The sequence below is a fragment of the Salvelinus namaycush genome, chromosome 28 (assembly GCF_016432855.1).
Source record: "Salvelinus namaycush isolate Seneca chromosome 28, SaNama_1.0, whole genome shotgun sequence".
Classification (NCBI taxonomy): domain Eukaryota; kingdom Metazoa; phylum Chordata; class Actinopteri; order Salmoniformes; family Salmonidae; genus Salvelinus; species Salvelinus namaycush.
In genome coordinates, this window is record NC_052334.1 from 16,663,351 (window position 1) to 16,806,325 (window position 142,975).

Consider the following 142,975-nt stretch of genomic DNA (forward strand, 5'->3'; position numbering starts at 1 on the left):
CAGGAAGTTTCAGAACAATTTTATGTTCGCCCCCCCCCCCCCCCCCCAAAAAAAAAACATTCTGCACTAACTGTAATTTTTATTCAGACATTTGGAACAACACTAATACATAATCATAACATTTAAAACTATATAAATATAAAAATACAAAAATAAGACTCGTAAATATCAAAAAGTAGTAACAGAGACAAATAGAAACAAATTTGTGTTGATTTTGCACTCGAGCATCAATACATTACCCATCCCCCAAGAGTCAAGACTAAACCAATTCACCTTGGTGGTGTGGAGACTGGTTTTATATTATTCTTAACCATTTCGCACAAACTAGAAAAAGGCCCACGCGGTGACATGATATCATTGACGTGATGTGCAAATGAGCGATAGAAAACCGATCGCACAAATGTCACCATTCTGATATTTTTCGTGCAGGCGCCCTGTTCTGCCCCCGGCAATATGCCTCCCTGGGCGGCTGCCCATGTCGCCTATACCTAAATCCGTCACTGTCGATGCTTGACTGCCATTTGACTAATGAAAATATTCTCGCTCTTATTCATAATAATCTCATCATGTAGACTAGCCTACCCAGTACTCACACAGCCTGCCCGCAGAGTATCTGCTAGGTGTTTGCTAAAGTGCATGTGTCAAGACCAGAGTTTAGGATGATTTGCTATTAAATGACAAAACTATCGGTAGAGTTGAAAATAATTTTTATCCGCAACATGTCTAATTTGTTTAAAAAAACACCACTGGTGGAAAAATGCACATACTTACTTTATGCGGATTTTAGAATATTGGCATGAAAATCTGTCCCCAATCGGATGGAAACCTAGCTGCTGTAACAAACACCTTGTGTGTCTATGTTGGTCTATGTGCTAGTGCATCTGTGTTGGGCTATGTGCTAGTGCATCTGTGTTGGTCTATGTGCTAGTGCATCTGTGTTGGTCTATGTGCTAGTGCATCTGTGTTGGGCTATGTGCTAGTGCATCTGTGTTGGGCTATGTGCTAGTGCATCTGTGTTGGTCTATGTGCTAGTGCATCTGTGTTGGTCTATGTGCTAGTGCATCTGTGTTGGGCTATGTGCTAGTGCATCTGTGTTGGGCTATGTGCTAGTGCATCTGTGTTGGGCTATGTGCTAGTGCATCTGTGTTGGTCTATGTGCTAGTGCATCTGTGTTGGTCTATGTGCTAGTGCATCTGTGTTGGTCTATGTGCTAGTGCATCTGTGTTGGTCTATGTGCTAGTGCATCTGTGTTGGTCTATGTGCTAGTGAATCTGTGTTGGGCTATGTGCTTGTGTGTCTATGTTGGGCTATGTGCTAGTGCATCTGTGTTGGGCTATGTGCTAGTGCATCTGTGTTGGTCTATGTGCTAGTGCATCTGTGTTGGTCTATGTGCTAGTGCATCTGTGTTGGTCTATGTGCTAGTGCATCTGTGTTGGTCTATGTGCTAGTGCATCTGTGTTGGTCTATGTGCTAGTGCATCTGTGTTGGTCTATGTGCTTGTGTGTCTATGTTGGGCTATGTGCTAGTGTGTCTGTGTGCGTGCATGTCCTTCTATCTAAACCAAGAAGAGCGATTACGTTTTCAGAAATACAATTATGTCAGACACTTCCATTAATCTGGTCCATTGAATTTGAAACATTCTATAATTCAGTTGAGTGAGAGAGAGAGAGAGACGGACAGAGTAAGTGATGGGAGAATGGTTGATTGTAACGATCTTCTTCATCTGAGGAACAGGAAATATCGGACCAAAACGCAGCGTGGTAAGTGTCCATGTTAATTTATTATAACCGAACACGAAAATACAAAATAACAAAGTGAATGTAAGAAACGAAAATCGAAACAGTCCTGAAAGGTGAAACAACTACCCACAAACCACAGGTGGGAAAAAGGGCTACCTAAGTATGGTGCTCAATCAGAGACAACAATAGACAGCTGCCTCTGATTGGGAACCATACCAGGCCAAACACATAGAAATAGAAAACATCGGGGAAAAAACATAGAATGCCCACCCAAACTCACGCCCTGACCAAACCAAAATAGAGACATAAAAAAGGAACTAAGGTCAGGGCGTGACATTGATCTTGAGGAGGAAAACTATGTCAGAGGATATGAGGAGAGAGGAGCTTTTTTCCTCAATCCTTTATACAATATTGATATTACAAAGTAAAGTACATTGAAAAAATGGAAGTTCCACCTGAACTATTGAAAAAGCTTGGTAGAACTGGATCAGTGACAGTAAATCTGTCACAGCAGTTTCACAAGATGCAGATCATGTCTGAGTTTTCATATAACAGATGCAGAATGAAACAAGCAGAGTTAAATCTGCAGTGGCAGCATGCTGCAGTGGTGCAAACTGTGTGTAGGCTATCTGTAATTACTTTGTGGCATAGTAGTGCAATAATGAATGAGGTTCAGGTGTCCTCTCCACTCAAAACCCAGTTACATCCTAATCAAAACAAACCCAGTGTGTCCCACTTGCTTGGGGGTAACTTTGTTGGCTCCTGCCCTCCTGTCTGTGCTGATGTTGTCGTGAACAACATCTTCCAAAATCTGAATTATCCATTCATCTGCATGTTTTAATGCCCGACAACTAGCCTAGCGGGGACACGCTAACGCAAACAAGCCTCCCCTCTGTTTCAGCTGGTTTATTTGGAACAGGATGCGATACGGTATTAATCCCTGACACACACAAACACACACTGCAGCTGTGGAAATTAGTTATGTATTTTTTGAGGTGGAAGGAATCAAAACTCAGAGACAAATTAATTCCACACACAACTTAATGACTGTGAACAGGAGGGAAGCGGGGAGAGCACATTCTCTCACTCAGTGTCACTTTCCTTACCCTTCCCTTCCAAAACACACACATTTACACAATGTACATATATTTACACACACACACACACACACACACACACACACACACACACACACACACACACACACACACACACACACACACACACACACACACACACACACACACACACACACACCTCCAGGGTCCCAGCTCTCCAGCAGTGATACTCATAAACTACTCTGTTAAGAGAGCTAACTGACAAGCAGTCCGTCTCTCTCTTTCTCTCCATCCCTCCCGCCCTACATTTCTCCACCCCCCCCTCTGTTTTTTTTCTCCATCCTTCCCTCCATCTCCCTGTGATCTGTGGGCTGTAGAGACGGGAGGACTGGCTGCTCCATTTGCTAGTCTTCTCTCCCTCTCTCTCCCCTCCCTCAATCTATCTCTCCATCCCTCCTTCCAATCCGTGGGCTGTAGAGACTGTGGACTGGCCGCTCTGCTTGCTACAGGCTTCTCTCTCTCTCCCTTCCCTCAATCTCTCTCCATCCCTCCATCTCCCCTGTGATCTGTGATCTGTAGAGAGGACTGGCCACTCTGCTTGCTACAGGCCTCTCTCTGTACCCTCCTCATTAATGAGAATCACTTCTCTCCTTCCCACAATCCCCCAGGAGTTTATCTATAAGGGCACAATTCATCCTGCAGCTTGTTACTGGACAGCCAGGATCTTAAAGCTACAGTCTGGGATTTGGGGAACTGTTCAGGGGTCTTTTCAATTCTTGATATTTACCCATTGATTCTTGAAGAATATGACTTAGAAATTCCTCATGAGCTTAGCACAAGTGTATGTCTTTATCACAACCCAAAATATAAATTATTACTCCATTGTTTACAAACAGCAAGAATGTCAACAAACAACGTATACAATGTATAGCTTCAAAATATGATCAAAACTGCCTCTTGGATGTCATGAACTGTCCCTCATTGCACCTACAGTGCTGTATATGGATTTGAGAGAGGTTATATTTCCCTAGCCCCATCCTTCAGATGTATACCAAAAAAAAGTGTCAGGGAACCCATTTTGTTGTTTTTCGAATCTAGGACTGTAGCTTTAAAGAAGATCTTTTCACAAACCACCAAACAGAGCGCTCAGCTCAGAGCACCACACAGACTGACTGTTGTCCACAGGGCTCCAGTTGTTCATTTCAGCCCTTCGGAGGTGCTCTTAGAGTGGGTCAAACTCCATCTTAATGTCAACTGCACAGCAAAGCCATTGGAGAAGAAACATTTGACTGAGGATCAGCGACTGAGATTGATCGGGCTAAACTAGATAATCTAATCAACTAGCAACTCTCTCTTGATAAAACACACATGTTGTTGTGCTCCATTGCATCTCCAATGAGGACATGCATTTTGTCTTGCCTGTGAAAACAATAGTAGTTACAATAGGGATTATATTTATTACTACAGCATCACCTGCAGACCGTATTGAGTAGTAAAGCACAATTTATAGTAGAGCGGCTAGTAGGCAGATTTTAGCGGAATTTCACACACAGCTAGGGTAAGCCTGACTAATATTTGGTATGTCAACAAGGACAATCTCTCAGACAAAAATGTTCAACCATATTAAGCAGTAAAGCCCCAGTGATTAGTCCTATTTAGCGTGTGATTGAGTTATTTCGATTTTAAAAAGTAATAATGGTAAAGGAAGTCTCAAGTGGCGGTGCAGGAGGAGTGAGACAACATGATGGCTGTGAAGTGACAGAACGACCGCCACGGGAAAATGACCAGCAACATGAACTTCACAGTGCATGCAGAAACACGAAAGAGGATCATTCGCTCTAATTATACTACAGTCTTTAACAGAGGAGCTACATTTCATTATCTACGCAACAATTCATTATCTACGCTACAACAGGCAGCACACTACTTTATATTACAACCCTCCTCCTCTGTCAGAGTCAGACCACCACATATCACCACACCACCTTTATCTTAAAAAGAGGGCATGAAGTACTGTACTGTGGCTAAAACATCACAGCAGCTCAAGAAGCCAGCAGATGTTTTGGACAGACATGTTCTCATTTCTAAAACATCACAGGGGCTCAAGAAGCCAGCAGATGTTTTGGACAGACATGTTCTCATTTCTAAAACATCACAGGGGCTCAAGAAGCCAGCAGATGTTTTGGACAGACATGTTCTCATTTCTAAAACATCACAGGGGCTGTCACGCCCTGGCCTTAGTATTCTTTGTTTCCTTTATTATTTTAGTTAGGTCAGGGTGTGACATGGGGAAGGTATGTGTTTTTGTATTGTCTAGGGTGGTTGTATGGTTTAGGGGGTTAAGTAGAGTAGATGGGTTTGTGTTTAGTGTAGGTGTCTAGCTGTGTCTATGGTTGCCTGAATGGTTCTCAATCAGAGACAGATGTCATTAATTGTCTCTGATTGGGAGCCATATTTAAGACAGCCATAGGCACTAGGTTAATGTGGGTAATTGTCTATGTTGTACGTTTGTAGCTTGTGTGTGCACTTACGTCTATAGCTTCACGATCGTTTGTTGTTTTGTTTCAGTTTGTTAAAGTGTTCGTTGCGTTTTTTTTCCTTTCTCTAAAATAAAAGAGAATGTATTTTGCACACGCTGCGCCTTGGTCCACTCTCTCTCAGCAAGACGAACGTGACAGAATTACCCACCAGAATCGGACCAAGCGGCGTGTAAAGCAGCAACAGGAGCAATACACAAAGGATTCATGGACATGGGAGGAGATACTGGATGGAAAGGGTCCTTGGGCACAACCGGGAGAATATCGCCTCCCTCGTGAAGAGCTGGAGGCAGCTAAAGCCGAGAGGAGGCGATATGAGGAGGCAGCACGGAAGCACGGAAGCAAGGCTGGAAGCCCGCGAGTACAACCCAGAAATTTCTTGGGGGGGGCTAAAAGGGAGTGTGGCGAAGTCAGGTAGGAGACCTGCGCATACTCCCTGTACTTACCGTGGAGAGCGAGAGTACGGGCAGACACCGTGTTACGCAGTAGAGCGCATGGTGTCTCCTGTACGTGTTCATAGCCCGGTACGGGTTATTCCACCTCCCCGCACTGGCAGGGCTAGATTGAGGATTGAGCCGGATGTCATGAAGCCGGCCCAACGCATCTGGCCACCAGTGCGTCTCCTCGGGCCGGCTTACATGGCACCAGCCTTACGCATGGTGTCCCCGGTTCGCCTACATAGCCCGGTGCGGGTTATTCCACCTCCCCGCACTGGTCGGGCGACGGGGAGCATACAACCAGGTAAGGTTGGGCAGGCTCAGTGCTCAAGGGAGCCAGTACGCCTGCACGGTCCGGTATTTCCGGCGCCACCTCCCCGCCCCAGCCTAGTACCACCAGTGCCTACACCACGCACCAGGCTTCCAGTGTGTCTCCAGAGCCCTGTTCCTCCTCCACGCACTCGCCCTATGGTGCGTGTCTCCAGCCCGGTACCACCAGTTCCGGCACCACGCACCAAGCCTCCTGTGCGTCTCCAGAGTCCTGTGCGTCCTGTTGCTGCTCCCCGCACTAGCCCTGAGATGCGTGTCCCCAGCCCGGTACCACCAGTTCCGGCACCACGCACTAGGCCTAATGTGCGTCTCCAGGGTCCAGTATGCCCTGTTCCTTCTCCCCGCACTAGCCTTCAGGTGCGTGTCCCCAGCCCGGTACCACCAGTTCCGGCACCACGCACCAGGCCTACAGTGCGCCTCAGCCGGCCAGAGTCTGCCGTCTGCCCAGCGTCGCCTGAACTGCCCGTCTGCCCAGCGGCGCCTGAACTGCCCGTCTGCCCAGCGGCGCCTGAACTGCCCGTCTGCCAAGCACCGTCTGAGCTGCCCGTCTGCCAAGCACCGTCTGAGCTGCCCGTCTGCCAAGCACCGTCTGAGCTGCCCGTCTGCCAAGCACCGTCTGAGCTGCCCGTCTGCCAAGCACCGTCTGAGCTGCCCGTCTGCCAAGCACCGTCTGAGCTGCCCGTCTGCCAAGCACCGTCAGAGCTGCCCGTCTGCCAAGCACCGTCAGAGCTGCCCGTCTGTCCCGAGCCGTCAGAGCTGCCCGTCTGTCCCGAGCCGTCAGAGCTGCCCGTCTGTCCCGAGCCGCTAGAGCCGTCCGCCAGACAGGATCAGCCAGAGCCGTCCGCCAGACAGGATCAGCCAGAGCCGTCCGCCAGACAGGATCAGCCCGAGCCGTCCGCCAGACAGGATCAGCCCGAGCCGTCCGCCAGACAGGATCAGCCCGAGCCGTCCGCCAGACAGGATCAGCCCGAGCCGTCCGCCAGACAGGATCAGCCCGAGCCGTCCGCCAGACAGGATCAGCCAGATCCGTCCGCCAGCCATGAGCAGCCAGATCCGTCCGCCAGCCATGAGCAGCCAGATCCGTCCGCCAGCCATGAGCAGCCAGATCCGTCCGCCAGCCATGAGCAGCCAGATCCGTCAGCCAGCCATGAGCAGCCAGATCCGTCAGCCAGCCATGAGCAGCCAGATCCGTCAGCCAGCCATGAGCAGCCAGATCCGTCAGCCAACCATGAGCAGCCAGATCCGTCAGCCAGCCATGAGCAGCCAGATCCGTCAGCCAGCCATGAGCAGCCAGATCCGTCAGCCAGCCATGAGCAGCCAGATCCGTCAGCCAGCCATGAGCAGCCAGATCCGTCAGCCAGCCATGAGCAGCCAGATCCGTCAGCCAGCCATGAGCAGCCAGATCCGTCAGCCAGCCATGAGCAGCCAGATCCGTCAGCCAGCCATGAGCAGCCAGATCCGTCAGCCAGCCATGAGCTGCCGTCCCTCAGTCCGGAGCTGCCGTCCCTTAGTCCGGAGCTGCCGTCCCTTAGTCCGGAGCTGCCGTCCCTCAGTCCGGAGCTGCCGTCCCTCAGTCATGAGCTGCCCTCCAGTCATGAGCTGCCCTCCAGTCATGAGCTGCCCCTCAGTCCGGAGCTACCCCTCAGTCCGGAGCTACCCCTCAGTCCGGAGCTACCCCTCAGTCCGGAGCTACCCCTCAGTCCGGAGTCCGCACCTTTGGGGGGGGGGTACTGTCACGCCCTGGCCTTAGTATTCTTTGTTTCCTTTATTATTTTAGTTAGGTCAGGGTGTGACATGGGGAAGGTATGTGTTTTTGTATTGTCTAGGGTGGTTGTATGGTTTAGGGGGTTAAGTAGAGTAGATGGGTTTGTGTTTAGTGTAGGTGTCTAGCTGTGTCTATGGTTGCCTGAATGGTTCTCAATCAGAGACAGATGTCATTAATTGTCTCTGATTGGGAGCCATATTTAAGACAGCCATAGGCACTAGGTTAATGTGGGTAATTGTCTATGTTGTACGTTTGTAGCTTGTGTGTGCACTTACGTCTATAGCTTCACGATCGTTTGTTGTTTTGTTTCAGTTTGTTAAAGTGTTCGTTGCGTTTTTTTTCCTTTCTCTAAAATAAAAGAGAATGTATTTTGCACACGCTGCGCCTTGGTCCACTCTCTCTCAGCAAGACGATCGTGACAGGGGCTCAAGAAGCCAGCAGATGTTTTGGACAGACATGTTCTCATTTCTAAAACATCACAGGGGCTCAAGAAGCCAGCAGATGTTTTGGACAGACATGTTCTCATTTCTAAAACATCACAGGGGCTCAAGAAGCCAGCAGATGTTTTGGACAGACATGTTCTCATTTATTACTCACAAGTTATTACTCTGTTATTTACTCCGTTACTAGTCACAGTGACTTTCTCACAATTTATTACTCTGTCATTTACTTCGTTACTACGCAGTGACTTTCTCACAATTTATTAGAAAATGTGAAAAAGTTCATACATTTTTCAAATACCAACAGATGTGAAAACTTTTTTTTTAAATGTAAAAAATCACCTTTATTTAACCAGATAGGCCAGTTGAGAACAAGTTCTCATTTATAACTGCGACCTGGCCAAGATAAAGCAAAGCAGTGCGACACAAACAACACAGAGTTACACATGGGATAAACAAACATACAGTCAATAACGCAATAGAAAAATCTATATACAGTGTGTGCAAATGTAGTAAGATTAGGGAGGTAAGGCAATAAATACGTCATAGTGGCAAAATAATTACAATTTAGCAATTAAACACTGGAGTGATAGATGTGCAGAAGATGAATGTACAAGTAGAACACGTATGATTCTTGGTGATGGAATTCCCCCTGTTTTAAATTCGGTTCATGCTGAATGTATATTAAAGTAGGAATATATTAAACAAACAGGGCTTAGGCCAAACAGTCACAGAACACTCTGCATCCACCTTTATTCTGTAGCAGTGGCACTACTTCTTTATGCAGTGCTACGAAAAGCAAAACACTCACAGCCCTGGCCAGACAACACACTCTGGATCCAAACATCTGCTGTTTGAATGTGGGGAGAGAAAGGGAGGAGCAAGACAGAGAGAGAGAACATCACATCAGAAATCAGCTCAATGTAATTGAAGAATCCATAGACTTTAACCACTTCTGGGAAAATTGGAAAACACTAAACAAACAACAAAACGAAGAATTATCTATCCAAAATGGAGAGGTATGGGTAAACCACTTCTCCAATCTTTTTGGCTCTATAATCAAGTTTATTTTTTATATAGCCCTTCGTACATCAGCTAATATCTCGAAGTGCTGTACAGAAACCCAGCCTAAAACCCCAAACAGCAAGCAATGCAGGTGTAGAAGCACGGCAAAGAACAAAGAACAAACAGCCAAAACATATACATGATCAAATACAAATCTTAGAATCAACTTTTAAAGACTACCAGAGCCCATTGGATTCTCCAATTACCTTGAATGTGTACTACAGGACAAAATAAAAACCCTCCAACCCAAAAAGGCCTGTGGTGTTGATGGTATCCTCAATGAAATTATAAAATATACAGACAACAAATTCCAATTGGCTATACTAAAACTCTTTAACATCGTCCTTAGCTCTGGCATCTTCCCCAATATTTGGAACCAAGGACTGATCACCCCAATCTACAAAAGTGGAGACAAATTTGACCCCAATAACTACCGTGGGATATGCGTCAACAGCAACCTTAGGAAAATCCTCTGCATTATCATTAACTGCAGACTCGTACATTTCCTCAGTGAAAACAATGTACTGAGCAAATGTCAAATTGGCTTTTTACCAAATTATCATACGACAGACCACGTATTCACCCTGCACACCCTAATTGACAAACAAACAAACCGAAACAAAGGCAAAGTCTTCTCATGCTTTGTTGATTTCAAAAAAGTATTTGACTCAATTTGGCATGAGGATCTGCTATACAAATTGATGGAAAGTGGTGTTGGGGGAAAAACATACGACATTATAAAATCCATGTACACAAACAACCGGTGTGCGGTTAAAATAAGCAAAAAACACACACATTTCTTCCCACAGGGCAGTGGGATGAGACAGGGATGCAGCTTAAGCTCGACCCTCTTCAACATGTATATCAACAAATTGGCGAGGGCACTAGAACAGTCTGCAGCACCCAACCTCACCCTACTAGAATCTTAAGTCAAATGTCTACTGTTTGCTGATGATCTGGTGCTTCTGTGACCAACCAAGGAGGGCCTACAGCAGCACCTAGATCTGCTGCACAGATTCTGCCAGACCTGGGCCCTGACAGTAAATCTCAGTAAGACCAAAATAATGGTGTTCCAAAAAAGGTCCAGTCGCCAGGACCACAAATACAAATTCCATCTAGACACCGTTGCCCTAGAGCACACAAAAAATTATACATACCTTGGCCTAAACATCAGCGCCACAGGTAACTTCCACAAAGCTGTGAACGATCTCAGAGACAAGGCAAGAAGGGCATTCTATGCCATCAAAAGGAACATAAAATTGGACATCCCAATTAGGATCTGGCTAAAAATACTTGAATCAGTTATAGAGCCCATTGCCCTTTATGGTTGTGAGGTCTGGGGTCAGCTCACCAACCAAGAATTCACAAAATGGGACAAACACCAAATTGAGACTGCATGCAGAATTTTGCAAAAATATCCTCCGTGTGTCACGTTGTGTATGTAGGTGGCAGGGAAGTCAAGCGCAGGAGAATCAAACTTGGTATAAATGGAGTATTTTAATAACTTAAAACACAAACTCCAAAACCAAAGTCCATAATAAAATAAATGTGGGTACAAGAACCCGTCGTCGCACACCAATCCATAAAACATGAACATAACAAATAACAATCTCTGACAAGGACATGAGGGGAAACAGAGGGTTAAATACACAACATATAAATGAATGGGATTGGAACCAGGTGTGTAAGAAGACCATAAAATACCAATGGAAAATGAAACATAGATCAATGATGGCTAGAAGACCGGTGACGTCGATCGCCGAGCACCGCCCAAACAAGGAGAGGCATCGACTTCGGCAGAAGCCGTGACACCGTGTACAACGTAAAACACCAAATAATGCATGCAGAGCAGAATTAGGTCGATACCCGCTAATTATCAAAATTCATAAAAGAGCCGTTAAATTCTACAACCACCTAAAAGGAAGCGATTCCCAAACCTTCTATAACAAAGCCATCACCTACAGAGAGATGAACCTAGAGAAGAGTCTCCTAAGCAAGCTGGTCCTGGGGCTCTGTTCACAAACACAAACAGACCCCACAGAGCCCTAGGACAGCAACACAATTAGCCCCAACCAAATCATGAGAAAACAAAAAGAGAATTACTTGACACATTGGAAAGAATTAACAAAAAAACAGAGCAAACTAGAATGCTATTTGGCCCTAAACAGAGAGTACACAGTAGCAGAATACCTGACCACTGTGACTGACCCAAACTTAAGGAAAGCTTGGACTATTGTCACGTTCCTGACCTTATTTTCCTTTGTTTTGTCGGTCAGGACGTGAGCTGGGTGGGCATTCTATGTTTATTTCTATGTTGGGTTCATTGTTATTTAGCCTTATATGGTTCTCAATCAGGGGCAGGTGTTTGACGTTTCCTCTGATTGAGAACCATATTAAGGTAGGCTGTTCACACCGTTTGTTGGTGGGTGATTGTCTTCCGTGTCAGTGTATGTACCACACGGGACTGTTTCGTTTGTCTAGTCTGTTCCTGTTCGTGCGTTCTTCGTGTTCTGTAAGTTCTCATGTTCAGGTCGGTCTACGTCGTTTATTGTTTTGTAATTTCTCAAGTGTGCTTCGTGTTCGTCTTGTTTAAATAAATTCATCATGTATTCCACACAAGCTGCGTTTTGGTCCGATCCATGCTCCTCCTCAGACGAGGAGGAGAACAACCGTTACAACTATGTTATGTACAGACTTCGTTGAGCACAGCCTTGCTATTGAGAAAGGCCGTCGTAGGCAGACCTGGCTCTCAAGAGAAGACAGGCTATGTGCACACTGCCCACAAAACGAGGTGAAAACGGAGCTGCACTTCCTAACCTCCTGCCAAATGTATGACCATATTAGAGACACATATTTCCCTCAGATTACACAGATCCACAAAGAATTTGAAAACAAACCCGATTTTGATAAACTCCCATATCTATTGGGTGAAATATCAGTGTGTCACGCCTGCTCCCGCTTTCTCTCTCTGGCGCTCGAGGGCTGCCAGACTGCCCTTCATTACGCACACCTGTCACCATCATTACATGCAGTAGCGCTCATTGGACTCCTTCCCTTTGTTGATTGCCCCGTCTATAACTGTCTGCTCCCCCGTTTGTTCCCTGTGTCTGCATTAATGTCGTTATGTGTTCCTATCTAGACGCTTTCCTGTCCTGTTCCATGTCCGTTGGTAACTAAATGTTCACTCCCTGTACCTGCTTCTCGTCTTCCAGCGTCGATCCTTACACAGTGTGCAATCACAGCAGCAAGATTTGTGACCTGTTGCCACAAGAAAAAGGCAACCAGTGAAGAACAAACACCATTGTAAATACAACCCATATTTATGTTTATTTATTTTCCCTTTTGTACTTCAACTATTTCCACATGGTTACAACACTGTATAAAGACATAATATGACATTTAAAATGTCTTTATTCTTTTTGAACTTTTGTGAGTGTAATGTTTACTGTTCATTTTTTATTGTTTATTCTACTTTTGTTTATGATCTATTTCACTTGCTTTGGCAATGTAAACATATGTTTCCCATGCCAATAAAGCCCATTAAATTGAATTGAAATTGAGAGAGAGAGAGCGAGAGACCGAGAGCGAGAGACAGAGACACGGAGAGAGAGAGACAGAGAGAGAGAGAGAGAGAGAGAAGTACTCAAACAAATGAGTCGCACCAGACAGCAACTCAACTCGGTAGTGTTTTACATCAGGTTTATTAAAACATTATTAAACGCACCAAACCAATTGGCATTCTGTGTGAATATCTGAATATCGTAGAGACAACAATGCACATAATTCCCATCTCTACAAACAACTGTAGATTGACTGTTTTCAGTATCAGAAGAAAGAAAAAAAAACAATATTTTTATTTTAGACTACCATTTTCATACAGTCAAAATGACCGTATTTTTGTTATTTTGTCAGCTCAGACCAGAGGGATGCACAACACAACAGATCCATCAAGTAGCTCATAACACCAACTGGGTCCGAATCTCCCTACTTCGGCTAAGGTAAATGAACAGACTAGAACAGACCCCACCGAATCAGCATAGGACCGTAATTAAATTTTTCACCAGGTGACAGTGGAGCGATTAAGGCTGGCTGCCAGATAGTGCTTGAGGTGGCTGGCTTGTCGACCCCCGGCTGAGGCCATAATGGCTCCGAGAGCCTGGGAGCCGCAAACAAAGGTAGAGAGAGGATGAGGAACAGTTATGTGATTCAGTGCCACAACAAGAGTCTTACCACCAGAACAAAGTCTCCCTCCATAGACTATGGGGGAAGAGTGATCAATTGGCATGAAAGGACAAGGTAAACAAAGTGAGGGTTAAAGGTTTGGAAAGCAAAGGCACTTCCGTTCAATAATCACTGTTGTTGGAGGAGCAGGGTGTTTTCAAGTGGTGATTTTTCACACGTTAACTAAATGCATGAACATAGTCGTTTAGGTCTATTCTATCTGGCTCTTTCTACAAACATTTTCCCAGCCTCACAGGTACTTCTCCACACTGCCTCGCAGTTTATAATAGGGGAACAGAGTACCGAGAACAGAGATCTATCCAAATCACATAATCTGCTTGTGGAGATCCATTCAAAAGCTATTTTATTTTATTTCACCTTTATTATAACAAGGTAGGGGGGTTGAGAATAAGTTTTCATTTACAACTGCGACCTGGCCAAGATAAAGCAAAGCAGTGAGACAAAAACAACAACACAGAGTTACACATAAAAAAACATAGTCAATAACACAATAGAAAATTATATGTACAGTGTGTGCAAATGTAGAAGAGTAGGGAGGTAAGGTAATAAATAGACCATAGAGGCGAAATAATTACAATTTACCATTAACACTGGAGTGATAGATGTGCAGATGATGATGTGCAAGTAGAGATACTGGGGTGCAAAAGAGCAAGAGGGTAAGTAATACTATGGGGATGAGGTAGTTGGGTGTGCTATTTACAGATTGGCTGTGTACAGGTACAGTGATCGGTGAGCTGCTCTGACAGCTGATGCTTAAAGTTAGAGAGGGAGATATAAGACTCCAGACTCAAGAATTTTTGCAATTCATTCCAGTCATTGGCAGCAGAGAACTGGAAGGAAAGGCAGCCAAAGGAAGTGTTGGCTTTGGGGATGACCAGTGAGATATACCTGCTGGAGCGCGTGCTACGGGTGGGTGCTGCTATGGTGACCAGTGAGCTGAGATAAGGCGGGGCTTTACCTAGCAAAGACTTATAGATGACCTGGAGCCAGTGGGTTTGGCGACGAATATGAAGCGATGGCCAGCCAACGAGAGCATACAGGTCGCAGTGGTGGGTAGTATATGGGGCTTTGGTGGCAAAACGGATGGCACTGTGATAGACTGCATCCAATTTGCTGAGTAGAGTGTTGGAGGCTATTTTGTAAATGACATCGCCGAAGTCAAGGATCGGTAGGATAGTCAGTTTTACGAGGGTATGTTTGGCAGCATGAGTGAAGGATGCTTTGTTGCGAAATAGGAGGCCGATTCTAGATTAAATTTTGGATTGGAGATGCTTAATGTGAGTCTGGAAGGAGAGTTTACAGTCTAACCAGACACCTAGGTATTTCTAGTTGACCACATATTCTAAGTCAGAACCGTCCAGAGTAGTGATGCTAGTTGGGCGGGAGAGCGCGGGCAGCAATCTCTATAGGGCTAGATTTAACAATTTACACAATCCACAAAACTGAAATAGGAAGCCGATTCTAGATTACATTTTGGAAAGGAGATGCTTAATGTGAGTCTGGAAGGAGAGTTTACAGTCTAACCAGACACCTAGGTATTTGTAGTTGACCACATATTCTAAGTCAGAACCATCCAGAGTAGTGATGCTAGTCAGGCGGGAGGGTGCGGGTAGAAATCTCTATAGGGCTAGATTGAACAATTTACACAATCCCCAAAACTGTACAAACAGATCATGAGTGACCTGCCCAGAACAAACAAGGAGAAAGAAAAAACACTGAAAATCAATTTTCAACCACTTAAAAAATCTCTACAGTGGGGTGTGATGTATAACTTAACGGTGGATTGGTTTCCAAGGCAACCAGCATTATCTGTCTCTTTGATAGGAGCTGGCTGGCTGGCTTCTGTCTATTTGGTACAGGAATGAAACTCACCTGAGGCTCTCGGCTGTTTAAAAATAGAACGCCATTAGAAACCGTATGCAGAACCTGCCGCGCGGGCGGGAGGCGCACAGAAAAGAAAAACTGACGGCGCCACAGTCAGAACACCTTATCAGATGTTAACGTCAATACACTAGAGTCTCAGCTAGAGAAATATGGTGATGACTCAAAAAATAATGGTCACTTTCTTCGAACAGTGCTACTTTTCAGACCAAAAGGCAAAAGGCAGAAATAACAAAGTATAGGTATTATATTATATAAAACACAATTTAGACAGAAAAAGTAATGAGAGGTGCTGTACTGTACGAAAAACAATAGAAAAGTTATGTACAACTAACACTCACCTTGCAGCAATAAGATAACAGGGATTTGTTTGCCACTCACTGTTCTGATATGAGCAGGAAGTATCTGATAGACTGCCAATAGACCAATAGCTGTTAAGAAAACACTCCCATTCCTCAGAGGAGACCTGAGCTCAAAAACTTTATCCCTGGCCAACATTCCACAACAGCCCTCACCTCCACAAATGTAAATCCTCCCAAAATAACCCTTTCCTCTCTACATTTACAACATTTTGCCTCACTGAAGAGAAGCATCATATTTTTCACCTGAAAGCCTTAAAACTCTCAAATTAAGATAAAGTAACCTGGGGAGTATGGTTACCTCCCAAATGGCACCCTATTCCCTATGGGCTCTGGTCAAAAGTAGTGCACTATATAGGGAATAGGTTGCCATTTGTATTCTTCATGCAGCCCTCTGAGGATGCCTGACATGAGACAGGGACATGGTCACAAGATTCAGATTAGAACCGCACACATTGACTGTTCTTATCCTAATATTCATCCTGTAACTGGCTGTGACACAGTACACAGTAGACCTGCAGTAGATTACCCAAGTGATCAACCCCCCACTGCCACGACACAAAATCCTTGCCCAAAATTAGTTAAGGATCAAGAAACTCAGGCATTTAAAACTGGTAGATATTCTCTGTGACAAAACCCACAGACCCAACGAGACTTGCTAAACTCTATTCCAAGGTGAAAAGAGCACATGGTCTGGCAGCTCATCTTTTAACACTTTATGTCTCTCCAGCTACAGCACTGTGCACAACGCAGCTGTCTCCATCACTCACTATAGGATATTACTCTTTGGCTGATGATGTAGATCCATCACACATTGTACATAGCCTAATGTATGGATTCATTTTGTTAATATTTCAAAACACACTGAATGCAAACATGCAGATAGTGTTAAGCATTTGTAGCTTTCCCTGTCCTCCTCATTTCACATTGAGCACAGTGCTTTATTCATACAACTGTTATGTTTACACATGGTAATACCAATGCTTACCATTGTGTCTAAGTGCAAGATGGACATCAAATGGACATTGTTCTATGAAAAAGCTAGCAAAAACGACATCGTCAACTAGAGCTGAAAAAAGCAGTGTAGCAGCACAAAAGCGTTTTTCATTCTAACATCCCTCCCTGATACTGTATATCAAATGGTAGCTCAGATTATCCACACTTTGCTCTGCTATCCTACTGCCACTTTCCTGACTTGGTGTCTCCGCCCAAGTGGTCAGAGCAGAGGATAGGCTACAGTACCCCCGGATCACATGGCTCAGCCACTGGCTTTGATTCCCATCCCACCAGACAGGCTCAGCCACTGGGTTGTAGCTGTGTTTGTATCCAGGCTGCTGGCTGCATGTGGGGACCAGTCAGGCCCAGGCTTTGTAGTAGGAACTGTCAGAAAGACAATGGGAACATGAGTAACTCCTACACTCTGCCTGTCTGGAGCTGCCCTTTGTGTAAAAGGGACAGTACTGCCAACCTACTTCAGCTGGCCAACACTACACATGGAATAGGATATTCATGTCTCTCTTTCTCTCTTGGGTAATTGAACACAGATAGCTGCAGTGCTTCAATACAGCACCATATGATGTGTGCACTTCATTGGAATGTTTGCTCGGCAAATAACATTATTTCTGGGAACACTTTGATACTCACAGGTAACATAAGACCATAATAGTGTTCCATACCTTACATCCACACTCTCTCTGCTAACATGTTGGTGCTGTAGCACTTTCCCACTTACAGCTGTAAGTGGAGCTGATCTGAGTGCCTCCGCACGCAAGGGAAGCCGGTTGGGTATAGTAAGGATGGATGATAATGGGTGGTACAAGTCGAGGAAACGGTAGCCTTTTATAGTCACAATCCTCCTGTTGCCATGGCACTGTCTGCAGGTGATGTCTTCATCGTTCTGTAAGGTCTCCAGGAGCGTGTAGCGCAAATCTGTTTTTATTCCTTTTAACCAGGGAAGACATATTGATATTGATATATCCTTTTATGGTGAGCCCTAATTTGAAGTGTGACCTAACCCTATGGGCCCTGGTCAAAAGGAGTATGCTATAAAGCTAATAGGGCACAATATGGGACATAACAAAAATGAATGTGTGATGGATCCACCAATACCCCTCTGGTCAGCATATACAGTGCATTCGGAAAGTATTCAGATCCCTTGACTTTTTCCACATTTTGTTACGTTACAGCCTTATTCTAAAATGCATTAAATCGTTTTTTCCCTCATCAATCTACAGTCGTGGCCAAAAGTTTTGAGAATGACACAAATATTAATTTTCACAAAGTCTCCAGCCTCAGTTTGTATGATGCCAATTTGCATATACTCCAGAATGTTATGAAGAGTGATCAGATGAATTACAATTAATTGCAGTCGCTCTTTGCCATGCAAATGAACTGAATCCCCAAAAACATTTCCACTGCATTTCAGCCCTGCCACAAAAGGACCAGCTGACATCATGTCAGGGATTCTCTCGTTAACACAGGTGTGAGTGTTGACGAGGACAAGGCTGGAGATTACTCTGTCATGCTGATTGAGTTTGAATAACAGACTGAAAGCTTCAAAAGGAGGGTGGTGCTTGGAATCATTGTTCTTCTTCTGTCAACCATGGTTACATGCAAGGAAACACATGCCGTCATCATTGCTTTGCACAAAAAGGGCTTCACAGGCAAGGATATTGCTGCCAGTAAGATTGCACCTAAATCAACAATTTATCGGATCATCAAGAACTTCAAGGAGAGCGGTTCAATTGTTGTGAAGAAGGCTTCAGTGTAACGGCTTTCTTCTGTGGACGAAGGATCGGACCAAAGCGCAGCGTGGTTAGTGTTCATCATTTTTAATTAAAGCCAATAAAAGTGAACACTACAAAATACAAAACAACAAAATGTGAAAAACCGAAACAGTTCTGTCTGGTGCAGACACACGAAGACATGAAGACAACCACCCACAAAACCCAACACAAAACAGGCTACCTAAATATGGTTCCCAATCAGAGACAATGACTAACACCTGCCTCTGATTGAGAACCATATCAGGCCAAACATAGAAACGGAAAACTAGACACACAACATAGAATGCCCACTTAGTTCACGTCCTGACCAACACTAAAACAAAGAAAACACAAAAGAACTATGGTCAGAATGTGACATTCAGGGCGCCCAAGAAAGTCCAGCAAACGCCAGGACCGTCTCCTAAAGTTAATTCAGCTGCGGGATCTGGGCACCACCAGTACAGAGCTTGCTCAGGAATGGCAGCAGGCAGGTGTGAGTACATCTGCATGCACAGTGAGGCGAAGACTTTTGGAGGATGGCCTGGTGTCAAGAAGGGCAGCAAAAAAGCCACTTCTCTCCAGGAAAAACATCAGGGACAGACTGATATTCTTCAAAAGGTACAGGGATTGGACTGCTGAGGACTGGGGTAAAGTCATTTTCTCTGATGAATCCCCTTTCCAATTGTTTGGGGCATCCGGAAAAAAGCTTGTCCGGAGAAGACAAGGTGAGCGCTACCATCAGTCCTGTGTTATGCCAACATGAAAGCATCCTGAGACCATTCATGTGTGGGGTTGCTTCTCAGCCAAGGGAGTGGGCTCACTCACAATTTTGCCTAAGAACACAGCCATGAATAAAGAATGGTACCAACACCTCCAAGAGCAACGTCTCCCAACCACAACCATCCAGGAACAGTTTGGTGACGAACAATGCCTTTTCCAGCATGATGGAGCACCTTGCCATAAGGCAAAAGTGATAACTAAATGGCACGGGGAACAAAACACCAATATTTTGGGTCCATGGCCAGGGAACTCCCCAGACCTTAATCCCATTGAGAACTTGTGGTCAATCCTCAAGAGGCGGGTGGACAAACAAAAACCCACAAATTGTGACAAACTCCAAGCATTGATTATGCAAGAATGGGCTGCCATCAGTCAGGATGTGGCCCAGAAGTTAATTGACAGCATGCCAGGGCGGTCTACAGAGGTCTTGAAAAAGAAGGGTCAACACTGCAAATATTGACTCTTTCTCAAAACTTTTGGCCACGACTGTACACACAATACCCCATAATAACAAAGCAAAAACAGGTCTTTAGAAATTTTGGCTAATTTATTACAAATAAAAAACTAAAATATCACATTTACATAAGTATTCACACCCTTTACTCAGGACTTTGTTGAAGCACCTTTGACAGCGATTACAGCCTCGAGTCTTCTTGGGTATGACACTACAAGCGTGACACACCTGTATTTGGGGAGTTTCTCCCATTCTTCTCTGCAGATCCTCTCAAGCTCTGTCAGGTTGGATGGGGAGCGTCGCTATTTTGCGGCAAGCTCTAGGAAGAGTCTTGGTGGTTCCAAACTTCTTCCATTTAGGAATGATGGCCACTGTGTTCTTGGGGTCCGTCAATGCTGCAAACATTTTTTGGTACCCTTCCCCAGATCTGTGCCTCGACACAATTCTGTCTCTGAGCTCTACGGACAATTCCTTCGACCTCATGTCTTGGTTTTTGCTCTGACATGCACTGTCAACTGTGGGACCTTATATAGACAGGTGTGTTCCTTTCCAAATTATGTCCAATCAATTGAATTTACCACAGGAGGACTCCAATCAAGTTGTAAAAACATCTCAAGGATGATCAATGTAAACAGGATGCACCTGAGCTCAATTTCGAGTCTCATAGCAATGGGTCTGAATACTTATGTAAATAAGGTATCTGTTTTTTATTTTTAATGCATTTGGAAAAGTTTCTAAAAACCTGTTTTCACTTTGTCATTGTGGGGTATTGTGTGTAGATTGCTGAGGATTTTTATTTATTTAATCCATTTTAGAATAAGGATTTCCCAAAATGTGGGAAAAGTCAAGGGGTCTGAATACTTTCCAAAGGCACCGTATAGCTAGCAGCATATCTAGTGTGTTCCAGCTTCTTTGGGGTGGCTTTAAGGGACACGCAGCACCTTCTAAATAGCCCTGTAGTCTCATTAAGCCCAGCTCAACCCCCCTGGCTTTGAAGCTTGAAGGGAAAAATCTCGCTATTGATCTGAAAATCGGACTACTCTCCCTAGAACAGCAAACCGCTGACCACTGAGAAAGTACTGCAGCAAAAAGAACACCTAAATGCAAGTCAGGAGGATTACATAATTCCGTTCCTCTGCATATGACAAAGGGCCAAGAAGAGAAGTATCATAACTTATTATTAACCTCTGAAATTACTGTTGACGTAGTTTTACCAATACGCAGCATACAGTCATTAGCTTACCTCTTTCACACAGTCACCTGAACATTTTGGCAAGTACTTGATTTTGTAGGAAGGCCGGGGAACCAAATACATAAAGTAAGTCATCAAAAGAGCATGTCTAACATATATTGTATCTAATGTGGTGGAATGTATACATACTTGGCATAAGTTGATGGTAACAGGCTTCTCCTCTCACTCACTGCCTCTAGTTTCAAACGCAGTGTACGCACATCCAATAACTTGCAGTTGCTTGGAACAAAAAAGATCACTGTCCCTCCCTCCCTGGCCCCAGCACCTCTCCGCACCGATGGGCAGCCCTCCAAGAACTATCCGTAAACCACTCCTGTTCCTCCCTCACACAGCATTTCTCTGCCCCTCTCCCGCAACACCCATCTCCTCCAGTGGGCAGCACTCCCAGAACAAACTCATTCCTTAGACTACTCTACTCCTGTACTATTCAGTTCTGGGTTCAACTACTATTTCAAATCTTTCAAATACTTTGAGCGTTTGCTCTAGCCTGCCTGGAGTGGCGGGGTGCAGTTATTGGACTATTCTATTGGTTCCATTGTGCCAGGCAAGCTCAATCAAGCTCAGATAAAGTATAAGAAAAAATATCAAGTATTTACATTTACATTTTAGTCATTTAGCAGACGCTCTTATCCAGAGCGACTTACAGTAGAGTGCATACATTTTATTACATTTTTTACATACTGAGACAAGGATATCCCTACCGGCCAAACCCTCCCTAACCCGGACGACGCTATGCCAATTGTGCGTCGCCCCACGGACCTCCCGGTTGCGGCCGGCTGCGACAGAGCCTGGGCGCGAACCCAGCCCAGCCTGGGCGCGAACCCAGAGACTCTGGTGGCGCAGCTAGCACTGCGATGCAGTGCCCTAGACCACTGCGCCACCCGGAAGGGTGAACCCAGGTCTGGTAATGTTTATACAGCAGCTTTCCTCCGGTGGGTCAGTTGGTGGGCTGTTAGAGAGGGAGAGGGAGAGAGGGAGAGAGGGACGATGAGGATCAATAGAAGGGCTTCCTCATCCGGCCTCATCTGAGACGCAGGACGCTAATGAGCCGAGAGAAAGAACAGCTGACTACTCACTTTCCGTCCCGTATATACCCCGGTCGGACCACAGGGGACTCGGACTTACACACACACGCACACACTGTACTGTGGGACAAAGTGAAAGCAGATTGCAGGGTGATATGCAAATGAGTTGCTGCATGGATCATTGACTCATATCGGAGCGAACCATGGAGGAACAAAAAACATCATGCAGCCACATTCCTTTGTTTAACCTCACTACCCCACTCCACAATGCATAGCAGTAGCCTAGGAATACTATAAAGGTTTTAACACATTTAAAGGAATGCAGGCCTCTCATTAAAATGAAAGTTAGAAGACAGTTATTGTAAGAGTCTTGTTGATAAATAGAATTGAAACGTGTGTCTCAGTATGGTAATTGGTGATATAAATATAGCCAGTTATAATTGTAATGGCTTAGCAGATAATACAGTTTTTCTCAGTCGCTTTGGTGCATTTTTCACATCATCCCTAACATGTGCAAAATAATAAGTGCATTTCTCAGAACAATTTGTACAAACTGCAATATACAATAGATATGTTTCTAAAGCTAGTCAGTCACTAAAAATCCTTAGTACATCTCTCAAAAGTAAATATTCATGCCAATGATCATGTCAGTGTCATCAGAATGATAAGTCATTGAGTCATTGTTCACGAACAAGGTCGTCAAAATGTTTAGGCATGTTGTCAATGTAACTGTGTACTTTGACAGTATTACCTGATGTAAACTTAGGCTACAGTTTGGATGACAGTTACTGTATTGAAAATGCACAAGGCTGCACTTCTATGGCATATATCAATTTCAACAGTACTATTTACATATTACTGTATGTGGGTTATTGATTGAAAGAGACTGGACAACCCAAGGGGCACAAAGGAAAAAAACTAAATTAGAAAGAAACACAGGAAACGACCCCTAAGGCACAACTTTGCCCGCAGCACTGTTGTGCTGTCTCTACACATCCAGACGTTCCTGTCTGTCGGCCCACATATTCTCATCCACATCACACCGGATATTTTCCCTTCCAATGCAACGTGGAAAGAATCTTTTGGAATGCCTTATCCATCCTCTGCAGGCATCTACTGTGATGTCCTCACATGCTGCATGCATTGCAGCCAGCAGGGTCATCTGTGTGTGTGGCTGACGATCGTACACCTTCCACCTCCATGCTGAAAAGAACTCCTCAATTGGGTTAAGGAATGGTGAATAAGGTGGGAGGAATTCTATGAGCATCCTCGGGTGGGTCACAAACCATTGCCTTATGATGTTTGATCGATGGAAACTCACATTATCACAAATGACCACATACTTTGGCAAATCCTCTCTAAACAGACCCCTCTCATCATCAGGGATGAGAGCCCTGTAGAGAGTCTCTAAAAAGTTGAGTAGATGCTGGGTGTTGTATGGCCCTATAAGGGGGATATGGGTTAGGACACCATGCTCCGAAATAGCAGCACAAATGCTGATATTTCCTCCCCGTTGGCCTGGCAAATCCACAGTAGCTCTGTGACCGATGATATTCCGACCCCGCCTTCTGCATTTGGTCAGGTTGAAGCCAGCCTCATCCACGTATACAAAGTTGTGAGAGGGTTCACTTGATTCCAACTCCATTATACGCTATATCCCAGAACACACAGTTGAATTTGTTTTGGTAAGGAAGAGTGACATAAAATGTACATATATTGCATGTTCCTTCCACAGCAATGGAAATGTGTGCAGTTTATGCTTACTGTACTATGTATCACTATAAAATGTTGCTGTAAAGTAGTTAAATAGATATATGTTTTACCTGTACATACTGGTACCGTAGCTCCTTAACTCTGTCCTCATTCCTTTGGAATGGTACACGGTACAGCTGTTTCATACTCATCTGGTTTCTATGCAGCACCCTGTCGATGGATGAGATGCTAACCGTATGGATGTTTTCAAAGACATCGTTGTCTTCTATAATGGTCCTTTGTATTTCCCTGAGTCTCATGGCATTGTTTGCTCGGACCATGGTGCAAATAGCCTCCTCCTGTTGAGGTGTGAAAAGGCGTCCTCTGCCACCGGTTTGAGGTAATCTTGCAGTCCTATGTGGGGAAAAATGCAGTGATACATCGCACACTTTCACATAGACAAAAACTATGCGAACACACATTTTACTGTAAAACATACAGGTGGGTGCATGTAAGGTGCAGTATGTATCTGTATAGAGTATAATTCTGTATGCTGTGAAATACAAGTGGACTACTGTAATATGAAGCATTGTAGGAAGTATACAGTATACTGCTTATATACAGTAACAGTGCACTGTACATTGGTGGACATACCTGTTCTCTCTTCGAAACGTTTGAACTAATGAGGACACGGTTGATCTCCCAATATTCGGCTGCACCCTTCGACCCGCCTCAGCCATTGTAAGGCCATGATTGACAACATGGTCTACAATAGTGGCCCTTATGTCATCAGATATGTGCCTATGTCCTCTTCTGCCTCTTCCTCTGTTTTGCCTTCCACCACGCATCCTTGCTCCTCTTCTTCCTCCTCTTGGCTGTTGACCCTGTTCGTTTCCTGGTCCATCCATTATTGGAAAATTGCAACTCTGTGTTGTGGTCTGTCTATATATGCTTGCCAATTGATTCTTCATGAGATGCACCTTTGAGCAATTTAGACAACTGGTTGATTGTTGGTTGAACTAACACTTTACATTCCTTCATGAGTGAGGGTCAATTTCACCTGCACGATTCATCAATTCACGTTTTTGTACAAAAGGTCTAATAGAAATGTGTAAAACTATGCTTGACAGTTTATGACAAATATTTTAACAATTTTGCATGTAATGGCTTATGCAAGGAACTAATGCCTAGATGTTTTGAGGGGTAAGACTATTCAACAGAGAACCATCTACTATATTTTGATCAACATGACATGAGCAATTGATAATGTGGAAAAAAGCTGACACTTGTACATTATCAATTGCAATTTGTTCAAAGGAATAAGAAATTGCTTTAATGATGTGCACAAGTGACTAGATGATTTGGAATTTGTACAAGTAGTATCAAGAATTGCACTTTTGATCTAAGAAATGCACCAAAGCGATTGAGAAAAACTGTAAGAAAAGACTATCAGTATTTACCTGGCTAAAAGAGAAGGAATATAAAATCTATTGTTTACAGGAAACTCATTCAACAATTTCAGATTAAGTTTTGTGGAAAAAGGACTGGGGGGGGGGCAAAATATATTTCTTCCATGGGCAAAGAAATTCAAAAGGGGTGATGATATTAATTAACAGTAATTTTGATCCAAATGTGCAGATCTTCAAGGTAGATGGATGATTTTAAATATGTTATTGGACCATAAACAGACATGGCTTATTAACCTATATGGTCCAAATAATAATTTATCAACTCTACAAGCAACACAAGACTCTATTATTATGGTGGGAGATTATAATATGGTTTTAAATACCTCTATGGACCGTAGAGGAAATAAATGTCATGGATATATTGGAATTAGTGGATATATGGATGCTTAAATACCCTGACCTAATGAGATATACATGGCGGAGGCTTAATCAAGCTAGTCGTCTTGATTACTTTCTTATGTCATTCTCTCTGGCACCAAAAGTTTAAAAAGTGTTGATAGGGGACAGAAAGCGGTTGGACCATCACATAATTGGCATATATATTACTCTTACAGAATTTCCACGTGGGCGAGGATATTGGAAATGTAATCAAAGCCTACTGGATGATAACTTGTTTTTAACTAGGACAGAATCATTTATAACGGACTTTTTCCAACATAACATAGGTACCGCAAATCCCCTTATTGTATGGGACACTTTTAAATGTGCCTTTAAAGGCCATGCAATCCAGTACTCATCTATAAAACAAAAGCAATTTAGGTCAAAAGAGTCCATATTAACAAAGGATATTGAAGGACTAACAGTACAGATAGATAGCAATAAAAACTGTACCATAGAGGCTCAGAGGAAGTTAGAGGAAGTTAGAGGAAAAGCAAAACGAAATGGAGGAACTTATTCAAGAAAGATCCAGTGTAATATATTGTAAAAATAAAGCAAACTGGATGGAATATGGGGAAAAATGCACCAAATCATTTTTCAATCTTCAACATAGAAATGCTACCCCAAAAAATGTATTGAAACTTCTTACAAATGATGGAGTCACTCATGATTCACCAAACTATATTTTGAAAGAGGAAGTAAAGAACTTTAAGCATATGTTTTCGTTTCAGTCTCCTCCATCTCCACTAACCGAAGCTACTTATTTACTACTTACTTACTTATACTTATTTTCCACCATAATTTGCAAATAAATTCATTAAAAATCCTACAATGTGATTTTCTGGATTTGTTTTTCTCATTTTGTCTGTCATAGTTGAAGTGTACCTATGATGAAAATTACAGGCCTCTCTCATCTTTTTAAGTGGGAGAACTTGCACAATTGGTGGCTGACTAAATACTTTTTTGCCCCACTGTATATATGTGTGTATATGTACGATATATATATATATATATCAATATACAGTTGAAGTCAGAAGTTTACATACACCTTAGCCAAATACATTTAAACTCAGTTTTTCACGATTCCTGACATTTAATCCTAGTAAAAATTCCCTGTCAGAAGTCAGAAGTTTACATACACTCAATTAGTATTTGGTAGCATTGCCTGTAAATTGTTTAACTTGGGTCAAAAGTTTTGGGTATCCTTCCACAAGCTTCCCACAATAAGTTGGGTGAATTTTGGCCCATTCCTCCTGACAGAGCTGGTGTAACTGAGTCAGGTTTGTAGGCCTCCTTGCTCACACACACTTTTCAGTTCTGCCCACACATGTTTTGTAGGATTGAGGTCAGGGCTTTGTGATGGCCACTCCAATACCTTGACTTTGTTGTCCTTAAGCCATTTTGCCACAACTTTGGAAGTATGCTTGGGGTCATTGTCCATTTGTAAGACCCATTTGCGACCAAGCTTTAACTTCCTGACTGATGTCTTGATGTTGCTTCAATATATCCACATAATTTTCCTGCCTCATGATGCAATCTATTTTGTGAAGTGCACCAGTCCCTCCTGCAGCAAAGCACCCCCACAACATGATGCTGCCATCCCCGTGCTTCACAGTTGGGATGGTGTTCTTTGGCTTGCAAGCCTCCCCTTTATCCTCCAAACATAATGAAGGTCATTGTGGCCAAACAGTTCTATTTTGTCCTCAGACCAGAGGACATTTCTCCAAAAAGTACAATCTTTGTCCCCATGTGCAGTTGCAAACCGTAGTCTGGCTTTTTTATGGCGGTTTTGGAGCAGTGGCTTCTTCCTTGCTGAGCGGTATAGGACTCGTTTTACTGTGGATATAGATACTTTTGTACCTGTTTCCTCCAGCATCTTCACACGGTCCTTTGCTGTTGTTCTGGGATTGATTTGCACTTTTCGCACCAAAGTACGCTCATCTCTAGGAGACAGAACGCGTCTCCTTCCTGAGCAGTATGACGGCTTCATGGTCCCATGGTGTTTATACTTGCGTACTATTGTTTGTACAGATGAACATGGTACATTCAGGCATTTGGAAATTGCTCCCAAGGATGAACCAGACTTGTGGAGGTCTACTATTTTTTTTCTGAAGTCTTGGCTGATTTCTTTTGATTTTCCCATGATGTCAAGCAAAGAGGCACTGAGTTTGACGGTAGGCCTTGAAATACATCCACAGGTACACCTCCAATTGACTCAAATTATGTCAATTAGCCTATCAGAAGCTTCTAAAGTCATGACATCATTTTCTGGAAATTTCCAAGCTGTTTAAAGGCACAGTCAATGTACTTAGTGTATGTACACTTCTGACCCACTGGAATTGTGATACAGTGAATTATAAGTGAAATAATCTGTCTGTAAACAATTGTTGGAAAATTACTTGTGTCATGCACAAAGTAGATGCCAAAACTATAGTTTGTTAACAAGAAATTAGTGGAGTGGTTGAAAAACAAGTTTTAATGACTCCAAATATATACATATATATTTACCCCAAAAATATATGGGGGATTGGAAATGATGCAGACAATTACATTGATGGAAGCAACAATCTATCCGCAATATTCGTTCCAAGATGGCATAGCAGTTCAGACGTCTTTTTTTGTCCTCGTATTGTCGTGTCCTGTATACATATATATTTACACCTTTCTTCGCATATCTTTATATATTTTATTATCCAAGAACTCAACTACAAAAGCTTTCCTGCAACCCGCCTCACCAATTACAAAAAAAAAAAGTATTATTTACCTCAAATCTGAAAATCCACAGTGGTAGCTAGCCAGAGGCTAACCAGAAGCCGGCCGAAACTAGCCAGAAGCTAGCCGGAAGCTACCCAGAAGCTAACTAGAAGCTAGCCAGTAGCTGATCTGAAGCTGCCCAGAAGTTAGCCGGTTTGCTGGCTAGCGTTGGTGTTTCAGCTGCCCACGTTGTGGTCTTCAGCTATTCCTTCAGCTCGATAATCTATCGACACTTTTGTGCAACGCGACTCGGACCGGAGCATACCGGGCCTATTTTTCTCAGTGTCCCCGGATTTCAGCCGCAGGCTCTGGACGTTTGCACCTTGATTTCGCAGCTAGCTAGCTGCAAACCGTGTGACTATTGGCTTACGTCGATCCCGGAGCAAACTTAAATTATTCCGAAGCTAGCCAGCTGAGGAGTTCCATCAGCCATTCCTGGGCTACAGTCACCTATCCGGACCCGTTTTCTTTTTTTTTTTTTTTTTTTTTTGCTGCAGATGCGGAGCCCCATCGGGCCTTCACGACTGACTGCTGACATTATCTGCCCGAGGGAGTTATCCAACTGGCACCTCCGTCGCAACGTTACCTGAACGCTCATCTGGGGCCCGCTAATCGTTAGCTGTCTTATCGGCTGCTATCTGAATAAGTATATCGGACAATTTTTCTTGGGTCACTATATCTATTTTGCCAATTGGAATCCCCTCTACTACACGGAACCCCACTAATCTACCGACGGAAACGCACGAGGTGTCTAAAAAAAAATAATAATAAATAGACTTCCATCCTATGCTATCTTACTACCGATAGCCATCTACCCGGCCAGCTGTCTGGATCGCCGTGACCCCAACCAACCTCTACTCACTGGACCCTTATGATCACTTGATTAAGCATGCCTCTCCTTAATGTAAATATGCCTTGTCCATTGCTGTTCTGTTTAGTGTTTATTGGCTTATTTCACTGTAGAGCCTCTAGCCCTGTTCACTATACCATATCCAACCTTTCAGTTCCACCACCCACATATGCGATGACATCACCTGGTTTCAATGATGTTTCTAGAGACAATATCTCTCTCATCATCACTCAATACCTAGGTTTACCTCCACTGTATTCACATCCTGCCATACCTTTGTCTGTACATTATTCCTTGAAGCTATTTTATCGCCCCCAGAAACTTCCTTTTACTCTCTGTTCTAGACGTTCTAGACGACCAATTCTCATAGCTTTTAGCCGTACCCTTATCCTACTCCTCCTCTGTTCCTCTGGTGATGTAGAGGTGAACCCAGGCCCTGCAGTACCTAGCTCCACTCCTATTCCCCAGGTGCTCTCTTTTGATGACTTCTGTAACCGTAATAGCCTTGGTTTCATGCATGTTAACATTAGAAGCCTCCTCCCTAAGTTTGTTTTGTTCACTGCTTTAGCACACTCTGCCAACCCGGATGTTTTAGCCGTGTCTGAATCCTGGCTTAGGAAGACCACCAAAAATTCTGACATTTTCATCCCTAATTACAACATTTTCAGACAAGATAGAACGGCCAAAGGGGGCGGTGTTGCAATCTACTGCAAAGATTGCCTGCAGAGTTCTGTTTTACTATCCAGGTCTGTTCCCAAACAATTTGAACTTCTACTTTTAAAAATCCACCTCTCTAAAAACAAGTCTCTCACCGTTGCTGCCTGCTATAGACCACCCTCTGCCCCCAGCTGTGTTCTGGACACCATATGTGAACTGATTGCCCCCCATCTATCTTCAGAGCTCGTGCTGCTAGGCGACCTAAATTGGAACATGCTTAACACCCCAGCCATCCTACAATCTAAACTTGATGCCCTCAATCTCACACAAATTATCAATGAACCTACCAGGTACCACCCCAATTCCGTAAACACGGGTACCCTCATAGATATCATCCTAACCAACTTGCCCTCCAAATACACCTCTGCTGTTTTCAACCAAGATCTCAGCGATCACTGCCTCATTGCCTGCATCCGTAATGGGTCAGCGGTCAAACGACCTCCACTCATCACTGTCAAACGCTCCCTGAAACACTTCAGCGAGCAGGCCTTTCTAATCGACCTGGCCGAGGTATCCTGGAAGGATATTGATCTTATCCCGTTATCCCGTATGCCTGGATATTTTTTTTAAATGCCTTCCTCACCATCTTGAATAAGCATGCCCCATTCAAGAAATTTAGAACCAGGAACAGATATAGCCCTTGGTTCTCTCCTGACCTGACTGCCCTTAACCAACAGAAAAACATCCTATGGCGTTCTGCATTAGCATCGAACAGCCCCCGTGATATGCAACTTTTCAGGGAAGCTAGGAACCAATATACACAGGCAGTTAGAAAAGCCAAGGCTAGCTTTTTCAAGCAGAAATTTGCTTCCTGCAACACAAACTCAAAAAAGTTCTGGGACACTGTAAAGTCCATGGAGAATAAGAACACCTCCTCCCAGCTTCCAACTGCACTGAAGATAGGAAACACTGTCACCACCGACAAATCCACTATAATTGAGAATTTCAATAAGCATTTTTCTACGGCTGGTCATGCTTTCCACCTGGCTACCCCTACCCCGGTCAACAGCACTGCACCCCCCACAGCAACTCGCCCAAGCCTTCCCCATTTCTCTTTCTCCCAAATACAGTCAGCTGATGTTCTGAAAGAGCTGCAAAATCTGGACCCTTACAAATCAGCCGGGCTAGATAATCTGGACCCTTTCTTTCTAAAACTATCTGCTGAAATTGTTGCCACCCCTATTACTAGCCTTTTCAACCTCTCTTTCGTGTCGTCTGAGATTCCCAAAGATTGGAAAGCAGCTGCGGTTATCCCCCTCTTCAAAGGGGGGGACACTCTTAACCCAAACAGCTACAGACCCATATCTATCCTACCCTGCCTTTCTAAGGTCTTCGAAAGCCAAGTTAACAAACAGATTACCGACCATTTCGAATCCCACCATACCTTCTCCGCTATGCAATCTGGTTTCAGAGCTGGTCATGGGTGCACCTCAGCCACGCTCAAGGTCATAAACGATATCTTAACCGCCATCGATAGGAAACAATACTGTGCAGCCGTATTCATTGACCTGGCCAAGGCTTTTGACTCTGTCAATCACCACATCCTCATCGGCAGACTCGACAGCCTTGGTTTCTCTAATGATTGCCTCGCCTGGTTCACCAACTACTTCTCTGATCGAGTTCAGTGTGTCAAATCGGAGGGTCTGTTGTCCGGGCCTCTGGCAGTCTCTATGGGGGTGCCACAGGGTTCAATTCTTGGACCGACTCTCTTCTCTGTATACATCAATGATGTCGCTCTTGCTGCTGGTGAGTCTCTGATCCACCTCTACGCAGACGACACTATTCTGTATACTTCTGGCCCTTCTTTTGACACTGTGTTAACAACCCTCCAGGCGAGCTTCAATGCCATACAACTCTCCTTCCGTGGCCTCCAATTGCTCTTAAATACAAGTAAAACTAAATGCATGCTCTTCAACCGATCGCTGCCCGCACCCGCCCGCCCGTCCAGCATCACTACTCTAGACGGCTTTGACTTAGAATATGTGGACAACTACAAATACCTAGGTGTCTGGTTAGACTGTAAACTCTCCTTCCAGACTCACATCAAACATCTCCAATCCAAAGTTAAATCTAGAATTAGCTTCCTATTCCGCAACAAAGCATCCTTCACTCATGCTGCCAAACATACCCGTGTAAAACTGACCATCCTACCAATCCTCGACTTCGGTGATGTCATTTACAAAATAGCCTCCAATACCCTACTCAATAAATTGGATGCAGTCTATCACAGTGCCATCCGTTTTGTCACCAAAGCCCCTTACACTACCCACCACTGCGACCTGTACACTCTCGTTGGCTGGCCCTCGCTTCATACTCGTCGCCAAACCCACTGGCTCCAGGTCATCTACAAGACCCTGCTAGGTAAAGTCCCCCCTTATCTCAGCTCGCTGGTCACCATAGCAGCACCTACCTGTAGCACGCGCTCCAGCAGGTATATCTCTCTGGTCACCCCCAAAACCAATTCTTCCTTTGGCCGCCTCTCATTCCAGTTCTCTGCTGCCAATGACTGGAACGAACTACAAAAATCTCTGAAATTGGAAACACTTATCTCCCTCACTAGCTTTAAGCACCAGCTGTCAGAGCAGCTCATAGATTACTGCACCTGTACATAGCCTATCTATAATTTAGCCCAAACAACTACCTCTTTACCTACTGTATTCATTTATTTATTTTTGCTCCTTTGCACCCCATTATTTCTATCTCTACTTTGCACTTTCTTCCACTGCAAACCAACCATTCCAGTGTTTTTTTTACTTGCTATATTGTATTTACTTCGCCACCATGGCCTTTTTATATTTTTATTTATTTTTATATATATTTTGTTTGCCTTCACCTCCCTTATCTCACCTCACTTGCTCACATTGTATATAGACTTATTTTTTCACTGTATTATTGACTGTATGTTTGTTCTACTCCATGTGTAACTATGTGTTGTTGTATGTATCGAACTGCTTTGCTTTATCTTGGCCAGGTCGCAATTGTAAATGAGAACGTGTTCTCAATTTGCCTACCTGGTTAAATAAAAGTGAAAAAAAATAATAATAATAATAATTAAAGCTGATCCACCCCCTAAAAAAAAAAAAAAAAAAAAAAAAGACTTGTTCAGATGTATTGTATTATAGTCTAAACAGCACAGCATATATGGTTTCAACAAGAACAGAGCACAGGTTTGGTTAAAGAGAAATATCTGCCTGACTACATGGGTTCAGGGGAGAGATCTTGGGGCCACAATTAGACCTCACAGGGTTGGGGAGTTACAAGCTGGCCACACCGCGAGCGTTGCAAAATAAATGTACACATGCATGTTATTCAATCATTGCACCCACACTGCTCGCAAGCGCCAACGAGCATCTGCGTTGCCAGGCGCTAAAATAGAAGTTGCTTCTATTTGTGACACCGAACGCGATGCAAGTCCTACCTCTCCCATCTCCTCATTGGCTTTTAGAAGCATATACCCACATGCCATCTCCTCAATGATTATACCCACGTGGGTGATTGAACTATAAACTGAGGTCGGTCGGTTGTGGTAATACACCTTACTATGAAAGTTAGTTGCCAATCGCCATATTGGGGCATGGTAAAGGATTACAAAAAAACTAACTTTAATCTGTTACGTTACCAGCAAAAGTATTTTAAGCGGATTACAGATACTTTCGAAAAACTAGATGATTACTTCGAGGATTAATTTTAAATTCAGAAAGGATGTTTGCGAGAATTTTTTACACTTCTCTGTTTTCTCAATGACAGCATTGAACATTTGAATTTGTTCAATGTGAGCGTGTCTCACCAAATGTGTTTGATGGATCGCGGGAAAAGAGCAGGAATAGCTGTTTGTAGGCTACAGTCCAAGCTATGTCTTCCAATGGTGTGACTGCTGTCGGCATCCGAAGATTTTTCCTATTTTGTTGCATTACAACCTGTAATTTAAATAGCTTTTTATTTGGATTTCATGTAATGGACATACACAAAATAGTCCAAATTGGTGAAGTGAAATGAAAAAAATAACTTGTTTAAAAAAATGCTAAAAAAAAAATCCGGAAAAGTGGTGCGTGCATATGTATTCACCCCCTTTGCTATGAAGCCCCTAAATAAGATCTGGTGCAACCAATTACCTTCAGAAGTCACATAACTAGTTAAATAAAGTCCACATGTGTGCAATCTAAGTGTCACATGATCTGTCACATGATCTCAGTATATATACAAGGGGCACCACCAAGCAAGTGGCACCATGAAGACCAAGGAGCTCTCCAAATAGGTCAGGGACAAAGTTGTGGAGAAGTACAGATCAGGGTTGGGATATAAAAAAATGTCAAAAACTTTGAATATCCCATGGAGCACCATTAAAAACATAAAAAAATTGAAAGAATATGGCACCACAACAATCCTGCCAAGAGAGGGCCACCCACCAAAACTCACAGACTAGGCAAGGAGGGCATTAATCAGAGAGGCAACAAAGAGACTAAAGATAACCCTGAAGGAGCTCCACTGCGGAGATTGAAGTATCTGTCCATAGGATTACTTGAAGCCATACACTCCACAGACCTTGGCTTTACGGAAGAGTGGCCAGAAAAAAATAGGCAAACCTGTTTGGTGTTCGCCAAAAGGAATGTGGGAGACTCCCCAAACATATGGAAAAGGTATTCTGGTCAGATGAGACTAAAATTGAGCTTTTTGGCCATCAAGGAAAACGCTATGTCTGGCGCAAACCCAACACCTCTCATCACCCCGAGAACACAATCCCTACAGTGAAGCATGGTGGTGGCAGCATCATGCTGTGGGGATGTTTTTCATCGGCAGGGACTGGGAAACTGTTCAGAATTGAAGGAATGATGGATGGCGCTAAATACTGGGAAATTCTTGAGGGAAACCTGTTTCAGTCTTCCAGAGATTTGAGACTGGGACGGAGGTTCACCTTCTAGCAGGACAATGACCCTAAGCATACTGCTAAAGCAACACTCGAGTGGTTTAAACATTTAAATGTCTTGGAATGGCCTAGTCAAAGCCCAGACCTCAATCCAATTGAGAATCTGTGGTATGACTTAAATATTGCTGTACACCAGCGGAACCCATCCAACTTGAGGGAGCTGGAGCAGTTTTGCCTTGAAGAATGGGTCAAAATCCCAGTGGCTAGATGTGCCACGCTTATAGAGACATACCCCAAGAGACTTGCAGCTGTAATTGCTGCAAAAGGTGGCTCTACAAAGTATTGACTTTGGGGGGGTGAATAGTTATGCACACTCAAGTTTTCAGTTTTTTGTCTTCATTCTTGTTTGACAATTTAAAAAAAATTGCATCTTCAAAGTGGTAGGCATGTTGTGTAAATCAAATGATACAAACCCCCAAAAAATCTATTTTAATTCCAGGTTGTAAGGCAACTAAATAGGAAAAATGCCAAGGGGGTGAATACTTTCGCAAGCCACTGTAAGGATGACAGCAGTGGTGGTCTACGGCGATATCAAAACTTAATGGTCACATACACATGGTTAGCAGATGTTAATGTGAGTGTAGCGAAATGCTTGTGCTTCTAGTTCCGACAGTGCAGTAATATCTAACAAGTAATCTAACAATTCCACAACAACCACTTTATACCGGGCCCGACGTTTTGTTATTGTTTCATCTGTGGATTTGCCCTTTAAACAGCTGCATATTATCAAGATATCAAAGTGTCACCAACAAAAAGGTAAATAATAGGCCTATTGCAAATGCAACATATGGCATTAATTTTTCACATGTAAATAGAACTTTTCAGTTGTGCTCAAAGCATGGCATTCCAGCATTTCTTTTTCAACTCAAATCAATGAGCCCAATCAGTCCTCCATGACAACAAAATCATAAACAACCAAGAAGGGCTGGCTAATAAGTCCTTAATATTGTGGTCATACCCAGGTAAAACAATTTGGCTAATCTATACTTCCATATTTCCAAGTCCTATTCTTGAAGTTCAAGGGGTATAACATTTATTGGAATGACTGGAATTCTGAAAGACTTTCGTTTTTAATGTAAAGATATCATTTAATAGTATTATTATGTAGTAGAAAGCGTTGGGTTAGAAGAAGCCGACATAAAGTAAACGGAATGTAATCAGATTATGTTTGGGTAAGCCAAAAATTTGGGACAGGTAACTAGTAACTGTAACAGATTACATTTAGAAAGTAACCTACCCAACCCTGAGACCTCACTCTCCATTAGTAGGCCCAGTAAACCATCTGTATCCTTGCACTGACCCCAAATCAAAAGTATATTTATTTTCTATACTATTAATGATAATGAAAAATGTTGCAGTTGGTTATACAGTCTAGCCTAGTAATTCTAGCAATAATATTGTTTGTCCATGAGTGCTTAGTGAGCAAGAGAAACACAGATGGGGCTTTGGGTTTTATACCCCTGGGGCACTACTGTCACCAAGTGGACATTACAGCTACTGCACCTCTGGTATAATTAATCAAATCAAATTTAATTGGTCACATACACATGGTTAGCAGATGTTAATGCGAGTGTAGCAAAATGCTTGTGCTTCTAGTTCCGAAGGACTGCATAGAACCCTCAAACTCAACTCTGGACCTCGAAGCCAGTTCCACTGCATTTTTTTATTGTTCCCTGTGACACCAGGTGTGCAATTAATAATCAGGTAGAACAGAAAACCAGCAGGCTTCGGACCTCGTAGGGTAAGAGTTGAGTACCCCTGGCATAAAACATCCAAAACATCAGTCTTCAAAATTCTTGAATTTGACATTGGAGAGACACTGTGAAACCTTTTGTGTCCAATGTGATCAGCAGTACAGGTTCATTACTTTTTCATCCAGTCACTGTCCAACTGTCCTGTTATCATGAGCTTCATTGTGCATCACCTGTATATTTAGTACCGGACTCGTTCCAAGTCACTTGAGCAGAATAATATTATAATTAGCATTACCATTTGAGAACGACATGACTCTTTGCCTGCAGCATGTTCAAAACCGGACTACCTTCAATCAAGTAATTTTGCAGGGCGCAGTATATAAGGGCTAGGCAGTATGGCAGTGAATGACATATTACAGGTTGAACATACAGTGCCTTCGGAATGTATCCAGACCCCTTGACTTTTCCACATTTTGTTAGGTCTTATTCTAAAATTGATAAAATTGTTTTTTCCCTCAATCTACACACAATACCCCATAATGACAAAGCAAAAAGTTTTTAAAATAAAACTAAAATATTACATTTACATAAGTATTTGTCAGCGATTACAGCCTAGAGTCTTCTTGGGTATGACGCTACAAGCTTGGCACACCTGTATTTGGGGAGTTTCTCCCATTCTTCTGTGAAGATCATATCAAGCTCTGTCAGGTTGGATGGGGAGCATCGCTGCAGAGCTATTTTCAGGTCTCTCCCCAGATTTTCAATCGGGTTCAAGTCCAGGCTCTGGCTGGGCCACTCAAGGACATTCAAAGACTTGTCTCGAAGCCACTCCTGTGTTGTCTTGGATGTGTGCTTAGGGTTGTTGTCCTGTTGGAAGGTGAATCTTTGCCCCAGTCTGAGGTCCTGGAGCAGGTTTTCAGCAAGGATCTCCCTGTTCTTTGCTCTGTTCATCTTCACCTCAATCCTGACTAATCTCCCAGTCCCTGCCTCTAAAAAAACATCCCCACAGCATGATGCTGCCACCAGTTCTTGTGCTGTTAGGGGAATACCCTGTGTGTAAATTGAATCTGTTGCTGTATTGTTTTGTTTGTCTTGTGTAGTTTCTTAATCATTGTACCTAAAACTGTATGTGTTAAAATGTATATGCAGGGCCCAGCTGTAAGAGATCTTGGTCTGTGTTCCTTGTTGAAATAAAGTTCATGTTTTTGCGTATAGATTGCTGATGAAATCATTTTAGAATAAGGCTGTGAAAAAAGTCAAGGGGTCTGAATATTTTCCAAAGGCACTGTGTCTGGAGCATCATGTGTCACGTATCCATTCTAAAAAAAGGGTACCGGTCTGCCAGAGGGTGTCCACCAATTATATAAAAAAATGCTTTTAAATCAGTTACCCTAAAACAATATGCATGGGTTTCATTAGTTCTGCATCCTAACCAACAAGTAGCATTTAATGACCATTAGGCTATAAGAAATCATTAAGATGTGAGCCATTAATGACAAGAATATGACCTGTTTTTTTCTCTTTTAATTATAGATCCTTAAATTTCATTAGAAAAAAAAACATTACTTTCCAAAACAAGTGTCATGCACAATGCAGAGCTAGACATTGCACACAGTCTGAGGCTTTGGATGAATAAAAAAAACTGTATGTTACAATTCCTCAACATTACACTACTACCCCATAGCTTAACACTAGATTCAAAGAAAATACACCATCCTCTTCACATTGCACCTGTTTAGGAACAATTAAAAACCAAATAGAACAATCAAATAAAAGAAAACTAGGTAAAATGAGTCCAGACCCCGGCGCAGCAGGGCTGTCAACTGAATGGGGACTAGAGAAAGAAACATTTTATTTAAAAACCCACATTGTTCCAAGAAATACACTAAGGCAGTCAAGTTTCCCTACCCTGTGGAACTCCATTTAAAGAAATCCACAACATTTCACTTATGAAACTAAGCATGACAGAAAAAACAACTTTAACGTCTTTTTTCCTTCCTAGCAGACTTGCGATCCCGGTCACTGCGAGAGGACATCTTCCCTGACCGGCAGCCCTCAGAGCTGGTCCTCTTCCTGTCAGACTTAGAGCCCTTGTCTTTGGAACCTTTGGATTCACGACCACTGCCCATGGACGACTTCTGGCTCTTGTCACCACCTCCCTTCTTCCTCTCCCCCTCGGACGGCTTCCTCCTATGCTTCCTGTCCTTCCTCCCCCGGCTGCGGCTCCTGCTAGAGGAGCTGGAAGAGGAGCTGCCGCTGGAGGAGCTGCTCCTGCTGGAGGAGCCACTAGAGGAGCCGGAGCTCCCGCTGGACGAGGAGCCAGAGGAGCTGCTAGAGGAGCTACTGCTGCCACCACCTCCCTTCTTGTCCTTTGACTTGGGCTTTCCACGTCCCCTGCTTGATTCCTCGATCAGAGGCTCCAGCTCCTTGGGGGCAGCATCATACTGGGCAGGCTGGACATCAACGGTCTGCTTCATTGCGCCTTGATCAGCCTCTTGGCTCTGCTCTGTTGAGAGAGGCTCTGTTCCAGCCTCCAGCAGGGGGATCTGAACCTCAGGGGCTATAGATGCTCCATCAGAGACTTCCAGACTAGGGTTGGGCTCTAAGAGCAAGGGTATGGACACTTCTGTATGTGGCTCTTCATCTTCGGTTGGTTGCATTTCAAAGCTTTTCTCCTGGTCGCCTGACACAGCTGTGGGGTCCTGATTCTGAAGGGGCTTATTTTCCTTTTCTACCTTAACCTGTTGCTGTTCTGCTTCCTTCTCATTACCTACCTCTGCCCCACCTATCACCAAACTATCCTCCATCTTATTATCCTGATCCCCGACCTGCCACTCAGCCTCCCTCACCACTGCAGTAACCTCCATCTGCTCTTCCACCTCTCTGAACTCCACTATTCTAATGTCTTGACCATTTTCCTCATTCTCCCCCTTCTTAGGTGCCTGCTCCCTGACTTTCTCTGTCTTTTTCTTTCTGTCCTCCTTACGCTTTACACCCACATCCCCCTCTTCCTTCTCTAGTGATGCCTCGTCCTCCATCTCCACATTAAACCGATTACCTGTCACTTTGACTACCTGACCCATGGGCTTACCCTCCTCTTGTTCTTCTTTCTTCAGGTCCTTACCCAGAGCGTTGTCCCTCAGAGACTGGCGTTGAGGCCGAGCCTCCATCTTATTCAGATACTCGGCAAACGCCTCGCGTCTCTCCTCAAACATAACTGGAAACATGGATAAAACAGAAACAGATTCAGTGACAGACCACGCACACCAAGGACGTGTATTGCCACTTGTCGAGCGCCGAGGAATGGCTAAAGACAATTGCTTACCATTCATTTTTTTCTGCGACTCATCAAAGAGCTTCTGAGTGGCTGAGCACATCCTCCCAGGCAGATAGAATATGGGTGGCTTGGTCTTTGTGCGGATGTACTTGACAATTTTTGTATTGTGCACATTCCACTCCTCTTGCTAGAATACAAAACAGTTAATGAGCACAGAATCTCCTCATTGACATGTGGGGAAAACAAGGGTTTAATTTCATCTTACTGCAATGTTCCTACTGGTTTAACATTTCCTTCGTTTTTTTGTTTTTCTAAGGCAACACCATAACCAATAAGATTTAATATTGCTTTCAAGAAAGGTCATTACCAAGTGAGCAAGCTCCACTTTCTGTTCCAACAGTTTTAGCTCTGTCTGCTTGGCACGCCTCTCATCAAAGAGCTCTCGTCTTTCGCCCTCTACTTTCTTGCGTTCTTGTTCAGCTTGAACTTCCAATTTATGTTCAATCTCAATGCGTTTCTTTTGCTAAGACGAGATAAAACATTAAACAAAAATGAATTTCCCATTGGGAAATATTCCAAACTATAGCCTAATGGCTGGAATCATTTTCACCAAGCATAAAGCTAAGGCAAATTTTTATGCATTTACAGTATTTGAACAGCAGTGATTAGTTTCATTGATGCACATATTGGAGTAAAGTGTTATCCCTACCCTATCTGTTGCCACATTAGATTCCTGCTTAAATTTCTGTAACGTTCCCATCAACAGGCCAAACATGCGTCGATTCCTATAGGGAAAAAGAAGCAAAAGCAATGACTAGTATGATAACAGTTACATGATTTCTTGGAAATAGAATAGTTAAATTATTTAGCACATGCTCTTACCCAGAGCAACTTAGAGGCGGAATTAGGGTAAAGTCTCTTACTCAAGGGCACAGATTAGCGCCTAGTCGGTCCAGGGATTCGAACTAGCGACCTTTCGGTTACTGGCACTCTTAATCACTAGGCTACCTACCTCCCACTTATTCCTTACGCATACGTAATGACGCATTACCTTTGTTTTCCTTTCTCATCCATGGTCTGATCCTGAATCAGGTCTCGACGCGTACGCTCCTTGGAGGTAGCTACTACTGATGACTGCAACGCTGGCTGTGTATGGAGAACGGCAAGCGGGGAGTTAAAACATTGAGGGAAAAGATTAAAGACATTCAGTGTACAATGATTTACCTTTTTGACATCGTCATCATCCTCAGCGTCACTGTCATGGCGCGAATCTCTCCTCGCTCGCTGGTCACCGGCCAGCCTATACAATAAAGACACGCAAGAGGACAAATGCGTGATATACCGGCCATATGAAATAGAAATCCATTTGAATACCACCAGGTGTAGGTAATGCCTTTTTAGGAGTGCCCACTGCCGATTCATTGACACCACATGGAAGTGACTGCAATAATTGTGTAAGGGGGAATGGCAGCCTACCAAGTTAAAGTTGGCTTCTTGCACATGTCCATCTATTTGGGCTCTATGTCTATTTTTTACTTGTCTCTGCATCCATCGTTGGTACAGTAGCTAACTGATTGCCACAGATTTTTTTTTAAGCCAACTACTCGACCAGGCATTAGAGGGAGAGAAGCAAAAATGACCTCATTTAAATACGGGGGAATTCTCTTTCAGGGATATTAATCCAGAAAAACATCCTAAAATACCACAACACTTCACCCATGCACACATACAGCTTATGCTGTCACGGAGCTGATGGCACGGGAAAGTTTGCGCCCAGAACCAGTTGATTCCAATTGACAGACCACTCAAGACAATGTGGACAGGCAGAGGAGTAAGATGACTCGATTGAAAGACAACCTGAACCAACTTCCACGCAAAGCAAATGTGATTGAGGATGTGTATTTTCCGACAATGTTTTCCTATTATTGTATTGTAATTATTTATTTAAAAATCTGCCAACAGCTGGCTAAAGGAAACGCAACTACACTCCCTAAACAAATCACAATCAGAAACACCAAGCTCTAAGGCCAGGGAGAAAGCCCCCTGCAGTAATGGATAGTAGATTCATGCTGAAAGCCAGGCCTAATTTGTTTGGTTATATACCCTACATTGCACGTGATTTTTTTGCTGTGAAGGTGTATCCAAGCATCCAAGCCTGAAAAACATTGATGCAATTCTCTGTCAAGGGTGAGATTTGAACTGCAGTCTTCCACTCAGGAAACCAACCAAAACAGTAGTCAATTTATCACCCAATTTACTTAGAGGCACGTCAATAGAGCAACAATGATTTTGAAGTTGCAGGCAGAGCCTTCACTTGAGAACTCACTTCTGTCATCATTAAGTGCTTTGAGAGTAGTCAAGGATCATATCACCACCTTACCAGCCACCCTAGACCCACTTCAGTTTGCATACTGCCCCAACAGGTCCACAGATGCAATTGCCATCACACTGCTCTTACCCATCTTGACAAAAGGATTCAACACCATAGTACCCTCCAAACTCATCAAGCTGGAGGCCCCGGTTTCAACCCCTCCCTGTGCAATTCAGTCATGGACTTCCTGACGGGCCACCCCCAGGTGGTGAAGGTAGGAAACAACATCTCCACTTCGCTGATCCTCAACACTGGGGCCCCACAAGGGTGCGTGCTCAGCCCCCTCCTGTACTCCTTGTTCACCCATGACTGTGGCCATGCACGCCTCCAACTCTGTCATCAAGTTTGCAGACGACACAACTGTAGTGGCCTTGATCACCAACAACAACGCCGCGCGACAGCCTACAGGGAGGAGGTGAGGGCACTCGGAGTGTGGTGTCAGGAAAACAACCTCTCACTCAGTCAACCCAAGGAGATGATCCTGGACTACAGGAAACAGCAGAGGGAGCGCCCTCCTATCCACATCAAAGGGACAGCAGTGGTAAATGTGGAAAGTTAAGTTCATGGGCGTACACAGACAAACTGAAATGGTCCACCCAACAGCGCCTCAGCCTCAGGAGGCTGAAGAAATTTGGCTCGTCACCCAAAACCCTGACTAACTTTTACAGATCCACAATCAAGAGCATCCTGTTGGGCTGTATCACAGCCTGGTACGACAACTGCAAGGCTCTCCAGAGGGTGGTGCGGTCTGTACAACGCATCATCTGGGGGCAAACTAACTGCCCTCCATGACACCTTCAGCACCCGATGTCAAAGGAAGGTCAAAAATATCATCAAGGGCAATAACCACCCAAGCCACAGCCTGTTCACCCCACTATCATCCAGAAGGCAAAGTCAGTACAACTGCATCAAAGCTGGGACAAAAAAAATATTTCGACCATCAGACTGCTAAATAGCATTCACTAACAGAGGCTGCTGCCTATATTGAGACCCAATCACTGGCCACTTTATTAAGTGGATCACTAGTCACTTCATACAATGCACCTAAATGTTAACATATCTTACATTACTCATATCACATGTATATACACTATTTTATACCCTCTATTGCACCTTGCCTATGCCTCAGCCATTGCTCATCCATATACTTACATGTACATATTCTCATTCACCACTTTAGATGTGTGTATTAGGTAGTTGTTGGGGAATTGTTCGATTACTTGTTACATATTACTGCACTGTCGGGAACTAGAAGCACAAGCATCTCGTTACACTCACATTGTCATCTGCTAACCAGGTGACAAATAATTTGATTTGAGCAGAGTGAGTACGACTCATTTTTGCTACAGCAGGAAAAGGGGCAGATCTATAGATTATTCTAACCTCAGAAGGGCCCCTTCAATGTCCCTCTGTTTAGCTGGGGGTCCTCCAGGTCCTCCACCAATGTCGGAGAGTCCACGTCTGTAGACAAATACGAATGTTACATAAAGCTCTGACAGAGGTATTCAAATCAAATGTATTTATATAGCCCTTCTTACATCAGCTGATATCTCAAAGTGCTGTACAGAAACCCAGCCTAAAACCCCAAACAGCAAGCAATGCAGGTGTAGAAGCACAGCAAGCAATGCAGGTGTAGAAGTATTGACACCAACTGATGGAAAGGCAAAATGTTTTACCTCAACAAGTTGATTCCACGTCCCCTACCTCCAACGCCTGGGATGGTTGGCCTTCTAGCTTGGCCAGGTCTGTAAGGAAGGTAGAGATTAGCTACTTCTTGTGATTTAGCTGTAACATACATAGATGGACCAGAGCTGTAGTCATTGTTAGCGATTGATTTTAGAACACCCCTATATAACGCTAGCTAGGTTTTGCTCCATTTGGAATGGAGATAGACAATAATAAATCAGTGTGGCATAGCTAACTACCGTTACTTCTACTCCGATAAGTCAGTACATGAAACTGTATCAAACTAGCCAGCTCCTGGCTAGTAACGTTACTGTTATTAATTAGCAAGCTAACGTTAATTGTAGAATAAAACGTAAATGAGCAAGTTAGCTTGCTAGCAGAGAAATATATATAATAATACTACTCTCTCGCTAACTTAATGTTACTTCGCCAATTCCACAATAATGAATGAGCAACGGCAACCACCCAACTGCCACCTACCGGTAAGTAAAAACTCCAGTAAGCCATTTAAGTATATATACTTCCATTTAACTAGACAACTAGCACAAAGCCGATTCGATTATACAGCACGCACCCTGGTTGTGCACGAGAATGGGAGATGCCATTTTTTTTCTTGGGACTGGCGTATATTGCTAGCTAACAATGTTGCGCTTCAAAATGCAGTATGTCTTACCTCAATTCATTAGGATCCCGGCCAGTTAATTTACGAATATTATCATCTACATTTTTCAAACTCTCTTTAGCTTTCTCAAGCTGGGCTTGCAAAGAACCTACTACCACCGCCATCTTAGCTAAATAACAAGCTTTCCTCTCACAGGTCGCTCGCCGTAATGCATCATGGGGGGTGATAAACGCGTTTCACTATCTTGATTGACAACTCAAATGCCCAATTGACAACTTCATTAGCGTAGTTAAACGTACACGTCCATATATTGTGGGTTACTGCTTTCCGGAATCCTTAGGACATCCCTAACCCAACCATTTTCAATGTTAACTTCAATGGGGGTAAGGACGTCCCAAGGACTCCAGAAAGCAATGACCATAAATGTGAGCATTCTCCAATCGCCACATGTCCAGTATTTTCTTGACGATAATCAAATATTTTCTTTGGGCAAGATCGTTTTGCATGGCCCCGGGTAGGCGGAGTTTGTATATTTTAGACCATTCCATTGGTCCTGAAGTGAAATCTCCACCCGGGCACCGGCCCATGCAAAACGAATTCGACCATTGATTCTGACTAGGTCCTGTATATTGTTTAATCATGTCACATGACCTTGATTTGACGCTTTTTCATCAAACTGTCCCGTTTTCTTTTGGTCAGCAGCACCATCCTCAGACACTTGTTTTAATTTTTGGTTCAATTCTCATTTTTGTAAAATACTTAAAATAAAGGCTATAAATCAGGTCAGGTCACATTATTAACCAAAACACAGGGCCCTAATGATGACAAATAATAATAGTAATTTGGTTGTTTTGATCCTAAAGTTACACCACAGAAAAGTGGCATTTAAAACATCTGGTTACTAAAACACTCCTTCAGAACAATGGATTTATGTGTATGTCTGATGTCTGTATGGCATACAGCTTTTCTTTATGGTACATAGCAGTGGTGGGCTTGTAAAGATGAAAACACAACAATTGTGAAAGCAAACATTTTATTTAATTCCAACAATAGCAGAAGTTGAAAACAACCTATAATAGAAAAAAACGGTCAAATTTCACAATTTATTGGGTACATTTTCTTAACAAATCGCCACAGTGCAACTTCCCATGGATCCCAAATCTGAGCATGATGATGGGTTCATAGAGCTACAGTTCATGGTGTGATCAGTTTCAGCCTCAAATCGTGGATTTCATCACATTAACCCATTTAGTCCTCCTTATCAGCCAAGTCGTTCTGATCAAAGTACCTATGTAAAAAAATATATATATATATGATTATCAAACGACAAGTTTTCCTGGCTGTGAGTGTTTGTGAAGTCAAATAACATAGCTTACCTAGCAACAAGGCAGATCATCAAGTTTAGAGGAGACAACCTTTCATCTTCCTGGCTTTCCTGTAATGGTAAAGAAAGAAAAATGAAGAATGACTATCATACCCTGTTCATCCTTATCAAACATTATCCTGCAAACATTTGAGCATCTGCTGTATTTGAACATGAATTTTACCCATAAGGAAGTTGGTTTGCAACTTCTCATCTCAACATCCATTAATACCAGCCACTATATCATCCTACCAGATTGGCCCGCACTTCAGAACTCCGTCTGGCCAGCTGTCTTATTAGGGAATGTGCTTCAGGGAGAAGAGGTTTCTCAAGGCAAGCCAGCAGTGCATACAGCCATCTTCCCTAGAGAAGTTGAACACATATTAGCCATGAAAGCATCATGGTTGGGGTCAATTCCATTTCAAATTCCAGTCATTTCAGAAAGTAAACTGAAATTCCAATGTCAATTCCAAATTCTCTTCAATGCTTTTTAATTAGGACAATTTGGAATTGGGTTTACTTTCTGACTTGACTGGAATAGATATGAAATTGACCCCAAACCTGGAAAGTATTAAAAATGCCAAATTCTGTTGATGACATTAAATAAATTGAACTTACCAGCTGTGGGACAAACTCTCTCTCTTCAAACCAGTTTATCAAGTACTCCAAAACTGCAGAGATTGTGGCCTAGTAGGGAAGATATAATTGAGTGTCAAACACGAGTACCGTCATTGAAGTCATGATTAGAAGCATCAACTGATGAGGGAGGATTGCAGTGAGTGTCATGCCAATGCTGTGAAAACACTCACCTGATTTAATCTGCTCACTATACTAAGGAAAGGTGGAAAACCAACCTGGTGAAACAAGTGGTTAAATATCAGACACATGATTAATGGCAAACTCTTTATACAAAAAACTTACATGATGTATATTATCTATGGTCAGATATTTCCACTATAACAGGGGTTCTTAAAGGGTAACTCTCAATCCCAATTTCAGCATTTGCCCAAAACCTTCAAATAATAAAAAATAAAATGCATTCCGATGAGAAGTTGTGGGTGGGGGGGGATTGCTCATAGATGTTCATTTTTGGGGTGGGTAAACATTATTGTACCGGAGCCAGACACTTTCTCACGAAAGCATAATAACTACATTATATGAATGCAAGCATATAAATGTATGGCTTTAGACAGTTAGCTTACAGTGTTAAGGCACTAAATTCCAGACATCTATTGCCACTAAGTTCGAATCCCCCATGGGGCGTTTTTTTTTTTGTTGTTGAAATGTGAACTCACATTTATTTCAGTATTGTGTTGGGAAGAAAAGTGCAATCATCACCTGGAAAATGAAAATTAGGGGCTGAATTCAATTCAAGCAGCATTGCAGTATTTAATCCAACTGTAAAATTAACTCACAGATTAGGTTTTTATACAGTACCCAAGACCACAACTACTACGAGGGCGAAGCCTCTCACAGGTAGGCGGTCACTTTTCAGAATTAGAAGTGTGGGCACGGAATGAATATTGTAAATAAAGCATATGAAGAAAAAAAAATATCTGCCCAATGTGGGATTAGAACTCACAACTATTGAACTAAGAGCCAAACTATCATGGTTCAAACACACCAAAACAGTCGTGAAGAGGGCATCACAACACCTTTTCCCCCTCAGGAGATTGAAAAGATTTAGCTTGGGTCTCCAGATCCTCAAAAAGTTCTACAGCTGCACATCGAGAGCATCCTGACCGGTTGCATAACCGCCTGCTATGGCAACTGCTAGGCATCCGACCGTAAGGCGCTACAGAGGGTAGTGTGTACGGCCCAGTACATCACTGGGGCCAAGCTTCCTGCTATCCAGGACCTATTTAATTGGTGGTGTCAGAGGAAGGCCCAAAAAAGTGTCAAAGACTCCAATCAACCAAGCCATAGACTGTTCTCTCTGCTACCGCACAGCAAACGGTACCGGAGCGCCAAGTCTAGGTCCAAAAGGCTCTTTAACAGCTTCTACCCCAAGCCATAAGACTGCTGAACAATTAATAAAATTATTTTACACTGCTGCTACTCACTGTTTATTATCTATGCATAGTCACTTTACCCCTACCTACATGTACAAATTACCTTGACTAAACTGTACTCCCGCACATTGACTCAGTACCGGTACCCCCTGTATATAGGCTCCCGAGTGGCACAGCGGTCTAAGGCACTGCCTCTCGGTGCAAGAGGCATCACTATAGTACCTGGTTCGATTCCAGGCTGTATCACATCTGGCCGTGATTGGGAGTCCCATAGGGCGGTGCACAATTGGCCCAGTGTCATCCGGAGTAGGCCGTCATTGGAAATAAGAATTTGTTCTTAACTGACTTGCCTAGTTCAATATATATATATTTTTTTTAATGTTTTAAAAAATATAGCCTGTAAGGTCAGTAGTTTAGTAGGAAGTATCATTCAAAATATATTGGCACACTCCACTTAGCAAGACCATTGCCAAATTAGGCAAACTTTCACCTGCTTTTATTGTTATTTTATTGTGTTACTTTGTATTTTATTTTTTACTTTAGTTTATTTAGTAAATATTTTATTAACTATTTCTTGAACTGAATTGTTGGTTAAGGGCTTATAAGTAAGAATTTCACGGTAAGGTCTACACCTGTTGTATTCGGCTCATGTGACAAATAAAATTTGATTTGAACTGTGTCATAGCAGACTGCACCACCATGTCATCACAACTGAGGGAAAAAAACAAATACTTTGACATGACCACCACTGTCATCTATTTCTTGTTACGATGGATGTAGACACGAATATAAACGTATAATCCTCATAGCCTACATGTTTTTTCTCGTAAAAGCACAGTGTATGAAATGGTAAGCAAAAACATTGAATTTGGTCATGTGCGGAAATGTGCCTTACTGCATTTTGAATTTTTTAGTGTACGGTCAGTAGTTTAGTCATGGAAGTATCATTCAAAATATATTAGCACACTCCACTTAGCAAGACCATTGCCAAATTAGGCAAACTTTCACCTGCTTTTATAGTAAGCCTTGAGGTGGGACCACCCAGCACATCTTGAAGGGAGTGTATTTCATACCAAACCCTCCATTGAGATGATTTCAATGGTAGAGTTGAACCGCTACGGGAAAGAGCTAGAATTACTGCTAAACTATATCACTTTTGCAACAAACTGTCAAAATGAAGACAATAAATTACATTTCACTATAACTTACTCAAAAACATCTGGTTTTCAATTAAATAAATGTTTTTTCATTAAAGTTACTCTTTAAACTTTTTTAGCTCGAGACCCAAATGAGAAATGTACCATCTTCCCATGACCCAAATCGTCCTCCCATGACCAAAATTAAGAAAACAATAGTGTGAGACTATAGATGTAGTCTCATAACTCGTGACCCACTGCTCACATGCCCAGGGCCCGCTTTGGGTCCGGACCCATAGTTTAAGAAACCCTGGTCTAAAAGATTACCTTCACATAATCAAGGCCTCGATCTTCAGCACCAGGGTCAATGGGAGGGGAGTTCAAATAAACATTTTCACCCAGGCAGAACTTTTTCCATTGTTCCTCCGCGTCCTGTTTTGGCTGGAGATAGACAAAACACATAGTTAGAGAGGGTATGTTGTATTTTACAATTCACTTTTACCAATAACAACAAAAAATCATAATCTCATACTCACCATTAACACATTGTCATCTAATGCATGACCACGCCAGTGTTCTCTATGCTTACTGATACTCTGCAAGTAGTAAAACATGATCAGAATAACTCACTTCAACCCAACGTGACAAATAACTTGAAATGTATAGGGGATAATACAATCTATAGTTACCTGTCTTATTTCTGAGAAGTTGCTGACTTGCTGTCGCTGCCATTTTAAACTCGGTGAAAATCCTTGTGGAGCAGCTTGGCAACCTGTGAGCTACCAAATAGAAGTTGACAAGAAATTATACATACAGTCAGACAGACTCTGTCTGTCTCTCGTGCGCTCTGTCTCTCTAGTTACATTTTATTTGTGGCAGTGGCCTATATGGTGAAACTTACCGACACGTTAACTGATTGTTTCTTTCTCAATTTCTTTGGATCAATCTTCGCCACCACAACATCAGGACAGAGAGACGCCTCTAATCTGAAAAAAAGAGAAAAGCAGCGGGGTTTTTTTATTACATGAATGCGTGTTTCCTGGGAATATGCGTGAAAACTATGAAAAGACAGAGCTATGCGGGACTTACTGAACCTGTCTCAAATACTCCTGGGGATTTCTTGGAGGCTCGTTTAGATTGAAGTCTTCGCCAGTGTCGCATGTTTCCACAGGCAGAAGCCTGGGCATCAGTTCCTCCACGTCGGATTTCATGCTGAAACTTCAAACTATTTGCTCAGTGTCGGATTGATATACTGATAGATTAACAGGCAACTAATGAGACTTGCATTTATTACTGTACTTCTGTTATAAAGGTTGTTTTGTTGGATAAGGACACAAGTCTCACATCAAAATAAGCTGTGACGCCATTTTGTTTCAAGTGCGAATCATGACGCGTTTAGAATGTGACCGTTGCCATGGTGATTTAAAGATAACGCTACATGTGTATTTTGGCATTCCAAATTCCACAGGTCAAGGTCTACAACATAATTTTCCACGCGTTGCTTTCCAACATAATGACCAATAACATATTGTTTTAACAACAAAATATACACCGCCATAATTACTGTACAAATAATTTAAATCACCTGAAGGGATATACTTCTCCAATAAACATTGATTGTTTGTATTGCTTATAGATCAGCCCTTGCCTTGGTCAATTAAATCGTTCTTGTTGCAAGCACTGTTGCCACGTTAATCATTACTCCTCAGTTACCTTGTATCTTGATTCCCTCCTCATTTAGCCATTGAAACATGTTTACTTGTTGAGATGTGACTGCAACAACTTGAAGGCAATGTCCATTTGGCACAATGGAATTCAACGCAACATGACTATTCATCTTGGAACACCGTTTCACCACAGTTTTTTTAACTACCCAGTTTCACTGTAGACCATTCTACATGACTGGACTTTCCAGGGTCGATATGGCTGCTTCACAGATATACATTTGGACATTTACTATTTTCATTTTTCCAATTCTAACTTGGGGATTGCTGTCTGACTTCAAAATTTGTGGCGACTCTGAATGTGAAAGTAAGTAGATAACAAGAAAATAAATAGTTAGGCTATGTGCAACACATATATTACAAATTAATTATTCATACATTACCTTATGTGGCTTTTGTGTGTATAGGCTTGCTGAGTCGGGTCAGGGCCACAAGAGATCACAGAGGAAAGGATTGTAGATTCTTGAACTTCAAAAAAGGGGATGTGATATTTGTTTACCACAAACTCTCTGGCAAAAGAGATGATCTATGGGCAGGAAGTGTAAGTGTTTTTTTGTCACTGAAATTACATTGAATAACATATATTTTGTTGTATGTTTGTTATGCAATAATGTTTTGTGCCCTATGCTGTATTTCAGATTGACAGACGATTTGGTTATTTCCCAAAAGACGCTGTGAAAGTTGATGAAATTTATGCAAACACAGAGAAAGAAGTGGCCACACAGGTAATCTTTCCACTTTATTACTCTATGAATTTTGGTCCAACTGAATGTATGGTTATACATGTGTATTGAAGGGTGAATAAGCAGTGCTTTAAATAATTTTGTTAAACACATTCTGTTAATTAAAGGTACTCTTATGTTCCTTTTAGAAACAAGACTTCTTCTGCATAGATGAGTATGGCTTATTAATTGATAATGACTCCAGTGAGTGGGACAATGAAGAAAATCTAGTTTCAGAATTTCAGGAAATCGCAGCCAATGATGCTCAGGATTCTAAAACTTCCAAAGATGCCTTTCTATCCCAAAGTTTTGCACAGAGCAGTGATGAAACAGGAAACAAAGATGCCAATCAGGCTGTAATGGAATACTTCTCTGATGATACCAAACCTGCACCTAGCGAACAAGGTGGGTCTCAGTGGATTGGCTCTACAGTAACTGGATGGCTTAGTTTAGGTGGTGAAAGACCTGATGATAATCCCAAAGAAGACAACCCAGAACAAGAGTCTTTCAGGAGCAGGAAACTTGCTTTGGACATTGATGCGAACCAATTGAAGGAAGAGACTAAAAATACTGAAAACTCTGGCTGGTTTGGAGATGGACTGACTAGCGCCTTTGGTTTTGGTCATAAAGCTCCAGAGGAGGAGAAGCCCATTGAAAAAGAAGTGGAAGAGCAACCCCCACCCTCTAAATCCTGGCTGAATATTGGCATTAGAGATGTCTTACATTTTGGTCAATCTAATCAGGATAAAGTTGAAGAGAGAATAGAAGCAGCAGGCAGAGATGAATCGACAGGCACAATAGACCCACAGGACGTTGGCACAAGTCAGTCTCATCATGATGCCACAGTGGAGCAAATAAAAGAAACAGAGTACCAGAGAGATGATAACACTGGTAAGAAGGCAGAGAGAACAGAGACACACCCCTCAAAACCTGTTAAGGATTATAACCAAGAGGACCGTCATAGTCAGGAAGAAGATGGTGAGTTAAGAAAAGAGAAAGATGCAGGGTGGTATGGTAGCATATATAACAATATTGTAGGCCTTTATGGAGAACAGAGTGATGTTGAGGAGGAGGAGGATATACTTATAGCTGAGGATGAAGAGGATAAAGATATCAACCTTCAGTCAGAAACAGAAACAGAGTCACAGTCTGTGTTCTCATCCATGTTTGACACTCTGGTATCACCGTTTCAGGCCGATACAACTAACAATTATAAAAATGCCCAAAGTGATGAGGTAACAGATATAAAACCGGCAGAAGCAGATGGAGATACAGAGATCTCCCTTACTTGTCAGATGGCTATCCCATATGATTCTACTGAGGCTTCTGTAGGTAGGAAGGATGATAATGATGGTAATGACAGCAATGAGGCTCTACATCCCCCTCCATTAGAAATAGATAAGGTTCAGAGTGCCAATAAAATACTTGAAACTAGCAAGTATATGTCTTTGTCCCACGACCCTCAATTACAAGACACAACCGGAATAGTGAATCTTGAAGTTGATCCTGAAAAAGCTATAGCTGAGATGAAAGTTGTTGATCAAAAGGAATTTCCCCCCTCTGATCATTCCAAGGAGTGGCACGTTGAGACCGATCCCATAGATAACATAGGGTTTATAAACATTATCCTTGACCCAGTGTTAGACTCAACTATACTAAATGCTGACACTACAAGTAACAATCTTCTATCTGATAAAGGTAATGATGATGGGGAAGGTTATATTGTGGACAAAGCATCTGAGATAGAGAAAGCAGAGGGGATAGAACCAAAGAAAATAGTTGAAGTTGAGAGAGAGCATGGGGATGAAGCTACTTTCTCTACACATGTCTTTGAATATACACAGAGCAGTTCCGGACCCAATGCTAAAATTGAAATGTATCGTGACACCTCAGATCTAGTTCCCCCTGAGACAGTAACAGGAAATGAACAAAGACAGACAGAAATCCTTGATAAGGCAGACACAGAAAACATGTCAGTGGAAGATTTCATTCATGTCCACAGGGTGTCCCATGAATCTCAAAAAGACAGTGACGAGAAAAACGTCCTGAATGATAGATCTGGGATGACGGATGACCAGACGACAGCACATGAGGACAGTAATCTGCCGCTAAATGACAGAAATCACACAGATGACAGTAATGAAATGCTGGAGGCATTCAAACAGCTACTTGGAAATAGCAAGTATATGTCTTTGTCCCACGACCCTCAATTACAGGACACAACCGGAATAGTGAATCTTGAAGATGATGCTGAAAAATCTAGAGCTGAGATCAATGAAAATGATGAGCACAATTCTGCAGGTAGATTAGACCTAGATGATGTCACTACTAATGAACCTGTCAGTTCCCAAGGAGATGTAGAGCCAAAGCAATTAGTGTCGGACCCCAAACCAGACAATGAAGAGGACTTGAAAATATCAACTGTGCTCCCCGAAGCGCTTTTGCATGATAGTGATGAGAATGCCCTTAATCACCATCAAGAGAGTCCTGCTGCTGACCTTGCTGAAAATAGCCTGGATGATGTTGAGACTGATCATTCAGTTGGTCAGGACGCTTTAGAAGGATCAGGGATTCCAAATCTCTTTGATTCGATTCCTATTCAGACAAAAGCAGGAACACTGACAGAGGAGCTACCTGATGTATCAGAGGATACGTCTGTAATGCATGCTGAGGTGGAGGACATTGACATTGACACTACAGGTATTGAAGTGGTATCCTCCAATCAGAAAGGAGACGACAGTATTCTAGTGCCTCAGAGACCAGCAGAAGAGGACAGTGGGGACAGAGTAGGGATGCTATATGGTCAGACAAGCATGCCAGGTACAGAGGATGCTTCAGTGCTGGAGGAGGTCACACAGACACCTGACCCCCATCTGCATGATGCTCAGGACCCTCGCATAGCTGAACTTATCCTGAACCTATCTTTAGTTGAACCTGTCATAGTTGATCCAGTCATTGAACATGTATCAGGAGAGGAAGGACATAATTTGATTACCTCAAGTGGGGATGGGAAAAGTAAGGACAAGAATGAGAATACATTAGAGGTACCAAATAAGAATGCTCATGTTGGAGACATAGATTCAGTTTTGCTGAAAGACTGGTTATCTTCTAACTATGAGGAAAGTAATTCCAATGTAATGGAAGTTGTTGATCAAGAGGAATTTTCCTCCTCTGATCATTTCAAGGAGTGGCACGTTGAGGCCGATCCTGTAGATAACATAGGGTTGATAAACATTACCCTTGACCCAGTGTTAGACTCAACTATACTAAATGCTGACACTACAAGTAACAATCTTCTATCTGATAAAGGTAATGATTATGGGGAACGTTATATTGTGGACAAAGCATCTGAGATAGAGGAAGCAGATTCACCTAATGAAGTTACTGAGATAGAGGGGCTAGAACCAGGGAAAATAGTTGAAGTTGAGAGAGACCATGGGGATCAAGCAACTCTCCCTACACATATCTTTGAAAATACACAGAGCAGTTCCGGACCTGATGCTAAAATTGAAATGTATCCTGACAGCTCAGAGCTAGTTCCCCCTGAGACAGAAATAGGAAATGAACAACGACAGACAGAAATCCTTGAGGAGGCAGACACAGAAAACATGTCAGTAGAAGATTTCATTCATGTCCACAGGGAGTCCCATGAATCTCAAAAAGACAGTGATGAGAAAAACGTCCCGAATGATAGATCTGGGATGACGCGTGACCAGACGACAGCAATCGAGGACAATAATCTGCCGCTAGATAACAGGAATCACATCTCATCAGTCAGTAGCCAGGAAGTACATTCAAAAGGGACCAAAGGATTGTATAATGAGATCACTCTAGAAAACGAGAGAGCACAGGAATTAGGCCTACACGATAGGGAAACCAATGATGGACGAAATAGCTTTGATCAGTCACATGCAGTTAGTCAGCTTTCCCCCACTGATGAAGCTTATGATGTCATTACTCAGTCAGAGAGAACAATAGACCATGATATATTGTGTTCAGGTGAGAATTTCCTCTCAGACAGTTGGTCTAATTATCAAGAAGCAACAGATGTAAAGAGCACAATTAGTGATGAAGATAGGCAGCAGGATTTTGAAAACGTGGACGTGATTGAGAAGGATGATTTTGAGAAAATCAGTTATCGGGATATTGAATCTATTCCCAATGTTGAAAGAGAGGGTGAGACTTCCACTTCTCACAGTGAACCCCCTGAAAAGCAAGACATGCCATCTGACCAGTATTCAGTAGGGCCCCCTCAAGAGGAAATCACAGACACATCAGTCAACAAGGGTACTAGGAGTTTCTTTGAAAATGCTATGGACTTTGTGATCCCAAGCACTGACTCCAAAGACTTAGAAGACCCAGAACCAAAGGGGCAAGAAGAGGAGGAACAAGAACCTCCACCTGTTCTTCCTTACCTGGACCTCCATGAACCAGAACCACAGTCTCAGTCAACCTCAGTAGAAGACTCGCTGAAAGCTACAGCATTTTTGAAAGAATACAAGAATATCCAAAAGCAAATCAGCGCAGATGAAATAACTACTTTGTTGGACATGTTTGGGAAGAACAAACTCCTGTGGCTTGACTACAGCCTAGGAAGCTCAGAGACATTGACTGATGGCCAAGATGGTAATAATGACCGAGCTATTATATCAGACTTTGAAAGGCTCCTGCAGTATCACATTGATGAGACAAAAACTCCATCTGGTGGAGTACTGGAGGATGAAGACCAATCCAGAAAATGTGTGTCATTACGAAAACTAGAAATACTCTTGTCAAACATAAAAAACAGATTCACCCAAGTGAAAGCACCTGTCAGTATAAAAGACAATCAAGGTACTACTCAAGTAGTATGAGAAACATTTATTGATTTTGGTTGCATGTCTCTTCCATGTCTCTTGCATGTCAATATTGAAAAGGTTAGCAGTTGTCAAAGTGTTATATCTGACAACCATTTATTGACAAGGTCTTACATGTTTTTAAAATGATTTGGTATCATAATGTCTATATGTTATCCAGCAGAAACAGACAAGACAAACTGCATCAACGATGATTGTTTCACTCGCAATGAAAATGAAGACCTAACCAACCTGAAAGGAGAACATTTCTCTGGGGAGGGAGACATCCAAACCCCAACACTAACAGACAAATGTAATGCATTTATGTCCATTCTTAAAAATAACATACTAATTATATAGATGAAAATGGTTCCATCTGTGGCTGGTAAAAATATATGATCAATTATTATGACACTCACTATTGTGTTATTTATACCTTTTAAATATATTTAACAGATAAACCTGAGCCTGCAGTGATGGAATATCTTTTTTCTTCTGCACGTCAAGTCACTGGTGATGCTGTTGCTCATATACTGACAGTTAAGGCTCTTCTAAAATGGCTCACTGTACAGGTAAGAAAGTTATATGACTACTATATCCCCCTTGTAATCTATTGAGATTAAATTAGCTAAACAGCCCATACATTTAAAATGATTGGACTGCACTATGGATGCCTCCATCATCCTCAATAGAATGTCATATTTTTCCAAGAGAGGGAACTTCGGTTGTGGCATTGGACTTAGACAAATACATAACAGCACAATACACACATGACAATAATCATTGACTAGATAGCTGAAAAGGCTGGTCCTTTAAAACCTCTGGTATGTGTCTCTGGTATGCAACATGTCATCTGCACTGCCCCTATGAGTCATCCAACACTTTGAGGAGTTGTAGTTGGCTCTGGCTTCGGTGACAAGGCTTTTCCCCGCACTATGGTAGTGCAATAACATGAGGACTTTAAATTGAGAATACAGATGGAGGTTCAGGATGTTGACCAGGTGAGTAAAGGGTAGTGTTTTGGACACTGGGGAAAGCACTGAAAAGCTACATGAAAGGTCAACACCCAACCAACAACAACAACTGGGCCTACTCTGATAGGGCAAGGCAGTTGACAGCAGAGGGACTTTGGTGACAATCTGTCTCAGCTGGAGAAAAATGTCAATTTTTCCTTGTTTATAGACTATTTGAGAATAGGGATGAGGTTGACTAATATATGTTGTTTTCACACAATTTGCATGTTTTGTCAGCTTGTGTCACTTTAAATACGCCTCAGTCTGCCAGTGTGGCGTTCTACGATTGGTGACGTTGAGAATATACCAACTCAACGTTAGGCAGGAAGTGGGAGTGTTGTAACAATTACCAATAACTCTTTTGATTGAAAAGTCAGATAACATACATTATTGTGTAGGATTACAATTATATAAATCAATAAATATTCGTTTTAGGAAAAAATAAACGAAAGTGAGTCGTTTAAGTGAATTTGGCGTGCATAAAATAGCAACAACCTCCACCGTACGTTTCAGCGTCATGACGTTACCCGCTACCACTATCAGGTCCAAGTAACAGCTGAGCATTCGTTTTTTCTACGTTAGCTAACATAATCCTGAAAATAATATTTAAATGAAATATTCGACAAATGGAAGATCAAACAAGTGGCGAGACAGTCGCTACTCAAGTGACTGATTTCAAAATGACAGCAAGGACCTATTACACTCTTGCCTTGGAGAAAACGAAAGATGTGAGTCACGTGTCATTCTATCTAACGTTAACTTGGACCCATCGCTGCTAAAAACATCAACTGGTGTTATCACGCAAGCTAGCCAACTACCACATCATTTAATTTGTAGGGCTGTCAGATAAGGCTTATCTAGCCAGTGTCTCGTGTCTTGTTGGCTATGAGAGCACTGTTGCCTGGTAAACTAACGTAAGCTAGCTGACTACTTAGCTAGATAACTAGCTAACGGTTGTAGTTAGTTAGCTAGCTATCTAAGTAGCTGGCTAGCTAGTTAGTTTGTTGAGGCTCCTTATAGCATTGACAATCACTTTACTTCTCAGTAACTCACAACAAGTTGTCTCTGTGTTTAGAGGAAGTTGAACGTTTGAAGTGTCATGTATCCACAATCCAGGGCCTGAAACAAAATATCTATAGCAGATCTATAATGATTATAAGTCATTTCTCTGATCTAATAATACTTTTAAAATATATATATATATATTTTTTTCTACCCAGGTCCTGTCATCCCTTCCTGATGACATAAGGCCAGGTCCTGACCTGTATGGACTGCCATGGGAAGCTGTCATCGTCACTGCCTTACTAGGGTTGGGCACCCTCCTATTGTTCAGCTGCAGGTTCTACCAATGTGTAAGTTGTCTGATACTATTATCAGCATGCAAGTATAGGGATGAACAACCACATTCTTTATTTTGAATGGAGAGTGACCAAGCTCACAAAATTGTTCCATTGTTTCCACAGATAGAGAGCAGACTGTATTCAAGCAAAGAGAGGCGGATGGGCCTGAAGGTGGCTGAACTATTAGATGAAAAGTGCAAAGTCCTTGAGACTTTGAGTGAGGTTCAACAAAATGTGAGGCCTATGTCAAATAATCCTGTGTGTGTGTGTCTCTGACTGACTGGATTTGCAAACTATTCAATGCAATTCCCTTGGAAATTACATGTTTTGTATGGACCTGTGTGTTATGAATGCCTTTGCTACTGTTTATGTACCTTTTTAGTATGAAGAACTGGAAACTGCCCTGCGGAATAGTGGCGTTTTGGCTCATGTCGCAGAGAGAGAGAATCTGGAGGTAAGACAGAGATACTACACGGTATGATTGTTCTCAATACTGAAGAGACATTCCCATATATCACAGCTAAATAACACTGCCAAGTGGTATAAGAGGACTTGGTGTGTGTGTGACTTTCAAGTCCCAGTAAAACTATAATGGTGTCGTCCTCAGGTGATGTCCCAGAGGCTGAAACAGTCAAATACACAGCTTGGGAATGATATAGAAAAGTTAAAGGAGGACCTGAATATCCAAAGAGCGAGGAGGTTGCAGCAGGAGGAGACAGTGAGTTTGACTTTGGACTTTTTTCTCATCACCTTTTCCTGTGTTTTGATGGTTATGCGTTGACATGTTTCAGCTATTTTTATTATTTTCCATTTTCTTCTTTGCTCTCATATTTCAGTTGTTTTTGAGATGTGGTGTTGTGTGCAATTCTTCAGATTGCAGATATGCAGGAAACCTTGAAAACCTTAGAAGAAGAAACCAGAGACCTCAAGTCCCAGACAGAACAGGTAAAGTCTGATGTCCCCATTACAATGTTATATATTATGAACAACATGTTAATTGTAATTCCTTCCCATAATGCATTTTAAATCTGACCCAGTCAGAGCCAGGTTAGATGTAACTTATTCTGTTATCATTTCAGGCACAGACAACCCTGAAAATATTTGATATGAACAGTGAAAGGAATCAGAATAATCTGGAGGCAGCAAAAGAAGAGAAGGTGTTGCTCCAGGAGAAAAATGGCCAGGTATGTAACCTGACATTAAAAATGTAAATTTTCATCTATATCTAGGCCTCCTCACTAATCAGAGCCATAGATACAGTATCTATGTGTGTGGCTCTGTCACTAATAGTGGTATACTCCAGTTCCATATCAGCCTTTGTTGCCATTAATGCAAAACAAAGCATTTGAAGTTTCTTTTTACACAAAGAACCTGCATGGGTTGTCCTAAGCAGAAAGAGTCTAATAGTCTGGTGGGGTCCTCACCCTCTCCCCCTCTTCCCACAGCTGGTCCAGGAGGCAGAGGGCTGGGGGGAGCGGATGAGTGAGCTGGAGGAGGAGATGAGGATGTGTGAGAGCTCCTACACTGGAATGCTGCAGGATGCTACCAACAAAGATGAGCGCATCAAGGTTTGCATTCATATTACTGCACTGGCAAAAACCACATATAGTAAGATGTCTAAAACAAATATTTGTGTACCTTGCCTTGTACTGGAAAAACCAGTCAACACCCACTAGGAAGATTACTTGGGGTTTCAAATGACCATAAGTTAAACATCCTAAATAGCTCAACCTATTTGAGGCTATGATAATCTTCATAATGGAAATCCTTTATTGCTTGTTATTTAATTATAAATTGTATGTACTGTGTTTTGTTGTAGATTTTTTTTTTCACACAACAAAACACAGTACATACAATTTATAATTAAATAACAAGCAATAAAGAATTTCCATTATGAAGATTATCATAGCCTCAAATAGGTTGAGCTATTTAGGGTGTGTGTGTGCATGCGCAAACATATGTGGACACCCCTTTTGAATTAGTGGATTTGGCTATTTCAGCAACACCTGTTGCTGACAGATGTATAAAATCGAGCACACCACCATGCAATCTCCATAGACAAACATTGACAGTAGAATGGCCTTACTGAAGAGCTCAGTGACTTCCAACGTGGCACCGTCATAGGATAGCACCTTTCCAACAAGTCAGTACGTCAAATGTCTGCCCTGCTAGAGCTCCCCCGGTAAGCTCTGTTATTGTGAAGTGGAAACGTCTAGGAGCAACAGTTGCAGGCCACATAAGCTTACAGAATGGGACCACTGAATTACTTAGCGTGTAAATATCGTCTGTCCTCGGTTTCAACACTCACAACCAAGTTCCAAACTGCCTCTGGACTCAACGTCAGCACAATAACTTTTTGTTTCCTTGGCTGAGCAGTCGCACACAAGCCTAAGATCACCATGCGCAATGCCAAGTGTTGGCTGAAGTGGTGTAAAGCTCGCCGCTATTGGACTCTGGAACAGTGGAAACGTGTTTTCTGGAGTGATGAATCACGCTTCACCATCTGGCAATCTGACGTATGAATCTGGGTTTGGGGCTGTTTTTCATGGTTCGGGTTAAGCCCCTTAGTTCCAGTAATGGGAAATCTTAATACTACAGCATACAATGACATTGTAGACAATTCTATGCTTCCGTCTTTGTGGCAACAGTTTGGGGAAGGCCCTTTCCTGTCCAGCATAATGCCCCCGTGCACAAAGTAAGGTCCATACAGAAATTGTTTGTCAAGATCGGTGTGGAAGAACTTTACTGGCCTGTACAGAGCCCTGAGCTCAATCCCATCAAACACATTTTGGATGAATTGGAACAGAAGAGTGGAGGCTGTTAGAGCAGCAAAGGGGGGACCAACTCCATGTTAACGCCCATGATTTTGGAATGAGGTGTTCAACAAGCAGGTGTCAACGTACTTTTGGACATGTAGTGTATGTATGTGTTTTGTTGCATGTATACAACACAAGAAGTTTTCAAGAGTAAAATAAATTTGAGTTTGAATGGTAAAGCCTTCTCTCTCCATCAGTCCTTGACAGACTGCCTGTTGAAGATGAAGGACTGGGACTCAGTGCTGGAGGACGGCGCCAACAGAGAGGAGAGGAGTGGGACACAAGGGACAGAGAATGGAGAAGGACAAGGTGAGATTCTCTTGATGTATACAAGGCTGACCCCATTTTTTATTTATTTTTATTTCCCCTTTATTTAACCAGGTAGGCTAGTTGAGAACAAGTTCTCATTTACAACTGCAACCTGGCCAAGATAAAACAAAGCAGTGCGACATAAACAACACAGAGTTACACATGGAATAAACAAACGTATAGTCAATAACACAATAGAAAAAATCTATGTACAGTGTTTGCAAATGAGGTAAGGCAATAAATAGGCCGTAGTGGCGAAGTAATTACAATTTAGCAATTAAACACTGGAGTGATAGATGTGCAGAAGATGAGTGTGCAAGTAGAGATACTTGGGTGCAAAGGAGAAGAAAAAAAATAACAGTATGGGGATGAGGTAGTTGGATGGGCTATTTACAGATCGGCTATGATCTGTGAGCTGCTCTGACAGATGATGCTTAAAGTTAGTGAGGGAGATATGAGTCTCCAGCTTCAGTGATTTTTGTAATTTGTTCAAATCATTGGCAGCAGAGAACTGGAAGGAAAGGCGGCCAAATTAGGAATAGGCTTTGGGGGTGACCAGTGAAATAAACCTGCTGGAGCGCGTGCTACGGGTGGGTGCTGCTATGGTGACCAGTGAGCTGAGATAAGGTGGGGTTTTACCTAGCAAAGACCTTATAGATGACCTGGAGCCAGTGGGTTTGGTGACGAGTATGAAGCGAGGGCCAGCCAACGAGAGCATACAGATCGCAGTGGTGGGTAGTATATGGGGCTTTGGTGGCAAAACGGATGGCACTGTGATAGACTGCATCCAATTTGCTGAGTAGAGTGTTGGAGGCTATTTTGTAAATGACATCGCCGAAGTCAAGGATCGGTAGGATAGTCAGTTTTACGAGGGTATGTTTGGCAGCATGAGTGAAGGATGCTTTGTTGCGAAATAGGAAGCTGATTCTAGATTTAATTTTGGATTGGAGATGCTTAATGTGTGTCTGGAAGGAGAGTTTACAGTCTAACCACACACCTAGGCAGTTGTCCACATATTCTAAGTCAGAACCGTCCAGAGTAGTGATGCTGGACGAGCGGGCAGGTGCGGGCAGCGATCAGCTGAAGAGCATGCATTTAGGTTTACTTGCATTTAAGAGCAGTTGGAGGCCACGAAAGGAGAGTAAGGCATGGTCAGCAGGCTTTTGCTCAACATCTCTTTGGATCGTTATGCACAGCCATCATTGGATTTATTTTTTTAAGGAGTCAAGATATTGACTGAGGGATGTGTCTACATATGTGTATGTGTCTTCCCAGATTTAACTTATTTGTTTGTATTTTTTGGTCCACAGATAACCATCAACGACAAAGAATACAGAAACTCATTCATGCAGCCAAGGTATGTCTTCTCTTCAACAACTGAAATTATGGCTTAAAAACAAAACTCTTATCAGTGATAAATGGAAGATATGAGACTTGTTTTTGTTTTTTTAGATGAATGCAGACTTGAAGTCGGTGGATGAAGACAAGGACAGGGTGTTTGCTAAGCTAGCAGATGAAGTCAAGGCCAAGGAGGATCTCCAAGGTAAGCAGAGTAGTCAGCTGTTCAATAGTAATTCCTCTGATCACGGTGGGTAACAAAACAACATTTGTTTTATAATGTACATAAAATGTAGGTCTATTGAAAGACACTTCAATAGCTGTTTTCATGATAACAGACCATTTTTACATTTGTCATTTAGCAGATGCTCTTATCCAGAGCGACTTAGTTAGTGCATTAATATTAAAATATTTAGGTGAGAACCACATCGCAGTCATAGTAAGTACACGTTTTCCTCAATGAAGTAGCTATTAGCAAAGTCAGTGCAAGTAAGAAAAGCCAAATACTAGGGTTAGTTCAAGAAAAGCGAGGGTGTTTTGGGAATAATCAAGATGCAAAGACAAATGGTCGGTTTCCCAGACACAGATTAAAGGGATACTTAGCATTACGAGTAGATACCCATAGACTTCCAGTTATTGTACTGAAGCTAGTTAGCATTGGTTTGTGAAACTACCTCTAACTTCCTTCATACTGGACAGAGATACATAAAACTGGTATCCACAAGTTCATCTGACTTTGGGGAAGTTGATTAAAGGGCCTCATTACCAAAGTATCCCTTTGAGCCTAGACCTGGACTAAACAGCTTTACTGTTGTGTTGTAGAGGGGATTAAGAACCTGGAGAATGAGAAGGCCTCTTTGCAGACAGACAGTGAGAAGTACACGAGCCAGGTGCAGAAACTCCAGCAGAAACTGCAGATCATGACAGAGATGTACCAGGAGAATGAGCTCAAACTACACAGGTACTGTACAGGAGCCACACCAACGCTGACCCAAATGCACAGCTTCATCTATAAACATTCAAATCCAATAACATTTTATTGGTCACATACATGTGATTGTCAGATGTTATTGCGGGTGTAGTGAAATTCTTGTGCTTCTAGCGCTGACAGTGCAGTAATATGTAACAAGAAATATCTAACAAATAATATCTAATAAATTACACAAATCTAAGTAGGACTGAATTAAGACTATATACATATGGACGAGCGATGTCAGAGCGGAACGGACTAAGATACAGTAGAATAGTATAGCAAAACAGTATATACAGATGAGTAATGCAAGATATGTAAGAATTAAGTGACTAAGATACCGTAGAACAGTATAGAATACAGTATGTACATATGAGATGTGTAATGCCAGGTATGTAAACATTATTCAAGTGACTCGTGTTCCATTCCTTAAAGTGGCCAGTGATTCCTAGTCTATGCCTATAGGCAGCAGTTTCTAATGTGCTAGTTATGGATGTTTAACAGTTTGATGGCCTTGAGATAGAAGCTGTTTTTCAGTCTCTCGGCCCCAGTTTTGATGCACCTGTACTGACCTCGCCTTCTGGATGATAGCGGGGTGAACAGGCAGTGGCTCAGGTGGTTGATGTCCTTGATGATCTTTTTGGCCTTCCTTACTCCCCGTTCAAAAAATTTAGAACCAAGAAACAGATATAGCCCTTGGTTCACTCCAGACCTGACTGCCCTTGACCAGCACAAAAACATCCTGTGGCGTACTGCATTAGCATCGAATAGCCTCCGCGATATGCAACTTTTCAGGGAAGTTAGGAACCAATATACTCAGTCAGTTAGGAAAGCTAAAGCTAGCTTTTTCAAACAGAAATTTGCATCCTGTAGCACAAACTCCAAAAAGTTCTGGGACACTAAAGTCCATGGAGAATAAGAGCACCTCCCATCAGCTGCCCACTGCACTGAGGCTAAGAAACACTGTCACCACCAATAAATCCACTGGAATTGAGAATTTCAATAAGCATTTTTCTACGGCTGGCCATGCTTTCCACCTGGCTACCCCTACCCCGGTCAACAGCCCTGCACCCCCCACAGCAACTTGCCCAAGCCCCATTTCTCCTTCACCCAAATCCAGATAGCTGATGTTCTGAAAGAGCTGCAAAATCTGGACCCCTACAAATCAGCCGGGCTAGACAATCTGGACCCTCTCTTTCTAAAATTATCCGCCGAAATGGTTGCAACCCCTATTACTAGCCTGTTCATCCTCTTTCGTATCCTCTGAGATCCCCAAAGAGTAGAAAGCTGCTGCGGTCATCCCCCTCTTCAAAGGGGGGGGACACTCTAGACCCAAACTGCTACAGACCTATATCTATCCTACCCTGCCTTTCTAAGGTCTTCGAAAGCCAAGTTAACAGATCACCGACCATTTCAAATCCCACCGTACCTTCTCCGCTATGCAATCTGGTTTCCGAACTGGTCATGGGTGCACCTCAGCCACGCTCAAGGTCCTAAATGATATTATAACCGCCATCGATAAGAGACAATACTGTTCAGCTGTATTCATCGACCTGGCCAAGGCTTTCGACTCTGTCAATCACCACATTCTTATCGGCAGACCTAACAGCCTTGGTTTCTCAAATGACTGCCTCGCCTGGTTCACCAACTACTTCTCAGATAATTTCAGTGTCAAATCGGAGGGCCTGTTGTCCGGACCTCTGGCAGTCTCTATGGGGGTGCCACAGAGTTAAATTCTCGGGCCGACTCTTTTTCTCTGTATACATCAATGATGTCGCTCTTGCTGCTGGTGATTCTCTGATCCACCTCTACGCAGATGACACCATTCTGTATACTTCTGTCCCTTCTTTGGACACTGTGTTAACTAACCTCCAGACGAGCTTCAATGCCATACAACTCTCCTTCCGTGGCCTCCAACTGCTCTTAAATGCAAGTAAATCTAAATGCATGCTCTTCAACCGATCGCTGCCCGCCCGTCCAGCATCACTACTCTGGATGGTTCTGACTTAGAATATGTGGACAACTACAAATACCTAGGTGTCTGGTTAGACTGTAAACTCTCCTTCCAGACTCACATTAAGCATCTCCAATCCAAAATTAAATCTAGAATCAGCTTCCTATTTCGCAACAAAGCATCCTTCACTCATGCTGCCAAAACATACCCTTGTAAAACTGACTATCCTACCGATCCTTGACTTCGGCCATGTCATTTACAAAATAGCCTTCAACACTCTACTCAGCAAATCAGATGCAGTCTAACACAGTGCCATCCGTTTTGTCATCAAAGCCCCATATACTACCCACCACTGCAACCTGTATGCTCTCGTTGGCTGGCCCTCGCTTCATATTCGTCACCAAACCCACTGGCTCCAGGTCATCTATAATGTCTTTGCTAGGTAAAGCCCCGCCTTATCTCAGCTCACTGGTCACCATAGCAGCACCCACCAGTAGCACGCGCTCCAGCAGGTATATTTCACTGGTCACCTCCAAAGCCAATTCCTCCTTTGGCCGCCTTTCCTTCCAGTTCTCTGCTGCCAATGACTCGAACTAACTGCAAAAATCACTGAAGCTGGAGACTCATATCTCCCTCACTAACTTTAAGCACCAGCTGTCAGAGCAGATCACTGCACCTGTACACAGCCCATCTGTCCAACTACCTCATCCCCATACTGTTATTTATTTTATTTATTTTGCACCCCAGTATCTCTACTTGCACACTCATCTTCTGCACATCTATCACTCCAGTGTTTAATTGCTCTAATGTAATTATTTTGCCACTACGGCCTATTTATTGACTTACCTCTTATCCTACCTCATTTGCACACACTGCATATAGATTTTTTCTATTGTATTACTGACTGTATGTTTGTTTATTCCATGTGTAACTCTGTGTTGTTTTGTGTCGCACTGCTCTGCTTTATTTTGGCCAGGTCGCAGTTGTAAATTAACTTGTTCTCAACTAGCCTACCTGGTTAAATAAAGGTGAAATAAAAAAAATATGACATCGGGTGCTGTAGGTGTCATGGAGGGCGGGTAGTTTGCCCCTGGTAATGCGTTGGGCAGACCGCACAACCCTCTGGAGAGCCTTGCTGTTGCGGGCGGTGCAGTTGCCATACCAGGTGGTGATACAGCCCGACAGAATGCTCTCAATTGTGCATCTGTTAAAGTTTGTGGGTTTTAGGTGACAAGCCAAATTTCCTTAGCCTCCTGATGTTGAAGAGGCTCTGTTGCGCCTTCTTCACCACGCTGTCTGTGTGGGTGGACCATTTCAGTTTGTCTGTGGTGTGTACGCCAAGGAACTTGAAGCTTTCCACCTTCTCCACTGCAGTCCCGTCGATGTAGATAGGGGGGTGCACCCTCTGCTGTTTCCTGAAGTCCACGATCATCTCCTTTTTGTTTTGTTGCCATTGAGTGAGAGGTTGTTTTTCTGGCACCACACTCCCAGAGCCCTCACCTCCTCCCTGAGGCTGTCTCATCATCGTTGGTAATCAAGCCTACTACTGTTGTGTCATCTGCAAACTTGATGATTGAGTTGGAGGCATGCTTGGTCACGGGTGAACACTTGGGGGCGGCCCGTCAGGAAGTCCAGGACCCAGTTGCACAGGGCGGGTTTCAGACCCAGGGCCTCGAGCTTAATGATGAGCTTGGAGGGTACTATGGTGTTGAATGCTGAGCTATAGTCAATAAACAGCATTCTTACATAGATATTAGTCTTGTCCAGATGGGATAGGGCAGAGTGATGGCGACTGCATCCTCTGTGTATCTATTAGGATGGTAAGCAAACTGAAGTGGGTCTAGGGTGGCAGGTAAGGTAGAGGTGATATGATCCTTGACTAGTCTCTCAAAGCACTTCATGATGACAGAAGTGCTACGGGGCAATAGTCATTACGTTCAGTTACCTTTTGCCTTCTTGGGTACAGGAACAATGGTGGCCATCTTTAAGCATGTGGGGACAGAAGACTGGGATAGGAAGAAAGTGAATATATCCGTAAACACACCAGCCAGCTGGTCTGCGCATGCTCTGAGGACGCGGCTAGGGATGCCGTCTGGCCAGGCAGCCTTGCGAGGGTTTTACTCACATCGGCCACGGAGAAGGAAAGCTCACATTCCTTGGTAGCGGACCGCGTCGGTGGCACTGTTATCCTCAAAGCGTGCATAGAATGTGTTTAGCCTGTCCGAAGCAAGACGTCGGTCTCGGCAACGTGGCTGGTTTTCCTTTTGTAGTCCCTGCCCCATACGTCTCATATCTGAGCCGTTGAATTGCGACTCCGCTTTATTTCTATACTGACGTTTAGCTTGTTTGATTGCCTTGCGGAATGAATAACTACACTGTTAATATTGCCATATTACCAGTCGCCTTGTTAAATGTGGTGGTTCGCGGTTTCAGTTTCGCGTGAATGCTACAATCTATCCACGGTTTCTGGTTAGGGTAGGTTTTAAGTCACAAAGCATTCTATACAGGCTAATCATAAATAGATACGTACGCTAATATAGGATTTATAACCAAATTTATAATGGCTTATGTATGAAAGTTATAATGAAGTGTAACCAAGGTTTCACTAATTAGAGTGGGGCTATTGAACTGTACTATGCCTGATAATGTCTGTCTGATACTGGGTGTTCTCCCCTGGTGCCAGGATGTTGACTGTGGAGGAGAGGGAGCGTCTGCAGAAGGACGAGAAGCTGACCAAGGCTGACAAGAGCATCACCCTGGCCGTGGAGGAGCTCAACAGCTACAGGCCAGTTTCTGCATGGTTTTTGCCTAAGCACTAGACCGCTGATTCCAGTAACTCATCAAACTTTGATTATTTGAATCAGCTGTGAAGTGCTAGGGCAAGAAACCAAAGCGTGCACCCCAGAGGGAGTTACTGTCAATCAAATAGATCCAATGTATTCTATGAGACTCCACTTTGCGGGGTGTTTTTGTTGTGAGTGCTTGTCTCAGGGTGCAGTTTTCACACATACAGGCAAAGGGCACAAGACCTGGAGGATGAGCTGGAGAAGACTAACCAGGCCTACAAAACCCAGGTGGGAGATCTGACACTTGTATCATAAGAGACTGGGAGAGGGCAAAAACATTCACCACGTGCAATGATGATGTATGGCCAATAACGCATTTAATTCTTTTTCCATCTTTCAGATAACTTCTCAGGAAAAGAAGGCACACATTAACTGGGTAAGTACATAGTTGCATCATACATACAATATGGAGCACACCTCAGGCAACTCGTCTGTAATCTCTGTCGTCTGCATTGTAGCTAGCAGCACGAGGTGCTGACCGCGACCTGGCTGAAGTTAAAAGAGAGAATGCACACCTCAGGCAGAAGTAAGTACTAAAGAATACTTTTCTATTGAAGTCAGTTTCACCAGACATAGCAGTTGTCACTACAAAATAGTATTTCCCTGTAGTGAAGTATTCTCCAGCTGTGGTATGTCTCCATGCAGATTGACTGATACTCAGTTCAAGCTGGAGGTCGTGGAGAAAGACCCCTATACTCTGGACAACATGGACAGACCTCTGTTCAGAGGTGAGTCTCTAATAAACCTCCCTAACTGGAAAAATATCTTCTGCTAAATCTCAGCTCGCCCGGTAACCCCTACTCCATACATTGAGAGGGTTGGATAGGGGGAAGCAATATGGCGGCAATCCAAATGCAAGATGAAGTTAACAACTGCTTATAGCATAAAACTGGTTATGGGCGACAGGTAGCCTAGCGGTTAGGACAGTTGGACCAGTAATTGAAAGGTCGCTGGTCTAAATCCCCGAGCTGACTAGGTGAAACATCTGTCAATGTGCCCTTGAGCAAGGCACTTAACCCTAATTGCTCCAGCGTCACCGTCAATAATGGCTGATCCTTGGCTCTGACCCCACTCTCCGAGGGGTGTATCAGGGGGAGTGTAATATGCAACAAAAAAAAAACTTTTCCAATTCACACATGCACTTGTACATGTGTGAAATAGTTCAGATGTAAGCACCCACCTAATTACTATTTGTATAATATCCATCCTCTCAGATCTACAGGAGTGCATCAAATAAAATATTATTTGTCACATGCTTCATAAACAACAGGTGTAGACTAAAAGTGAAATTCTTACTTATAGGCCCTTCCCAACAATGCAGAGAGAAAAATAATAACAAATACACAATGAGTAATGATAACTTGGCTATAATTTAAAATCTATATACACTGGGTACCAGTACTGTGTTGATGTGCAGGGGTACGAGGTAATTGAGGTAGATGTGTATCTGGAAACTATTCAGACCCCTTAACTTTTTCCACATCTTGTTACGTTACAGCCTTATTCTGAAATTGATTGTTGAGGGAAAAAAACCTATTCAATCTACACACAATACCGCATAATGAGAGAGCACTTTTTATTTTATTTTTTTTTGCAAATTCATGAATTTAAAACGGAAATATCAAATTTTATATAAGTATTTAGAGTCTATATGCAGTACTTTGTTGAAGCACCTTTGGCAGCGATTACAGCCTAGAGTCTTCTTGGGTATGAAGCTACAAGCTTGGCACACCTGTATTTGGGGAGTTTCTCCCATTCTTCTCTGCAGATCATATCAAGCTCTGTCAGGTTGGATGGGGAGCATCGCTGCAGAGCTATTTCCAGGTCTCTCCAGAGATGTTCGATCGGGTTCAAGTCCAGACTCTGGCTGGGTCACTCAAAGACATTCAGAGACTTGTCCCGAAGCCACTCGTGCATTGTCTTGGCTGTGTGCTTAGGGTCTTTGTACTGTTGGAAGGTGAACCTTTGCCCCAGTCTGAGGTCCTGAGTGCTCTGGAGCAGGTTTTCATCAAGCATCTCTCTGTACTTTGTTCCATTCATCTTTCCCTCCATCCTGACTACTCTCCCAGTCCCTGCCGCTGAAAAACATCCCCACAGCATGATACTGCCACCACAATGCTTCACCGTAGGGATGGTGCCAGGTTTCCTCGAGGCTTGGCATTCAGGCCAAAAATCTAAATCTTGGTTTCATCAGACCAAAGAATCTTGTTTCTCATGGTCTTGAGTCCTTTAGATGCCTTTTGGCAAACACCAAGCGGGCTGTCATGTGTCTTTTACTGAGGATTGGCTTCCGTCTGGCCACTCTACCATAAAGACCTGATTTGGTGGAGTGCTGCAGAGAGGGTTGTCATTCTGGAAGTTTCTCTCATCTCCACAGAGGAACTCTGGAGCTCTGTCAGAGTGACCATCGGGTTCTTGGTCTCCTCCCTGACCAAGGCCATTCTCCCCCGGCCAAACTTGCCCGGCCAAACTTCTTCCATTTTAAGAATGATGGAGGCCACTGTGTCATTGGTGACCTTCACTGCTGCAGAAATGTTTTGGTGCCTCCACACAATCCTGTCTCAGAGCTCTACTGACAATTCCTTCGACCTCATGGCTTGGTTTTTGCTCTGACGCGCACTGTCAACTGTGGGAGCTTATAGACGGGTGTGTATCTTTCCAAATCATGTCCAATCAATTGAATTTACCACAGGTGGACTCAAATCAAGTTGTAGAAACATCCCAAGGATGATCAATGGAAACAGAAGGCACCCGAGCTCGATTTCGAGGCTCATAGCAAAGGGTCTGAATACTTATGTAAATTAGGTATTTCTGTTTATACATTTCAAACATTTCTAGACCTGTTTTCGCTTTGTCATAATGGGGTATTGTGTGTAGATGATAAATTGTAATGTAATCCATTTTAGAAAAAGGCTTTAACGTAACAAAATGTGGAAAAGATCAAGAGGTCTGAGTACTTTCCCAATGCACTGTACATGTAGGTAGGGGTAAAGTGACTAGGCAACAGGATAGATGGACAGTAGCAGTTAAGAGTTAGTGCAAAAAGGTTCAATGCAGATAGTTAGTCCTTGTAGCTACTGGTTAACTATTTAGATGTCTTATGGCTTGCCTATCGTGTTCTGGGTGTTGCTTTAGAATTTCTGTCATTATTCTGTACATTGAACCATCTGTCCCTCCCTGTCCTGCAGGTGAAAGGTCACCGTATGGCCCCTCCCCCCTACATCGCCCAGCCTCTGAGAACAGAGCCTTCCTGTCTCCGCCTACCCTGATGGATGGCCCGCCCCGCCTCTCTCCAAACTTCCCCCCCATGGGACCAGGAGGCAGAGGTGACCTCTCCAGTCCACGTCAATGCACTGCAGGCCTGGGTCATTCCGGTCATACAATAACACCACAGCTGAATTTACATGTCTTGTGACATGTGTGCCCTTTTACCATCAGTGCCATGTTATACTCTTTGAAATGGCGTGTTATGAGTTTATATTTAGCATAAATATTTTTGCGTTTGTATTTAGTACCAATTTCCTATGTGCCATGACCTTGTAAAAATGACATTAAGAAAAATGATCTGCAGGATAAATTGATTATTTAATTCAATGAAATTAGAGTTTGGATTTTATAGTCTTCTTATTGACTAAAACAACGCTGAAAACCTGTTCTTAAGCACATAATACAAATGTGTACTAAGTCTTGATTGGCTGGAAGGTTGGCATAACATCTGTTAGAGATGCTTATCTTTATAGTCTAAATTGCCTTGGCAGTGAGCATGCACCAGCAAAATAGGAAATGCTATGCTGCTACAGTATATCTATCACCTACAGTGAGAGGAGTGTTGTCTTTGCACATGTTTTGGTTTTGTCATCCATGCTTCATGAACTCATTGACATTATGCTGGCTCTCTTTCTCACTCACCAACCACTCCCACATATCTCGCCTCTCTTTCTCATATGCTCTTTGTCATGCTCTCTCTTTCTGCCCTCCCTCTTTCTCTCTCTCCCCCATAACCAGTATCCCGAGGCCTGTTAGATCCCCCTGGTGGGGTGGACTCTGATCGTAGTGGTGGTCCTCACTCTGACAGCGGCTCGATATCTCCCACCTGGGAGAGGGATCGCAGGGGCCCACCTATACACCCTCCAGGTACAGTGATGACCACCCGCTATTGCCCCCCCTATGATCTCAGGCAGCAGCCGCTCCAATCACAATAGACAGAAGTTATTCTATCCTTCTGATATTCTAATCTTCTAGTCTACTCTTTGACACATTCATTTGTTTTTTTAGTATCAGCCCTAAAGGGTATGTGTTCTTTATTTATTTATTTCAGTATGTTTTACCATCTTTATACGTAAAGAGGCCCTGACTTTCTTTTGGGTTTTAGATAATTAGTAATCAGGTTAGAGTGAGTTATGTTTGTTAACCAACTGTCAGATTTGTTCACAGCAAAATATTTCCCCTCAGTTGGGTTACTGTTTAAATTTCAAGGTGAAGTCTACATCTGTTGTATTTGACACGTGACAAATACATTTTTATTTGATTGTGGTGCTGTAGTGTGGTCAGCCGGCCCTGTGAAAGGTTTGAGATTCTCTCTTTTGGTTGTCAGTCTGTGAGGCAAAGGTCAGTGAGTGTATGACTACTATTTGTCCAGTACTGATGTTGTCGTAGTTCCAGCCTCACCTCTGAGTCACGTGACAGGACCACAGAGATGGGCAGAGTCAGCAGGTTGGGCACACTGACTGCAGACTACTGCATTGAGGAGCCTGAACCTCCACTGGTTTGTTCCAGAGTTTTCCCCCACCCACACTTTGGCCTTTGTCACCTGGGCCCCTACGCTACTCTAACCAAATTCTGGCCTCAGCCTGGTTTGAGATGTCTAATGTTCACTGGAGTTAGGAACTATTATTTATTTAGTTGAGTTATCATGGGGGAGCAATTGGCATGTGGCATCACTGTATTTTGATTATACATTGACAATTCCATCATGCCCACCCTGCCTACTACTGTCACTGTTTTGATGTGTACTAACTCAATGCATCATGATTTAAATGTGTGCTTGTTTTTTGTTTCTGATATGATAGAGAGGTGTTTGCTTTTCGCTCCAATCCCCTTTGGACCAGTGGAGGCTGCTGAAGGGTGGATGGCTCATAATAATGGCTAGAATGGAGCGAATGGAATGGCATTAAACACATAGAAACCATGTGTTTGATATTATTCCGCTCCAGCCATTACCATGAGCCTTTCCAATTAAGGTGCCACCAACCTCCTGTGCTTTGTACACTTCTGACTGTGTGATCCCCTCCTTCAGCTCAGCTGGTCTAAATAAATCTGACGAAACAGTGCTTTCTCTCTCCTCTTTTTTTTTTTCTCATAAAGGGTATATGTATCTAGACCCAGGCCTTCCCTACAGGAGACCTCTGCCCGGAGCCCTTCCTATGGGCCCCCTACCACCCAGGGGCCCCGGTCCTGCTGAGTCCCACAGCTTTGGCCACCAACCTGGTGAGAACCTTCCTTTCTAACATCTATTACAGCACCATAGATTTAGTTTTTAAAATGTCTGAGATGATTTCTATGTCTGCACTATAGCCACTCTGCCAAATTAACTTCAAAAGGGCGTTTAGTGCTTGGAGTATGTAACTAAAGTGATTAAATACATTTCAAAGACAGGATCTTTAATGCTGACGTGATTCAGACCGATCTCCGTCAGCAGTGAATAGTAGGAGTTTAGATGATTAGTATACCTCTGAAGAACAATCCAATGTTAGAGAATGGGCAGGATATTGTGCCTAATCTGGAAACTCCCTTGGTTTAATAGAGTTAAGCTAATAGCATTATCGAGGCATGAATGAGCCCTCTTCATCAAATAAACCCACCAAAGACGGAAGTGGATCTAGTTAGGTTATTACTGTGTTTTTCCTCTTGTGTTCTTGCAGACTCATCATTTATGGGAAACAGTATGGGTCCTGGTGAAAATGAAAGAGACGTAAGTTTTCTCACCCTTCTACTAACAATAGGGGTCCATTCATGCACTGTCTCTCTCTCTCTCTCATATATATATATATATATATATATATATATATATATATATATATATATATATATATACACACATATATACACACAACTAATTTCCCCATGGGGATAATAGTGTTGTACTACTACAGTGCCCTCCATTGTTATTGGGTATTTGAAATGTGTTCCCTCAGTCCCATCTGTCAGCACCTGGAGATCTGAGAGACATGAGGATGGGACCTCCTCTCTTAGTACCCCCTGGTATGGGTCCTCTCCCACCCATGGAGCACAGGGACCCTTACTTTGCACGCAAAGGCCCTTACGGACCTCCAGACTTTTTCTCACCACGAGGTCCAGCCCCCATGGGCAGTAAGTATGCTGTTTTCCCTATATAATAAAGGCTCATATGTGCTTTTAAGTTATAATGCATTATGGGCCTTCCGTGTGGCGCAGTGGTCTAAGGCACTGCATCACAGTGCTAGCTTTGCCACTAGAGATTCTGGGTTCGAGTCCAGGCTCTGTCGCTGCCAGCTGCGACCGGGAGACCCATCGGGCGGCGCACAATTGGCCCAGCGTCGTCCGGGTTAGGGGAGGGTTTGGCCTTGTCCCATCGCGCACTAGTGACTCCTGTGGCGGGCTGGGCGCAGAGCACACTGACACGGTCGCCAGGTGTACGGTGTTTCCTCCGACACATTGGTGTAGCTGGCTTCCGGGTTAAGTGGACATTGTGTCAAGAAGCAGTGCGGTTGGGTTGTGTTTCGGAGGATTCACGGCTCTCGACCTTCGTCTCACTCGAGTCCGTACAGGAGTTGCAGCTACGAGACAAGACTAACTACCAATTAGGGAGAGAAAGGGGTATTAAAAAAAAACATTGTTATAACGCATTAAAACTGCAGGTTTTAAGTAGTATTACATAATGTTTTTATGTAATAATTTGTTTCTATTAAACTAAGTTTTGGGTGAGAGATGAAGATTGTCATTCCATACATCATTTGCTACATCTTGCAGGTTAAATGTCTCTGCCTTCATACTGTTAGACTGACTAAATGTAATCCTTTCCCCCTTATTTCCCCTGTAGTGCGAGGACCACCTCCCCCGGGAATGTTTGGGCGAGTCCCCCCTCCACCGCCGCAGCACAGTTTTCTCCCTGGACCCCCTCCAAGGCCCTCCCCACCTGGCAGCGAAGTGTCTTCTGACCAGTCCCCCTCTCCACATGATGTTATCTGAGCCAGCTCTCTGTGTGGGAGAAACTCTCTCTCGGCCCGCTTCCTGTGTGAAACTTCACTTCATGTTGTTGTGATAGTAGTGAGCAACTGAGCGTGTGTTCAGGGACTGTTTCCTGAAGTGTAACTTCAACATTCATGTGACTCTTTCTCCCTTTTTTAGAGTCTGGGAGTGGAATTGTTTCCCCCGCAGTCTGTTGCACACACAAACATAGATCACTGTGTCTTAGGACTTAATGAGAGAACAATACAGTACCACTAGGAGTTTTACACAACTGGAAGTACTGAGCGAACATTTATGTAACAGTTTTTTTGTAGATTCACATAGCTGTATGAGTCATAATACCCATAAAACCTAGCAGTCAAACAGGGAATTGTTTCCAATTGTTTTTCCAACCATTTTCCCATAGGGGATTTTAGAAACACTTAAAATGGATGAATCGAGGCAAAGGTAAGAATCTCTGTATTAACGATCTAATTTTCGCTAAATGTATCCTGAACAAAAATATAAACGCAACATGCAAGAATTTTTAGGATTTTACTGACAGTTCATATGAGGAAATCAGTCAATTGAAATGAATTCATTAGACCCTAATCTATGGATTTCACATGACTTGGAATACAGATATGCATCTGTTGGTCATAGATACCTTAAGAAAAGCGCTTCCCGATCATGTCACGGTATTTCTGTGCATTCAAATTGCAATTGATAAAATGCTGTTTTGCTTATGCTTGCCCATACCAAAACCCCACCATGTTCACAATATAAACATCAGCAAACCGATCACCCACATGACACCATACACGTGGTCTGCGGATGCCAAATTCTCTAAAACGGCGGAGGCGGCTTACTGGCGAGAAATTATCTTGAAACAGCTTTGGTGGGCATTCCTGTAGTAAGCATGCCAATTGAACGCTCCCTCAAAACTGGAGATATCTGTGGCATGTGACAACTGCACATTTTAGAGTGGCCTTTTATTGTCCCCAGCACAAGGGGCACATGTGTAATGATAATGCTGTTTAATCAACTTCTTGATATGACACTCAGGTGGATGGATTATCTTGGCAGAGGAGAAATGCTCACTAACGGATGTAAACAAATTTGTGCAAAACAAGCTTTTTGTCCATATGGAGAATTTCAGGGGTCTTATTTCAGCTCGTGAAACATGGGACCAACACTTGTTGCGTTTTATATTTTTGTTCCGTGCAGTAATAAATTGGCTACATTTCTGTAAACTGTCTTGAGCAAGTTTTAAGTTGACACATTACCTGTTGGCAAAGGTGTCACCTAGAGATGACTTGCAGGGATTTGTCTTTTTGCATGATGTATACTAATTAGCATTTTTGAATGAGTAAATAGAGCCGACTGTATTTATAAGTCTCCTTTGCCCGAGAGAGTTAGATGGTTGTCACGCCAGGGTAAGCCTACACGAAGCACAGCCCTTAAGTGTTTCTGAAATCCCTACAGGAAAAGTGGAAAAACGATTGGAACAATTTCTGACCGCTAGGTGTTATGGGTATGATGACTATAGCTATGTGAATCTTCCTTGTTCTGAGTGGCGACTTGGACTAACTTGAAGGGTGCGTTTGCTTGTATTGTTAAAGGCCTTTTAAATCAATCTTATGTCCCTTGCATTCTTGACATGGGTATATATTAGACATTGTGTCAATATTGTGAAGGAATTGTATATACCAGTCACATTTCCTGTCTAAATTGAGCTGGGAAATAACTTTTTTTAGCATTGAGGTCTTGAGAGTCCATAGTTTGATCATTAAAGGTCATGGAATATGAAGAGATTTATTGTTAAAATGTAATGCTCAAGTAATTAAATTGCTGTTGTAATGTTCATAGTATCAAATGTTTAATTCAAAATGACATTGGTCCTATTCAGGTATAGCTGTAACCTCATGATCTGAACTGGACCATATAAGCTGTGCCAAGTCACAAACATCCAATGACATCTAGCTCTGACATGTTCCTGTAAGGTAAAATTACACCTGATGAATATTAAGGGTGAGATGTTACACAAGATTAAAAACTAGGACAACAAAACTCAAATTAAACAATGAATAATACAAAAGACCATGTTTGTCTTTATAATGCTTTTATTCACTGATTAAAAGAAGCATTCAACATTCAGCTGGTTTACCCAATCTGTCAGTTAGGTTTTTTTTTCATAGGATTTTCCTTCTTTAGCTACCTTGAAACCTTGGATCACTTTTCTAAATCAATAAAATTCTCTCCACACCTGGCATTTTCACACATGCGCCAGTGGATTTCCCATTTGCAGATGTACATATAAAATCCAATGCTATGTGCTCACTTGAAACAGAACACACCTGTCCAAATATTTAAACATTTAAGATGGTAACAAACCGCTTACAAACTTTGTTCATAAATAGAACCCAGACATGTTGCATAAGAGTATATGTATTGATATATACAAATATGCAATGTGAGTTATATTCTTCCCCGAAAGTTTATAAGGACGCAGTCCAGGTGTTCGCACTGCTCGTGCCCCCGTGGTTGCCACTTGTAATGTATGACTTATTTTATTGCAAACTGTCCTGATTTTAAACAAATGCACGACATTCGTACCACTTAACTGGGGCCTGCTGGCCAGTCTCATAGAGACCATGTCTGTAAACCACGGTTGCCTTTGAAACAGTTTGGCTTCCGAAGAATCAAGATCAACAATTGTAATAAGGCCAAGTATCGTAGCAAGTTATTTCCATTTGTAAGTGACAAAAAAAAAACACTGGATTATATGCATTTCACTTGCATAGTTTGACTGCTGTAATGCAAGCCAGCCATTAAGAGATGGGGCTTGTTTTAAGCTCGCCTCCCTCCTGACCCTCACAACAGTGGACCTGTGGTATTACAGTGGTTCAGGTTTTTAATAATGGAATAAAACCAAAGACAGAAAGCATCAGTTCTCCTCAGGTCTCTTTAACTTCAAGCATTTACACTCTTAAGGCTGGCATGAGTTAATTTAGCTGTAAGGTACTGTAGCTTTCTGAGTGCAATACGCTTCTATAGGCAACAGTTAGAACTGCCCTCCAAGCAGCTCACTGTAGCTACACAGCATCATCCTACTCAACAAGAGAGATTTGGATTGCAAATGCATATAAAAAGTGTTCAGAAATAATAAAACAATATCAAATAAAAAAAGGGGATCCAATCTCACAGTTGTAACCTAAAAATAACCCAACTGGTCTTATTTTTGTCCATAGTAACAAAATATCCCCAGTCTGCTGTGCTGTGCCTTTTAACATGCAGAAAGACTGGGCTACACAACCTCTATGCAAACAATTATTTTAATCAAAAGACCAGTTGTGACCTACCTACTGGATCCCGTTACCCTTCAAAACAAAGAATAAGAGTAAAAAAAAAAAAGTCATCTCATGCAGACATTTGGCCATTTTGTTTGTTTTTAACTCCCCAGTGGAATGTTCCTTACACATTTCTTAGCAGCGTACTGGTCTGATAGAATCAACCAATCTTGATTTTATCTATACTTAAATTACATTCACTCTTCACAGTGAAACAGGTGCATTTGTAAAGAGAGAGCTCTACTGTTGTTGACCAAACCACAGCTCAGCTGTGCACCACATGTGGTCCAACTTCACCCCCTATTCAGTAAGTATATCATATTTCTAGAAGTATAGTAGTAGTTGTAAAGGAGTAGTCGTAGTAGTACATCACAGCTGATCAGCCATGGGCCCTGCCCTCTGCCAGCATGTGGGCACTTTATAAGAGTTGTTTCACACCGTGATCTTTGGCAGCTGACGCAGACGCGCTGACACAACGTTTTTAAAATCCAGTGACTTGTTGGAAAAAATATTGATCCTAACTTTCATTATGATGTTGAGGCCTGAGCGATGGAAATCATTTCCTCCTCTCCCCCAACTGACAGTAACCCTGAGAAAGGCTGTTTCCTGCTCACTGGTGAGAAAGTGGTACACCATGTTTTACTTCAAACACACCATACACCCCCTTCTCTGATGTATGCACTTTTGAAACTTTACACAAAACACACACCAAAAAAAAAAAAACACTGATGTGTAAATGAGCTATGCTTCTGTAACGGTAGTCAAATGCGGTACTAGACAATGAACTGGAAACGAACGCAGAACAAATGGAACATTTGAAATTAAAGCTACTCTGGATTTAGGCACAGCATGAATGCAACATTAGGATGTTTTACACATTGTAACAATTGACTGGCATTCGTCATCCTCTTCCTCTAACAAGGTCTTACCCTACCCCTGTTCAGCACAAACAAGTTAACTCCAAATATAGAATATTATCTATCCTTTTTGGTGTGGTACTAAAAATAGACAGGACTTGAACACTTTTAGAATCCCTCTTAACATGCATATAGTTTCAATATTACTTTTCCCCCATATTGATGCTTCTCATGCATAAACCGTAGATAGACTAAGTTTACTCCGAGTGGAACCTTGCATGCAGGCTCATATCTGACTGCAACAGCTAAACAGATTAGTAGTGGATTCCACAGGCTGATTGTGACATTGTTTGAAACATGGATCACACACACACTTCTTGCCATCTGATGTCAGATGTTTCTATACAAGATAATTTTTTCCTCAATATACAGTACTTCATCTCTTCTTTAACTGAAATGGCTGGCTTTGGTAGTACCAATGAAAGTCATGGGCACGGAGGAACGCAACAAGAAGCAATAGCCGACCGACGGCTTCATAACCACTCAAGGTCAAGAGATGTAGCCTACTCTCGTCTTCTCTGGAATGTTACAATATCTCAGCAGCACAGAACAAGCAGAGGCCTACCAGAGAGGTCACCTATTCCAGGCCCCACACACTGTACTGCCTTATCAGTCAAGACTGGTTCCCTAAGCTTTACAAGCGAGGATAAAGAAGATATTCATATGTAGGGGGAATTCTGGATAGCAGACAACTTTACACATTAAAAAAAGGTTGTTAGCTTCACATTTACATTCTACCACTGAGCAACCAACTTCAGATTCCCTCTACTACTCTGAGCTCTAAAACAGCAAGTACACAACAATAGAAAACGTCATTAAAAGTCTTTTCACAGACAGACATCACGGATCTTAACCTTCTTAAAAGTTCAATCGAGGGAACGAGGCGGGGCTAGAAAAATAAAACCAACAACCTCTGGTGTGCGTTGTGTTGGAAGATTTCTTTCCCCAGTATTAGTATCCAGTATTCAGTCCCACCACCACGCACACTGGCCCTTAGAACAGATAGCTTTGCATTAAAATAAAGCCTTCATTGGAAAAAAGTACAGAAAGTGCAAAAATCCTGAGATATGGAACAAGCAAATATATGCCTCCCTCCATCCAACGCTCAGCAGGTGAAACACTGTGGCCCTGGAGTCAGTCAACACAGCAAGTACTTTGCCCTAAAACTGTGAACAAGAGAAATACGTGCAAGGAGTAATTTGCCATTCTTTAAACTCTTTCAACACCTTAATCTTAAAACAAATGTACGACTAAGTTTGTTTACCCTGTGGTAAAATGGGCAGATTTGATGGCAAAAACGATTGAATCCAGAACACAAGGGGATTTCCAAGGCAACTGTGACTCAAGAAAAACTGGATTAAACTGACAGACTAGCTGATTGTTTCATAGTATACATCATCATCACCCCCACCACCATCTTCATCATCATGTTTTGCCTACCTGAGACAGACAGAGAGGATTTTTCTGAGAGCAAACTGCAGCACATGACTGTCAATGCTGACCCCTGACTAAAGTACTGCAGCTGTACGTAGGCAGCTCAAAGGGTCTCAGCATGAGTGTGTCAGTGTGGAACCCTTAGCAATTTGTTTCACCAGCAGAACTGTATCACATCCCACCTCTGGGCTGAGAAGAACCAGCAGGATCTTAGTCCCGTAACATAGCAATCATATTATCTCCAAAACACAAAAGTAAAGAGCAGACAGGAAGTGAGGGGTTAGGGGGGCCTAACAGTCCACCAGCACTGACCCTCCCTCTGCCGGAAGACCACTGGACTAATCTCCTCTTAAAAAGGTGAACAAACAATTACAAAGGATTCCGTCATTGCAAAAAGCCAAGGTGGATTAACTGATAAGTTAGTTTACGGTAACTCAGCACTCGCTAAGAGAAAAACAACAAACAGACAAAACCAAAAAGAAAACTTGCAATACAAGTAAGCTAGCTTTGTAAAAAAAAAAGCCCCCTCCATACACCAATCGCTCAATTAGCTACTAATCAAATACCCGACTATACTCTCCTATTCATAAGCAGGATATATATAGATAGATATAAATATAGAGCTAATACTGATTAAACACAGCACATATAAAGGATTAGTTCATTCTACAAAGAAAGAAAATATACACTAAAAATAAAGTATGCAAATGAGATAGGACCCATAAGGTTTAGATTATATCATCATGACAAGCACTGAGCATGTGCAGCAGGCCAGACCAGGGTCGTGTTCTTTAGGGCACACAACAGAAAACGTTTCAAAACGTTTTGCAACAGAAAACAGAAGATGAGCGTTTCTTACTGGACAAGCCCGGGTAGTCCCTCCCTGTTTAGGTCTTGTTTTCTTCCGTTTGGTGCCTAATGAACACGACCCAGATGGAGGACCGGCCTGGCGGTTGTAGCTCTAGCCTACATGCCCAGGCTGAAGCTCTGCATCTCCCTGTGGAAGTGCTGGGTGGGCTCGCTGAGGACCAAGTTGGAGTCCATGGAGGGGTGCCAGATGCGCCCCAGGCCCTGGGACACCTCCTTCACCAGGTTGTGGACGGGGTCACCCTCCATGAAGACCCCCTGGTCCGGGTCGAAGTCGATACTCTCCTCGGACACAGCCAGGACCTTGAGGCTGGAGCCACGTAGACGGGAGATGGCCACCAGGTTGTGGGACCACACAGTGTAGCCTGTGGTGTTCAGACAGAGGAGAATCACATTGAACACCACTGTAGAAAAAACATACTGCATATTGAATGTAAACCAACTCCATTTGATCTGTGCTATACAAATCAACATGCTGCCAATATGACCTCTACACTATACACACACTAGACATAACATTACTCCTATAGAAAATATGTATAACTGGTTATTTTATCTGAGCAACTAGAACCCATGATATTCGTAATCGAAATCACTCCCATTAAAATGTTAGGCTACACTAAAAGTGTTGAGCTACGTAATACTAGCTTTTGACCCAGGCTGACTCACCATGGATAACCAGGACAGAGAGGTGTACGCAGCGCCAGGCCAGTAGGACCAGCGGGTCTTCGTTGCGGTTGACGCTGAGGTCAGGGAAGCCGGTGTCATCCCTCATCAGGACGAAGTGGCTCAGGGTCTTGTTGTACTGCTGGGAAATGAGCTCCAGCGTGCCGTCTGTGACCAGGGTGGAGTAGCTGTCCAGGTGGATCCTCTCCAGGGGTAGGCTGGGCTTGAGCACCCTCAGCAGGTCCTGGCTGGACACATCCAGGGCCATCATGTAGACCCGCAAGTTAGCGCAGCGTCGGACCAGGGCCTTCCAGTCATCCTCACTGGCGGTGCAATCCAGCGGCTTGGCCTCCAGAGCGGCACCATTCACCATCAAGGAGAGGCGGTGTAGTGGAGCACGGTGTCCTCCAGCCAGCAGGCGGCACATCTCAGAGGTGAAGTCACAGAAGTCGAGGGCCAGGGAACGCAGGTGGACAAGGCGCTCCAGCTCCACAGGGGAGGACAGGCAGGGCAGCTGGTTGTCCAACAGGCTGAGGTGCTCCAGGGAGGCAGCGCTGGGGTTGGACAGAGAGGCCAGGGAGCAGGGGGTCACCACACCCAGCATGAAGGCTGAGGACAGCCACTTCATCTGCCTGCTGTTAGACAAAACTTCCACTAACAGCTGCTGGATCCTATTCCAGGCCAGAGGAATACAAACACAAAGACAGAGAGAGAGAAAGTTAAAATCTTTGTCACGTCTTTGACTCTCATATATGCAAATAAGTCTACTCTAAATTAAAACAAATACAGGAAGAAAAAAAAAATAGGCAGAACATAAATCCTATTAGATTACCTGGGGCAGCAGGTAGCCTAGTGGTTAGAGCATTGGCCCAGTAACCGAAAGTTTGCTAGATCAAATCCCCAAACTGACAAGGTCAAAATCTGTCATTCTGCCCCTGAACAAGGCACTATTCTTAGGACTTCATTGTAAATAAGAATTAGTTCTTAACTGACTTGCCTAATCAAATAATGGTTAAATAAATTTAAAAAATACCTAGTTATGTGTTCTATATGTAATTCTATGAGGCAGAATTTCAACTGAGGACTGTGATTGTGACCCATTTATGCCCTTTTGTCACCTTAAGCAAGATATAAAGCCACTCACTCTTTGATTTTCACTCCTCCTTGGTCAACCTGGTTGAGATAGGCACTGTCCAGAATGCCCTCATCCTGAAGAACGCAGGTATCCCCATACAGACTCAGCTTCTGGAGATTCCTAGAGCGAGAAAGTAGTATGAGCTTTAGACAAAACCGGACACAATCAGCCATAGTGGAGGTCAGTGACAGTATGTTCTAATTGTACTCTGCAACAAACACGACTGCAAACAACTCAAACAGTATGCACGTCCTCACCAATTTGCCAGAAGGCCTGTGACAATCAACACCTTTCAACATCACTGGTGTACACCACAAACCCAGCATTCCTCATTTGACTGTACAACCAACATCTCTAGAGCTCTCTTTCACAAGTGTGTTGTTATTGAATGAGTACTGGAATTAACTACCAACAAAGAAATGCCTCAAGACAGTTTTAAGTCTCCCTATGTGGCAGTGCAACTGGAACTTTTCAGGACAGTATGTGTCCAAAAGATATTGGCATATTGCTAGTACAGGTTTGAGAAGCCGGACTTGCAAATGAAAGCATGCTGCCAATGTCATTGCTGACCTTAGTGGTTCCGTTTATAGATTACCTGAGCATGACCACCACTGCTGCAGCAATGTAGTTCAAATTATAAACATGCCCTAGCAACATTTGCATACCAGGCAGAAAAACAGACTTCAGACTGACATGTCCTATATACCAAGTAGCTAGATTATAGCTTGAATAGGCGAAAAACGACACCTCAATCAGGCAGGAAACGCAGAAATCCGTAGAGAACGACATGACCCGATTACGTAATAACATGGTGGGTTTGTTTATAGCTAGGCTAGCTAAAGGTTAGCTCGCTGACTACGCAGACCCAACACACTCAATTTGACGAGTATGGCGTAGCTGACGCACTTTGCATTAAACATGATGTTAATGTATCCAACTACCTGTTGTTTCGAATACATCCGAGGACACACAACACCTGGTCCAAATAGGTGATAATTGCGTCTTTCCAGCGGCCAGGGAACTGAGGGTCGCTTTCGACAGATTCCATCCTGCCCTCCACGCCATTCAATGGCCTTAGATATCCTTCAACTGGGGCAAACTCGAGCTGTAGCTCGCGCACGAAGGAGCCAAACTTCCTCATGAGAAAGTCTAATCTTGGGGTCTGTTCGGAGCCATAGCCTCCCCCATTCGAGCCACCTCCGACACGCAACTTGAGCTCCGTCCAAAGCGATGGGTAAAACAGACACTCCCTCCAGCGAGAGCACACGGACGAGGCCCGAAGCTTGTCACGGTCGGACAAGAATGAAAATATGTGGACGATAAGCTCGCTTGGTAAAGCCATGGCTCCAACACCCCCGCACAGAGCCATGGCGCAGGCCACTAAACTATTATTCGCAAACAAAAGTGTAAATATAACCGTTGTAAGATTGTGCGACAACGGTACTGTTCCGATACTCTCTGTGTGGAAAACAAACAACATTCAGCAGCTTTGTGTTCAATACTATTGGAGGATACCACTTCTATGACTACGTGGGGATGAAAACAATACTCTGCAAAATCCCACTTATGAAACAGGCCGACATAGTTTGCTTTCCTTATGAAAATACATCTGTTTGATACAACTTTAGTTTCCCCATAGTATGTTGTCCATTTAGTTATACTGACGACATCTACAAATGTAGTATTATTTTATCAAGCCATTTGGGGAAATGGTTTGACCCAAGTGCTGTTATTTTTGCCATACCTCTCAAGTGCGCAAGGTGGAGTACTTTCATTGCAGTTGAGCCCCGCAATATTCTACTGGATTTATAAGAATAAAATAGTAAAATGGTCATTTTATTGAATTCTCTGCCCACGCCAAGACCACGTCGTTCAATCAATCAATCAAATGTATTTATAAAGCCCTTTTTACACCAGCCGATGTCACAAAGTGCTATATAGAAACCCAGCCTAAAACCCCAAACAGCAAGTAATTCAGATGTAGAAGCACTGTGGCCAGGAAAAGCACCGTAGAAAGGCAGGAACATAGGAAGAAACCTAGAGAGGAACCAGGCTCTGAGGGGTGGACAGTCCTCTTCTGGCTGTGCCGGGTGGAGATTATAACACTACATGGCCAACGTTCATAGATGACCAGCAGGGTCAAATAATAATAATCACAGTGGTTGTAGAGGGTGCAACAGGTCAGCACCTCAGGAGTAAATGTCAATTGGCTTTTCATAGCCGAGCATTCAGAGTTCGAGACAGCAGGTGCGGTAGAGAGAGAGAGTCGAAAACAGCAGGTCCAGGACAAGGTAGCACACCCGGTGAACAGGTCAGGGTTCCATAGCCGCAGACAGAGCAGTTGAACCTGGAGCAGCAGCACAACTAAGTGGACTGGGGACAGCAAGGAGTCATCAGGCCAGGTAGTCCTGAGGCATGGTCCTAGGCCTCAGGTCCTCCGGGAGGGAAGGGAGAGAGAATTAGAGGGAGAAAACTTAAATTCACACAGGACACTGGATAAGACAGGAGAATTACACCAGACATAACAGACTGACTCTAGCCCCCCGACACAAACTATTGCAGCATAGATACTGGAGGCTGAGACAGGAGGGGTCGGGAGACACTGCGGCCCCGTCCAACGATACCCCCGGACAGGGCCAACCAGGTAGGATATAACCCCACCCACTTTGCCAAAGCACAGCCCCCACACCACTAGAGGGATATCCGCAAACCACCAACTTACTACCCTGAGACAAGGCTGAGTATAATCCACAAAGATCTCCCCCACGGCACGAACCTGAGGGGGCGCCAACCCGGACAGAAAGATCATGTCAGTGACTCAACCCACTCAAGTGACGCACCCCTCCTAGGGACGGCATGGAAGAGCACTAGTAAGCCAGTGACTCAGCACCTGTAATAGGTGGAGAGAGGGGAACCGGCCAGGCAGAGACAGCAAGGGTGGTGCGTCGCTCCAGTGCCTTTCTGTTCACCTTCGCACCCTTGGGCCAGACTACACTCAATCATAGGACCTACTGAAGAGATGAGTGTTCAATAAAGACTTAAAGGTTGAGTCTGCGTCTCTCACATGGATAGGCAGACCATTCCATAAAAATAGAGCGCTATAGGAGAAAGCCCTAGGGACAATAAGGAGACCTGCGTCTTGTGACCGTAGCGTACATGTAGGTATGTACGGCAGGACCAAATCGGAGAGATAGGTAGGAGCAAGCCCATGCAATGCTTTGTAGGTTAGCGGTAAAACCTTGAAATCAGCCCTAGCCTTCACAGGAAGCCAGTTTAGAGAGGCTAGTACTGGAGTAATATGATCACATTTTGGGGTTCTAGTCAAGATTCTAGCAGCCATGTTCAGCACTAACTGAAGTTTATTTAGTGCTTTATCCAGGTAGCCGGGAAGTAGAGCATTGCAGTAGTCTAATCTAGAAGTAACAAAAGCATGGATTAGATTTTCTGCATCATTTTTGGACAAAAAGTTTCAGAGTTTTGCAATGTTGTGAAAATGGAAAAAAGCTGTCCTTGAAACAGTCTTGATATGTTCATCAAAAGAGAGATCAGGGTCCAGAGTAACGCCGAGGTCCTTCACAGTTTTATTTGAGACGATGGTACAACCATCAAGATTAATTGTCAGATCCAACAGAAGATCTCTTTGTCTCTTGGGACCTAGAACTAGCATCTCTGTTTTGTCCGAGTTTAAAAGTAAAAAATATGCCGCCATCCACTCCCAGGGAGTGCAATTTTGGAGCTTCACCATATTTTATCGAAATGTAGAGCTGTGTATCGTCTGCATAGCAGTGAAAGTGAACATTATGTTTCCGAATGACATCACCAAGAGGTAAAATATATTGTGAAAACAATAGTGGTCCTAAAACGGAACCTCGAGGAACACCGAAACGTACAATTGATTTGTCAGAGGACAAACCATCCACAGAGACAAACTGATATCTTTCCGACAGATAAGATCTAAACCAGGCCAAAACTTGTCTGTGTAGACCAGTTAGGGTTTCCAATCTCTCCAAAAGAATGTGGTGATCGATGGTGTCAAAAGCAGCACTAAGGTCTAGGAGCACGCGGACAGATGAAGAGCCTTGGTCTGATGCCATTAAAAAGTAATTTACCACCTTCATGAGTGCAGTCTCAGTTCTTTGATTGGGGTCTAAAACCAGACTGAAGCGTTTTGTATACATTGTTTGTCTTCAGGAAGGCAGTGACTTGCTGCACAACAGCTTTTCCCATTTTTTTGAGAGGAATGGGAGATTTGATATAGGCCGCTAGTTTTTTAATATTTTCTGGGTCAAGGTTTGGCTTTTTCAAGAGAGGCTTTATTACGGCCACTTTTAGTGAGTTTGGTACACATCCGGTGGATTGGGAGCCATTAATTATGTTCAACATAGGAGAGCCAAGCACAAGAAGCAGCTCTTTCAGTAGTTTAGCTGGAATAGGGTCCAGTATGCAGCTTGAAGGTTTAGAAGCCCATAACTATTTTCATGAATGCGTCAAGAGATATAGGATTTTAAAAGCTTGAGTGTTTCCATTGATCCCAGGTCCTGGCAGTATTGTGCAGACTCAGGACAACTGAGCTTTGGAGAAATATGCAGATTCAAAGAGGAGTCCGTAATTTGCTTTCTAATGATTATGATATTTTCGTTGAAGAAGTCCATGAATTCATCACTGCTGGAGTGAAAGCCATCCTCTCTTGCTGCATTTTAGTTAGCTTTGCGACAGTATAATTTTTTTTTATTTTGGATTGTTCTTATTCTACTCAATTAGTTTGGAAAAATAGGATGATTGAGCAGCAGTGAGGGCCCTTCGATATTGCACGGTACTGTCTTTCCAAGCTAGTCGGAAGTCTTCCAGTTTGGCAGAGTTCCATTTCCATTCCAATTTTCTGAAAGCTTGCTTCAGGCCTCTGGTATTTTCTGTATACCAGGGAGCTAGTTTCTTGTGACAAATGTTTTTTTATTTTAGGGGTGTGACTGCATCTCGGGTATTACGCAAGGTTAAATTTAGTTCCTCAGTTAGGTGGTTAACCGTTTTTTGTACTCCGACGTCCTTGGGTAGGTAGAGGGAGTTTGGAAGGGCACCTAGGAATCTTTGGGTTGTCTGAGAATTCATAGCACGGCTTTTGATGATCCTTGGTTGGGGTCTAAGCAGATTATCTGTTGCGATTGTAAACGTAATAAGATGGTGGTCCGATAGTCCAGGATTATGAGGAAAAACATTAAGATCCACAATATTTATTCCACGAGACAAAACTAGGTCCAGGGTATGACTAGCAGTGAGTAGGTCCGGAGACAAAACCCACTGAGTCGGTGATTGCTCCGAAAGCCTTTTGGATCTGTGGACTTTTCCATGTGAATATTAAAGTCACCAAAAATGTGAATATTATCTGCCATGACTACAAGGTCCGATAAGAATTCAGGGAACTCAGTGAGGAACTCTATATATGGTCCTGGAGGTCTGTAAACAGTAGCTATAAAAAAGTGATTGAGTAGGCTGCATAGATTTCATGACTAGAAGCTCAAAAGATAAAAACGCAGTAATTTTTTTTAGGTAAATTAACATTTGCTATCATAAATGTTAGCAACACCTCCGCCTTTGCGGGATGCGCAGGGATATGGTCACTAGCGTAACCAGGAGGAGAGGCCTCATTTAACACAGTAAATTAATCAGGCTTAAGCCATGTTTCAGTCCAGCCAATCACATCAAGATGATGATCAGTGATTAGTTAATTGACTTTAACTGCCTTGGAAGTGAGGGATCTAACATTAAGTAGCCCTTTTTTGAGATATCATAATATTTTTCAATAATGACAGGAATGGAAGAGGTCTTTATTCCAGTGAGATTGCTAAAGTGAACACTAAAGTGATTAGTTTTGCCCAACCTAGATCGAGGCACAGACACGGTCTCAATGGGGATAGCTGAGCTGACTACACTGACTACACTAACTATGCTAGTCGCAGACTCCACTAAACTGGCAGGCTGCTGGTCTGCACCCTATCTCATTGTGGAGCTAGAGGAGTTAGAGCCCTGTCACTCCTCAGCAAGCAAAGCTTGGTCCTGTTTGTAGACACCCGATTAGATAACATGTTGTGGATGAGTCGGATGAGTCCCAGAAAGAGGGCATATTATCTACATTTTCTATCTTTTGGGAGGCACAGAAAACAGTTTTCAACCAGCGATTGAGTTGTGAGACTTTTGTAGAGCTCATCACTCCCCCTAACTGGGAGGGGGCCAGAGACAATTACTCAATGCTGACACATCTTTCTAGCTAATTTACACGCTGAAGCTATGTTGTGCTTGATGACCTCTGACTGTTTCATCCGAACATCGTTTGTGCCGACGTGGATAACAATATCCCTATACTCTCTACACTCGCCAGTTTTAGCCTTAGCCAGCCCCCTCTTCAGATTAGTTTTTACGTCGGTAGCCCTGCCCCCTGGTAACTTACTTATGCGTTACATTTATTGTCCTGTGTAAGTAAAAGCAGGAAATGCATCACCTATGCCTCTACTGCCATTCATTCCAATTAGACAGGTTTTGGATTTCTCCCTGACTATGCCTCTACTGCCATTCATTCCAATTAGACAGGTTTTGGATTTCTCCCTGACCAAGGGAGAAGGGTTTATGAAAAATCCGTCTAGTAATTTAATAGGATCTCTATGACCAAACCCCTATCCACGTCACTTCCGAAATTTGAGAGAGAAGTGAGATGGCAGAGCTGTCGCTATATCTCACTAATGTCAACATCTCTTTGGGGAAAGCTATGGACACTGAAAAGGTGCGATTGTGTCATAATTACAATTTTAGACCTGTTCTCATGAGTTTAGCCAATAAAAACCATTTTGTGTTGTGTTTGTTTTAGCTAGCGATCTAACGTTAATACTTCCTTGTAGCATCAGCAGCTAGCTATATATCTAGCTATCTATCTCGAACATTAATTAATAAATACGTGCATTCTGTAGGTTATTTGTTAACAATTATAACACAGACATAGCTGGCTATGAATCAATCACTCACAGAAACTGCTTGAAAAACCTGTTGGAATGTTTTTATTCAAATGGTGATTTACTAACCTCAAAATAACGTGAGACAAATGTAAACAGCCCTATAACGTAGCTGTTAAGTTTTCTAGTGCTAACATGATAGTAAAATCCTGTTTCTACCAGCTGTAACCAAACATGTTTTGAGAATAGACTGTTTTTGTTGTTGTTGGTGATGATGATTGACAGAGCTCCAATATGGTGAAGGAGTTTGAGAGTGTGGAGCTGGGAGACTTAGGGATGAAGAAGCAGAAGGTGCCCCGAAGAACGATTTACTTTGCCAGTGGAGAGACCATGGAGGAATACAGCACAGATGAAGAAGAAGAGGAGGAAGTGCAAGCTTCTATAGCTGTTAAGACCTCAGCTGACCCTGTTGGTTTCTATGTCCTTATAAATTCAAATTGGACTTTACTCCATGACATGAATAGAATGAAATATTCCTGCATTTTGTTAACTTTGTTTTGTTATTGTGTTATATTTTTGTTATAGTCCAGGTTGACTTGGGGTCCATATTTCTTGTTTCACATGTGGAGAGTGGCAACCTCCACTATTTCAGGTAAATCTGGTATTATGTATACTAGACTAAAGATACACACATATGATGAGTGTCAAAATATATCCTATATAAATGTAATGTTCTGTGTCTTGGTAATACTGTGCCTCTGCCTTGTGCTTTCAGTTTGTGACTATCTTGGGGAGAGAATGGCCTCATTGTTTGGCATTACCTCACCTAAGTACCAGTATGCTATTGACGAGTACTACAGAATGAAAAAGGAGGTACGTTGTCTTGTCAATGGGGAAGCATCTACTGGCAGACCTTGGAATGCTTAATTACTATTAATGTGTTACCACTATTGTGTCACTACTTGTTACTACTCCAAGGTGTAGTTTAGTATCCCTAATCCTCATTCATGTTGTGACTGACAGGAGGAGGAGGAGGAGGAGGAGAACCGGCTGTCTGAGGAGGCAGAGCGTCGTTTTGAGGAGGATCGTGACCAGGAGATGCAGCAGCCAGCCATGGAGCAGCCGGAGGGTAAAGCCTCCTTCGTCAACGTCACCTTTGAGCTGGATCAAGATGCCACACCTGATGCCAACAGATTCCCTGCCCCCATCCCCACCTAACAGTTCAATTAAATGGACATCTTCACATTTCACGATGTAGCCTCCTCAGCATTTTTGCTATAGTGTAGTTCTTATTTTTGTATCATATTGATCATGTTCTATTAATACTGTAAGTCAGACATGAGACAGAATACATATTTTTTAGTTGCTGCGTTGTCAATATGCATTAACTTTTGTGTGCAATGAGCACACACATTATAGATATGATGCTGATTTTAACTATTTGCGGGTTTAAAAAATTCAGGTACTTAATAACATTGTTATACAATAAGTTAGCAGCGAGATAAGTGACCTTTCTAAAAACCATTCCAGGGGTGCATAATGTTATTGGAATAGTTGATTTATTTCAGTTGGAAATTGCTTTTTATATTCATTATCAACCATGACAATGTTCCCCTTAAAATACCCACAAATATCCTATTGTTTTACTATGACTAGTTCTCCAGTTCTTTTCAGAAAGTTCATCAAAATAATGTTGGGAACTGTCCTCCAGGCCTTTAACAAAACTTCACACGTTGCTTGTTGGCATCTGTGCTCACACTTCAGTCATTACTATTGTCCAGAACCATATATTTAGAAATAGCTCTGCTGAAGTTTACCTTATCTGCCATGATCCCTTCTGAGTGTATAAGGCTTGATAAGGAAGCCCAAGGTAAAGCGAAACATGTTTAAAAAATATCTGCTGCTTTTCTTTTGAACAGCAATAATATGAAATGCCACTTTATTAGGGCTGGTTGTATAAGGAAAATATTTTCCCATCCTACGGTATTCACACTACACACCTTTACCCAAGGAAAGAAAAACTGAAAGGCCAACATAATTATGTAAAAACATTTTATAATGTGTTAATGGAAAAACAGTTTCATTTGAAGGCTTTTTATAGTCATTTTTAGAGTAAAATACACAGTATTTTCATTTTCTATACTTTGTACACTACATTAATAAACATTTAAACAGGTCATACAACTGTGTATTTCGAAGTCTTGACAAGTTATTTTTTAAACAACTGAGTTCCAGTGAGTGTGTCTAGAATCTTTACCATAACATTTATCATCTTCTTGCTGAGTCTAGTAGTCCCCAGTTTGACTGAAGATTCATGTATCGTCAAGGTCAGCTGTGTTGCTGTCGTTGTCGTTAGCAACCAGAACTTCCCTGTTTTCATAAGTCCAGAATCCGTTGAGATCAATGAGGATGCTGGTTACTGTGTCTCCTTGGCTGCTGTTCACTAGATCCTGCAACGTGATCTTGTAGGGATCCTTTGGCTTCACCATGTCAAAGATCTCATCCTGAAGGCACAACATTGCAACTTTTTTTTAAACGACTTATTAAAATCAATGAGTTAATTATTGAAATCATTATTAAAGATGGAATCCACAGTGGGGAAAACAGCACCACTGTCCGCCCCACGGCCGTTGTTATTGTTTTTGTTTTGTTGAAGCAGAGCTGAGGAGCATCACACATCATGGTAAAAGAAATGTCAGTAGATATGCTGCTGTTCTATCACGCGCGCAATGACGTCTGAGGGAAAAAACTGTTCTTTGCAGTAACTTCTTGTAATATCGCAAACGGGCATATCACGATTAAAGATTACAGTTTTAAAAACAAAATCCCTACTAGTACAAATGAGAATGCAGTTTGAGACTGTAAAAAGCAGTCAGGGAACTTCGATTTTATGGCATGACAAATTTGCATCAATGTAAAATTTGTATAAACAAACTCAGAATAGAGCTTGGGGAAACACTGAACACCTACTGAGCACAATACCTTCTGGTTAACTCCATACAAATGCTTGACACCCACACTAACATGCTGACCAGAACACTCGCGTCGCGTGTGTTCCAAAATAAATGGACACATGTTATTCAATAATTTCACCCACACTGCTCGTGCGCGCCAACGAGCGTCTGCGTTGCCAAGCGCTAAAATAGAAGTCAGTTCTATTTGTGACAATGAACGCAATGCAAGTCCTGCCTCTCCCATCTCCTCATTGGTTTATAGAAGCATATACCCACGTGCCATCTCCTCATTGGTTATACTAACGTGGGTAATTGAAAAATGAACTGAAGTTGGTGGGTCAGTTGTGGTAATACACCTTATTATGAAAGCTAGATGCCAATCGCCATATAAAAAGTCCAAAGACAAACCCTGGAAGGAGGAGAGATGACTAGAAATGATTCGGTTGACCGTTTTATGTGTGGATTAATTGTCGGAGTAGATGACCTTGTGCATTTCAGGTAAAATAACAACTCAACGTTTATATCCCAGGACAAATTAGCTAACAACAGCAAGCTTGCTAAATTGGACAAATTTGCTAGCAACTGCAAGCTAGCTAGCTAAATTGCCATACATTTTTCATACTTTTCTACCTCTCTTCAAATTAATATAATTGGTTCAGAGTTTGTTGTGATATTTCAACCTGCGAGTCGTGATCGCGTTTGGTGTGGGGGGACAAAATCAATTCGCGCCCAATGGCTTTTGGGCATGGTGTAACCACACAATATTTCTGGAAGAAATGGATACTTCAAGCGGATTTACAGTAACCAGTAGTATACTTCAGAGTTACTTCCTCCATGGTGAATACGGTAACGGGACAAAGTCTATTTACCTTGACATCCTGGAAGGACACCGACTCCTGGCCATGGATTTTCATCTGCTCCTGAATGGCCTGGTGGAAAATACATGAAGCAAAAATACATGATGCAATGTTACAACAGTTTTCAGATGTAGATCAATTATTATTATTTTCATTGATTGTTTTGATAGTGACTTAATAAATAATAATTGTTCACAAAAAAAGTTGATAATTTATATATATAAATATATTTTTCCCCCCCCAATTTCGTGATATCCAATTGGTAGTTACAGTCTTGTCTCATCGCTGCAACTCCTCTCCGAAACACGACCCTGCCAAGCCCGGCCCACCACAAGGAGTCGCTAGAGCACGATGAGACAAGGACATCCCGGCCGGACAAACCCTCCCATAACCCGGATGACGCTGGGCCAATTGTGCGCAGCCTTATGGGTCTCCCGGGCACGGCCGGCTGTGACACAGCCTGGGATCGAACCCGAGTCTGTAGTGATGCCTCAGCACTGCCATGCAGTGCCTTAGACTGCTGCACCACTCGGGAGGCCCATGACAACACTTTTTGTTCAGTGGGCAGGATTTCAGATGGAGAGGTACCACTGTCTACTCTGCTCTCTCTATTTATCCCTCTGATGTCTCACCCTGAAGAAGTAGTTGAGTGCGAAGACATTGAGGTAGCCCTTATTCTCCATGTCCAGCAGCTTGAAGATGTACTGCAGCGCTGCAGGCTCCTTCCTGTTCTCCAGAGCCAGGACAAAGTCCAGGTACGTCTTATAGTCCTGGGAGAGACACAGAGTCAAGACCAGATTAAGCATCAAATCAGGTCATAACACATTTCACACTTACTGTGTCCTTTGATAAAATCTTAGAACAACTATGTGATAATGGTCTTATGCCATGTGGAATCTGAGCAATTCTGAGTAAGAGTGTGTTTTAGATGGTTTCGTACAGTTCAAAGTCATCGTATTTGGTTAAACTATTTTACATTTAGACAAACAAAGAGCTATAAACCTGCAAGGAGAGTCTTTGCAACACACCGACATCAATCATCTATTTTAAGTACGCACATGTATAGTAAAATAGGTCAGAACAGCAGGCAAGGTTCTTACCATCTCTCCGTCGTAGGTGAGGCACTCCTGGTACACGCGGTCCAGAAAGATGCTGGTCAGAGTGCCAGTGCCGTAGCGAGACAGCTCCTCCTTACTGAGCATGCCGTTGTGGTCCTTGTCAAGATTCAGGTACTGACCTGCAAAAGGGAACACATGATCGACCATCTTACCAAGAGGGCAAAAACAAAGATCATCTAGAATCTCTTTTTTTATTTGAACATTCATGTGTTACCGGCTTCAGATTAGCCTAATGTCTATGAGGCATTTTTTTTTATCAAATAGCTGCTGCGTACCATAAACTCTAAGAGCAGAGGGTGCAGAGAACCAGTTGGATTCCTGGCTCTCCTTGGAAAGCTCCTCATCTCTCAGCTCAAGTAGATCATCCAAAAAGCTGCAGGCCAAGATGTCTTGAATCTTAATTTTCCCTGAGAATAAACATGAATAAATGGAACAAGATGTTATTTCGTCAGAGCAGGCACAGACAAACAAGTTATAGGCATGACAAAGAAGTTATAGGAATCTTACAGAAGTCTGCACATTTGACAAATATGTTTTTGGTTAGTTATCATAAGTAACAAACCAGTCCGTAGGGGATCCAGGAAGAAGAAAAACTTGCGGACAGCGGTGCAGACATAGAAGGAATAGAAGGACTTCTCCAGGCCATCCAGCTGAGGGAGTGTGGGAATCAGCTCTAAAATGTAGTTCTCCAAGTCCTATCACATTACAAAACACACACATATCATCTCAACAATAAGTCAAATCTGAATTCTAAACAGTCTGATGTTCAACTTATAGTGAATCTGGGGCAACTTGGACAATTTACACCCCAAAAGTCATAACATTTGTCGCTTTGCTGGAAAAAAACAAATAAAATAAAATTGTATTAGTCACATGCGCCGAATACAACAGGTGTAGACCTTACAATGGCAGGAAGCTTGGCCCCGGTGATGTACTGGGCTGTTCGCACTACCCACTGTAATGCCTTGCGGTCGGAGGCCGAGCAGTTGCCATACCAGGCAGTGATGCAACCAATCAGGATGCTCTCGATGGTGCAGCTGTTGAACCTTTTGAGGATCTGAGGACCCATGCCAAATCTTTTCAGTCTCCTGAGGGGGAATAGGTTTTGTCGTGCCCTCTTCACAATTGTCTTGGTGTGCTTAGACCATGTTAGTTTGTTGGTGATATGGACACCAAGGAACTTGAAGCTCTCAAACTGCTCCACTGCAACCCCGTCGATGAGAATGGGGGCATGCTTGGTCCTCTTTTTCCTGTAGTCCACAATCATTTCCTTTGTCTTGATCACATTGAGGGATAGGTTGTTGTCCTGGCACCACACGGCCAGGTCTCTTACCTCCTCCCTATAGGCTGTCTCGTCGTTGTTGGTGATCATTGGCAAACTTAATGATGGTGTTGAAGTCGTGCCTGGCCACACAGTCATGAGTGAACAGGGAGTACAGGAGGGGACTGAGCACGCACCCCTGAGGGGCCCCTGTGTTGAGGATCAGCGTGGTGAATGTGTTGTTGCCTACTTTTACCACGTGGGTGCGGCCCGTCAGGAAGTCCAGGATCCAGTTGCAGAGAGAGGTGTTTAGTCCCAGGGTCCTTAGCTTATTGATGAGCTTTGAGGGCACTATGGTGTTGAACGCTGAGCTGTAGTCAATGAATAGCATTCTCACATAGGTGTTCCTTTTGTCCAGGTGGGAAAGGGCAGTGTGGAGTGCAATAGAGATTGCGTCATCTGTGGATCTGTTGGCGTTGGTATGTAAATTGGAGTGGGTCTAGGGTTTCTGGGATAATGTTGTTGATGTGAGTCATGACCAGCCTTTCAAAGCACTTCATGGCTACAGACGTGAAAGCTACGGGTCGGTAGTCATTTTGGCAGGTTACCTTAGTGTTCTTGGGCACAGGCACTATGGTGGTATGCTTAAAACATGTTGGTATTTTAGACTCGGACAGGGAGAGGTTGAAAATGTCAGTGAAGACACTTGCCAGTTGGTCAGCGCATGCTCGCAGTACACGTCCTGGTAATCCGTCTGGCCCTGCAGCCTTGTGAATGTTGACCTGTTAAAAGGTCTTACTCACATTGGCTGCGAAGAGCATGATCACACAGTCTTCTGGAACAGCTGGTGCTCTCATAAATGTTTCAGTGTTATTTGCCTCGAAGCGAGCATAGTAGTTTAGCTTGTCTGGTAGGATCGTGTCACTGGGCAGCTCTTGGCTGTGCTTCCTTTTGTAGTCTGTAATGGTTTGCAAGCCCTGCCACATCCGATGAGCGTCAGAGCCGGTGTAGTATGATTCAATCTTAGTCCTGTATTGACGCTTTGCCAGTTTGATGGTTCGTCGGAGGGCATGTCGGGATTTCTTATAAGCTTCCGGGTTAGAGTCCCGCTCCTTAAAAGCGGCAGCTCTACCCTTTAATTCAGTGCGGATGTTGCCTGTAATCCATGGCTTCTAGATTGGGTATGTATGTAAGGTCACTGTTGGGACGACGTCATCAATGCACTTATTGATGAAGCCAATGACTGATGTGGTGTACTACTCAATGCCATCGGAGGAATCCCGGAACATATTCCAGTCTGTGCTAGCAAAACAGTCCTGTAGTTAAGCATCTGCTTCATCTGACCACTTTTTTATTGATCTAGTCACTGGTGCGTCCTGCTTAATTTTTTTGCTTGTAAGCAGGAATCAGGAGGATAGAATTATGGTCAGATTTGCCAAATGGAGGGCGAGGGAGAGCTTGGTATGCATCTCTGTGTGTGGAGTAAAGGTGGTCCAGATGCTGATAGAAATTTGGTAAAACGGATTTAAGTTTCCCTGCATTAATGTCCCTGGTTACTGGGAGCGCCGCCTCTGGGTGAGCGTTTTCTTGTTTGCTTATGGTGGAATACAGCTCATTCAATGCTGTCTTAGTGCCAGCTTCTGACTGTGGTGGTATGTAAACAGCTACAAAAAATACAGATGAAAACTCTCTAGGTAGATAGTGTGGTCTACAGCTTATCATGAGATAAGGCGAGCAATAGCTCGAGACAAAAATACCTGCAAGTACAGCGTATAACCAGACAACTGTATGTTGATAGTGTCGTCGTTCAGCCACGACTCCGTGAAGAATAAGATTTTACAGTTTTGAATGTCCTGTTGGTAGTTTAATCTTGCGCGTAGGTCATAAATTTTATTCACCAAAGATTGCACGTTTGGTTGCAGAATGGAAGGAAGTACGAATTCTCAGAATCCAGTCCAGCCTCTGGCCTCTTTTTCGCCGCCTCCTCTTCATGCAAATCACGGGGATCTGGGCCTGTTCCCGAGAAAGCATTATATCGTTCGCGTCGGGCTCGTCAGACTCGTTAAAAGAAAAAAAATGATTCTGCCAGTCCGTGGTGAGTAATCGCAGTCCTGATGTCCAAAAGTTATTTTCGGTCATAAGAGATGGTAGCGGCAACATTATGTACAAAATAAGTTTTTTAAAAATCAGTTACGAACAACACAAATAAATGAACAAAAAAACACCATCGGTTGGTTAACCAAAGGCAAAAGGGTCACTGAGAAGAACATGGCACAGAGAAGAACAACACCCTGTAACCAGAGATGCTTCACAGGAGGGTGGTTCCTGCATCAAGGTCATAGTAAATATCATATTTCACATCTCTGAAAAGCACAAATGGGTCTCAATAGGAATCATGAGAAAGTAGGGAGGGAAGGAATATCCCTATTTCACTAAGGAGCCACCAACACAAGATTTTGGTGTAAAAGTAAAGTAGTGAGAGTGCTTACAGACTCACGGAGGTAGCCCTGTCCAGCCACGTCATAGAGACTCAGTCCTATCCTCGTCTGGTGAAGCCACACTGGAAGAAGAGACATCAATATCAAAATCAGGACCAGGCACTTATCGAACACTGTTACAAAATACCAACTTCACTTTCCCACCAAACTCAACACATTTTCACTTAGGGCCCTCAAAAAGTATGGATGTGGGTTCGCAGACCCGCAAGCCACTCATGATGAGTTCCCATTTTTTGTGGCTCCCAAATTTTTTGTGGCTCCCAAAGTTGCCCATCCCTGATGTACAACATGCCATTACACCAGACTTAGTTAGATAGCACATTTTATGTGATAATTTTATTCTGTAGTCCCTAGGCAGAAAACAGCAATATAACACTAATATACAATAATAGATAATATAATGATAATATTTTGTTTAAAGGTATCTGACATCTTAAGAGTAGGAATGTCTTAATTTTCACACGACTGGTTTTCCTTTAGCCACTTTTTCAGGTTTGCCTTGATGCTAGTAAAGGTACTGCACTCTCTTGGTTGGCAGGGTGTTCCATTATCCAGATGTTCTGACTGAAAAAGTTGTCTGGCCAAATTTGTTGGACCTAAGTTATGGATGAAAGTTATGGATGCAAGACAATAGGAGACATGGATAAGAAACTGACCTTTTCTCATGACATAGTTAAAGAACTGCATAATTGATATCCTGCCATATGGATCGTTGTGGAGAAGTTTGGCATACACTCTGGCAGTGAAGAACTGCCTAGGAACGAAAGGCAGGACAAAAAAACTGTTAGAAGAATTCCACGTTCCATTCCAAGATATGTCAAAAATGGTTAATTTGTAGACTGCAAATTGACAACAAGAAACGAATTACTACGGTGCAAAACGTTTTGTTACGACTAATAAATCCACCCGTAGTTTACACATACAGTATGTCTCATTATGGTAGTCCTGTTGCCTTTTCACACCAGCTAAAAACATGCTTTTGGGCTAATATGAATGTAAACAGTGTTAATTCTGCCCAAGTGATTAGCACAAAACTTTATGGCTCCAAAACGTAATATGCCGAGTACTCACATGCACTTAACTCCTGCTTTTTCTCCAACCTTCAGAAAACTGTCATAGCTTATCATTGCCTCCTCTCCTGTCATGGGTGGCACTTGATGTTTGTCCAGCAGAAACCACAGATTCTAGATAACAGAAAGAAGGTCTAGGTTAAATAATTAGGTTTGATTACTTTAATAGTGCCATGGACTTACCAGATTCCAGTGCTTGTAAATCTTTCTATTTGACTAAATAGTTGTTTGATTGAACCAGATGTCAGTCTCACCTGTAACTCTTCATTGTCCAGAAGCTCCCGGCTCTTCCTCTGCAGAAAGACGGCTCTGGACTCCTCTCGCAGCTTCTGCAGGAGAACTTCATCCTCTGCAGGAAGCTATAGGGATCACACAGATATATAAGACTTCAGAAACCATGATCCTTTCAGCCCCTCACAAAAGCACTTCAGTCCCGTTTTGGCTCAGTTGGTAGAGCTTGGTGCTTGCAACGCCAGGGTTCTGGGTTCCATTCCCAAGGGGGAAATGTATGCACTGATACTGTAAGTCGCTCTGAATAAGAGCGTCTGCTAAATGACCCTAAAAAAAGTCATTGACATGTTGTGAATATCACAATTGCTATAAAGATGTCAAAACACCCCCAAAAAATGATCTGATTAGTTAGCTAGAATGTTTCTGTCAGAATGTTCAATTGCCCTGTAGTAGAAGCGTGGAATGTTCCTGTAGTTCTCTCTGTTGCCTCCACCCCTCCACTCTGTGTAGTATTTGGTGAAGAGTGCTGTCTCTTCTGCTTTCTTCTCCTCCTCAGTCCTCTCATCTGAACAGAAATGAATACATGTTGACACAATAAGGCTTTGTGAAAGTTCAATAATTGAGTGGGTAGATTGCTAGTTATCTAGTTTTTCTTACACAAAAATAAATAAGTAGCTAACTAGCTATTCATAAATATGACTAGCTAGCTGAAATTAGCCTAACGTTAGCTAGCTAACTTGCTATCTAAATAAACACAACAGATCTAGCTATGGACGTAGAAAAACCTTTCTTGGAGGATGCCAATCTTCTTTTCAAAAGTTCCTTCCAATGTACTACCGTATCGTTTGACATTTTAACTTCTGTTTATTCCTAATAACATGAAAACAAGCTAATCAATGTTATGATAAGTTACTCTTTTCAGCTTCTCTGAAATGTCTAAACAATCGTTAGCTCGCTTGGGATTGGTCGGCTAGCAACTTCTTATTCGGTGGGGTTTATCGGCGCTTTACATCCAACGTTATGGTACATTACCGCCACCTACTGTACTGGGGGTGTAGACCAGAGACGGAGAAACAAAATTCTACCTGCCCCGTTGCTCTTAAAAAATATTAAATATTTGAGACTATATCTAATGACGTTCTCCTCAATATACTCTTTAAACTAATTTCCTGTATCCCCTTCTCCAGCGTCACTACAGACCCTGGTTAGATTCCAGGCTGTATCACAACCGACTGTGATTGGAGTCACATAGGGCCGCGCACAATTGGCCCAGCGTCATCCGGGTTTGGCCGGGGAAGGCCGTCATTGTAAATAAGAATTTGTTCTGAACTGACTTGCCAAGTTAAATAAGGGTTAAATAAAATAAAATAATTAAAATTCTCCCTCATACGTGATCTGCCCACACTGTAGCAATACATGCTCCGCCGTTTCTGTTTCCTGGCAATAATCACACTTTCCTGTTGGATGCTTTCCTATCACATTTAAGGACTACTGGCTGTGTCCTACCCTTAATCTTGTAAAAATAGCCTCCTCTCTTCTGTCCCTTCCTGCCGTCCTCCCCTCCCAAGCTTTCCTCTGTACTTGAAATAAATGCCTGCCCTTAGTATCTCTATTCCACTGCTCCTGCCATCTCTGCAGCATCACTGTCCATATCAGGCGTTTTGCCTCTGCCTTGCTCATTGAAACTACAACATCAACATCCCAACCTCTAACGGGACGCAAGTAAATCTTCTCTGTATACCCATCTGTCTAATCCTGCAAGTAAATCTTCTCTGTATACCCATCTGTCTAATCCTGCAATGGGTTTGTCGGCTATCATGAAATTCAACTTTCTGATCACAGGCATTCATTCTCAATACTCCGTAAATTCTTCTTCAGCTATATTATTTAGTCAAATTATCAGCCAAAGAATAAAATAATTAAACCTGTTATTATCAGCTGTTAACTGGTTGTTACTTGTAGGAAATGACAACGGATGTGTCTTGACACTTCCAGCTAGCTAGCTAATGTTAGTTTGAACTTCACTTAACTGTTTTTGATACAACAGAGGCATGAGACCGCACAGCTGACACTGACAGTGTGTACAAAATAATATTGTTAAAGTAGTTAGTATCATCAAAATATTTTCTGTAAACAATGGACTCCTTCCTGATATCAAAACCAAGAAAACGTCAAATACATTAGCCCACACTCTCATCCCAGCACTCCTGGCTTTATTCCCCTAAATAATGTGATTAGCAAGCTATCAGGTTGCACCAGACTATTATGCATGAAAGGAGTGAGTAGACATGAAGGTACCAACAGGAAAGAAGACAGACAGAGGGACTTCAATATCAGAGAGAGGCCCCCTTTTCCCAAGTCAGTGTTTGCTGCTGGAACAGCTAAGATAACTGCTGAATACCAAAAGAAGAGGGCTGAGGCAGCCCTGTAGGAGGAAGAACCAGACTTCCCCAGAAAGAATAAGAGAGTGGAACCCCCAGACCACCCTCTCACTGCCTCAGAAAGGGAGAGACTCAAATTGACTTCACCGAACCCCGATCGCTTTGACGATGATGGCATCAATGCTGGCCGATGGGACAGACATTAGCATGGCCAAGTCCCTATTTTGCAATGGATACCGGGACACTGTCTTACGAGCTGCTTCTTCAATACCTCACCCTGTGTGTCAGCAGTGGCCACCACTTGGAGGTGTTTAACAAGTATGACATCATGAGGAGCCAGATCATGACGTTAGACACCAGGGCCTCCAGCCTGCTCATAAAGGGCTTTAGCAGATCAGAACGCTGGAAAGAGGCGCTATCACACCCATCAAGAGGGCCATCACCGCGTAACTACGGCGATGCCATCGATGCCATCGCAGTCCATCCTGCTTCATATAGAGACAACCAGATCTATCCCATGGAGACTCTGGCTAAAGATATCAAAGCTTGGTTTGAGAGGTAAATCCTGAGTATAGGTTACTGAATAGGCCTACAATCACACAATATTATTGGAACAAAGCATGGGTTGTGCCTATTTTAGTTTGATGATGATATCTTCCTCTCTCCTGCCAATCTTCTAGACCAGAAGTGGAGTGGAAGCTGGTCCACCGTAGATCCCAGGTAACGACATAAACATTCTCCTCGTCATTAAACCATTAGACCTAATGAATTCAGAGTTTTAATCAGCACTTCATAGGCTACTTCTATAAGAAATCTAGATGGCTGGAAAATTGAAATAATTTTTTACCTCTGGCCTCTTTACCCCCTGTAACCAGGGGATTGTGTCTGAGCTGTCAGGCAGAGCTGGAATTCATCACAGAGTCCGGAGGAGTACGCCCAGCTCAAGGACAGGGTTATGGGGGATGTCATCCAAGGCAGAGATGTCTTAAATGAGACCACTCCAGAGGTTTGGGAACCTCTTTTTCTTTCTTATTTGTCTCCCTCTTGTCTATCACCACACTGATAGTGTCCAAACACATTATGCAAACTGTCTGCACTACAGGTCAGCTTTATGTTTTTTTTATCAGCCGATCCTTTTGAATACATTTGGTTGAACAAACACATCATGTAAAAGTAGATAGATACAATGGCCAGTAGATGGTGCTAGTGTCGTATTAAACCAAGTCTGCACGATGTGAATTTAATGGCAGAGGGTTGGTAATGTCAAGCAACTGTAGATTTCTCCTGCATTTCTCCAGATGCATGCAGTGAGATTTGCAAATTTTTGATTTTGCATTGAACTATTCATTTGGTGCTGGATGTTTGGGCAAACATTTTTAAAGTATTGGTCAAACTAATCAGCTGAGAAATGCATTATTGCGTGATACAGTGTTGTTCAGGGTGGATCTTGCTGATCAGGGGGGGATTTCCAGTTGCAGCACATTTAGCTCCCTGTGTCTCTCTATGTATCCCTCACTGAGCCCGCTATAGTCAGTCAGCTCAGTCCAGCCACACATTGCAGACACTAGCAAAGGCTGGTCAATATGTAGGTGACAAAATACATTTCAGCCTTTACTGGCAAAGACCTGTTGCACCTCATTGGCTTTGTTAGACAGGCAGCCCAAATCTGATAGTTTTTTCACTAATTGGTCTTTTGACCAATCAGATCAGCTCAGAAAAAGAGCTGATGTGGAAAGATCTAATGTGATTGGTCAAAAATATCCGAATTGGGCCGCCTGTCTAAATGCAGTGTTTGATGATAGCTGCTTGTAGGCTCTTCTCAGATCAAAATAATTGTGCAGTATCTAGCTTACCTCCATTTATCACTGTTCCTATATGTGGCCATTTATGTTTCTTCAATAAGAAATCTTCAGACGCATGGGAGGAAACATACAATTCTTAGAGACTGAGTCTTATCTTATGTACCCAATGCTTCTTAGGGCTCAGACACACCAATAGCATTTACAGTCTGAGAGTACTTAGCACCTCTGAACGTAATTTGCCCACTGATTTTACATGTAGAATTTTGTGAAAATGTTGGCAGCCAGACGTCTACCGCGGGTGGTACTTAAAACACAGCACGCTGAACGATCGGCAGACGAACGCTAGATACTCATTCATTGCGATGTGTGCAAGCCTTTATACACAATATAACCTACAGACTACTGTGGGGAAAACACCTTGTTAATTCTGTTTTGTCTTAATGGGAGCATGGGAATTCCTTTTTGTACCGATACACTACATGACCAAAAGTATGTGGACAGCTCCTCGTCGAACATCTCATTCCAAAATCATGGTCATTAATATGGAGTTGGTCCCCCTTTGGCTGCTATAACGGCCTTCCAATTCAATTCCAATTCATCCCAAAGGTGTTCGATGGGGTTGAGGTCAGGGCTCTGTGCAGGCAAGTCAAGTTCTTCCACACCGATCTCGACGAACGATTTCTGTATGGACCTCGCTTTGGGCACAGGGGCATTGTCATGCTGAAACAGGAAAGGGCCTTCCCCCAAACTGTTGCCACAAGGTTGGAAGCAAAGAATCATCTAAAATGTCATTGTATACTGTAGCATTAAGATTTCCCTTCACTGGAACTAAAGGGCCTAACCCGAACCATGAAAAACGAAGGATACGTATGTAACCGTGGTTATGTGAGCTATATGGATCACTCCAATATGTTGGTATTACTCCGCGGCAGAGGGATAAATCCGAAGTGAGGATTTATAGATTTACTCCCATGTACACCTGTGTCACGCCCCTATATATAGACCCCATGGCCGTGACACATGTTCTCGACATCATTTTTGAGGTGCCTCTAGCACCCTAGAGGATTAGAGTGATCCATATAGCTCACATAACTGTTGCTACATACGTAACCTTCGTTATGTTTCACTATATTGGATCACTCCAATATATTGGTATACCCGTACCAGATTTAGTCGGTGCTAGAGGGACCTAGCCAGCCTGCAGCAAAGTCTCAGCGAGGGATCGAGACACAGGGGCCGTCAAAGTGGAAGGGGGGTCACAGCACAGTCCCCGGAAGGGGAGGCGATGCCCAGGACCGCTGAACCAACCGCAGAGGGAGGTGCCACATTTACCCGATAGTACTTAGAAGAGTTGGAAGATGAAGCCCAGCTGGCCGCAGCACAGATATCAGCGAGGGGCACTCGTCTCAGTAGAGCCCAGGACGCAGCCACACCTCGTGTTGAATGTGTCACCTCAGGTCCCAGCACTGGCCTGCCAGCCAGGCGGTATGCTGTCGTAATCGTGTCTATGATCCAGTGAGAGAGCCTCTGCTTTGATAGCCCAGCCCCCAGGACTCTCTCACCATAGCAGACAAATGCTGGTCTGTTGTTCTCACTGACCGTGTCCGCTCCACATAGGCAGCCAGTGCCCGCACAGGGCACAGCCTGCCGGAGGGAGGCCCAGGCTCCCCCGCCACTGCCGGGGGGGTCATAAGCAGACAGGATTAAAGGGATGTTCACATGTTTGTCTGACAGAACCTTCGGGAGGAATGAAGGGTTGAGGCGGAGAGATATACTCCTCCCACCGGAGTCCATCCGGTAGCACATTGCGCCCTCCTGTAAATGGACCATTGGTGCCACAGACTGAGGCGGTGTGGTCTTGAATGCCACAGAGTTCCCCCAGCCTGAGACAGCAGGTTGGGTCTCAGGGGCAGTTGCCAAGGTGTCCCAGTCAACAGGGCAAGGAGAAGGCTGAACCAGGGTCGTCTGGGACAGTATGGGGCCACCAGCAGCATACGATGCTCCACCATTCTGGTTCTGTCCAGCACAGCCTGGATCAGGGGAAAAGGGGGGAATGCGTAAAGCTCCAGCCCTGGCCAATCCTGAGCCAGAGCATCCAAGCCCAGAGGCCCTGGTGGCTCTGACATGGAGTACCACAGGAGGCAGTGTGCATTGTCCAGGGAGGCAAATGGGTCCACCTGCGACCTCCCGAACTTGTCCCACAGGTGCAACTCCAGTCCCATGTTGGCAGGCCCTCCCTTGAGAACATATCCACAGCTACATTCAGGATGCCAGGTATGTGTGCTGCGCGTAGAGACACTAGATGTCCCTGAGCCCAGAGAAGGAGCTCCCGTGACATAAGATGGAGGTGGTGGGACCTTAGTCCACCCTGATGGTTGATGTAAGCTACCACTGTGGTGTTGTTCGTTCTCACCAGAACATGTCTTCCCTTCAGATGTGGAAGGAAAGACCGCAGGGCCAGCAGTACATCTCGGAGCTCTAGTGTATTGATGTGCCTGCTGCTTCAAGGGGATAGCCAACAGCCGCTGGCCTACCTGCCCAACTTGGTCACACCCCCCCAGCCGATCTGGGAGGCGTCTGTGCTGACCAGCTCCCGACGGCATATACTCAGCATCTCCAACCCACCTGAGAGAAAGGAGTGACTGCGCCACCTCAAGAATGCTGTGCGGTCACCCACAGCTGGCGGTGACGGTGGCGCTTCGGGTGCGGCCGGTGGGAGTTGAACCATCGTTGAAGAGGCCGGAGATGGAGCAGGCCCAGGGGAATCAGCAACGAGGCCGCCGTCAGCAAGCCCAACAGGCGTTGGCAGGTCAGGGCGGATACCACCCGCTCCTGCTGAAAGTGGTCGAGACAAGATAAGATCGCCTGAACCCTTCTGGTGGGCAGGCGTGCTCTCATGAGAACTGAGTCCAGTTCCATGCCAATGAAGGCCATCCTCTGGGTGGGCGTCAGACCCAGCCCGCGATGTGGGTCAGGAGCATGTCTCTGTCTGACAGGACCTATGTCCTGGTCAGGGCACAAATCAGCTAATCGTCCAGGTAATTGAGGATAAACAATCCTCAGGACATGAGAGGTGCCAGGACAGCGTCCATGCACTTTGTGAAAGTGCGTGTGCCAAGGAGAGGCCGAAGGGAAGAACCATGAATTCGTAAGCTGTCCCTTCGAAAACGAATCGGAGATACTGCCAATGAGCTGGGTGAACAGGAACATGGAAGTACGCATTGAGGTTTTGGAGGTCCAGAATTGGTCGAACCCTCCGTCTCTTTTTGGGAGCACAAAATAAGTGGAGTAGAACCCACCTAGCCATTCTGATGTCTCGATCCTGTGGATGGCACACTTGTCCAGGAGTGAGGAGATCTCCAGCCGCAGGTTTTTTTTCAGGAGGTCGGCCACCGTGGTGACACAAAAGTCCCTGAAGGATGAGGGCCGGCACCGGAATTGGAGTCGGTAGCCCTCGAGCATTGTGGACAACACCTAGTGGGACTCCACACCCTCCCCCCACTTTGCCCTTTGAGACCGGGAGAAGCGGCCGAGGCCGGGGAAGGGTGTGTCAGGGGTCCTGCCGTAGCCCGCCTCTCCTCTGGTGCCCCGTGCGCCTGGGTTCCCCAGGTACGTCCCTGTGGTGGTGACGGTTGACAGGTTGTTGCTCCACCGCACGCTGTGCCCCTCCCTGCTGTCGTCCCTCAGCATGAGGCGATGGGGCAGGAGAGGGACCCCACTATCGTTCGGGTGCAGGTGAGTGGCGACGGTCCGTCTGCCTTGGACCCGGGCCTGAAGAGGCGGCATGAACCGTCTCAGGGTCTCCCGGTCCCTACGAACCTTATCGGTCTGCTCCAGAATGTCATCAACCCCTGGGCCAAACGTCAGCCCTGGGGTGATTGGGAGAGTGGCAAATGTGCTCTGGAGAGCAGCTGACAGACGGGATTGGGCCAGCCAGAGATGGCGCCGGGAGGTAACCACCTGCGCCATGGCCCATCCATTGGCGCCGGCCACATCCCTCAAGAGCAGGGAAAGCAGGCGAGACACCTCCATCACTTCCCAGAGGAGCTCCTCTGTGCCCTCCTGCAGCCGGGGAAACAGAGTCTGCCGGTAGGCCTGCACCACTCTAAAATGTGCAGTTTTGTCACACAACACAATGCCACGTATGTCTCAAGTTTTGAGCGAGCATGCAATTGGCATGTTCAGTATAGATAAAGATATGCATATTGTATAATAAAGTAATAAGCTATTTTATGGCAGTTTATTTTACGGAAATGCAATTCGCTGCTGCTGCATGTCAGTTAAATCCCTGTTTTGAGCTGTAATCCCTCTCTATTGCTTTAGGTAACACTAGCTTTTTGTGACATGTTTATTTCTGTGCACAGCTTGGACAGTTTTTAGCCCGCTGCAGTTGTAAGCTGCACAAAAGAGTTTCACATTTCAGCCCTCAATAGGCTCTTACATGAGTGACCCTGGAAAGTCCCTGCCTGCTCTGTGTGTGTGTGTGTGTGTGTGTGTGTGTGTGTGTGTGTGTGTGTGTGTGTGTGTGTGTGTGTGTGTGTGTGTGTGTGTGTGTGTGTGTGTGTGTGTGTGTGTGTGTGTGTGTGTGTGTGTGTGTGTGTGGACTCTAACCCCCCATGTCTACATGAGTGAGTAGTTTATGTAGTGAAACCACTGTGGGGCACTGAAAACTAACGCCTTCAGTCCTGGGGCTGGAGCGTTGCTCCTTGCATGCTCCTATGCAGCATCAGTGTTTTCTTTTCAAGGTTCAACTTTTGTTAAATCTGTCGCATGAAACAGTGCAAGAACAATGCATTCAGAACCAATTGAAAGCATCTGCATAATTTTTGTCTAGGATTCACAATACTGCTTTGTTTTAGCCAATTTCTCTTTCTGTCCTAATCAATACTTTTAGAGGTAAAGGCTTAGCATAAACACAAAATAATCTTACACTGACAAGAAAGAGTTTATGGTAACATTTTGAAACAAGTTGACAGGGTTTTTTAGAATATAGACCCAGCCATAGAACTTAAACAACCGGTTTATTTTGCTTTAGACTAGACACTATTAGGTCACAGACATGGGTGGAACAAATAGTTATCTACAACTTTTGTTTTGGGAGGTTGGGGGATTTTTGTAGAATAGTTGTCGAATGTCACTGTGTAGCCTAATGCATTTAATATGTAGGCTCCTCAGTGATTTTAGACATTTTATCTTGTTGATAAAATTGTTTCTCAGACTTCTGTCCTTTTTCCACATGGATAACTTAATTGTGCAAGAACAATGAAGAGCCATCAAATGTGAAATAATCTCTTCCTACTTGTCACAAGTGTAGAGAGGAGTAGGCAGGAGGCAGTCTCAGGTTTAGAACTACTGAATTTATTATTAAAGCAGCATATATAAAAGCGGGATGAAACCCAAAATGCAAAATAATAAAACAAGCAACATTTACAATGACCGACAAAGACAAATGACAGAGGGAGTATATATGCAGTGATAGAGTGGGGATTGGAACCAGATGTGTGTAATGATGATGAGACAAGTACGGGGTTAATGAGTGAAGGGCGATTGCCAGCAGCAGGTTCGGCAGCAGCTAGACGGCCAGCGACGCCGAACACCTGAGCTGGACAGGAGGGGGAGCCAAAGCGAAGGCTGTGCTCTGCCAAACCCTTTCCCCCCACAATCAAATCAAACCAACGTTTATTTGTCACGTGCGCTGAATACAACAGGTGTAGACCTTACAGTGAAATGCTTACTTACGGGCTCTAACCAATAGTGCAAAAAAGGTATTATGGAACTACACTGGAGATTCATTGTATCAGACTCCATCAAACAAACAACATCTAGGCACCAGTCACGTGACCCTACAACCTCTGAGAATTCCCAGTTCTTCTAGTCCCATTGTGCTACCTCAACTCTCCATGACAACTGCTTTTGCTGCAGGGAGTAGATAGCAACACAACAAGCTGTGTTAATAAGGTAGAGGTGAAGTAAATGTGAAAGTAACCTCGTCCCAAGCCTATTGGTCAACTAGATGTTAACATCCTGCTTTTATCACAGAGGCCTGTATATGGACACTTAATGAATATGAATGTCTATGGCCTGAAACAGGGCCTGAACATTTCTTGACTTCTGAATGTTATTTATTTCAGAACTTTCTCCCTTCTGCACAAAAGAGGGATTCCCCAAATATTCTTCCCCTTTCCATTCTATACAGATGTCTCACTGCAATGCTGTTAAAATAAAAGTAATAATATTAATAATAATAATTTATTACATTTGCAAAGTGCTTTTTATTATACAGAATAATCTCGAAGTGCATAATATAAAAAATGTAAACCAAATGGAAAATATACAAAAATTGACACCACTAGACAGAGCAACTGACACAATTCACACAGCTGACGCTACAAGGGACAAGTTACTAGCTTTAGTCAAATAAGCTACAATTCTTTATAGAATTATTATCTGCATTTTTTATTCTCAAAGGTACAGTACAATCAAGCAGTTGGAGCCACCTTTAAGAATGGTTAAAATTTTGCAAGGGTATACAGTACTGTTGTTCTGGTGGACTTTGAGGTTTGTGTTGGGGTGTGGCGGGGGATTTCTCAGGCTATTTGCATCGCAGAGACAAAGAAGTGAAAGTAGTGGCCTGTTCCCATGGCTACAGTATTGTATAATAGACACTTATACAACATGATTTGTTGAACAATGAATGGACTCTGCAGTGTCCTACTGTAATCTCCTGTGTGTAGGCTGCAGTTGGTCAGTCTCATTGCATTCTCTGGAAACATGAGGAACATATTTGCATATACATGTGATGAAATCCTTTTTTTTAAAGAAACATTTTAGTTCAGCAAAATACTTTAGATTTAGACATGTATGACCAGTATTTACCAACCTCCTACCAATGAAATGTAAATGGATCTCTATTTCCAATGCAGCAGTGACGGCAACACGAGAGACCAATGCATGCATACATACAGTGTACAATGTACATGATAGACAGACATGTAGAGGTGTGGCCTGGAGTTGGCATGTGGTCCAGCCAGAAATTCCCCCACTGTACTGTGTACTGCCAGACTCATATCTGGAGCCAGTCCAGGTTCCCATTGAAATGGAAACAAGAAAAGAAAAACATGACAAAAAAAGGGAAGGTCTGGCTGTCAAGTTCAGTAAATATTGAGCAAGTCTTGCCCTGTTACTAAAATTCATCCTTGTTGTGTACAGTCAGGCATGCAACGTGAGCTGGTGCTTGTGACTTTCAAGTCTGATGTTGTCATGAAGTGATATTGTTCCAGCATGTGAATCCCCCCCAGCCCCTTTATATTTCACCTAAGATTTTGATATTTGATAGCTGTGAGACATTGAAATGCATCATAAAAATGTCAATATTACATATGATATGCACTTGACATGCACAAACATTTAAAATGGAAGCACATAGCATTTCACCAAATATTTAAACCAGTCGCTTGGGTAACCAAATGTTTCTCCCTCTCCCAGGAGCTGGAGAGCTTCAAGAACTTTGTCAAGTGGAAGCCGGCCTTTGACATGGTCATAGATGGTTTCAACATTGCCAACATGGGAATCAAAGGGAACCAGTCGCAGATGGTGAGTGCTCTGCCAGATCTCTCATATCTGGCGGTGTGAATCCAGAATATATAATTGTCATGAGTTAAGGCAAGGCCTTGTCTATTTTCTTAAGGCAGCGACCTGCCAAACTCAATGGAACAACAATCTGAGCAAGATGGTACGAAATGTTCCGAGCCTAGGTTGGCACTGTTGATCTGACCATAAGATCTGACACATAAGGTTGAGATGTGTTATTGATGTGGCTTCTGCAATGCAATTAGACTGCACCTGATGGAATCTCCAAGTCCCAGCCCTGCCCTCTCCTGCCGTGCCGTGCCATGCCCTGCCCAGCCCTCTCCTTCCATGCCTTCTCCTGCCCTTCTCTCTCCTTCCCTGCCCTCTCTACAGTAGCTATTAGAACATAATGAACACCCACAGTTGGTGTTACCATTTCCAGTTGGCAAGGCAACAGCTCATGTTAGTGTGCTTGAGGTTCATGCTGACTCACTGTTACTCTTCCTCTGTCTTCCAAACTAAGCAAACCACAGTCCGTGTCACTCAAAAAGAAATCTCCCAATGCAATGGGTGGATTTCCTTAATTTTCTACTACTTGAGTGGTCGAGCATCAGTCATCATCATTAAAACAAATACTCTCAAACATCAGTTTAGTTGAATCTGTGAGAGAAAAGTACTTGTTGATTTTCCAATATAATGACTAAGGCTGGAATCACTGTGAATATTACCTAATTCCTAGTTACAGAATTTAAAGGGTGCCTATTCTGTATTTGTGACTCAGTACAATTAAGTAATTCTGAATAGGATGTACTGTATGTACAGTATGTCTCCACCATCTCTCCTTTTGCCACTAGGGGGTAATATGGAGCACAGCCACACCAGCAGATATAGATTAATGGATTAACATTAAGATCACTTTATCGGTCAGTTGCACACAAGGTCCAACCAAAATTTAATTTCCGCTTTTAACCTAACCCCTCAGGAAGACACACATACATATACAGGTTTAGAAGAGGTGCAGGTGGCTGCCTCACTGGACTCCCAAGGAGCTGTTGTTGTGGGGGGTTAAGTGCCTTGCTCAAGAGCACAACTGCAGGCAATAGCATTTAGGGTATCTAACCATTAGGCTACCTGCCTCCCCCTCGGATAGACCCCTCGGATAGAGCCAAATACAAATATCCTGAAAGGGAACGTCTTGAATTCCATTGAAGTGACTTAGTTGTAATCCCAGTCTTCCCCCACTTGAGACACAGTGGAGATTGCATTGTCACAGCTGCAGGGTGATGTGGGAGGCTGTTGTTTAGATTGGATCCTGTGGGAAAGATGGGTATATATTTTTTCATAGCCTAACCATACTCTGTGGGTTTCTATCTGTAAGCAGAACCCTCAGTCACCACAGAGTCTGACCACACAGTGTGAATAATGACATTCCTTTTCCTCCCTCCAACTCCCCACAATTGTGTGGCATTATTGTTTCTCTGACAGGTGAAGTGAGCAGGAGGGGCTGTGGCCTCAGGTCACTGACTGCATAGAGTAGATATTAATCCCCTGCTTTCAAATAAATAAATAAATAATAAATAAATAAAAATATTAAAAAATATAGGAGTTCTGTGTTTGTATAATCGCAGCACAGAGAGTATTGTTTCAGCACACCTACAGACCCTGATGCCTTATTGAGGGGGTTTCCTCTCCGGTTCTCACATGACTAACATCAGTATTTCAAGTGTGTGTGTGGGGTAAACTTCCATCCCAGTTATGAGCTAAAGGCCACATCTCCACAACCCACACGTCTGCAGCCTCAACCACATCGGACAACTAGACATGTAGGAGTTTTTTTGTGTGTAAAACCATGAATCTACTATTAACAGATATTTGCAATAAGCAATGACTTTTAATATAGAAATCGTTGTGTAATTAAATGATTATTCTGGGTTTATTTTTTTCCATCTTCCTCTTCTTGGTAGAAGAGAGAATGAGAAACTAAAACGGATACAACAATGAGGTGAGAAATATAAATTACTTCAGGTTACAGCTAAAAGTTCATGACTCTTGTCTCACGCTTTACTTGGTAAACCTTACACCTGCTGCTCCAAGCTCACTTCCCCCATGATGAGTTAGCAGAAAACAGCCACATCCACCGGCTGTTCCCAGGTCAACACTTCCTCATCTAGAGTGGACAGAAAGAGAACAGGGTGTGATTAGGGCTGTTGCGGTGACCAAATTACTGCAACACCTGCAGTCCTGAGTCATGACACCAGTAAAATTGTAAGTGGCCGTTGAATCATGGTAATCTCCTTTTATCCACTCTGGACATGCATTAGTAGTACTCAACTCGCTAACGATCACCAGGTCCTAATGGCCTGGTACTCAGGGCTCTATTGTCCCTCTAACCACTCTGACATCAATGCAAACGCAATCGAAAATCACATCAAACACTTCCAGTTCTAGTCAAAAGTTTGGACACACCTACACATTCAAGGGTTTTTCTTTATTTTTACTATTTTCTACATTGTAGAATAATAGTGAAGACACCAAAACTATGAAATAACACATATGGAATCATGTAGTAACCAAAAATGTATATTTTATATATATTTTATATTTTTCAAAGTAGCCACCCTTTGCCTTGATGACAGCTTTGCACACTCTCAACCAGCTTCACTTGGAATGCTTTTCCAACAGTTCTGAAGGAGTTCCCACATATGCTGAGCACTTTTTGCCTGCTTTTCCTTCACTCTGCGGTCCAACTCATCCCAAACTATGTCAATTGGGTTGAGGTCAGGTGATTGTGGAGGCCAGGTCATCTGATGCAGCACTCCATCACTCTCCTTCTTGGTCCATCACTCTCCTTCTTGGAGGTGTGTTGGGTCATTGTCCTGTTGAAAAACAAATGATAGTCCCACTAAGCGCAAACCAGATGGGAAGGCGTATCTCTATCACATCATCACACCTCCTCCTCCAAGCTTCATAGTGGGAACCAAACATGCGGAGATCATCTGTTCACCTACTCTGCATCTCACAAAGACTCGGTGATTGGAACCAAAAATCTCACATTTGGACTCATCAGACCAAAGGACAGCTTTCCACCGGTCTAATGTCCATTGCTCGTGTTTCTTGGCCCAAGCAAGTCTCTTCTTCTTATTGGTGTCCTTTAGTATTGGTTTCTTTGCAGCAATTCAACCATGAAGGCCTGATTCACACAGTCTCCTCTGAACAGTTGATGTTGAGATGTGTCTGTTAATTGAACTCTGTGAAGCATTTATTTGGGCTGCAATTTCTGCGGCTGGTAACTCTAGTGAACTTATCCTCTGCAGCAGACGTAACTCTGGGTCTTCCTTTCCTGTGTTGGTCATCATGAGAGCCAGTTTCATCATAGTGCTTGATGGTTTTTGAAATTCTGGAATTTTCCGTATTGACTGACCTTTATGTCTTAAAAGTAATGATGGACTGTCATTTCTCTTTGTCTATTTGAGCTGTTCTTGCCATTGTCATGACGTTGGCCTGTGGGTAGGTTTATGACAGTCATAAATACCTCTTTCCCCCTTTTTCTCTCTCCCTACTATAACTGATGTGACATAAGGAAACCCATGGGTTAACATAGAGATTCTGGGTAACATCAGAAGTTGGGGGAAATGAACTATATTCTGGTAATCCGACCAACTGAACATATGCGGTGGTACTTAAGGTATATTATGTCAGTTCGGTTGCCCTCTGACACATTCTCATCAATGATAGAATGACATAAACTCTACTGTGGAAAGTCTAAACGTCAGAGGTATCGGATTCACATGGAATTGTTGTTTAATTCAAATGTTTGAATATGACATTATTTATGAAGAGGTGAAATGTAATTTTAGCTTCCAAATGAGAGATCTGGACTTTCATAAGTTTCTCTGCTCACAGTGGTCCGCCCCTGTGAAGAGGAATGGGTTATAAACTTTTCAGACACACCCCTCTCCCTCCACTATAAAAGCCATTGACAAGAATATAACTCGCTGTTCCGGGTACACTAGGATGACGGTCCGGTGTCAGAATGGTTCAGATAATAACTACAGAACTAAGCCAACATCAGCATGGACTTTGATTGTGAATGGTATGAACTTTGAACTCGTATTCACTACAGAAGTGATATCTCCTAGCCGTTGAGTTAGCAACAGCTAAACGCAGGTTAGGAAGGACAGTCCGAGTATCCCGTCTACTACACACAACGTTCCTCCAACGTATCCCGTGACTACCAGAGACATTCTTCAAAGGACAGAGGACTCGGGTTGGCGACACGGTCCATCTACCACCAACCTACTGAAGCGCAGCTCAGAGTAAATATTTATTGCATTTTCCTCTTCAAATGGGCGGTAATTTAGAATGCATAAGATACTGTATTTACGATAGCACAGCTTCGCCTCTGTTCCAGTCTCCCGCTCTTTCACTAAAATCCCGCCCCTTTTCTTTGTGTAACAAGCTGTCATATCTATTCCGCCCGCTAGGGACGTTTTTCTGTGACGTAATTTGTGATCAAGTTATGATTTCATTGTGTATGTGTGATTCTGTGTGATTAGTTAGGTATTTAGTAAATAAATAATTAAACCCAATTTTGTATTGCTGATTCAACTTGTTAGCCAGGATTCTTGCAGATAATCAAGGATTTACAACTTTCAGATGAGACTGAATAAAATGACGATTAATGTGACTGTTATGGATGTAAAATCTTACTAAATCTTTAAGAGTTTATTCGGAAGATAACAGCGCTATAAATATTCTTTCGTGGTGTCCCTCTCTAGTTAATTAATATTTACATGATTAGTTCAATCAGGTAATATTAATTACGGAGAAATTATTTTATAGAATAGCATGTCATAGCAATTAATCTGGCATAGTCAAAGACACGACACCATAATATGAGCTTGGTCTTTTACCAAATAGGGCTATCTTCTGTATACCAGCCCTACCTTGTCACAACACAACTGATTGGCTCAAATGCATTAAGAAATGCATTAAGAAGGTCCCGTGTGGCTCAGTTGGTAGAGCATGGCGCTTGCAACGCCAGGGTTGTGGGTTCATTCCCCACGGGGGGACCAGGATGAATATGTATGAACTTTCCAATTTGTAAGTCGCTCTGGATAAGAGCGTCTGCTAAATGACGTAAATGTAATTCCACAAATTAACTTTTAACAAGGCACACCTGTTAATTGAAATGCATTCCAGGTGACTAACTTGTGAAGCTGGTTGAGAGAATGCCAAGAGAGTGCAATGAAATGGACAGCACTTTCAGAGGTGATGATTAATTCCAAACACCCATATGCAAATTAGACCTTATACATAGGCCTAAAGTAATGATGGACTGAGTATATTCAGAAATGTTTGTCTTTTTCCACATTTTGTTACGTTACAGCCTTATTCTAAAATGTATTACATAATTTGTTCCCCTCATCAATCTACACACAATACCCAATAATGACAAAGCGAAAACAGGCTTTTAGAAAATTTAGCAAATTTATTAAAAATAAAACTGAAATACCTTATTTACATAAGTATTCAGACCATTTGCTATGAGACTAGAAATTGAGCTCAGGTGCATCCTGTTTCCATTGACCATCCTTGGGATGTTTCTACAACTTGATTGGAGTCCACCTGGGGTAAATTAAATTGATTCAACATGATTTGGAAAGGCACACACCTATCTATGTAAGGTCCCACAGTTGACAGTGCATGTCAGAGCAAAAACCAAGCCATAAGGTCGAAGGAATTGTCCGTAGAGCTCCGAGACAAGATTGTGTCGAGGCACAGATCTGGGAAAGGGTATCAAAACATTTTTGCAGCATTGAATGTCATCATTCTTTTATTTATTATTTTTAGTTTACACCCCTTTTCTCCCCAATTTTGTGATATCCAATTGCGATCCAATTACGATCTTGTCTCATCGCTGCAACTCCCCAACGGGCTCGGGAGAAGCGAAGGTCGAGTCATGCGTCCTCCGAAACATGACCCACCAAACCGCACTTCTTAACACCCGCCCACTTAATCCGGTAGTCAGCCCCACCAATGTGTTGGAGGAGACACCGTCCAACTGACGACCGAAGCCAGCCTGCAGGTGCCCATCCAAACCCTTCCCTAGCCCAGGCGAAGCTGGGCCAATTGTGCACCGCCCTATCGGACTCCCGGTCACAACCGGTTGTGACACAGCCTGGGATCGAACCCGGGTTTTTAGTGAGGTGAAGGTTCAACAGAATAGGTGGAATGAATACACCCCTAATCACACGCTAACAGTTCACTTTCATAGCAGCCACATAAAAACAGCATGATCACTTTGCTCGTTGTAGGCCTATACTGTATATAATTACTTCTCGCAACTATCTATTCAGTCTCCTCCTCACCTTTTCCCTTCGCTTGCACAACACATCAGCTGTCTGTGACCAGGTGAAAAAACCTTTCCTAGCCAAAACGTCATATCATGACCGCTAACCGCTACACACAGCCTACATCGTTGTCACATCATAGTCAACTAGAACTACTAATAAACCCGCTAAAATCATGCAGTACAGTGTACAGTCAGAAATCAGTTTAGCAGTTACACTGGCCGGCCCCGGTGGCAATACATTAATAAAAACAAATGCTTACCTTAACTTGGAAGAGTTCCAGTGACCAAAGCTTATGATTTCAGGACTAGATTAATTCTCTGATCCTTTGATTTGGTGGACAAAATGTCAGTTTATGCTGCAAGAGCTCTGATAGGTTGGAGGATGTCCTCCGGAAGTTGTCATAATCTCTGTGTAAGTCTATGGAAGGGGGTGAGAACCATAAGCCTCCTAGGTTTTGTATTGAAGTCAATGTGACCAGAGGAGAACGGAGGCTAGCAGTCCTCCGGCTACACCATGGTGCTCCCCTACAGAATACTGCTGAGGCAACTGTAGACAATTGCAAAACAGTTTTTTAAAATAAATTATTTGGTGACTTCAATATATTTAGTATAGTTTTATCTATACTGAACAAAAATATACACACAACATGCAACAATTTAAACGATTTTACTGAGTTACAGTTCATATAAATGTCGTCGGAAGAAATGGCAGCAGTTTTACGGGCACCGAACCAATTGTGCTATTATGTGGGGGTTTTTCGGGTTATTTGTAACTTATTTTGTACATAATGTTTCTGCCACCGTATCTTACGGCAAAAAATGGCTTCTGCATATCAGGACAGCAATCACTCACCTCGGGTTAGACAAAGATTTTTTCTTCAACAAGCAGGACGAACAGGATGTACTGCTAACACCCGACAAGGCCAACATCCCCATTATTGGCAAGAGAAAGAGACACAGGTACAGAGGACACAGAGCGGGGTGCCTCGTAAGGATCCACAGAAGGCGAGTGGGAAAGCTGCCATTACCGTCAGTATTACTCGCCAATGTACAATCATTGGAAAATAAATTAGACGAGGTACGACCATGAATATCCTACAAGTGGGATATCAAAAACTGTAACATCTTATGTTTCACGGAATCGTGACTGAATGATGACATGGATATTCTGTTTATTTACCACCACAGGTGGATGCTGGCACTAAGACCGCACTAAGACCGCACTTATAAGGAAATAAGCAAACAGGAAATCGAGCACCCAGAGGCAGCGCTCCTAGTGGCCGGAGACTTTAATGCAGGGAAATTTAAATCAGTTTTACCTAATCTCTATCAATATGTTAAATGCGCAACCCGAGGGAAAAAAATCTAGATCACCTGTACTCCACACACAGAGATGCGTACAAAGCTCTCCCTCGCCCTCCATTTGGTAAATCTGACCACAATTCTATCCTCCTGATTCCTGCCTACAAGCAAAAATTAAAGCAGGAAGCACCAGTGACTCGGTCTATAAAAAAGTGGTCAGATGAAGCAGATGCGAAACTACAGAACTGTTTTGCTATCACAAACTGGAACATGTTCCGGGATTCCTCCGATTGCATTGAGGAGTACACCACATCAGTCACTGGCTTTATCAATAAGTGCATCGAGGACATCGTCCCCACAGTGACTGTACGTACATACACCAACCAGAAGCCATGGATTACAGGAAACATTCACACTGAGCTAAAAGGTAGAGCTGCCGCTTTCAAGGTGCGGGACTCTAACTTGGAAGCTTATAAGAAATCCTGCTATGCCCTCTGACGAACCATCAAACAGGCAAAGCACCAATACAGGGCTAGGATTGAATCGTGCTACACCGGCTCCGACGCTCGTCTTATGTGGCAGGGCTTGCAAACTATTACAGACTACAAAGGGAAGCACAGCCGCGAGAGCTGCCCAGTGACACAAGCCTACCAGACGAGCTAAATCACTTCTATGCTCGCTTCGAAGCAAGCAACACTGAAGCATGCATGAGAGCATCAGCTGTTCTGGATGACTGTGTGATCCCGCTCTCCGTAGCTGATTTGAGTAAGACCTTTAAACAGGTCAACATTCACAAGGCCGTGAGGATAGACTGATTAACAGGATGTGTGCTCCGGGCATGTGCTGACCAACTGGCAGGTGTCTTTACTGACATTTTCAAAATGTCCCTGATTGAGTCTGAAATACCAACATGTTTAAAGCAGACCACCATAGTCCCTGTGCCCAAGAACACTAAGGCAACCTGCCTGAATGACTACAGACCCGTAGCACTCACGTCTGTAGCCATGAAGTGCTTCCAAAGGCTGGTAATGGCTCACATAAACACTATTATCCCAGAAACCCTAGACCTACTCCAATTTGCATACCGCCCAAACAGATCCACAGATGATGCAATCTCTATTGCACTCCACGCGGCCCTTTCCCACCTGGACAAAAGGAACACCTATGTGAGAATGCTATTCATTGACTACAGCTCAGCGTTCAACACCATAGTACCCTCAAAGCTCATCACTAAGCTAAGGACCCTGGGACTAAACACCTCCCTCTGCAACTGGATCCTGGACTTCCTGACGGGCTGCCCCCATTTGGTGAGGGTAGGTTGCATCATATCTGTCACGCTGATCCTCAACACTGGAGCCCCCAGGGGTGCGTGCTCAGTCCCCTCCTGTACTCCCTGTTCACCCACGACTGCGTGGCCAGGCACGACTCCAACACCATCATTAAGTTTGCAGAAGACACAACAGTGGCAGGCCTGATCACCGACAACGAAGAGACAGCCATTAGGGAGGAGGTCAGAGACCTGGCCGGGTGGTGCCAGAATAACAACCTATCCCTCAACGTAACCAAGACTAAGGAGATGATTGAGGACTACAGGAAAAGGAGGACCGAGTACGCCCCCATTCTCATCGACGGGGCTGTAGTGGAGCAGGTTGAGAGCTTCAAGTTCCTTGGTGTCCACATCACCAACAAACTAGAATGTACACCATGACAATAAATCCATTAAACACACCAAGACAGTCGTGAAGAGGGCATGACAAATCCTTTTCCCCCTCAGGAAACTAAAAAGATGTGGCATGGGTCCTGAGATCCTCAAAAGGTTCTACAGCTGCAACATCGAGAGCATCTTGACTGGTTGCATCACTGCCTGGTACGGCAACTGCTCGGCCTCTGACCGCAAGGCACTACAGAGGGTAGTGCGTACGTTCCAGTACTACACTGGGGCTAAGCTGCCTGCCAACCAGGACCTCTACACCAGGTGGTGTCAGAGGAAGGCCCTAAAAATTGTCAAAGACCCCAGCCACCCCAGTCATAGACTGTTCTCTCTACTACCGCACGGCAAGCGGTACCGGAGCGCCAAGTCTAGGACCAAAAGGCTTCTCAACAGCTTTTACCCCCAAGCCATAAGACTCCTGAACAGGTAATCAAATGGCTACCCGGACTATTTGCATTGTGCCCCCCCAACCCCTCTTTTACGCTGCTGCTACACTCTGTTTAGCATATATGCATATCACTTTAACTATACATTCATGTACATACTACCTCAATTAGCCCGACTAACCAGTGCCTGTATATAGCATTTCACTGTAAGGTCTACACCTGTTGTATTCGACGCACGTGACAAATAAAGTTTGATTTAATTTGACATAAGGAAATCAGTCAATTGAAATAAATTCATGAGGCCCTAATTTCACCTGACTGGGCAGGGGCTGAGCCATGAGTGTTGCCTGGGAAGGCATATGCCTACCCACTCACTGGGGAGCCAGGCACAGCCAATCAGAATTCGTTTTTCCCCTCAAAAGGGCTTCATTACAGACAGAAATACTCCTCAGTTTCATCAGCTGTTTGGGTGGCTGGTCTCAGACGATCCCGAATGTGAAGAAGCTGGATGTGGAGGTCCTGGGCTGGCATGGTTACACGTGGTCTGCGGTTGTGAGGCAGGTTGGACCTACTGCCAAATTCTCAAAAACAACGTTGGAGGCGGCTTGTGTAGAGAAATTAACATTCAATTCTCTGGCAACAGTTCTGGTGGACAGTCAGCATGCTAACAGCATGCTAATATGCAGTCAGCATGCTAATTGCACGCTCCCTCAAATCTTGAGACATCTGTAGCATTGTGTTATGTGACAAAACTGCACATTTTAGAGTGGCCTTTTATTGTCGCCAGCACAAAGTGCACCTGTGTAATGATCATGTTGTTTTATCAGCTTCTTGATATGTCACACCTGTCACTAACAGAAATGTAAAGACATTTGTGCTCAAAATTTGAGAAATTAGCTTTTTGTGTGTATGCAAAATTTCAGGGAATTTTTATTTCAGATCATGAAAAATAGGACCAACACTTTACATGTTGAGTTTATATTTTAGTTCAGTATAAAAATTATAACTTTTTAAAATATTTGACTATTTTTATTTTTATGAAATTCACTGAAGAGGATGGTCCTCCCTTTCCTCTTATGAGGAGCCTCCACTGATAGTTAAATGTACAAGCCTACAGCCTATGGCGTGACGTATAGCCAGATAACATACAGTAGGCCAAAACATATTCTGTTCTTCTGAAATACATTTTCTTCATGTCATGTTTCTTTAGACCTGCCTAAAATAAATAATGGATTTATTGTCATGGTGTATATTAAATTGATTTATTCAACTTAAATGTAGATGTTCCAAAGGCGTGCATCACCAGCTTGTTGTAATGAATACTCAGGGAGAAAAAGGTGTAGATTCACACACACGGAGCACAGCAGATGTTTATTAAGCCTTCGCAGAAGGCAGGAACGTGGTCGCAGGCAATGGTCAAACACAGGTAGGCAGACAAAAACAAACAATACCTCACTACCATTCAAAGAGAAAGAACTGAACTAAATAGGGAGCTGATGAGACCAGGTGAGAAACGAACACAGGTGAAATCAATGAACAAAAATGAAAGACAGAACTACGTTCCAGAACACAAAGAAAAAGAACACAAGGTTGACTAAGAAAAGAAAAGCAGAACCTTACACTTGTATGCTGCTTGAATGTGTGGAGGCCTGGAGATGCTAAACATGTTTATGTTAATGAACTTTTGCATGACAATAACCGGCGGACAAAATTTCATGACTGCCACGGCCCTAGGTGTGATCTTTTTAAAAAGTGCTAAATAATGGCATGGTGTTTGCACAGGTCCTCTTTATTTAACCCTTATTTCACCATGTATGTTGGCTGAGAACATATTCTCATTTGCAGCAAGGAACCTAGGGAAAAGTTGCAGAGGAGATGAGATGAATGAGACAAAAAAAGTAATTATCTCAGTCAAACAGGTGCAAATTGATAGCAAAGTAATATAAAGATTGCAATCAGCTTTTTAATTTCCCCTTTTTTTGTCAAAAGTGGAAAATATGCAATATCCTGTAGAAAATAACTCCCATCATCATCACCTCTGAGTAGGGTTGTCCAGGAACTCCAACTGGGTTTTCTGGAAAAACAGGGAAATTTGGGAAAGTTACTGGATTTTTGCAACCCTACCTGAGTAAACCAATAGTTAATACCAAAAAAAGCCAAAACAATGGTTAAGCATTGAGATAATTAATTTCTCTATAGCTGATGTAGGCCGTCATCGTAAATAAGAATTTGTTCTTAACTGACCTGCATAGTTAAATAAAGGTTAAAAAAACAATATATAATATGTGTCAATTGTCTCAGACTCAACCAGGGAAATTCCCTACAGAGGAAGTGAATGAAGGTATTAACACATCACGGACTGAGTATTCATCCCAATGGGCGAATGCATTGTGTTCTTTCATTCATGAAAATCTTACATTGAAGGATAGGAGAATGTTCACCCTAAATGCAATGCATTATATTAGCTAACCTTTGTTGATCTTCTAAAAGCAAAATAATGTTTATTAAGGCTGGCATGCAATAAACATTTTGTTAAAATTTGCAAAGAAATTTGTAGTCCTTTTAAATACATTGTGTTCTGTTTGGTGCCTAATTAAAAGGACCGTGGTGTGACATAAGTGATGATGGCTAAATGTCTTTGTGTTTACATGCAGCTCCTGGTGGTGGTGTCAGAACTGGAGCGACAGAGCCTGGTCATTCTGGTCCTGTGGAGGAAGCACATGCAGCGGCCCTCACGCAGCTGGGACAGACATGACATGAGCCTGGTCCAGCAGAAGGCCCACTGCTTCTTCACTGACATGTTAATTCAGCTGTATACTCTGTCTTACAAAATCAGTCCTATGTCTTTACAAACCAAAGCTTTCTGGAGGATCATATTAGGCAACGCAGTATTAGAAAGGTGTTCTTAATGTTTTGTCCTCTCTGTGTATTTGTGTGCAATACATTGTGTATTCTTTGGGTTTGTTTGGATCTTGACACCTCTGGTTGTTTGACAGTTCTGAGGGTGACCCTTTCCTGCTGTATGCCACACTGCACTCTGGGAACCACTGTAACTTTGAGCCGGGACCTGATGCGGGACCACAAGGCCTGCCTGCCCGATGGTGCTACTTGACGCCTCTTCTTCAAGTGGCAGAGAGGGAACTAGCTGGTGCTGAGCAGTTACACTCCGGGAAAGAGTGTATGATTCCAGGTGAGAGTAAAAGAGAGATGGAGCTTGCTTATTTATTACAAATCAATGCATAAATTCATGTTGTCTATATGAGGACCTAAAAGGAACATTGTGCGTCGCCCTATCGCACAGGGATACAGCCAGGATTCGAACCAGGGTGTTTGTAGTGATGTCTCTAGCACTGAGATGCAGTGCCTTAGACTGCTGTGCCACTCGAGAGCCCCAAAGAAATAAATGCATGGCATATGTGTGTTTGAGGTTATTATAATTCTTGTGGTGTTTTGTTACTTTTTTTCAGAGGATATCAAGTTATGACACCAGTCCAGACAAATGGAGGCTCCTGTCACATCCACTATGATGAGAATGGGGCAGAGAGATATACTTATTTAGTTCCCCAGAAGTGTCTTTGTCTCACCAGGGCAAAATAAGGCACCTGCTTCTGTTTGATCTTCACAAACTGTAAAATACAGTGTTCCTTAATGAAACTATATAACGTGAAAAAATTATAAAAGAAAGACTCAATCACTTTGAGTCCTAGATTATATATAAAAAAAAAGCATTCATCAAACCAGTGTGAGTAAACCACGCCCCTTCTTCGCTTGACCCGAACATGAATCGCCTGTTCCCGAGAACTACTTCCGGGGGTCATTGCCGTACATCGTTTTTTCCCTGAGCTGTTCTATTTTCAGTTTCAACTTTTATACATATTTACCAACACAATGTCCCGAGGGTCGAGTGCAGGATTTGACCGACATATTACCATCTTCTCTCCAGAGGGCAGACTCTACCAAGTCGGTTAGTATGGGATCGTTATGAAGAAAATAAAAAATACTAACTTGCGCAGTCATCACCGGTAGCAAACTAACGTAAGCTAGTAACTTAGCTAGCTAGTAATGTTAAGGGACATGTTACTTAAGTTAAGCATATTATTAGCTGTTTAATTCTGTCAGTGAACGGATAAAGTATGTTAACATTGTCAGATCCTAACGCGTAAGAAATGGATTATGCTTGCTAACTAGTAGCTAATCAATTAGCTAGTTAGCCAGCTAAGTAGCTATCCTAGCTAACGTTAAAATTCAAATCTGTCAACAGTTCCTGCTGCGCTTGAAATTTGCTAACCTAAGAACTACTCGTGTAACGTTATTTGACAGAAGTTGCCGCTTTGAATCTGTTATCTCTCCCATAAACAACAGTCTGGAGTGATGCATAATGTTTTCCTGTTGTGTTTATTTCCCCAGAATATGCATTCAAGGCTATCAATCAAGGTGGCCTTACCTCATTAGCTATCCGAGGACAAGACTGTGCAGTTGTCGTCACACAGAAGAAAGTTCCAGTAAGAACATTCTTCATGACTTATTCATTGCTCTGTTATCAATATGCCTATGCGATGTTACAGGCTGTAATGAGATGTACTCTTCAATCTCTCCTACAGGACAAGCTTCTTGATGCCTCCACAGTCACACACCTATTCAAAATCACAGAAAACATTGGCTGTGTCATGTCCGGAATGACAGGTGGGAAATATTTTAAGGTTGAAATATCCAATACACACTGAAGATTAACTTCATGGAGTGTATTAATTAATTTCTGTAATAATGACAAATAATAACCGATTCTTTTGTGTTCAGCTGACAGCAAGTCTCAAGTCCAGAGAGCTCGCTACGAAGCAGCCAACTGGAAGTACAAGTACGGCTATGAGATCCCAGTGGACATGCTGTGTAAGAGGATGGCTGACATCTCTCAGGTGTACACACAGAACGCTGAGATGAGACCTCTGGGTTGCTGTAAGTGTTACAATTCTGTTTAAAAATAATAATAATCTTGGACTATAAGTGGTTTCAAATTATTGGAGGTGAACCAAACCTGCTGGTTTAAAATTAACAGTACGACTGTTCCTCACTAATAAAAACGTCAGGACAGCAGAGTCCCTGCCCATCTTATGAAAACGTCTGAAACCCTAGCTTTTCAAAGAGTATCTTAAATAAGACATCTGTCTTATTCCCCCCCCCCCCCCCCCCCCCCCCTAAAAAACGGCACTTTTCCTACTTGCACTGACATTGCTGATAACTTCTTTATTGAAGAAAAATTGTCTTACTATGACTGCGATATGTAGTTCTCACCTAGCTATCTTAAGATGAATGCACTAACTGTAAGTCACTCTGGATAAGAGCATCTGCTAAATTACAAAAATGTAAATGTATTTTTTGGGGGGAAATGCAGAGTAAGAAAGTTGCATTCTTAGCTAAGATGCTTTTAGTTTTGGCCTTTGGTCTCACTTAATTAATTGTTTTTTTTATCCATTGTTGCAGGCATGATAGTGATTGGTGTGGACGAGGAGTGTGGTCCCCAGGTGTATAAGTGTGACCCTGCAGGATACTACTGTGGCTTCAAGGCCACCGCTGCTGGGGTCAAACAGACAGAGGCCACCACCTTCCTGGAGAAAAAGGTCAAGAAGAAACTGGACTGGACCTTTGCGCAAACAATCGAGGTAAAATACCATACCCCTTGGTGTGTAGAATAATATAACCTAAATCAGCAAACTAGTCCCGATTTGAAATAGTTTGAGTTTCATCCTCTTTTGTTTACAGACTGCGATAACTTGTTTGTCTACGGTACTGTCCATTGACTTCAAGCCCTCCGAGCTAGAGATCGGTGTCATTACAACGGAAGACCCTAAATTCAGGTGAGTCTCCATGGGAATTGTTTAATAGTGATGGAACTTTTCGAAGCTTGGTGCAGAAAAGAACATAGGAAGTCATAAGTGTAAATAGAAATGTAATCTTTTTTTGTATGTTGTGTAAACACCAAGTATACACTGGACAGATAGGTTATGTACAAAGAACCAGGCAGAATCAGTATTTGTCTCTCTCCATTTACAGGATCCTGACAGAGACCGAGATCGATGTCCACCTTGTGTCCCTGTCAGAGCGAGATTGAGTGTTTCCATGTGTTCCAGTCTAGAGGGGAGACTACCCTAGAAATATGACAGAGAACACTACCGTTGATCTTCAGAACAAAAGCGCTGACTTCTTTTTTGCTGTACATTTACGCTGTTCAATTAAAGAGAATGTTTTCGAGAAACTCAAATCCTGGTAGGTTTTCTTTCCCCATACAGATATGGTGCATAGATCCAAAGCCTTATGCTGACTGTTATTTGACACCATGATTGTGTGTGTGCTATAGAAATCCCTGAATGTCTTATTTTACTTAAAAACAAAGGCAAGTGGATTCAGATCTTTTGAAATAAATTGTCCACACAGCTCAGCACATTAGTGATGCAATACAATAATATTTGAAAGTTGAGCAATGAGATTGAAGATCCCCTTATTCCCTGTTCTAGACTGCTGGATGTACAGCATTCTTGAAGTGGTTGTAAGCATGTGTGCATTATAAACTTGATATTCACATCCACAAATGTCTTATCAAAGACAACTCTGATTTTTAGCAATCACCTAAAATGGAATTACCTCATCTTCAATGATGACATTTACATAAGTATTCACATTTTCATAAGTATGCATCCTGTTTCCATTCATCGTCCTTGATGTTTCTACAAGTTGAATGGAGTCCACATGTGGTCAATTCAATTGATAGGGAAAGGCATACACCTGTCTATATAAGGTCTCACAGTTGACAGTGCATGTCAGAGCAAAAACCAAGACATGAGGTCGAAGGAATTGTTCGTGAAGGCACATGACGGCCTCCTTGGAGTTTGCCAAAAGGCACCTAAATGACCCTCAGACCATGAGAAAAAATATTATCTGGTCTGATGAAACCAAGATTGAACTCATTGGCCTGAATACCAAGTGTCATGTCTGGAGGAAACCTGGCACCATCCCTACGGTGAAGCATGGTGGTGGCAGAATCATGCTGTGGGGATGTTTTTCAGGGACTGGGAGACTAGTCAGGTTCGAGGGAAAGATGAACGGCGCAAAGTACAGAGAGATCCTCGATGAAAACCTGCTCCAGAGCGTTCAGTACCTCGGACTGGGGCAAAGGTTCACCTTCCAACTGGACAATGACCTTAAGCACACAGCCAAGACAATGCAGAAGTGAGTTTGGGACAAGTCTCTGAATGTCCTTGAGTGGCCCAGCCAGAGCCAAGACTTGAACCCGATCGAACATCTCTGGAGAGACCTGAAAATAGCTGTGCAGCGACACTCCTCTGACAAAGCTTGAAGAGGATCTGCAGAGAAAAATGGGAAAAACTCCCCAAATACAGGTGTGCCAAGCTTGTAGCGTCATACCCAAGGAGACTCAAGGCTGTGATTGCTGCCAAAAGTGCTTTAACAAAGTACTGGGTAAAGGGTCTGAGTACTGAAGTAAATTAGATATTTCAGGGGTTTTTTATATTTGAGAAAGTTCTAAAAACCTGTTTTTGCTTTGTCATGGGGTATTATGTGTAGGTTGATGACGAAAAATGTTATTTAATCAATTTTAGAATAAGTCTAATGTAATGTGGAAAAAGTCGAGGGGTCTGAATAATTTCCAAATGCACTGTATATTCCCCTTCATGAAGACGGTCTGGATTTTCCATCCGAAGGCTTTGTCATTTCTCCTTGTCATGCCGAGTCATATGAGCTTCTCTTTTTCCCCCTCGGGACTCTTTTCTGAATGGCCTGGCTGTCCCTCTTGTGTTTCCTGATCACTTCGGGCTTTGAGGGAGCATGCTATGACTAAATAATTTGCCTTCACCTGCAGAGGTTTCTCTGAGAATGCACCACTGAAAAGTAGACCGACAAGGTAAAATGACTCATCTTTGTAGTATGAAAATCAGTAGCTCAGTGGTAGATTCTCATGAGCTGTTAAGCTTGTACTTATACGCATGACAATAACCACACTGACAAAAGTCTCGAAGTTCTACCAGACTGTTTGTACACGCACACAGGTAATCAAAGTTACTGTATATCCCTCATCACATGACCTTAATCACATTTAACATCTGAGAGATCCTCATGTCTGTGAAGCTCTGAATCCCCAGGGAAATTGTTCACTGCTGCCAGTCTTGGCCCCACCCTTCCAGGAAATGCAAGTGTACTCAGCTATAATAATACTAATTACCTATACAAGTCTATGGATAGATGGTACAGCTCATCATTTGGCTATAACTCATTCAGAAGCCTGATAGACCAGCAACTTGGAACTTGAGTCCCTTATTCTGTTCGGGCATTTGTGATGTGCCATTTTATCTGCATAATAGTGTGTTAGTCTTGAACACTGACCTTTCGGCATCTGTGTAATTTATTTAACATAATTGCATGATTCAGTCTCGTAAAGAGATATGACTGAAGTTCTGAAAAATTACCATCTTTTTCATCAATCTCCAACAGATGGAAAAACACCAGAAATCGAGGCAATGTTAAATATGGATTATTTTAATTTACTGGAGTGTGGCTTGCTTTACCTTTCCACAAACAATGGAAAGCATTTACAATAGTCAAACTTTATACATTTAAAAATATAAATCTTTGTATTCACATCCATTTACAATATAATACATGTAGGTGTTATTACATCGTTGGTTGGATGTATGCTGTGATAATGAGTCTTTCAGAGCCATAAAGACTTATTTATTGGCATCCATTTTGTTTATTTGGCATCTTCTCAGTGGTTCACATTGTCCATCATCACTTTGTCAGTCTGTTGTACCCCTGCTGTACCAGTCTTCTGCCATCCTCTACCTCTGAGGTTGGCACCACTTCGGCATGCGACTGTACCAAAGCTAAAGCCTGTGCACAGATGAGCTTCTGTCTCTGCCTGTACTACTGTTCTTTGGAGGTTCTGTGGTCTATTTTCTAATGGCACCCATTCCATTGAACGTCATCATACCAACATGTCACCTGCGAAAGGAGAAGGTGGATTAGAGCCAAAGTTCACTCATGACTATCTAAAACGTCTAATCTGCTGGGTTCACTCATGACATACAGCTAGATATGCTGAACCGTTTTCACAGTTTAGTATCACTACAGAACTATATGGCAAAACCCTATACAAGCAATCACACACAGTAGCGATGTGTCACACACTCACAGTCCAAATAAACTCACATCAGAGTTAAGTCACACTCACCACTTCATCAGACTGTCCCTCCTCTTCCTCACTGTCCTCAGACTCACTGTCTGGCAGTTCTCTCAGCTCCTGAGCCGTCAGCTCATACAGTTCCCTTTCGATGGAGGCGTTCTGGCGTCCGTAGGTCAAGTGGTACGGCGTGTGACCGCCATAGGTCAGGCTGTTGACATTCGCCCCTTTACTGACCAGGAGCAGCACCAAGTCCAGGTTCTGTAGGTCAACAGCCAGGTGGAGAGGGCTGCGGCCATTGCACTGCTCCTGGAACACCAAGGGACAAACAAGTACCAAATAAGTTAACGGAAAATACACAGCATTTGGATGTTTTTTATTAAATGTGCATGACAGTCAAATGAGTGGACTATTGTGAGGGTAGGGTTGAAGAAAGACTATGTTGTTGCATGCATACCTGTGCATCGATGTCAGCTCCGAGATCAACAAGGCTCTCCACTAGCGAGAGGAAGCCATGGATAGAGACTAGATGCAAACAGTTCTGACCTGAAACAGAGAGCAGAGGAAGACCAATGGTCAGAGAAAAGGATAACACTTTACATTAAGCTGCCCTTATACCTGTGTAGTAACTGTAATTACTGCAGTTGTTAAACATTATTTAGTAGTTGCTTAGTTTCAGTATGGCCACAGGTTCCCTACCAGCTGAAACAAGTAACAGAAAATAGACTAGACCCTTCTTACCACTGTAGTTTGGCGTGGCCATGATGGCTGGGAGCTGGGTAGAGCAGCCCTGGGTCTGGGTGAGGACACTGAAGCAGGTGAGAGAGCCCTTCCTGCAGGCGATGTGAAGGGCTGTGTTGCCACTCTCGTCCACTAGCGTGGGGTCACAGCCAGCCTTCAGGAGACACTCCACTATCTCAGCCTGCTCTGTGATCACAGCCAGGTGGAGAGGAGTCTATAGGGAAGGAGGGATTTGGTTAGGAACTGGAAGTATGGGTCTCACACAAAACTTTATTGTAAGTGTGCATATACTTCTCTCTCGTACATACACCTTGTATTCTACCTATGCATCTATTTGTGCAGGTTTTAGCTGTATTTACCTGTCTCTGGTAGTTATGTTGATTGAGGAAAGGCTCATTGCATGACAGCGCTATCATCTTCCTTGCACAGTCCTTGGCTTCATGGATAATGGCAAGGTGGAGAAGCCTGCATAGATTTAAAAAGAAATAAGAATGTATTATTTAACTGCTCAGATAACTCAACAAAAGAACATGAATATGACATGTAGGGGTTTAAAATGTAGAATGAGAAAACGGCAGCACTTCATAGACTTCACACTTTTCCCCCCTCAAGCTATTTCTACTAGTGGTGGCTTGACGCACTGGCGTACGTTGCAGCGCGTGGTTTCTGGCACGAGGCCTGGGACTTTCCCGGCTGGGGCAGAGTGTGAGCGCCGCCCATTTGACCCCCGGCCATAGTACATTCCGTTCTGATAGCCTTTTGTTTACGTACAGTCCACAATGACCATAATAATCACTCTGACTAACTCCCCCCAATACCTTCCTTGTGCATTGTTTAGAGGCTGCTTTGCATGCAAATGCTAACAATAACTGTTGCACACTGGAAGACACCCACAATTGCGAAAAAATTACTCAACTACAAAAATAAGCGTACATTTGTTTTTATATTGTCACATTCACTGGATAGGTGCAGTGAAATGTATAGTTTTACAGGGTATGCCAGAGTAGTAAGGAGCCCCTGAAGCAAATTAGAGTTAAGTGCCTTGCTCAAGGGCACATCGATTGATTTACACCTTGTCGGCTCGGGTATTCGAACCTGGACCCTTAGGTGAATTGCCCAACGCGCTATCCGTTAGGTTACCTATATAGCCTAAAAATAACAATAATAATGCATTATTTATAGTAGACTTGGTGTAACTATCTTCTGACACGGAAAAAAACTTGAATGTCCACAGATGGTATTATAGTTTCTCAACGTACGTGTCTCCATCATCTGAAACTTGTTCCTTCCACAGTTCATTGCCGCATTCGTCTCTCTGCGGTGCGGGACAATCCACACGAAGACGCTCGAGCTCACAGGCGACAACTTTATATTCCTCATCTTTGAGAGAGTCGAGGCCACTGTCCAGCCGCTCTTCATTGAAAGATTTAACTTTCCCATCCTTAGAATGTCGACCATCAGTGTTACAATCCATGTGGTTGAGGATTCTCGCTCGATGAAGGTCCATTGACACTGGCTTCTGTGTTGGTTGTAATTCAGAACTTTACATACACCAGCATTAAATTCTAGTAGTGCCCGAGGGGGAGGAGTCAACACAGGGTGGGGGATTTCCAGGCGGATTGCACTGTCACATATTTAAATTCTGCATTTTCATTATTGTGGCCGTTTATCCAACATGAAACGAACCCCCTTAAAAAAAACAGATTAGGTTTATGTTAGAACATTGCAGAGGGCATTTGAAGTTTTGAGAAATGTGCATAATCCTACATAAATGCAAATAATAGCCGAAATAAAATCAAGACAATTCACTCAGTTGATTAAAAGTAAACAAAATATAATTTTGCCTGATTATAGTGCATATAGTTGGCTACTTGCAGAATAGATGTCGGACCAAGGCGCAGCGGATGTTGAGTTCCACATTATTTATTAGAAAGTGAAACTAAGCAAAGACAAAAACAAATAAAAAATAAACTAACAACGAACCGTGACTACAGAGTTGCTACGTGCACTAACTCAAAACAATATCCCATAAACACAGGTGGGGAAAACAGCTACTTAAATATGATCCCCAATTAGAGACAACGATTACCAGCTGCCTCTAATTGGGAATCATACAAAAAACCAACATAGAAAATAAACTAGAACACCACATAGAAATAAATAAACTAGATCACCCCCAGTCACGCCCTGACCCACTTCACCATAGAGAAACAATGGCTATCTATGGTCAGGGCGTGACAATAGATTATATTGGCTGAGTAGGCCTGTCAATACATTTTATTTTGTCAAATATTTCATCCCTCTGTACAATGATAGGCCTAATGAGACAGAACTGCATTACAATTAGGAAACTCCTGTCTGCTTACAGTGCATCCAGAAAGTATTCAGACCACTTGACTTTTTCCACATTTTATTACCTTACAGCCTTATTCTAAAATTGATTGTTGTTTTTTTGTCTCCTCATCAATCTACACAATACCCCATTATGACAAAGCAAAAACAGGTTTTTAGAAATGTTTGCATGTATTAAAAACAAAACTGAAATACCATTCACATAAGTATTCAGACCCTTTACTCAGTACTTTGTTGAAGCACCTCTTCTCTGCAGATCCTCTCAAGCCCTGTCAGGTTGGATGGGGAGCGTCGCTGCACAGCTATTTTCAGGTCTCCCCAGAGATGTTCGATCGGGTTCCAGTACAGGCACTGGCTGGGCCACTCAAGGACAACCAGAGACTTGTCCCGAAGCCACTCCTGCTTTGTCTTGGCTGTGTGCTTAGGGTCGTTGTCCTGTTGGAAGGTGAACCTTCGCCCCCAGTCTGAGGTACTGAGTGATCTGGTGCAGGTTCTCTCTAAGGATCTCTCTGTACTTTGCTCTGTTCATCTTTACCTCGATCCTGACTAGTCTCCCAGTCCCTGAGGCTGAAAAACATCCCCACAGCATGATGCTGCCACCACCATGCTTCACCGTAGGGATGGTGCCAGGTTTCCCCCAGACATGACACTTGGTGAGTCCAAAATGCTTCCATTTAAGAATGATGGAGACATTTTTTGGTACCCTTCCCAGATCTGTCCCTCGACACAATCCTGTCTAGGCGCTCTACGGACAATTCCTTCGACCTCATGGCTTCGTCTTTGCTCTGACATGCACTGTCAACTATGGGACCTTAAATAGACAGGTGTGTGCCTTTCCAAATCATGTCCAATCAATTGAATTTACCACAGATGTGGACTCCAATCAAGTTGTAGAAACATTAAGGGTGATCAATGGAAACAGGATGTACCTGAGCTCAATTTTGAGTCTCATAGCAAAGGGTCTGAATACTTATGTAAATAAATATTTTATTTTTAATACATTTGCAAATAAAAACCTGTTTTCGCTTTGTCATTATGGGGTATTGTGTGAAGATTGATGAGGGGAAAAAAATATTTTCTTCCATTTCAGAATAAGGTTGTAACGTAACAAAATGTGGAAGAAGGGAAGGGGTCTGAATAGTTTCCGAATACACTGTATTTATCCTTGATGCCAATCGACTATTGTTTAATGTGTGTGGTGTGAACAACACAGTGAAATCCAGCGGTCTTTCTATTTGCACAACACGGGAAGAAACACAATCATACACATCAAGGTACATTTCTCCTCAAATGAAAGCAAAAGAAACATAGCAACTATCTCCATGTGTTACCAGACCACACTGACAGGAACATACACACTAGTGGTGGTAACCACCGTTTATCTGACCTTACTGACAGAACATGACTAATGACTGACACGTCTGAAATGACCCAGCTGAACTTGAAAAGAAGACCAGTTTGTTGCCATTTTGAGTCTGTCTGTATGGGTGAACCATGATCTGATCAATAACCTGTATAGCAAGACAATTAATCCTTTGACGAGGCCAGTGGCAAGTATTACCTGAAGTGCAATAAAATAAATGTTTATTCCACTGTGGCACAAGACAGTATGATTAATCTGACTTTAATTCAAGTCTAGGTATGTAAGGTCATTACTTTCTTTTATCTTATGTTATGATAGTCCTTTTTTGACATGTCCTCTTTAGATGTTCTATGGAGTCACATGACTGAGTGGACCGGACGTGGTAGGAAACTCCTGGCACATGAAGTACATTTTGAGGAACAACAACGTCTGTGCATGGAAAGATGGGAAACCGTGTTATTACACAACCCTGGGTTATCTGCACTTAAATAGTAATATTGAGTGTGCGTGCAGAAAAGACACACACATACAGGTTTCAGCCTGAGAATATTTTCATTTTCACAACAAAGAGAACAGCAAATCTCCATTAACTATCTTCTGCAAAAAATGTCTCATAACATTGGAATATAAACTTTTTCACAACACTAGTGCTGCAGTTAGATTATGCCTGTTGGGTGAATGGGAGTTTCAGGGAAAACTCAACTTTAAAGCCCATTCTCTGCATCTTACTTGGGGAAGGGAGGAGGACAGGGTGGAGGGAGGGCATGTATGGGAATCCCTAAAACTCCACAGGGCAGGAGTTTTGGAAACACAAACACGGAGCAATGGGCATGAGCAGACAAGAATGGACATGTCTACGTTACAGCCTTATTCTGACATCATAATTAATACTAGTGAATCACTGAATCAAAATGTAAATGTAAGTAAATGTAAGTGATGAGTATTCTGCCTTGTCAAACAACCAGTCCAACCCAATGGAAAACAGTAGTGTGTGTTAATCGAATTGATGACATTGTGCATTTTGTGTGCAACTTTGTCTTTACAGTTGGCATTTTGTTGTGACATCTTATCCAGGCAAGGTGACTGTATGAATCATGACTTCTTTCTTTGGATTCCTCCGGACTTCCCAGTGAGTTAATGAGTAAAGCATACCAGGTGAGGTGAGTCAGGTGTGTGTGTGTGTGTGTGTGTGTGCGTGCATGCGAGAGAGGGAAATAGAAAGATCATGCTCCTTCCCCATGGTTTAGCGAACATTTGAACAATGTGGGGAATGCAGTTTCCTTTCAGTTTCTTGTCCAGAGAAGATAAATGGTTGGCAGATAGGATAACAGGCATATTTATAGATCCTTCAGCTAAAATGACTCATTTATCTAAAAAGTTAATAATTTACTAGAATCATTTACAGTATCCTGTTTAAACTTCCTCAACATTGTCCTTGTTACAGTGGGGCAAAAAAGTATTTAGTCAGCCACCAATTGTGCAAGTTCTCCCACTTAAAAAGATGAGAGAGGCCTGTAATTTTCATCATAGGTACACTTCAACTATGACAGACAAAAAGATCATCTTTTTTCCAGAAAATCACATTGTAGGATTTTTAATGAATTTATTTGCAAATTATGGTGGAAAATAAGTATTTGGTCACCTACAAACAAGCAAGATTTCTGGCTCTTACAGACCTGTAACTTCTTCTTTAAGAGGCTCCTCTGTCCTCCACTCGTTACCTGTATTAATGGCACCTGTTTGAACTTGTTATCAGTATAAAAGACACCTGTCCACAACCTCAAACAGTCACACTCCAAACTCCACTATGGCCAAGACCAAAGAGCTGTCAAAGGACACCAGAAACAAAATTGTAGACCTGCACCAGGCTGGGAAGACTGAATCTGCAATAGGTAAGCAGCTTGGTTTGAAGAAATCAACTGTGGGAGCAATTATTAGGAAATGGAAGACATACAAGACCACTGATAATCTCCCTCGATCTGGGGCTCCACGCAAGATCTCACCCCGTGGGGTCAAAATGATCACAAGAACGGTGAGCAAAAATCCCAGAACCACACGGGGGGACCTAGTGAATGACCTGCAGAGAGCTGGGACCAAAGTAACAAAGCCTACCATCAGTAACACACTACACCGCCAGGGACTCAAATCCTGCAGTGCTAGATGTGTCCCCCTGCTTAAGCCAGTACATGTCCAGGCCCGTCTGAAGTTTGCTAGAGAGCATTTGGATGATCCAGAAGAAGATTGGGAGAATGTCATATGGTCAGATGAAACCAAAATATTACTTTTTGGTAACAACTCAACTCGTCGTGTTTGGAGGACAAAGAATGCTGAGTTGCATCCAAAGAACACCATACCTACTGTGAAGCACGGGGGTGGAAACATCATGCTTTGGGGCTGTTTTTCTGCAAAGGGACCAGGACGACTGATCCGTGTAAAGGACAGAATGAATGGGGCCATGTATCATGAGATTTTGAGTGAAAACCTCCTTCCATCAGCAAGGGCATTGAAGATGAAACGTGGCTGGGTCTTTCAGCATGACAATGATCCCAAACACACCGCCCGGGCAACGAAGGAGTGGCTTCGTAAGAAGCATTTCAAGGTTCTGGAGTGGCCTAGCCAGTCTCCAGATCTCAACCCCATAGAAAATCTTTGGAGGGAGTTGAAAGTCCGTGTTGCCCAGCAACAGCCCCAAAACATCACTGCTCTAGAGGAGATCTGCATGGAGGAATGGGCCAAAATACCAGCAACAGTGTGTGAAAACCTTGTGAAGACTTACAGAAAACGTTTGACCTCTGTCATTGCCAACAAAGGGTATATAACAAAGTATTGAGAAACTTTTGTTATTGACCAAATACTTATTTTCCACAATTTCCACAATTTGCAAATAAATTCATTAAAAATCCTACAATGTGATTTTTTGGATTTTTTTTCTCATTTTGTCTGTCATAGTTGAAGTGTACCTATGATGAAAGTTACAGGCCTCTCTCATCTTTTTAAGTGGGAGAACTTGCACAATTGGTGGCTGACTAAATACTTTTTTGCCCCACTGTATATTATGGCGTTTATTAGTCACATGCACAAGGTTGCAGATTTAATTGCAGGGTACAGTAAAATTCCCCTAACAGTGCAGGTCAAAAAGAGAAGTGAATTATAGTAAATGCATGGAAATAAGCCACTAAGTATTAGCATATAGGCTAGCTGAAAATAACACAATCTTTGTTCTCTGATGATATGCTGTGGCATGTTAATACTGTGACCAAACATTTTCATACCATTAGCCCTACTCAGACATGTAGGGGAATATAAGGGAATGCTTTATTTTCTTATTTAAAGGCAGACTGAAAACGCCTGATTTGGATGCATTTCATGTCTTGGGATGAGAAGATATCACTATCTACACAACAGCAAAATATCAGTTCAAGCTCAATAACATAAGAACAGGGCTACCAACTTTTGAAGAAAGCTTGGGGTGAGATTTTCTATGAGAATTTCATTCCCCCCCAGTACAACCCCTAGACAGGGAAAATTGTAGCCTACTGTTTCAAAGCTCATTTCCTGCAATTCTAGGCATTTTGACATTAGGCCTATGACCAGAGTGGATTTAAATGTTTTAATAAAAACACAGGTAAGGTGTATTCAGTATGCTTTGAACATTAAATTAACACTCAAAATTGGACAACTTTGTTACTTTGCGATATTTGGGGGATGAAATTTAAAGTATAATATTTTTTTGTGCATATTTTTTGGTGGTTTGACAGTTTATTCTGACAGTAATGAAATGAGATCGGAAGACAGGCAAATACCAGAAAGAGTGCGAAGGTTGGAAGCAGGGATTGATCCCTGTTGTCAGGTAGAAAGTTATATGCCACGTGCCGGCAGACTGTTACCACTACACTAAGGCTCTGCACAGGAAATATTAATGGTTAATGGCAGAGGGTAACCAAATCATAGATTGAGGTCTCAATGTCCATAGACTGCTTTCAAGGTAAGGACACAAACATTTCGTATTTTGTCATTTGGGTGAACTATCTCTTTAAAATGAGTCTGGAAGAAACTTCTGCTTGCTCTCCAGGAGGGTTGGCCACTCCTGATCTATGTTTCCCAAGTGATGGGTGTTTGAAAATGTTCTTGTTATAACCATTAATTTCTCAAAATTACCAAACCTTCAATAAAAATCTAATGAATATCAATATTCAGGTGGTTTAAGCCTACTAGTTGAAGATCCTTGTCATCACCATACTCTACATAGACAACATATGACACGTTTTTGAGCTGCCTAGTATGTGCACAATACTAAAATGGCAAAAATGATATTTGATTCCTGGAGCATTTAATATCCTGTGCTTATTTGTATAACTTATTAAAAACTGTCCATGAATGGCTGCACAAATACATTGCCTCACATAATTCATTTTCAAAGACACAAGTAGGCATATGAGATTTAAAATATGTGATTACAATGGCAAAATTGGGAAGAAGTGGAATAATAAAATAAGTTTGGGGAATAACAGTAGTGTCCTTGCTGACAAGCACAGTAATTAGGCTATATTTTAGCCCATTGTTAAGAATGATAATTGTTCCACTGATCAAACTAAGTAAATAGATAATAACATCTCCTAGACAAGATTACATAAATCTGCCCCTACACTCCAACCAAATTATTTGTATTTTTATTGTCCCCTCTCTAGAATATAAATTACAATTTTGGGTTCACAATCTGTTTGACAAAATTATTTTCATAATTACAATAAGGTTACCTAACCAAACTTCCCTGCTAAAACATATTGTAGGTCTGTCCGATGCATTTTCGTTGTCACAGCCTAAATGCCAATCACCAAACGAGGAGACTAATGCAAATGTGGATAAAAGTTGGCATTAGTACATGCTGTGTCAAAAGGCTGCATTCTGCAATAGGGACGGGTGTAAAAGCAACCTAATTTTGTTGAAAATATTATACATAAAACATTATTTTTACAGTTTTATAAACTCAGCGGAGAACTTCTCGCTCTCCATTCAGCTCCACTCTCTTGTGGGGCATTTATTTAAAACATGCATCCAATCCCCTTAATCCCTTACATTTTATTTTTATTTAACCTTTATTTAACTAAGCTATTCAGTTAAGAACAAATTCTTATTTACAACGACAAGAGAGACAACACAACACTACATAGAGACCTAAAACAACAACATAGCAAGGCAGCAACACATGACAACACAGCATGGTGACAACACAACATGACAACAACATGTTAGCAACACAACATGGTAGCAGCACAACACATGGTACAAACATTATTGGGCACAGACAACAGCAGAAAGGGCAAGAAGGTAGAGACAACAATACATCACGCAAAGCTGCCACAACTGTCAGTAAGAGTATCCATGGCTGAGTCTTTGAATTAAGAGATTGAGATAAAACTGTCCAGTTTGATTGTTTGTTGCAGCTCGTTCCAGTCACTAGCTGCAGCAAACTGAAAAGACAAGTGACAAAGGGATGTGTGTGCTTTGGGGACCTTTAACAGAAGAATGTGACTGGCAGAATGGGTGTTGTATGTGGAGGATGAGGGTTGCAGTAGATATCTCAGATAGGGGGGAGTGAGGCCTAAGTGGGTTTTATAAATACGCATCAACCAGTGTTGCGCCTGGTATGCAGAGAGGACCAGTTTACAGAGGAACATAAATAGACAAATCATATGCTTTAATCATATGCTTCAATGTGCCGCGGTTCACAGTGCTGTGGCAAGACAGCACAATGATAGAGGTTCAGGTCGTGATGTTAAATTGCAGGCACAGCTGCTCTGATTTCAAAAGGATTTGGAGAACAGTTGAACAGTTAACGAGCTGACTATACAATGGACGAATTAGACAAATAAAAGCAGTACTTTTCATTGCGTGAGATATAAGAGGTGTGCGGTGAGAGCGTAAGAAGAGGGTCAAATGCGTGTGTCTCACGGCCAATGCGTGAGAGTTGGCAGCTCTGTAAGAATCAGACATTCTGAAATAGTGAAAAATCTAATGCGCATGTAGTACCCATATGACAGCATATGCACACACTAATCACAAGAAACCAGAAGATGGAGACAGAGGACAACAAATAAAAAATAAAGTCTACTGGATGTTCTAAAGGCTTTTTGATTCACCAGTCGACTTTAAAAAAATTGTTTTATTTATTTGACCTTTATTTAACTAGGCAAGTCAGTTAAGAACAAATTCTTATTACAATGACGGCCTACCCCGGCCAAACCCAGACGACGCTGGGCCAATTGTGCGCTGCCCTATGGGAAACCCAATCATGGCCGAATGTGACGCAGCTTGGATTTTAGGCCTACAGCAGTACGCCTATATTCTCTACTCTAGCTAGATACATGGAGACAGGGAGAAAG

General features: G+C 42.9%; 8 protein-coding genes and 1 pseudogene across 21 annotated transcripts; 4 read left to right on the plus strand and 5 right to left on the minus strand.

Annotated features, from left to right (window-relative positions):
* Nucleotides 1–38,111: 38,111 nt before the first annotated feature.
* On the minus strand, nt 38,112–44,780 carry LOC120023416 (pinin-like). Of its 2 annotated transcripts, XM_038967434.1 has the most exons (9): nt 44,615–44,779; nt 43,932–44,000; nt 43,639–43,716; nt 41,109–41,184; nt 40,936–41,030; nt 40,594–40,669; nt 40,252–40,407; nt 39,933–40,071; nt 38,112–39,824 (listed from the first exon to the last, which is right to left on the minus strand). In XM_038967434.1, the coding sequence occupies exons 1-9, from the start codon at nt 44,725–44,727 to the stop codon at nt 38,587–38,589; spliced, it is 2,040 nt and encodes a 679-aa protein (XP_038823362.1). In that variant the 5' UTR covers nt 44,728–44,779; the 3' UTR covers nt 38,112–38,586. The 2 variants fall into 2 exon arrangements, with proteins under 2 accessions (XP_038823362.1, XP_038823363.1); XM_038967435.1 differs by lacking the exon at nt 40,252–40,407 and having other exon boundaries at nt 44,615–44,780.
* A 799-nt stretch (nt 44,781–45,579) lies between these two features.
* On the minus strand, nt 45,580–51,276 carry gemin2 (gem (nuclear organelle) associated protein 2). 2 transcript variants are annotated; one of them, XM_038967827.1, is made up of 11 exons: nt 51,182–51,276; nt 50,164–50,292; nt 49,976–50,060; nt 49,764–49,853; nt 49,611–49,670; nt 49,402–49,515; nt 46,736–46,780; nt 46,545–46,613; nt 46,179–46,289; nt 45,940–45,998; nt 45,580–45,851 (listed from the first exon to the last, which is right to left on the minus strand). In XM_038967827.1, exons 2-11 carry the CDS (start codon nt 50,283–50,285, stop codon nt 45,812–45,814), a joined length of 795 nt encoding a protein of 264 aa, XP_038823755.1. In that variant the 5' UTR covers nt 50,286–50,292; nt 51,182–51,276; the 3' UTR covers nt 45,580–45,811. The 2 variants fall into 2 exon arrangements, with proteins under 2 accessions (XP_038823755.1, XP_038823756.1); XM_038967828.1 differs by lacking the exon at nt 51,182–51,276 and adding an exon at nt 50,788–50,914.
* On the plus strand, nt 50,809–76,535 carry ctage5 (CTAGE family, member 5). Of its 11 annotated transcripts, none has more exons than XM_038967814.1 (28): nt 50,809–51,105; nt 51,206–51,339; nt 51,437–51,523; nt 51,670–56,353; nt 56,537–56,668; nt 56,812–56,927; nt 58,589–58,720; nt 58,832–58,942; nt 59,091–59,162; nt 59,316–59,426; nt 59,582–59,653; nt 59,788–59,892; nt 60,154–60,276; nt 61,722–61,833; nt 63,144–63,190; nt 63,286–63,376; nt 63,994–64,132; nt 68,779–68,880; nt 69,109–69,169; nt 69,282–69,317; nt 69,400–69,467; nt 69,587–69,669; nt 72,130–72,267; nt 72,947–73,075; nt 74,306–74,428; nt 74,863–74,912; nt 75,136–75,310; nt 76,020–76,535. In XM_038967814.1, exons 1-28 carry the CDS (start codon nt 50,973–50,975, stop codon nt 76,166–76,168), a joined length of 7,515 nt encoding a protein of 2,504 aa, XP_038823742.1. In that variant the 5' UTR covers nt 50,809–50,972; the 3' UTR covers nt 76,169–76,535. The 11 variants fall into 11 exon arrangements, with proteins under 11 accessions (XP_038823742.1, XP_038823743.1, XP_038823744.1 ...); XM_038967815.1 differs by having other exon boundaries at nt 56,540–56,668; XM_038967816.1 differs by having other exon boundaries at nt 50,823–51,105; nt 51,670–52,498.
* Nucleotides 76,536–78,252: 1,717 nt separating this feature from the next.
* On the minus strand, nt 78,253–85,999 carry LOC120023742 (F-box only protein 33-like). Its single transcript, XM_038967826.1, has 4 exons — nt 85,458–85,999; nt 84,526–84,636; nt 83,385–84,052; nt 78,253–83,080 (listed from the first exon to the last, which is right to left on the minus strand). Exons 1-4 carry the CDS (start codon nt 85,994–85,996, stop codon nt 82,815–82,817), a joined length of 1,584 nt encoding a protein of 527 aa, XP_038823754.1. The 5' UTR covers nt 85,997–85,999; the 3' UTR covers nt 78,253–82,814.
* A 5,178-nt stretch (nt 86,000–91,177) lies between these two features.
* fam177a1 (family with sequence similarity 177 member A1) lies at nt 91,178–93,643 on the plus strand. 2 transcript variants are annotated; one of them, XM_038967097.1, is made up of 5 exons: nt 91,178–91,288; nt 91,740–91,922; nt 92,040–92,106; nt 92,230–92,327; nt 92,478–93,643. In XM_038967097.1, exons 1-5 carry the CDS (start codon nt 91,220–91,222, stop codon nt 92,670–92,672), a joined length of 612 nt encoding a protein of 203 aa, XP_038823025.1. In that variant the 5' UTR covers nt 91,178–91,219; the 3' UTR covers nt 92,673–93,643. The 2 variants fall into 2 exon arrangements, with proteins under 2 accessions (XP_038823025.1, XP_038823026.1); XM_038967098.1 differs by having other exon boundaries at nt 92,484–93,643.
* On the minus strand, nt 93,490–102,428 carry ppp2r3c (protein phosphatase 2, regulatory subunit B'', gamma). Its single transcript, XM_038967096.1, has 12 exons — nt 102,229–102,428; nt 101,887–102,008; nt 101,467–101,571; nt 101,214–101,326; nt 100,799–100,896; nt 100,134–100,204; nt 96,946–97,078; nt 96,659–96,790; nt 96,366–96,502; nt 95,898–96,035; nt 95,278–95,337; nt 93,490–93,958 (listed from the first exon to the last, which is right to left on the minus strand). Exons 1-12 carry the CDS (start codon nt 102,293–102,295, stop codon nt 93,767–93,769), a joined length of 1,368 nt encoding a protein of 455 aa, XP_038823024.1. The 5' UTR covers nt 102,296–102,428; the 3' UTR covers nt 93,490–93,766.
* A 1,625-nt stretch (nt 102,429–104,053) lies between these two features.
* Nucleotides 104,054–126,546, plus strand: LOC120023235 (annotated as a pseudogene).
* A 195-nt stretch (nt 126,547–126,741) lies between these two features.
* Nucleotides 126,742–129,205, plus strand: LOC120023149 (proteasome subunit alpha type-6-like). Its single transcript, XM_038967145.1, has 7 exons — nt 126,742–126,913; nt 127,357–127,451; nt 127,551–127,632; nt 127,747–127,902; nt 128,428–128,606; nt 128,707–128,801; nt 128,998–129,205. The coding sequence occupies exons 1-7, from the start codon at nt 126,838–126,840 to the stop codon at nt 129,053–129,055; spliced, it is 741 nt and encodes a 246-aa protein (XP_038823073.1). The 5' UTR covers nt 126,742–126,837; the 3' UTR covers nt 129,056–129,205.
* A 2,267-nt stretch (nt 129,206–131,472) lies between these two features.
* Nucleotides 131,473–134,434, minus strand: LOC120023148 (NF-kappa-B inhibitor alpha-like). The gene is made up of 6 exons (XM_038967144.1): nt 134,137–134,434; nt 133,237–133,342; nt 132,878–133,091; nt 132,594–132,682; nt 132,188–132,445; nt 131,473–131,958 (listed from the first exon to the last, which is right to left on the minus strand). The coding sequence occupies exons 1-6, from the start codon at nt 134,382–134,384 to the stop codon at nt 131,914–131,916; spliced, it is 960 nt and encodes a 319-aa protein (XP_038823072.1). The 5' UTR covers nt 134,385–134,434; the 3' UTR covers nt 131,473–131,913.
* Nucleotides 134,435–142,975: the final 8,541 nt, after the last annotated feature.

Excerpts from the sequence above, each read along its gene's own strand:
- LOC120023416 (XM_038967434.1), bottom strand. The coding sequence starts at position 44,727 with ATGGCGGTGGTAGTAGGTTCTTTGCAAGCCCAGCTTGAGAAAGCTAAA. Across the intron at positions 41,185-43,638 it reads ATTGAAGGGGCCCTTCTGAG|GCTGGCCGGTGACCAGCGAG; the intron begins GTTAGAATAATC and ends TTTATTGTATAG. Across the intron at positions 41,031-41,108 it reads ATGATGACGATGTCAAAAAG|CCAGCGTTGCAGTCATCAGT; the intron begins GTAAATCATTGT and ends CTCCATACACAG.
- gemin2 (XM_038967827.1), bottom strand. The coding sequence starts at position 50,285 with ATGAAATCCGACGTGGAGGAACTGATGCCCAGGCTTCTGCCTGTGGAA. Across the intron at positions 50,061-50,163 it reads GAGTATTTGAGACAGGTTCA|ATTAGAGGCGTCTCTCTGTC; the intron begins GTAAGTCCCGCA and ends TCTTTTTTTCAG. Across the intron at positions 45,852-45,939 it reads ATGATCTGCCTTGTTGCTAG|GTACTTTGATCAGAACGACT; the intron begins GTAAGCTATGTT and ends TTTTTTACATAG.
- ctage5 (XM_038967814.1), top strand. The coding sequence starts at position 50,973 with ATGACTGGACTTTCCAGGGTCGATATGGCTGCTTCACAGATATACATT. Across the intron at positions 73,076-74,305 it reads CCCACCTATACACCCTCCAG|GGTATATGTATCTAGACCCA; the intron begins GTACAGTGATGA and ends TTTCTCATAAAG. Across the intron at positions 74,429-74,862 it reads CAGCTTTGGCCACCAACCTG|ACTCATCATTTATGGGAAAC; the intron begins GTGAGAACCTTC and ends GTGTTCTTGCAG.
- LOC120023742 (XM_038967826.1), bottom strand. The coding sequence starts at position 85,996 with ATGTTGTTTGTTTTCCACACAGAGAGTATCGGAACAGTACCGTTGTCG. Across the intron at positions 84,053-84,525 it reads GGAGGAGTGAAAATCAAAGA|GATCCAGCAGCTGTTAGTGG; the intron begins GTGAGTGGCTTT and ends GGCCTGGAATAG. Across the intron at positions 83,081-83,384 it reads CTCTGTCCTGGTTATCCATG|GCTACACTGTGTGGTCCCAC; the intron begins GTGAGTCAGCCT and ends TGAACACCACAG.
- fam177a1 (XM_038967097.1), top strand. The coding sequence starts at position 91,220 with ATGGCAGAGCTGTCGCTATATCTCACTAATGTCAACATCTCTTTGGGG. Across the intron at positions 91,289-91,739 it reads AAGCTATGGACACTGAAAAG|AGCTCCAATATGGTGAAGGA; the intron begins GTGCGATTGTGT and ends GATGATTGACAG. Across the intron at positions 92,328-92,477 it reads ACTACAGAATGAAAAAGGAG|GAGGAGGAGGAGGAGGAGGA; the intron begins GTACGTTGTCTT and ends TGTGACTGACAG.
- ppp2r3c (XM_038967096.1), bottom strand. The coding sequence starts at position 102,295 with ATGTCAAACGATACGGTAGTACATTGGAAGGAACTTTTGAAAAGAAGA. Across the intron at positions 102,009-102,228 it reads ATTGGCATCCTCCAAGAAAG|ATGAGAGGACTGAGGAGGAG; the intron begins GTTTTTCTACGT and ends ATTTCTGTTCAG. Across the intron at positions 96,036-96,365 it reads TCACCTACGACGGAGAGATG|GACTATAAGACGTACCTGGA; the intron begins GTAAGAACCTTG and ends TGTCTCTCCCAG.
- LOC120023149 (XM_038967145.1), top strand. The coding sequence starts at position 126,838 with ATGTCCCGAGGGTCGAGTGCAGGATTTGACCGACATATTACCATCTTC. Across the intron at positions 127,633-127,746 it reads TGTCATGTCCGGAATGACAG|CTGACAGCAAGTCTCAAGTC; the intron begins GTGGGAAATATT and ends TTTTGTGTTCAG. Across the intron at positions 128,802-128,997 it reads ACGGAAGACCCTAAATTCAG|GATCCTGACAGAGACCGAGA; the intron begins GTGAGTCTCCAT and ends CTCCATTTACAG.
- LOC120023148 (XM_038967144.1), bottom strand. The coding sequence starts at position 134,384 with ATGGACCTTCATCGAGCGAGAATCCTCAACCACATGGATTGTAACACT. Across the intron at positions 132,683-132,877 it reads GGCCACGCCAAACTACAGTG|GTCAGAACTGTTTGCATCTA; the intron begins GTAAGAAGGGTC and ends TCTCTGTTTCAG. Across the intron at positions 131,959-132,187 it reads AGGGACAGTCTGATGAAGTG|GTGACATGTTGGTATGATGA; the intron begins GTGAGTGTGACT and ends CTCCTTTCGCAG.